The 130802-nt window shown below is 43.3% G+C and overlaps 3 protein-coding genes and 2 long non-coding RNA genes across 6 annotated transcripts in view; 1 reads left to right on the top strand and 4 right to left on the bottom strand.

The window, feature by feature from the left end:
• Nucleotides 1-9350: 9350 nt before the first annotated feature.
• TSNAX (translin associated factor X) lies at nucleotides 9351-34604 on the bottom strand. 2 transcript variants are annotated; one of them, XM_065631721.1, is made up of 6 exons: nucleotides 34495-34604; nucleotides 32210-32317; nucleotides 29048-29162; nucleotides 27231-27361; nucleotides 12849-12976; nucleotides 9351-11184 (listed from the first exon to the last, which is right to left on the bottom strand). In XM_065631721.1, the coding sequence occupies exons 1-6, from the start codon at nucleotides 34508-34510 to the stop codon at nucleotides 10810-10812; spliced, it is 873 nt and encodes a 290-aa protein (XP_065487793.1). In that variant the 5' UTR covers nucleotides 34511-34604; the 3' UTR covers nucleotides 9351-10809. The 2 variants fall into 2 exon arrangements, with proteins under 2 accessions (XP_065487793.1, XP_065487794.1); XM_065631722.1 differs by lacking the exon at nucleotides 34495-34604 and adding an exon at nucleotides 34047-34111.
• An 18890-nt stretch (nucleotides 34605-53494) lies between these two features.
• Nucleotides 53495-57975, bottom strand: LOC135987618 (uncharacterized). The gene is made up of 3 exons (XR_010606033.1): nucleotides 57364-57975; nucleotides 56177-56371; nucleotides 53495-55908 (listed from the first exon to the last, which is right to left on the bottom strand). It is a non-coding gene; the product is annotated as an uncharacterized LOC135987618 (long non-coding RNA).
• Nucleotides 57976-66797: 8822 nt separating this feature from the next.
• On the top strand, nucleotides 66798-104217 carry EGLN1 (egl-9 family hypoxia inducible factor 1). Its single transcript, XM_065631630.1, has 5 exons — nucleotides 66798-68195; nucleotides 95444-95563; nucleotides 97858-97994; nucleotides 99446-99513; nucleotides 101524-104217. Exons 1-5 carry the CDS (start codon nucleotides 67281-67283, stop codon nucleotides 101586-101588), a joined length of 1305 nt encoding a protein of 434 aa, XP_065487702.1. The 5' UTR covers nucleotides 66798-67280; the 3' UTR covers nucleotides 101589-104217.
• Nucleotides 104218-123978: 19761 nt separating this feature from the next.
• LOC135987594 (uncharacterized) lies at nucleotides 123979-126166 on the bottom strand. The gene is made up of 4 exons (XR_010606029.1): nucleotides 125737-126166; nucleotides 125081-125209; nucleotides 124816-124944; nucleotides 123979-124572 (listed from the first exon to the last, which is right to left on the bottom strand). It is a non-coding gene; the product is annotated as an uncharacterized LOC135987594 (long non-coding RNA).
• Nucleotides 126167-126761: 595 nt separating this feature from the next.
• Nucleotides 126762-130802, bottom strand: part of SPRTN (SprT-like N-terminal domain) — a 6235-nt gene continuing 2194 nt past the window's right edge. The window contains exons 3-5 of the mRNA XM_065632900.1: nucleotides 130210-130338; nucleotides 129170-129437; nucleotides 126762-128879 (exon numbers count right to left, since the gene is read on the bottom strand). Of these exons, the coding sequence (XP_065488972.1) occupies nucleotides 128143-128879; nucleotides 129170-129437; nucleotides 130210-130338 (1134 nt within the window). The 3' untranslated portion in view covers nucleotides 126762-128142. The remainder of the gene's footprint in view (nucleotides 128880-129169; nucleotides 129438-130209; nucleotides 130339-130802) is intronic.

The following is a 130802-nucleotide window of genomic DNA, read 5'->3' as shown; positions in this document are numbered from 1 at the left end:
CGGTTGCATCACACACAACCCACTTGCTTTTACGGTGCTTCCCTTGATCTCTTTGGCCTATGTCTTGGACAAAGAATTAGTTCGTTACTCCTTCTGGGCAACCCAGCTCCTCCAGAAATGATCTAACCCCTGATTTGCTGATTTGTGTCTTGTCCCTCTTCCACAGCTTCACCTCTATGGGTGCTCTGGGTTATTGGGATCCAATTTCCAGCATGCAGGAATGCAGAAAACAGTCCAGGATCCGACATGCACTAGTGGTACAGAAACCTCTTTGCCAAAAAATTTGTCTTAGGGCACACTGGGTTACCATGTACTCATTTCTCTAGGTAATTGAGATTCTTGGTCTCCAATCACTGTCATGTTGGCAGCCCTGAGCTTTTCTTTCCTCCTGTTCTCTCTGTCCTCTGAGGCATGAACCTGCCTAGGACAGAAAGGGATCACAGCCTACCTGCTGTACTGTTGTTTTCTGAGCTAAGGCTTATTCGGTATCTCAGTAGTCTTCCTTGCAAATCAAAGATAACCAAGGCTCAGTGACTCATTCGTCTGGAGTCATGTTCTTTTCAAATTGCAGTCCCAATCTGGAGACAAAAACATCAACAGAGAAAGCAGATTAATCAAAATGGGATTTGCAGTTTGATAGAGAAAAGATCTATGAAGGCAGATTCACTTGGCAGAAGCTCAGTTGTCTGGTCCAGAGGCAGGCAGGAAAGACTTTATGCAGATGCAGTGGTTTCTTCCCATTGAGATTATATGGGCATGGAAGATTTAATGATGAGGGGTTGATCTCACCCTCGCTCTGTTCTGAGTGAAGAAATTAAACAGTGGCTGCTTCTGGACCTGTCCTCCTCTCAGGTCTCACTTGTGGGGAAAGGTCCCTGCTGTTGGCAAGAGCTGGGTTCATTTGCATTTTTCTTCTAGCTGAATTTTTATAAAAAATGAAGACAACCTTTTTTTTCCATTTCCAAAAATGTGAGAAAATTAGCAGGCTGGGAAGGTCAATAAAAATTAGAAAATCTTGCCAAAAAGTTGAAATTTTCCATATTTTATACTCAGATTTAATCCAAAATCCATTTGGAGGAGAAGTACTTGCCAAATTATTATCAGAAAAGTGAGAGTTAGCAAGAGGTATGCCAGGATTCAGAAGGAGCCCAACTTAGCATCAAATGATTGCATTTGGGGACCATTTACTAGAATAGTAACATTTATCGTCATATTTAAAACAGCAGCTTGGTCTCAGCTATATAAAAAAACCTCATTGCATCATTGCCAAGTCATTAGCTTACAAAGCTCCAGGCCCTGTCTACACACAAACCTGCCATCAGTTTAACTAAAATTGCTATTTAATCCATTTAGAGCAATCAGCACAACCCTCTTTTTGGGTAACCAAATTAACTTAAATCAATACAAGCCTGTTAGGAGCAGAGACAAACAGTTTAAGGACATGGACATCAAAACCTGTGTTAGCTCAAGCAGGGTGAGATTTGTGGCGAGGCGAGAGCTCAGGCCAAGCCTGGGGGATGCTGAGATGGTCCAATTTGGGCTGTGGAGCCATGCCTGAAGCACATCCAGCAGCAGCTTTGTGTTGAGGTGCCCAAGAGGTCTCTCCTGGGTGTTGCTACATGCATAGTCTGGATCCCTACTGCTTCACGGGGCTGTGCCCTGCTGTGCTTAGGACCTGCAGCCACCCTCAACCTGTCCTCTTCCCAGCCCCAAACCCTGTGTGAGAAACCTGACTGGTTTGCTGGGCGAGCTTGAGATGAAAGGCGTAAGACATAGCTGGCTCTGGTAGGAAGCGTTTGCCTTCCATCACCCAGGAAACCTTGTTTAAACTCTATTCTCCTGTGCTGAAACATGCTTTCAAAAGCATAAGTACGGCCACAGCGACATGTCAGTGTCCTCCCTCCCCCCGCATCCCCTTCCTGTGAAGAAGGAGAAGAACACCAGCGGTAGCAGCTGGCCCCAGGCTCAGGCTGTTTCCCGGGGGGTGCAGGGCCCTGTTGGCTGTCGCTGTGCTCAGCCCCCATGGGGGCTGCCCTGCTGTGCAGCGTCACCTGCGTGGGGCAGGAGCAAAGCGCCCGGAGGGGTGACCCTCCAGCCGAAAGCAGGGCTCACCTGAAAGGAGCCTGTGCCTAAAAGTGCTCAGGGGCTTACTCAGCCCCGTTTGATTTGTCAAGTCAGTAACCTGCAGTGGCTCTCACGCTCTGAGTGCTCATCCAGGCCCCCTTGGGCCCACTTCAGCTTTTGGCACACAGAGCATCCACGGATGAGGGGTTCCCCAGATGTCCATCCACTGCGCGAGGCACCAGATCCTGGCTTTGGCCAGCTGCGGTTGATGGCATCTAATTCTTCTTTCGGCATAGACAGTGAGCAGTTGTTCCATACCCACCTTTTTTATGGCACACATTGTGTGCCATATGACCTCTATTACACCCTCCCTAAAGTCATTTTTTCCGGGCTGAAGGATTCCAGTACACTGGAGTTACATAGCTCCCTTTCACAGACAAACTATTCCCTACCCTTTGTCATCCTTTCTGCCCTTCTCTGGGCGTTTTTCAGTTCTGCTATACCCTTTTTGAGATAAGAGATCAAAGTCACACTCAACAGCAGGTGACCCAGCAATTCATATGGTGACATTTATACAGCACGTCCTCGTCTTTATTTCTAGCCCTTTCCTAATAATTCCTAACATTTGACTGGCTTTTTTGCTTGTTGACAAGCATTGAGTTGATCTTTTCATGGAAAAAACCCAAATATTTTGATCTTGAAGAGGGTACGCAGAGATTATTTTTCCCTATGTGTATCGCTCCACATCTACCCATGCTCAATCTGTTTCCCCATCCTGTCACTCTGCAGTCTCATAATGCTTTCCTGCATTGTTTTGGTCAACTGTTGTCTTTACTACAGTGAGTATCTCATCATAAGCAAACTTGCTCACCTCCTTTTCCATGTCTTTATGGGTATGCTCCATGTGTGTGCACAGGTCAGTGGGGAGGGAAGTGCATAGAAAAATAAGGCAAAAATATGAGTGCATAGTCATATACCAGTTATTCTATTTTCAGGTGCTGCATCAACAAATCCCTGTGGTAACACCCTGCAGCAAAATGTGATTCCCAAAAGCAAAGACCAGAATACGAAAATAAGCAGGGCCACAGGCGGGCCAGGGAAGGGCTGCCGAGATGCGGAGACAGCTTCGTAGCTGCCTATCTCCACGTTTTCCTGCTGCCCAGAGGATGCACCAAGTTCAGCTCAGAGGCCCTGATGACTTCAGGGAGAGCTTTGACCTGAGGCAGAGCTGCAGGATGTAGCTGCTGAGTTTCAGCAGGAGAGGGATACCACTAACTTCCCCACCAGCGCTAGAGATTTCTAAGTGTTTTTACTGAAGACACCAGCTGGAATCTCACCCAAGCTTATCCAAAAGACTGAGAGGACTCCAACTCTCTCCTACCTTTATACACAGTCCAAGTTGGGTCCTATATATTCAGAGGTTCATATGAAATCTTGTTTTTTGATAAGCCACAGCAAAAAAGGACAGAAGTCCCTCCAAACCCTGTGATCTTCCACAGGCAAAGGAACTGCTCTAAAACAAACTAGTGTCTCCTTCCTCCCGTGGCTGTAAGCCAGAGACCTGTTTAAGTTAATGGGGTATCTGGCCCCCAGCTATGTTACAAAAAGCCAAAGATGCTCAGATACGACTGTGACAATATAATGTAAAACAGGGCTCATTTTGTATTGCAGGGTGCCTGGGTAGCAATAGATGTCTGCAGCCATGTGTCCAGGCACACTAGTCTTGCTGGATCGTTTCCATTGTGTCAGCCCACCACCCTGGAGTCAGGGGTAGGACAAGCAGGAACTGTGGGTGTAGGAACAGGAGATCTGTACTGTTCAATGGCTTTCAGTCCCAGGATGGCTATCCTGGGGAAGGTATTCAATTAAGAATGGAGGAGAAGGACCCTTAAATTACCCTTGAATGGCCTTTAGAAGAATAAATAAATCTTCATGGTGACAGTGCCACCATTTCTAAGTCTCTTGATGCAATTTTATAATATAAGTGATTGTTATCAGTGCCTTTCCACTGGGGCAATCCTAGTAACAGCTCTGGTTGAGTTAATCCCTTTAAAAGCCCACTGCAGTGTTTCATCATCCCTCTGCTGTGGTGCGTGCCAGGTCTCTCCTGGCCCAGGGCACCCCTGAGCTGCAGCACAGAGCAAGGGAGAGCTGATGGACCGGGAACATGAGAGGGACTGACTCACCTTGAGCATCAACTGGGTGGGCAATGTCCCAGCGCTGAAACACAAACCCCAGCCCCACTCTGATCACAGAGCGCAGCACAGCCACTTCTTTTATGCTACGGACATAAAGTCTCGTGAGTTTGAAGCGTCTTGTGCTTTCAACCCGAGGGTTTTCTGTAGCAACCACAGTCATGGCAGGGAAGTACACAGGCACATTCATACATACAGAAGCGTTTGATTTTATACCAGGAATTCTACAACTGAAAAAGGTTTACATTTTCTTGTATGGGTAGCATGATTATAATATCAATTAAGGAATTGAGGGCTCCAGTCTACAAATCCTTATTAGCACGAGTACTAGTACTAGTTCAAATAAGAGTATTTGTGTAATTCACAAGTCTGCAAGAACATGTCTACTCAAAGTTTCTCCTGGCTTTTTATTTGTCTTCAAACCACCATACACACATATGATGAGATATAAAAGAAAAGTATGCTATTCCCTGGTGTTCCCAGAATTTCCAAATACTGTAAGGTGCTGAGTACAATTGATTACTATCAGAGGCCTACCTAAGTCTAAAAAGGAAGCATACACCACGTCACTAATTGTATTTATAAGAACTTAGAAAACAACAAATAACTTGTCACTCAAAAACCCCCAAAACTTTGAGTATTTCTCGAGCTGGACACTAGGTGGCAGAACAAATATACATTCTCTGGAATACTTTTGCTAGGAAGGCAGGCCAAGAGAAATTAAAGTATAACATATATCTAAAATAAATTGAAAGTTTATAGCTGCCCTACTTTTCCTGATCAGTTCGTGTAATGCACAGGCCCTGTTAAGGTTGGCTTTAAACCTTTTATGTTATTTACAACAAGTGTTATATTTACTCACAAACTCAGGTCTCTTGTCACAAATCCCTCTGGCTCCTTTCCTCATACAACACATTTTTAATGCAGGAGCCAGGCAAAGTCTACCCCAACATTTAATAGATGATTAAAGTTTTTACAGAGAAGTAAAAATCTCAAATGAGCCCAAGTGATTTAGGAACACTGGTATAACTGCAAATCGCCAGGACTCTGCACAGGTAGCTCAAATTAAGAAATAAGAATCTAAATTATTTGCTAATTATCGCTGTGCGCCTGTAAAGCAACATTAATAGCACATCGACTGTGAGCCACCGCGGGTACAGGCTGAGCTGAAAAGCCTGGAAAAAAGCTCTGGATAGGAGGCAAATGAAAGGTTTTGCACCACGAGGTGTCAGCACGCGCCCAGCCCAGCTGCCCACTGCCCACCCCACCAGGGCCCATCTCACGCATCTCAATAAAAGGGGAAAGGATTTGAAAAACTGGTTCCATGGAGAAAAAATTATTTTATTAAGGCCTCCAGAGAGCAGAAGGAGCTCAGGTTCACAGCAGTGGAAGCTGGGCTGGAGGTTGAAAGAGGTGAGTCTAGCTCCTGAGTGATTTGCTGTGTGACCTTGCACCTCTTCAGCCTACTCACTTTCCCTCACAGCCCTGGCATCTCCTGTCCATCACCTTTCCTTTAGATATGAGGTACACAGCACAAAACATACCTACCAACAGTCCTTGCTGGAAGGAGACAAACCACCACCCCCTCAAATGAGGCTGCCACCATTTCACAATATTCCTATGACATACAAACACCCAAGACTGTCTATTCAAGTGCATCTTTCACCCGTCTGGTTCCTGTCCCCAAGTATGCAAATGTTCATTTTAACAAAAATGTGAGCAATTTCCAGATCAGTTTTGTCAGCTCTTCTTGCTGGAGATGTGAGAGGAGAGGAACTTGAGGAAGAATTGTATGTAACAGAAGTGGTAGGACCCTTCTGGATTCAAATGGACTTGCAAGCCTGCAGGAAAGCACAGGGCTGTGGGAGAAGCGCTCAAAGACAGATGATGCCACTGCATCAGTAGCTGAGAAACAGCTCTTGATGAGCTCCAGAAGTCATCTGACCTGTTGTGGCAGCAGAGGAGCAGAGCCTCCACAACAGCCTCTTTCTTTGGGAGGAGCAAACATCTGCACGGCATGAAAATACCATTAGAAAAAAAGAGGATGAACCCACTTGTCACCGGTCTGCAAAATCCAATAGCGGAGGCTCAGAGTTCAGCCCCTGGGTGGCTGGAGAGCCACCAGAGCGGAGCTGCCCAGCCTGTGGGAGGAGCTGAGAAAGCAGCCATCGCATCACTTTTGGCCAGTGTTCAGGGAGGCACCGACTGGCTCCAGAAGTCATAGGCAAGTCTCTTCTGCTACATCTGCGAACAGGCCTTTCAAAGGGATAATGGGTCAGGTAAAAAGAGTTGGTGGGAAGTAATACTCCTCAGAGACAATCTTCCTCAGAACTGAAGAAGAAACTTCTTTCATGTTTGTAGGTAATTTACCTCGGCTCATGATGATTGCAAACCTCAGAACAACTAAGGTTTGCTCACCTGCAAAAGCAACACGAGATCTGCCCACCCATCCATCCTGACACACGGCACCACAGCTGCCGTAGGACATGCGCACCAGGCCTTCTGAGGGCAGAGTACCAGACCTCTCCCCTCACTGCCAGAGCACTCCTTCCAAATTTGGAGGTGCAAGTAGACAAACTTACCTAAGAAAACCACCGATTCCTCTTCCTGCATGGAGATGTCTTACCCTAGGATGCCAGCTAAACATGGAAAGGACCAAACCATGGGATGGACCTGGGCAATGGCTCAAAAGAATGGTACAGCCTAAGAAAGGATAAGAAAGGGAAGAAACAGAGAGGGGCCTGAAGGAGCAATGACAGCAAAACGGACACCTAAACAGCACAGAAGGGGAAAACAGTGGTTACCGTAAGCGTTTCTTTATGTTAAAAACTATATCTAACCATGTTTCTGATGGTTGCAAATGGTGGTAGTTCACACATCAAGGATTGCGGTCACCAGTTTGGGAGTGAAGGGAACGTGCATGGGAAGCTGGGTGGTGTGGAAACTCATAGCTTGTTGCTGATTTGTGACAGCACAGCTGGAAGTCTGCAAATCCTGCTCTGTCCAGGACTCCCAGGTTCTCAGCCGCCCAGAAAATCGGTTCAGCTTATTTACAACCCAAGGATAGATGCTTTGGGGACCTTGTGGTCATTTTAAATTTGGTTCCTACAGTCAGCTCCAAGTCTCTTTATAGCTGAGTCACCTGGTTTCGAAGTGTTGCTTCCAAGTTCTTGCAGGGCTCTTCCTGTCCCACGTCCTCCCCAGTCCCAGCCTACTCACATGTGCACCCTGCAGCTCAGCCCGCTCTTCCTCCATGCTGTCCCACTCCTCGCCACTCTTCCCCGCTTTGTCTCTGCCTCACTTCCTTCCATTTTGCCTCTCCACTGCCTTTGCCCTTCCCAACTAACCCTTTACTGTCATATTCCCAGACTTTCTGAAGTTTTGACGAGTTTCTTTTCTGAAATGGGGAGGGTTATACCAACCTACTGACACACACAGTCTTCTGGTAAAAATTCTGTCCTCCCCTTGTTGCTTCACCTCTTCCCCCCCATTTCTACTATCTTCCTTTTGTTTGTCTTGGCTACTCTTTTGCCTACTCTTAAATTGCAAGCTCTTGGAGGGCAGTGCCAGAATCCGGTCCACAGAATTCCATAAGGCACCTAACATGCTAAATATTATAATAAGGTTCTATTTTAATTTTTTTTGCTTTTGGTTTTCAAAAAACTCACTGAAATTCCAAGTAAGCAGAACTCTAAGTAGACAGACATACGTGTCCTGTCAACAGGAAGTTTCTCTTGCATAACGTCTCTGGCAGTTCTGGAAAGCTACATGCAGTTGGGTTTATTTTCCTCACTGCAAATTAATAGTCAGGACAAAAGTGAACCCATCAAGAAAAATAATTTCTGAGAAAGGATATTCTAGAAAGGCAGATGATTTTTAGCACGCAGAGCTGCCCTTGTGAAACATCTGCTATGACGTAGTCCTGTTCTGGCCATAGACCAAGCATATCAATAGCTCCACAGAGTAAAGGGATAAGAAATGGGAAAATTGCCATTGCTTGTTTAGCAGCTTGTTTTGCTGATAAACGTCTGTCACTTTTCAAATAGCTACAGTGTAATTGTTTTTTTGGGGAAAATATTTCCTTGAGCAGGAGGTTTGCAGGCCATTAGCTATTTCCCATCTGTGTTGGTGTTTTAATACACCACATATACACTTTGCTCCCTATTAGAAATTATTCACGGCATTTGATTACGGGCAAGCAGCCTCAAGTTTAGAAATCATGTCTGTCATTAAAGCCTCTAGCCTTACAGAAAATTTAAATCTAAAAATCATTAGAATGAATACGTATTTCTTGAAAGAATCACTAAAGACTGCTAGAAAAAAGTACACTTCTTAGCTGTAATTTTAAAATAATGAATGACCGTACCAAAGCAGCAGCAGTTTGACCGAAGCTGTGGCCGCTGTGTGCTCGCTCCATGGCTCAGAGGCAGAACGTCACTTGGCCAAGCACCGTCACGTGGTGGAGTTCATCTCATCCCTTTTCAAACTGTGCCATTTATTAAATTCCACCTGATAGCTGCTGGGACAAGAGGCAGACCTCTGCTTAATATCACACAATACCTCCAGTAATTATCTGCTTTCGCTTCACACACATACACTCAATGTGCAATTACTTGCAGTACATTTAGCTGTGCCAAATATACTCTTACCTGCATCAACTGAAATGCTAGATGCATACATCTCTGGGAGAAAACTGAAAACAAACCATTCTTTATTAACAAGAATCCTTCTCCTTTTTTTCCCCTCCTCCCATCAGAAAAAAAAAAAAAAAGGCAGAGAGAAAACAAGAAGATATGTAAAAATGTGAGTACGGTTGCAGATTTATTCCAGTGATAAATTTGTTTTGTCATCTGAATCCTTTGGATTTTTTTAATTCAAGATGATCACATGAAGTTTCTATTCTAACTAGTTTTTAGGCTTCACAGAATAAAATTAGGGAGAAAAAAAAATGAGATTCAGGATTATAAAGTGCCCCTCAAAGTACTAATATAGGAATAGAGTGAAATTTCCAAGTCAAGTCCTGCACAGTGGGAAACTCACACCATTATCTACTCCTGGAACTGACAGGCAAAAGGACCAATGTACAGGCAGTGACTGCTTTTCAGAATTTATTGTAAAAAATAGTATTAAACAATAGGAAAAAAGTTACTCCTTTTTCAACCCACCACATATTGCTTTATGTGGAAACAGAAAAATGTGACAGAACTGTATTTACCCATTCCTGCCCATACATCAGATAATCCCAGCTACTCAGGACATGCTCAGGGGAAAAACATTGGCAGTATCACAGCATATGGAAGTGGAAATAAAAAACATGCAGTATTTTCAATTGCAGTTGGGAGGCCTATTTCCTGGAGTCTAAAGATCATGTTGTTTTATCTGTTTTCCTTTAGCATAATGTACATTATCAGAGTTTCATAACTTCAGACACCAGCAGAAAGCCCTGATTTTTTGCCAATAGTGACATACCCACCTCAAAGATAAACATGGAAGTCAGAATGTCTGCCTTATTTCTGTTTGCAATTTCCTTTCCATAGGAACATGCACATGATATAGTTCCTGCAAACAGATATTCAAAGCTTGGCTAGCCCTTTTTCACTTATACCAGTTCAATCCCACTGGAGGTCCTCAGGGCAGCATAAACAATGGAGAACACTCTTCCAACACCACACTCCACTTGTTTCGGCCAAAAACTGCTTGTCCTAACACCAAATTATTCATGTTAAACATACTTGGTAGGTCCTCTGCTTTTGTCTACAAACAGAAAGATGTCAGATTCTGTCTTAAACTGTATTATCAAAAATGTAAACCAATACACTCCACAGTTCTTTTGTGTGTGTGTGTATTTTCTAGCTCAAGTCAAAACTGTGAAGTCCCAGTGTTAACTTGAACAGAGCTCAATTTAAATGGAGCCCCAAAACAATGAGTGTGCAGTACTATTTACCTGGTGCAATTAGCTTCATTATCAAGTAGTGAAAAGTTGACTTAGCTTCAGTTTCATGCACAAAAGCATTAATCAGACAAAACTTAAGTTGCATGGCACCTTCGAGATCACCTCAGTTTCAAGTCAAAGGATGAACTTACACATATATAGGTGCATTGTTTTAAGTATGACATGCGTATAGAACTCAAATACTCAGAAAACAGGGGGCAGCAGAAATCTGTGGATAATGTTAAATAACAGTTCCTAACCATTTTTTTCCCACTGCTGTGCTTGCTGAAAACTGATAACAGCAACCACAACAGTTTGAGGTGACTCACACAACTGACAGTCACTGGTGTAGAGTGCAGTGGAAATTTTGGTCATTCTGAAAGAAGATACAATGGAGCAATACAGGAAATTCCATACCAAGAGGACACAGCCAAACATTTGTTGCACATCATAAAAAGTATTTTTGGTTACAAATTACCGCTGCAAACAACCTTCTCATAGATAAAACTAAAAACGTCTCTACCTAAAAAGCTTTGAGAAGGGTCAAAACCCCACAAACCATAAGAAAAACCTTTCTCTATGTCCTCTTCCCTTCTGAGTTGCAACAGTCTTCTTAGTTTAAGAAAGACCCTCTTCTTGGTCAATCAATTCCGTTTTGGTAGAGAATACATCAGCCAGCATGTGCTTTGGGATTTCAGATCCCCGTACTTTTAACGTGTAGCAGGCATTCTCTACTTTTGCCAGACTCTGTTTCAAGGTATACAGCTTCTTAGATACTTCGTAAGGTCCAGTGTTGCCAATGAAAGTAAAACCATCATAAATCTGACGTAAGAACTGGCTCAGTTCAAAAGGCGTGTCTATGTCACCATTTCCAACGCTGCTGATGCACAGCCGCATCAGCTCTCCAGTTAGATCAGCCACTCCCAGCAGGTAATCTACGGGTGTCACCTTCAGGCTGCAAGTGTGTGGTTGTTTATCGTGGGAATTGGAGGTCTGAGGACAGAACAGAACAAAGTCCACCACAGAAAACTACAAAAAAGCAGTCTATAATGGTTCAAACATACATTAACTTATCTAACATAACTGGTAATTAAAAACACTCTGGAAAATTAAATTGCATGGCACTTCCACGCAGTCTGATATCAGAAGTACTAATCTGCTTCCAGCGTAATAGAAGGTATGAAAGCATCATTTCCACTTGAGATTTGATTTCCATTCTAGCAAGAATGATAAACATACCCTGCTTCTACTATCACTATTTGCAAACAGAATTATCATGTCTTTGTACCAACATTTAGTTGCAGTTGTGGGTGGGTTTTTTTTGGCTGACAGATCTCAGTCTAATAGATTTAAATTTTCCCTAAATGGTCTGTCCAAAGCAAACAAGAATCAAAAAGAGTCTGCATTATGAAAACAAATCACGTTTTGTAACAGCGTCTTGAATTTCAAAACATATTTTCTACACAAAGCTGATAAGTACAGTTCTCAGATCCATTTTATATCAACTGAACTCATTAAAATAGCCAAAGAAATACTTAATGAAGAAAACTCATCACGAAGTTACAGGTTTGCTCCTATATCCAAGTATCCAATACTTTTTCTTGCCAAAATACTGGTACCTTGGGAGACAACGTGGGTTTCTTTCTGTTCTGTTGTTCCCATAACATGCTAGCCACCCAAATTCACAAATCTGGTCAGAGGCATGTATGCAGGGGTTATCAACTTCACAATTTGTTAAAACAAGTGCGTCACAATGGCTTTGCCTCTGGGAAGAGCAAATGAACTTAAGCTAAAATCTTGGCTTCTTTGCAAATATCTTAGCAAGAGAATGAAGAAATAATAAAAAGTGCTTTACAGCAGAATCTCTTCAACAGAAGCAGACTTGGTAATTCATCTAAAGGAGTAGCACTGTGTATTACCATACATTGCAGATGCTCTGCATGTGCGTTTATGTACATTACTTCAAAATTGCCTTTTGTCCCCTGTAAACAGTCAAAATGTACCCAGTTTACTGTGGTCAGTGGCAGTAGTTTGTCCCTATGCAAAAAGTTCTATTTAAGGCAGGGTAGGAGTAAGAGCAAGTCAAGAAACAGCAGATAGGGTATTAGGGCTAAGGTGTGATGAGACACAAACTTGTCCTCTGAGGGAAGGCATCATGATTGACTCCAGGAAAGTAAAAATGATCAAGCTAAGACATATACAGTGCATTTTAACAGAAGCTGGATACGGTGCCTCCTGTTCAGCAAGAATTGATTCATGGAGTTCATCCTGCCTTGGATTCATTTGTCTCCCCCAACTTTTGCTACATCACTATACACCAATAGGACTTACAGGCAGTCCCAGCCATCAAAAATCCCTCCTCCACATTTGTTTGCTAGTATTTCACTGCCCTGGATCTTTCCCCCTACCAGAAGGAGTTCAGTTTGCTCTGAATAAAAAGGATGTGAAATTTATAAACTTGTATCCCACAGATTTAGTTTACTACTTGTCAGAATAAAAAGCATGTTTTGAACAAGTGAGTCAAAGCCCAGACATATATCTAATACCATTCCACTAACTGGCCTTATTTAATCAGATGCCAAAAATGTGACTAAGCCTACTCACTGCATTTCCATCCCAGAGAGATGTTTGTCACATGAGAAAAGAAAAACTTTTACCATGTTTGTTGTTTCTTCTCTGTCTTCTGCTGTAAATATTAGCTGTTTGTTGATCTCTTCAACACTAATCAAAGATCGTGTTTTGATAAAATACTGAAATGAGACTGCCTCAACGTATTCTTGAAGTCCTGCAAAAATAGCAGAAGAATTAAGCTAATGATTTGAACTTTCCAGCAATGATCCATGCTCGCAATTTTTTTTTTGAAATCTTTTAAGTGAGACTATTTTAAGGTTACTAGCAAAAAGTGAAAACTAAGATAACCCAGAAATAGCATTGAAACACCATTTAATATAGCATGCTTCTCAAGTACAGAAACTAGACCAAGAACACAGCAAATAAACATTTTCAAGTTTTTACTCCAACTGCATTTTTCATGCAGAACTTTTTGTAATATCAGTATAAAGCATCATGTTACTCTCAGAAACATACCAAACAGCAGATCCTCATAATGTCCCTCATGGGTCCACTTTGGGACCAGTAATATTTAATATCTTCATCAATGACACAGATATTGGGATCGAGTGCATCCTCTGCAAGTTTGTGGATGACACCAACCTGAGTGATGCAGTTGACACACCTGAGGGACAGGATGCCATCCAGGGGGACCTGGACAAGCTCGAGAAGTGGGCCTGTGCGAACCTCATGAGGTTCAACAAGGCCAAGTGCAAGGTCCTACACCTGCGTCAGGGCAACCCCCAGTATCAATACAGGCTGGGGGTTGAAGGGGTTGAGAGCAGCCCTGTGGAGAAGGACTTGGGCATACTGGTGGATGAAAAGCTGGACATGACCCAGCAATGTGCGCTTGCAGCCCAGAAGGCCTATCGTATCCTGGGCTGCATCAAAAGCGGTGTGGCCAGCAGGTGGAGAGAGGTGATTCTGCCCCTCTGCTCTGCTCTGGTGAGACTCCACCTGGAGTCCTGTGTCCGGCTCTGGAGCCCTCAGCACAGGAAAGACATGGACCTGTTGGAGCGGGTCCAGAGGAGGCCACCAAGATGATGAGAGGGATGGAACAGCTCTCCTTTGAGGACAGGCTGAGAGAGTTGGGGTTGTTCAGCCTGGAGAAGAGAAGGCTCCGGGGAGACCTCGTTGCAGCCTTTCAGTACCTAAAGGGGGCCTATAAGAAAGATGGGAACAGACTGTTTAACAGGGCCTGTAGCGATAAGACAAAGGGTCATGGTTTTAAACTAACGGAGGTAAGATTTAGACTAGACATAACAAAGAAATTTTTTACAATGAGGGTGGTGAGGCACTAGAACAGGTTGTCCAGGGAAGCTGTGGATGCCCCATCCTTGGAGACACCCAAGGCCAGGCCGGACAGGGCTCTGAGCAACCTGATCCAGTTGAAGATGTCCCTGCTCATCGCAGGAGATTGGACTAGATGATCTTTAAAGGACCCTTCCAACCCAAACTATTATGTGATTCTATGATAATGGAGCTCTTAAAATACAACATTTATATGATTGGAGTGGAGATTACTATTCTACATGTTCGCAAAGACACAAGACACAATGCAGAGAAACAGATTGCAAACAAATCAAAAGCAAGGGAGGAAGCTCACCTACCAAAAAACCACATACAAAGAAAAAGAAGTTTGCTTGTTTTATCTGACCAGCAACAGTAGATGCTCGTTTAAAACTGAATTTCCTGCTTCTCTGTTTTGTGAGAGTTAGTGAAAAGGCTCCTTCAAACATGCAGGTTAGGTGAAACTCATGTTCAGGATAAAGCATCTGTTATTACAAATTCAGACCAAAAAAAAAAAAAAATCAACCAGATAGGGCTGTGATGTCCAACTGAACAACAGCTCTGTCTGAAAGAACTTATACTCTAAAAACAAGGCATGTAAGGGAACAAAAGGAGGTGGCGTGCTCGCAAGGAAATAAAAGATGAGATAATAAATGTAGATTTGTATGCCATCTGCAGCCCCCTGCCACAATTACCTCTCACTACCTACTTAGCACATGGTGATCTTCTGTATGCATTATAGCAAAGGTGAGATCTAAAAAAGAGCTTGAATGTTCAGACAGCGATTTCACAGCTTCTGTCAGTTTTTCCTTATGTGCAGAGAGCAGATTGGGGAAAGTGTGTGGGAAAAGTTCATAAGCAGAAAGCTGAAGTTGACACTCTTGGTAGAAAAAAAGCAAAAACAAAGCTGGAACAAACATTCATGGCATGACCATACTGAAATTTTTGAAGACAAAACCCAATGCATGTGCATATCTGAGCTATTGACAGAAAAAGCACTAAAGGAGGATGTTAAAGGAACTGACTGTAACGTGGCAGGGATGGCTCCAACAGAGCCATTCTGAGCCATTTTAAAGGGATGGTTTCATTTCAAAAGAAGCAAAGAGGTGACAGTGCCATATCACGCTGCAAGAGGGACAGGATTGGACAATATTTTTTCCACTGAGCAAAGTGAGAAAATGTGGAGGTAGCCAAGGGTATCAGAAGTAGAATCCTGGTTCTGTTAAAATAATCTTAAAATCCTCAACTGACTTCTACAGGGCCAGAACCTCAGCCTACAGAGATACGGAGGAAGCAGCAAATTCAGACTTCATCTGGATTAAAGAAAGTCTAAATCAAAGAGAACATGAATTTAAATAACAGATGAGGGTAGAAATATCCCAGAAAAACTAGAGGTAACCTCAAGGGAAAATTCAATTGTAGGCAACCTTCCACATTGCAATCACAAAAATGTGATAAGTGACCTGCGTTTTTTTCCTTTTGAATATGTATTTACAAGGTGAGTGGAGACCATTCAGAAAGGCAATTCAGCCTGCACCCTCTATGCTTCTGTACAGCAGCACTGCGAAAAGCAGAATAAACATCCAGCAACCGAAGCCACACTCAGCACTGCTGTTCACAAACCAGAACACACACAGGGAACTGCAAGGCCAATTAAATACAATAGTTTAATCAACTACATTCAGGTAAAGCATGCCGGGCACAAGCAACAGAAGAATACTAGATACAAGCTACTCAGGATCTTCTAAGATAAATAACTTCAGAAGTTGCAGAGAGGCAGATTTCATCACCCATTCTTTTCCTTACTTACCCTCTGATGTAACAGCCAGTAATTCATTACAAACTTCGGCTTTTTCTGTGGATAAGCTGCGAGCTACCAGATACAGCAGCCCTCAACATGACAACATCTGTGAGACTCTCTCTCTGCTATCCGAGGAAAAGACTATCACATATGAAGAATCATCTTGTCATCTTCCCAAGTTCTCAAAGAGATCAAATCAGCCCTCAAACTTTTTGGTAAACAGCTTTCTCGATCAATCATAACTTCCAGTTTCAGCTCAGTCCACTTTACTACTTCTCCACACACACTTTGTCCTCTTCCAGGATAAGTGTTTGGCTCCACTGTTCATTTATTTTTATGTTTGTTTGTTTGTTTTCTATAGGCATACTTATATGTATGTATAGATACGCACATGCATTTTTGCTTCCTCCCATCATCCCACCCTAGCTGACATGTTCCACTCTTCTCCTCACTGCTTCTGTTTAACACCACCATGTGAATGTTGCACACACAGTCTGGTTTGTCATTTAGTGTCACCTTTTCACAGTTAGGGAATCTATCTATTTATCTATCACTACTTAGACGTAAGCCTTACAAAAGCTCCTTTAAAGTTGTTACCATTACAAATAGACTGGTAAAAAATCCTGGTAACAACTACTTTGCAAAAAATATTCCTATTTGACCTTTTTTTTTTTTTCTTTCTTTTTAAAGTCCTTCTTCCCAAAGTAGCCATAAGATGACACTTCAGTGACCCAAGACCTTGAAATAAGGTGTTTCCACGTGCAGGTAGAAGGATGTTTAAACATGTTATGTTTTAGCTTAATGGTAGGACATCCGCTATTTCCAGCAAATAATCCCCAAGGTGAAAAACTCCATCCCATTTCACTACAACATCCAACAATACCTTTCCCCTTATGCTCTTGTTTTGGATGTATTCCAAAATTGGCTTATTTATGGATTGAGCTGCCAGTAATGGAATAGTTTGCAAGACTGCCTTTTATGTATTTTTTTTTCTAGTACGCAGATCAAAATCCCAATTAAAAGCATTGTATTACTTCTACTAGCACTTCTTCAGATTATAGATGTAAGGTAACAAAATGTTTAAGTATTTTGATATTTTATTACATTTACTCTATATAAATAGCTTGTACTAGTGACAAGTTACAGTGACCCAGTACAACAGCTTCCTTCTGTATTTTGAAAATTTATTTTCCACATGACTACTAGAAAGTTACACTGAGGTAACTTCTGAGCATGTATTAGCTATAAAGGAGGAGATTTTATGCCTGAAAGTTTGTGCTTTTTTTTGCCAGCTGTCTCAGTTGATATTCAAGACATCTATCCTATCGACATACGCAAGTTCTGAGAAAGAACTGTTAAGCAGTTTCTCTAAGAAACTTAGCACAAAATCAGCCTTGTTTGAAAAAACAAGTAATTCAAGCACTCAATCCAAGAGTGAAATGAATGTGTAAGTGGTAGGAAAAGATAGTTCTACTTAAAAAATGAGTAAAGAATAGAGGTTCCTTAATTGCAGGAGTCAGGTTAGGGTAAACAAAATCTAATTCCACCTGAGACACACAGGCATGCATGCACGGAAGTTTTAACTCAGAATGAGAGATCAAATGAGAGATGAAAGTATCTTCCTAAAATGTTGTTTGTGCCATTTCCTCCTTCAAATATCTGCTCAACAGTTAAAAAATGGGTTAAAATGGATTTCATGCCTCTAGCTCTTAAGGTTAGCAACGCCAATGGTACCCACCATCTTCTCAAATAAACTGCTTCTCTCCTATTTCTTCTCAAACTCTCCTACTATCCCTTGGTCCTCGTTCTTTCCTCTTGCACTGTATCTTTTTGTCCACAGAGCAGCCTGTGCTGATGGGTAGGACACAAGCAGATGACAACCTGTGTTCTCTTCCCCAGCTCTTGCCCTTAACTGTGCAGCAGGAATCATAGGCCAAGAGTAGCCACTAGAAAGATGGCAGGAAAATATACACAGCGAGTTTCTTCCAGGACCACTACATGAAGGGTGGGCCACATCAAGTACAGGGCGAGTCATGTCAAAATATCCACTTGCAAATTCACTGCAAAATCAGAACAGCACAGCCACAGCTCTATCCTATCATCGTGTTTAGGCTGGCAAGTTACACTCTGATTAAAAACAAACAAACAAAACACACACACCACAAACCCAAGAAACCCCACAAACTCAGAAAAATAAAAAGCAGTCATATTCTTATGGAAATCCCAAACTGAGAAAACCCAAACTGAGAAACCCCAAATTTAAACTGGAGAGCTATTACTATTAAGCTCTGCAGAATATAGGAAGGATGGTAGACTTCAAGGACCCACTTCTACAGGCATATTGATCAATGAAGGGGAGAACTGGTCAAAGAAGCAAATAATTAATCAGGTGCATCAACTAAAACAAGTACAAGCAATAAAATGTAAAAGTATTAATACAGATATAAAATTATTTTGCTTTAGAGTCAGCATCCTCTTCAGATAAGACTGTGACAATTCATGCCTCAGTCTTTTCCATTTAAGTTCTCTGCAGACTTGGCAATGATTCCTTAGATTCACAGGGCTCTTTCCACACAGAAGCGATAAAACCTTGAATAATTAAACTAAAACTGAGGCTGTGAAGCAACCCAACTGCTTTACTGATTGTGATCGTGAAGTCAAAGGTTGATTTTATAATAGTACACCAGAAGAGCAGAAAGCCAGCCATCCTCGGAGACAGGCATGCTCTGGACATCCTATTGTGAAAATGGCTTAAAAGGATAATTCCACTCAGGGATGAATTTTATGCAATTGGACTAACAAACAAACACAAATAAAAGCACTATAACAAATGTCCATAGAGGCTTACAAATTTGGGGGAAAATAAAAATCTGTTTCTATTCATTGAGTAACACTTCAAAATCTGAGTCATTATGGCAGGGAGGGCTACAAGTTTGAATGTTTAAGAGAACTGGGGAGAGAAAGAACACAGCTAAGTCCACATTCACATAAACGAACTGCTCCATTTTATCAATCCAGTTCTGAAATTACTTTAGCAATCAGTACAAACCCAGATGTGAATATTTGTCAGAACAACTTATTTTAAATAACCTTGAACAGATTAATAATGAAATATAAATACTGTATATTACATCTAGCAGTGATTTGTCTAAATTGGTTTACTATTATATCAATAATTCAATTGATGCAAATTTCTTGTGTTAAGCCCTGAATGCTTTGTCAATTGCTACCTGACATATCTATGACCACTGAGAAGTTCTGTTCCCTTCTAGCTGCATGTGTTGAAGTGATTTATTTCAGGCACTAAAGTGTTAATATTGTTTGCGCTTTGTTGAAAGTTGAATACACACCAGCTTTAGGGAAAAGGTAATCCCAAATTAGCCTGTTTTCCCAATAACTACTGAAACAAATACAGCTTACCTATTTAATAGGCATGGATGCCTGTGAGAGTTAAATCATTTCCCCCAACGGGCACAAAAAGCCTGCAGAGAACTGCAAAGAATATTTTAATCTCTCATTGCAGAGAAGAGTTTAATTGAGCCTTTTTGTTATTGTTATTAGAAACACATGTACATATGACAAATGCTAGGGGTTTTTTTTTTGTAGATGACTTATTGTGGATGAGAAATTCATAAGCTTTCATTTTGCTCCTACTTGAAGAGGATGTACCATGGTTACTTTTGTAACCAAATTTTTTGTTCTGAGGGGTGCTGTGTTTGAGGGGGTTTTTCGTGGCAGCCAATGTTCTACATGAGTTCTTAAAAAAAAAAAAAGCACCTACTCCTGTGAAAAGTAGCCTTCCTGATCTCTCTGACTACCTCCAATTGTCTTGATAATTGATACAAAGTTTTAAAAGTCATTCAGCTAGATGGCAAATTTTACACTACTAACAACCTTGAGGGCGAGTGTTCAAGATACCAAAGAAATCTCTGACTCAGCCTGGATGCTCAATGATCAAAGAAGGAAGAGCACCTAACACAACACAGCTGCTTCAGTTCAAACCCCAAAGTTCTCCTCAAGATGATGTTGCTTCCATGCAAAAGCCCCAACCCACTAGCACATCTGAAATATCAGTAGTGGCCATTTATCCTCATAAATATAGATCTGATGAGACAGTAAAAAGGTACATCGCCACCCAGCAACCCCTATTTCTCACCATATGACTGCAAACCAAAAACCTAATCACAATGCACTATACTAGTAGTTTCCTGCAATGGAGTTCCTCTATGACACATTCTCCTGCGTGATTTTAAACAAACAAAACAAGTTCATAGATTTTTCTTGGTCTTCTCTCATGTTCCACCTGCACTTGGTTCCTGTAATGGCTGGAGAGATCTGGTCTGTGAATGACTGATCTTAACGGCTGCAGGGTCAAAAAAAAAATTCCTGAGCCAGAATACAAGGTCTCCTCCATTTGCTAGCAATGAAATTGAATTGAAAGACAAGCAACGTCAGCAGTTCCAGATTCTCGTATAACTGCAGTATTTACCATAATAGTACTGCGGGACTTTAGGACAGTTAGGTCTTAAGTTAGAACTAGGAAAGGACAATCCTTGTTTGGCCCCATCCACAGCACACATCTTTAAAAGACTGTATTGTATAGGGCTTCTCTTACAGACTTAGGCTGCCCTTAACAGCTCCTGCTGAATTTACAGCTTATGCTGAACTCAACAGCCCATTCAGGGATCAGCTGACAATCAATGCCCACACAGTGCGTGCCCTGTTTGGTCACGTCTGAATTCACATTTATTTTCCTAGGTTTAAGTTTTCGTGTATGGACATACAAACCCTGCAGCAGAAAGTAAAAAGTGAGAGGCTTTGCAGCTGCTGATTTTTGACTTTCCCTGGAAGATCCTAGTAAAAAGGCATGAACCAGAAATAGCCAAAAGGTAGTAAATTTCAACAAGCTGAAGGTATCGAATTTCAAATAAACAACTTGCAGAGTGAAGAAAATCAGTTTCACAAAGTTTGTTGGCATACTTGGTGATGGGAGAACACCAGAGAAACAGAGAAAGTAACAAAAACAGAGAAAGAAATTAACAAAATTAGATCTGATAAATATCAGCTTATTCACTCCAAATTCCGTCAATTTCCCCCGTACAATCAGGAAACTTTGTTTCCATTTCTGGCATTTTTACCTCTCACCCACAACAGCAAAGAGATGAACTTGAATTCTTCAGTTACATCCTGTTCCTGTGTTACTATGTTTTCCCACCATCTTGCAGAAACCTGATTGCTTCCTTCATGGACAGCTTTCCTTTCAAGTTCTAGGTGTATTCAAGGTTTTTCCTGGGTGAGACATTTACAGTTCACGATACCTTCCTCATGCAGTAAAAAGCTTTTCCTTTGTATCACCAACCTATGATTAAATATGTCACTAATTTTTATTATAGTTTTCAAACTTTCTTAAGAAGAAAAAAGTCCTATTTCTGCTGTTCCTGATGTGCAGTATAGTTCTTTACCTTGGTATTATTCCAGAAACACATAGGTATTTACAAATACAAAGGTAGCTAGCACAGCTTGAGTATGAGATATTCTTTCCATGTTATTAGTGAAAAAGAATGAAAAAACAGGTAAGACAGAAATCATTACCGGGATAGTTCCTTTAGTTTATGTTCTAATCTGAATCCTTCATACAATACCAAAAAAACCCCAATATTACTTAAATAATCAATAACCTAAATTTGGCCTGCTCGGATGGACCTCACTCATCTCCACAGCATCTCTTGGAGCACTATGTCTGTTGGTCCTACATACTGCCATTAAAAACCAGTATTCTAGCACAATTAAAGTATTTTCTTTTCACCCATGCAGACTTAACTGGCTTGGTCCAACCCAGCAATGCAGTTTGTTGCAGTATGATTACATACCTAATGTGATGCCAAATGGCGTAAGGCAGGACACAGAAATAAGCTCCATTATATCATTCTCTCAGAACACAAGTAGTGCCTGCACGAGATAAATTATGTGTTAGACTGCCTCAACGGTGAACTTTTACACAGAATTTCCCACGTCATCAGCAGCAGAAGCAGTCACAGAGCGATAGTTTCAACAAGGTGCTGACATTTTACAGCCTCATCATCTAATCCTATTGAGGGCAAGTGCAGACATGATAAAGAGCTAATGAGCTTCTTGGTGCCCATCACTCCACTCACCACTGCTGCTCCCACAGGCACACAGCAAACAGAAAGGTCAGCCAGCAATGCTGAAGCTGCATCTACTCTCAGCACTCTGTGCCACGCTACTGAAGAAGCCCCAGAAGAATTATGGGCTCCTCATTCCATATTTTGTCTTAAGTACAGCTATCAGCTGTGATGACAATACCACACCTATAGTTGCTCCTAGCAAAATCTAATGACCTCACCGTAAGGAGCTAGGATTTCATTTAACAAAATCATGTTAAAATAGGTAGTCTGTTCAATCCCAACCAATGCCAACCTATCAAGCAACTCTTAGTTTCCTTCTGCATTACACAATTTTTGCATTTATGCAGCGTAGATTTAGAACACGCTTAGAAAAATTCCATGAATCCTGACATGTTGCAGAGCAGTCTCCTTCTTGTTCTTAAGGCATGTACAGGTCTTTTCTGTATACTATTGATATTTTCCTTGGTACTTTAGAGTTATATACCCAAACACACATATATACATAGATAAAATCCTGAAAACATTCTTCCTCTCCTCCATAAATTCATACGATCTTTTTCAGTCCTTTTCTTGCTCAGCGTCTCACAACTATTTTAAAGCAACAGTACACATTTCCTCACAGGATATATAAGGTATACACAGCTAAGTGGAGCAAAGGAGCAGGAATTCTATATTACAAATAGTAAAGCTTTAAAAATATCAACAAAGCAGAACATTCTAACATAACAAATGAAGAGCTCTACATTAAAAAAAGACTTCATTATTTCAGTATCTCTTTGTTTGCTTGTTTAATCATCCCCTGGGACAATCTGTACTGTTAAGAAATGTGTAGAAAACAGTCATCAGTTTTTGTTGTTGTTCAATTAGTGCTATACTCAGTGTTTGAGCTCATGCAAGTGTCCTTTGGGGAAATGTCCTGCGTGCCATTAGCACTATTCTTAATGAGGGAAAGCATGAAACTCCTTTAGTGCTCTGCCAGAATTGTTTTATCTTCAAGTCAAAAGAACAACTGCTTGGAGTAACCCCAAAAAAAGCATTTAACAATTACAAGTGGCAAACAATATTCCCAAGCATTATACTCATAGCGCTCTTCTATTTATAGGCTAACAGCTATCATACTGAATAAAACGTATTAGGCAGCTTTATTATGCAGACAGTCATGATTCCCCAGTTAAGGCTGCTATGATGGTTTCCATTATCAGACCAGTTTCAATCCCTTTTACTCCTTCTGTGAGAGGTAGGGTGGGGAACAGGAGGATGTTTCATGTTTGGTTTCAAGACAAAGGAGAATATTTTTAGGAAGTTTGAGGTTAATTGGACATGCTGCTTTTGAGATATGGGACATAGGCGTTTCTTCATTCTTTTTTGAAGAAAAAAGCAGTTAATGGCAATGTCTTTGTTCAGAAAAACCTTTTTAACTAGTTTTCCACAATTTCTTTAAAATACAAAATCAGAATTGAAAACTAGGTAAAAGGAAGGTCAAGACTTACAGCTCTAGGAAATACATAAAGGCAAAAAATTTAGCACTGTTCCTAGCTAAATTTAGTTTCAAGAAGGCATGCAATATTTTTCCACTGGAAAAAAAAAAGCAAAGGAACAATTAAAGAACACTAGCCTTAAAAACAAAACTAAAAGCAACATTCTTAACCCTTATCACTGCTTCCATCCCAATTACAGTTCTTCATAAACAGTGGGGGGTAGGGAAAATAAAGCATTCCCTCTTACAGTTTCTCTTCATCTAACTGTCCCCTCATTCCTCCTGTCTCTAGGTTTTCTATCGCAGCTTCACAATCCTGACATCAAGCATCTTCACATCTCTGACACCTCCTTAACCTAGCTTCAGCATGATCAAGATCTACAAGTCTTTATGCATATTTCTTCTTTTTGCCATCCCAATGACTAACTGGAGAGTGGAGAATTTAATGAACAAGGTAAGAATAAACTTCTGGCTAAAAGTTTGCATTTGATACTTGTCATACACATGAGCTCATTTAAACAAAGCCTAAACGTATACCCTGTCTTCTCAGTGACACGTATGTTCTAACATGCACCCTCACAAAACATGCTCAATGAATACCAGCTGGCACAAACTCCCCTCACAAAGAAGCATCATATAGAAGAGCCAGAATTTAAGTAGATGCTGTGGGTGACCTACAGAAATGGAATGAAGGCAACATATTTCAGTCAGATTTTATATACAGTCTTTTTAATGAGGCAAGAACTACCTAATTACAGAAACAATGGGGAGATCTCAGGGCTGAGCAGTATTATGCAGCTGATGAGATTCCACTGACTTGGCTACTCACTGGTGTCACCTGAACCCAGGAAAAAGTTAGAAGTAGAGCCATTCCGAGTTCTAACTGCAGAAATGCAATGTGGGGCTGCGTATTTCTTATCTTTTAGGTCTGTCCACAAAACCACAAGGGTCAAGCATTTGTTTGAGAAACTGCATATCTGATTGCTGGAAAGATGGACAGCAGAGCCTACTTCTCCTCCCTCTTATTACTTATTGTAGTAATACCTCTTTGCCGTCCTTTCTTTTTATCTAGAGAGGTCAATAAGATTCATTCTATGCAGTCGTCTTAAGACTGTAGTAAGAAAATTCTTTAATTCTATGACATCTCACTGAAGTCTCATGCAAGTGTTAGGGATGTGCTGTTGTGTATGTAACTGTGTGTGGTTCTGGGCCCCACAGTTCAAGAAGGATGTGAAGGTCCCTGAATGCATCCAGAGGAGGGAAACAAAGCTGGTGAAAGGGCTGGGAGGAATGTCCTGTGAGGAATGGCTGAGGACTTCAGGCTTGTCTAGTTTGGTGAAAAGGAGGCTGAGGGGTGACCTCATTGCTCTCTACAGCTTCCTGAGGAGTGGCTGTGGAGAGGGAGGTGCTGAGCTCTTCTCCCTGGTACCCAGTGACAGGATGCGGGGGAATGGTTTGAAGGTGCACTGAGGGAGGTTTAGACTGGACATTCAGAGGCATTTCTTTACCGAGACAGAAAAGAACACTGGAACAGGCTTCCTAGAGAGGTGGTGGATGCCCCAAGCCTGTCAGTGTTGAAGAGGCATTTGGACAATGCCCTTAATGACACGCTTTACCTTGGTCAGTCCTGAAGTGGTCAGGCAGTTGGACTAGATGATCATTGTAGGTGCCTTCCAACTGAAATTCTACTCTATTCTATTTGCTGTGTAGCTGTGGAGGCATTGAGTCATCATACACATGCAGCAGGCCCATAACTTCCTCTGCTAGAGATCTATAGTAATTTGGCCTGCTCTACAATGGACAAATACATCTTAAGCCATTTTAAGAGGCTGAGATTTAAAACATTGGGGAAAAATTTTAGAAATGCTGAATTGTTTCTAATAGTATATTTTTAGTTGTTTCCTAAAGAGTTTATTCAGGTCCATTTTGATATTAACAGATATCTTTAGCAAGTTATGCAGGAGAATCAGTGTAACTGACTGTGTATGAGTATTTACCAAAGACAAAATGCAAACCCAAACAGAAATTTTTTCATTAATTTATTTGATTTCAGGTTTCTATGGCTAGCTTAAGTTTACATACCTTTGATGTTAAAAAAAAAAAAAAAAAAAAATCTAACTTTTCAGATTGGAAAATATGTATTTTTAATTCTTTTTTTTTTTACTCAGAGGAGAGAATCTGGATGTAGAAACTTAGCAGCAGGTTTGGTCACTTACTTTATAAGATACGGGTACACACAGAAATTATGGTGTGATAAGTTTCTTTCCACATATCTGCTATGCAGGCATACTCTATTATATCTGAGATAAATGCAAGTTAATTCCAGGCAAGCTGCCCCTTGGTAAAAATAGATGCAGGTATGCCTCTTTGAACTTGCCCACACAAAGCCACATACTAAGAAAACAGAGACAACTGAGGTGAAGCAGCTGATGCAGAGTAACCGGCCACCCCATAATAATTTTGCTTACACGGCAAGGCTGACAGCATGTATCATGAGGTCTCAAAGATTCATGAGGTAGCAGACCACAAGTGCTGTTTTTCTACAGATTGCATTATATGACTGACATGGGACTACAACCTCCAGGGGTTATTCAGACAGGGTTTACAAGTCTCAATGAAGCTTTCAAAAATTTTTGTTCATAAAACTGAATGCAAGGATTTTCAACTTTCAGCTTTATAAGCACTACTTAAAATGATAATCCAAACACAACTTTCAGCATTCCAAGATACTCATAATATACTTGGACTAGTATTGTTCACAGTTTGAGGTCATCTGTAGTGTCGGAGTTTTGAATTCTCTTTCCTTCCATTGCTTCGTTACAGTACACCAAGCTATAAATAGCAGCAAGATGCACACAAATTCTAAGTGGTTCTTCTAAGAATAACTACTTACATTTAATTTGAACAGCCCAATGCACCATAGGTAAGAAGACTACGGAACTTAAGTAGAAGACTAGCATGGTGAGCTCCTTCTGGTTCAGAAGTGCCAAACTGAGCTTTCACTTATGAGCTGGCTCACCCTTAACAAACTTAAGTTTGTGTAAGACATAAGTACAAGTTAATCCGTGCACTGTTTGTCTTGTACATTACATAGATGAACTTGCTGCCAGTTTAGCAAATCAATCCTATGGACATTTTAAAACAATCAAATCATTCCAAGCAAGTCTTCAGCTCTCCTCAGCTGAAGAAGTATTGCCTGAATAAGGAAAGATATACAGGATTCCAATACGTCTAAAACAAGACTGATAAACATGAGACACTTGTATACCATGACCAAGATGTCAAAGCAGCAGACACATATTTTACTTATATGTTGCCACAAACAAGGCATAACAATTTTAGGTAAGATTCAGACTGTCAGCAAAGATTCAGCAAAGAAATACGATTTGACAGCAGGAGTCATGAAAGCACTGGGACTCAGTGTCTGAAGGATGTTAGTAAAGACTGCAGCTTACAGAGATGAGCAGAAAAAGCTGTGATTGAAACAGATATCAGCTGATTTTATGCTTGTAACACAGACAGAACACCGTAGGGCAATAGCCGCTCCAGTACCAGAGCTAACTTTACTAATGGCAGAGATTAATCTAAATTCTCATTTACAACCATAGAAATGTGCCAAATTCAGACCTGTGGCATGAAGACAAGTCACTGCTACGTAAAGAGAAACTGAGCTTACTGCAAAATAGCATACTTTCCCTATTTTAAAACAATTTACCTGGAGATATTGCCCTGTGGAACTGATACATGTCTTCTCCAATCAGTTCTTGTGCAACTTGCTTAATCTTCCGTCGGACAGCATCTAATTTGACTTCAGATTCGTTTAGTATTTCTTCCCCATTGGGAGCACTGCAATCATAAAACAGAAACTCAAAGAACAGCTTTCAAAGCATGAGCAAATAGCTAAAAAAGATTACATATTTTCTTTTATTAACTAATACATTTTCCAGAACTTCAGGAAAAAGCAAAACCGATACCTGAATGAGAAGCAGTTTAACTTTCATTGATACCTATTGCAGATTCTGAAATTCTGTAGATTCTTACCATGAATATAGTCAATCAGCCCAACATAGTTCTGGTAGCATGATATTTATCCCAGACTAGAGTTTGAATTATTGCTTAAGTAAGAACAATGAGAAACAGATGCAAAAGCTTAAATACATATATGTCTTCTGGAAAACTAGCAGTATTTGCAGAAGTCCCTCAACCTCTTTAAAAAAAAAAACCCAAACACACAAAATATTTTGCAACACATTACAGTATTGCAAAATCCAATTCATGATTGTATTATTCTATGTATGATTTTTTTTCGGAACTAATTATGGCCTATGCTATTTTGGAACACCTGAAATATCTGATTCACAACCACGATATATACCTGGCATTTAAAGTTTAGTTAAGCTAATTTCCTTTAAACTTCCCCTCCCCCACTCCCAAATAATCTATATGGTATATTAGTTTACAGTCTATTTAAAGAACTACTGATAGACTGATCTTGAGAAAACATTTATAAGCACTTTTCTGAAAGTAAAGCCACAATAATATTATAGCTAAAAGCAAAGGAGAGGGAAACAAAAATACAGCATGGAAAGCTTCCACTCTCACAAACCCAGGAATGTCTTACAAAACAGGAATCTAAAATTTGGAGTAAAGAGGAGTTTTTTGTTATTCTTTCCTCTACCAGTTCCCAGCTATCTAGCCTCTGCAGTGGGAGTAGCTATTTACAGTCAAGGCTGTAGCATTTACTAGAATTATCACAATGCCTCTTCGCAGAATAAGACCAAGTTTAAAAAAGTGCAACTTCATAATCCCTATTTATAACTGTTACTTCATGGTAACTATAAATAGTTAACTATAAATACTACTACGGCAGAACTGCATCAATAGATAACAAAAAATAAATTTAGGAAAAGGAACACGGAGAGCTGTTAAAACTGTATCACAGAAGATCAATGTTCGATACATACAGCAAACATTTTATACAACAGGCTATGCAAAGTTTCACATTTTGCTGTTATTCTGCTATTTTTTCTGTGGCTTCCAAAGATTGTTTGAAGGCCTATGAGAAGACAACACATGTAGAAGCTCAGAACTTCACACAAAAGCCTCTTAGGTTGCAGTATGTATTGAAGTAAGCAGAACCTAGGTCACCTCCTCTTTGCATGGATGACCTTGAGTGGGGCTGCAAAAACTAAAATGGGGAAGTAACTGCAGATGCAACCAACCTGAAGGAAGGGTGCACGCTCTTCTCTCCACGCTTGCTGAAAGCTGGAAAGCTCTCATCTGCTGTTATACTCTACTACTCTGATCCTGTTTAATAAGCCAATAAAACGAACTGAGAAACCTGAACCAGCATCTTTCAATTCTCTAACTGGAATGTGCATTCGTTAACTCCCATCCACTCTAAAGAATGTTTATTGGAAGTTGATCAAATTCTTCCCACCAGATCGTTACAGCTATTAAACACAAATGCAGAGAACACTGCAAGGCAGTTTCTAGGTTTCTATGAACACTTTCATGCTCAATGTGACTCACCTGATAAACCTGTGAAGCAGAAATATTGTTCTTTTGCTTTCGATAGTTATATCACGACTGAGCTTCACAAGTCGTTCATATTTATCGTGCCTGGTGTCCAGCTCCAGCTGAAACGCTGCAGAGTCAATCATCACAGTAACAAGTATGGTTATCACATGTACACAGTGTGAGGCAAGAGCAGAGAGCCTGTGCTACAGCAGCTGCTTGTGAGCCTGCAATACTGCTGTTCAGGAAACTCGATTTAAATTTCACCCAAATTCAGCAAGGTAAATTAAAAAGTAAAACCCTACAATCATTAGTAAATAGAATTCACCAGTCTCCAAAAAAACCACAACCAAACACAAAAGGCACTTGACTGAGGCATACACACTGTCAAAAATGCACCAATTAGTAAAAAGAAAGGTTGCATTTCACATCGCAACTAGACTTGGCCAAAAGTCAAGTCTTTTAATATCCCTAAGAACTAGAAGCACTAATACAAAGCGAGATCAATACTTAAAGTAAGATTTCTGACTTACTGATGTAAATGCTTTCTGCCTAACTGCAATGAACGCAGAGACGAGAGGATGTCTGTCTGGTTATGAACATTATGAATGTTTCACAGATACTATTAACGTTTCATAGACCACTATTCCACTAAATAAATCATTAGCAGATACTTATGAGAAATCCAACACATTTCTTTCATAACTGTCTGAGGTGTTAAAGTGTCTGTGCGAGAAAACAGTGAAAATTAGCTAAGAGGTTACATTTTTAAAGGGTCTGAAAAGTGAATATCCTTTAGAAAAGCATGGCAGCTTGCTGGCAAGCAAAGTTTAGATGAAGCTACAAAAGGAACTGTATTTCTCATTGCCTTAATAAAAACTTGGTTCCTCTTATTTTGTTGTGTTCTCCCCAACCTTCTTCTGAAACTAAGTTAAGTCACAAATATTCCTACTGATGTTTTAATCATGTCTGATTGGTGTGTTTCTTCCAAATTCTGAGTCAAGTTCACGACTGAGCTATCATCAAGAAGAAATCTTCCCTCAGATCATCATGACAGGAATTTGAGGGTGGGTGACTGCTACTTCCCTTCATAGGATGCCATATATGACATTTCCAATGACCATTTACCAGTGTTATCTACCAGGAAATTCACTATTCTGAAGATCTACAATATTAGCAATGACACCAATCTCTTCTGGACAGTTGTGGCTTTGAGACTTTTATGTTAGATTTTAAACCTGTTAGTGACTACTAAGAAGTGGTTTGGACCTGAAGTAAACAAATACAGTAATCTCTAGCCTAAAAGGATGCAAGAAAACCTACTATACTGTTGCCTAAAATTGCAAAGGGTTAGAACTTGGGGGATTCTCCAGGCTAAAACACTGAGGCCACACGGCCCTTTCCTTGACACATTCCACTTGAATGTCTAATCTATCACTGGAAGCAAAGACTCAGACTCTATTGATTTTGGTGGTGCAGAATCAGAACATTAAAAATCACACTTAATAAATCTTAACCTTACAAACAAAGATGCTATCCACTCTCTGTATAAGTGAGCTGTCATATTTAAGATGTATTAAGCAAAAAAAAAAAAGGTGTAACTGAATACTCCTTGTTTTTTGATTAATCATTATTATAGAAGACATTTTCCCATTAATTTTGCAGAAATCTTTGGTGCTAACAGACAACTACATCAACTCAAGTACAACATTTTTCCAAAGAGATGAAAAAGAGCAAAATGTGTATAACTATTTCATTTTAAACATTATGTTGTTTAGATTCAGGCAACATACACAGAAATAGTGCACCACTCTGGTTCACCTTACACAGCTTGCTTAATCATAAGCCATTTGGAGCACACCTTTTCTTAACACTTGTGCCTGATGCAGAGACAAAGATCACCAATGTCTTCATCTGAGGCTTATAAGCACTAGTGCAATATAAAAAGTGGATCTTTGAAAAACTCAATAAACTGTGTCCCTTACATCCTTTCTGAAACTAACCAAGTGCTGCTGACTTGATCTCATAAGGAAGAAGGGAAACAAGTATCATTTTGAATTTGAATTAATGGCAACCTTATGATAAACTAATATGCAGGTAAAAAATTGAAGTTGAAAGTACAGTTACACTACTCCATTCAAGTGCAAGTGCAGGTACGTTACTGAATATAAAAGTTCAGGAGTCAAAGTTAATCATCTGCCAAGCTGATTTACACAGAAAAAAAAATAAATATCTGTTTCAAAGAAAGCAAGGAAGCTATGTGATGTTGAAGTGACCATTCATAGCAGCCATTCAGCTCTGACTTCCTCACCCTCCTTAGCTTTATAAAAAATAAGAGAAACAGGGAAAATTTTACACCAACAATTAATCTGTTCCCTTTATCACATCTCCTTCCTTCTTCTGTCAAGGCTTTTCGTTTCTAAAGGTCAACTTTGCCTTGCTAGGGTTTGTCTAATGAGAAAGTTCAACTAAATTTACTCGAGTTTAAATCTGGGTTTGTGCAAAATTCTATGAAAACAATTTGGTTGGAGGGAAGTTTATGCTTGCTTCAAAGAAACTGAAATATAGACTAATTTTAAAAAGGCGTTCAAACTGAAATGTCTACATACAGGTCTATATTAGTTAGCTAAACACTTATTTTTAAAAAGTCCATGTATAAACATCTATCAACTCACAAATCAATGCACCCAGATTTACATTTAAGTAACTTAGTTATCTATGCACCAGAGCTGAAGTCAACAGTTTAGTGCCTTCTCAATAGCCCCAAAAGTAGCCATCACCTCTTCTTGTCCCCATGGCTCAGATGTTGCATTACGCCTCTACAGATCTTACAGTTTTCCGCCACCAAAGGGCCCACTCACCTTTTGTCTGGCTGAACACTTACGCAGTTTGCTTTGCATCAGATTCAGCACAAGCAGGGTGAGGAGGGGGAGCAGGAGGTAGGATAAAAAACAGAGCATGTCATGAGTCAGGCAGAACTATGTGACATGCCACTCTCAGGACTTTATTGCACAAAAAGCCAAACACCAAGCTCTAAATGTATGAAGCATGAGTCCGACTAGTTTCCACTTTCTCCCTCAGAGAAAATTGGTTTATTTCATCACTACATATTAGTAATTTCCTAGAAGTTTCTACACCACTTGTTTGTATAATCTGGCATTCCAAATGCTTACTTACATTTAAAAGACATCATCAAAGCTGAAGATGGATTAGCATTCTCTTTTTCCTCTCTTCTTTGACCATGTGGAAAATTGTCATGCTTTCGTTTTCTGAACCCACCTGATCCTATTAATAGAAGATACAGAGAAAAGAAAATATATTTAAAAATAAAGTAGCTTTGCCAGCACATAAGCAGCATCAGAATGCTGTCTTCAGAGCATTCCTGACTGTAGCCACATTTTACAGAATAGAATAAGGCAACTGGATGAACCTTATTACCAACTGACATCATCTTCACATTAGCATGCTACTTTTTCCACTACATTCCTAGTGAAAATTAGGAAGAAAAACTATCAATTTCAATGGATGATTATGGTAGGATCCCAAGTCTCTTTTTTTTTCTTTTTAGTAAGGTCTTCACACCCTTTTATGTTTCCTTTCTGTAAGGCGGGGATGTGAAGCTCATTTTCACTGGCGGCCACATTGGCCTGACGGTTGCCTTCAAAGGGATGAATGTAATTTCAGGAAAGTATAAATGTAACTACTCCGACTCCTACTATAAGGGAACAGCTGCAGAGCAATTCTTGTGTCAGTAAGGGTCAACAGAATTACATCTTTTTTTGTTGTTTTGTTGTTGTTGTTTTTTGGTTTTTTCTCCTCATTTTTTTTGAAATTATTTTAAATATTCAGCTTGACAGGAGTCATTCAAACTACAAGTTTTTCGTTACTGTAGTTATTTATGACATGGGTCTTCAGTAATCAGAAAAAGCAGCAAGGTATAGTTTAAGTAGACTACCATTATCCACATACACAAGTTTATCTCCTGCAGTGTAGCATCTTTGGTCCTTGCACTCTGCCTATTAACCAGTTTTTTTTCACCTCAATATAGCTGTTCTGTTCAACTGGCCTTATATGCCTCATCCTTAGCCTTTCTTTTCCAGCCCTCACCCAGAAGCTCATCTCTTTTGGATTGTGTTTTACTACTGACTTGCACTTTCTAATGTTTCTTTCTTTTGTCCTTCCTTCACGTAGGACTGACTCTTTGTGTCATTCTCATTTCTATAATTTCTCCCTCTCACTACCTCCTTTTTGTGGTAGCTGTATGTTTTGTGTCCCTAACAGAAGCCAAAATTTGGCAAACTCTTACATACAAGCATACCTTTTGGAATATGTGGAGTTCTCTCAATTTCCTTAAAACAACAAAAGGAAGCTACTTAAAAGTTACAGAAGAGCACTGGATTTTAAAATGTTTCAATTCGACTGTTTATTATCCCAAACCAAAACCAGAAGTGGGCGTCGTTACTTTCTAAAACAGGAAATTGCAAATAATTTTTTCCTTCTTTTCTGTTAGGACATGAGTTCAGGGTTTTGTTTTTCCTGTAGCAGCTGAAAACATTACAAACACAAGCCCTGAAATAGTGCAGAGAATTAAGCTCTCTGCAGTATTCCAAAAGTTGGGAACTTCATAATGAACTACAGGAAAAAACAGGCTCTCCTGAAGTGGGGAGGGGGAAGAGAGAAATAGAGAGAGAAGAAGTTCCACTGAATAACCAGCAACTTGAATATCAGAAAATCACAGACTGCGATAACAGTAATAGCCTTTAGTAGCAGCTTTAATTTAAAAAAATAAAAATAATAAAAAAATGCAAGCTTCCTTGTTGCAGAGCTTACTTTCTGGCTGAAAGGAGATCTGTGTGACCACCCAGGCCAAATCAACACACAGGCCGCAAAGCAAGTGCTGCCTTATTATGTCAGTCACCACTACAAGCACTTTAGAGGCCTAATGCACGCCCAGCTTTTGGCCTGTAGCAATCGCTTTTTTACCAAGGATGAAGATTTCTAAAGCTACACTCACAGACATCTCTGCAAAGCCCAAATGGGAAGGCGATAACGCCTCTGAAGCCGTGGTCTATCCTGGTGTAAGGGCAGCTCAGTGACACAGCTGAAGGGGACCCCTGGCTGAGGGCAGGGCCTCACACCCCCGTCCTCTCCCAGCTGCGGGGCCTCCCCCCGCTCTGACTCCTCAGCCTGCTCGCCTGCCGGCTCAGGGACCTGAACCGGCCCCCGCGGGCCCCCACGGCCGCCGGCTGCGGCTGGACCGCCCCTCGGCGGCGGCAGGCGGCATGTGGGCCGCACGCCCCGGAGGCGCCCGCCCATACCCCTGCGCGCCGGGTGGCGGCGGCCCCGACCCTCAGGGGGCCGCAGAGCTCGCCTCGCTCCGGCGGGGGGCGCAGCCGCCGGCTCCAACCGCCGCCGGTAGCGGGGGAGGGAAGGGGGAGAGGCACGCGCGCCGCCGCCGTCACCTTCCTTCCCGCTCATCCCGGTGCCGCTGCCGAGCCAGGCCGCGTGCCCCCGGCAACCCGCTTCCGCCCCGCGCGCGGCCAGGGCCCGCCGCGCCGCCTGGCGCCCTCGCCCTACCGGCACCACAGCAGGGCGCCCGCGCGGGTGCCTGACAGCAAGACGCCACGCAGGCGGAGTGCGCTGGCCCGTCGCCCGCGACGAGGGAGGAGTGGTGCGAAGCTATGGCGGCGCGGAGGGTGATATCGAGCCTTGTTCCTGGCGAAATCGGGGTAAAGCTGAGGGCCGAGCTGTTTTCCGAGCAGGCGATCCACGGGCAGCTAGGCTATGGCCTCGCCGTGAGGCTTCCCACGCCCGCGGCACGACGGGACATGTAGTGCTGGGTCGGGGATGGCGGCGCTGCGGCCGGCGCGGGAGCCCCGGTGTTACCTGCGCGTCGCCACCGCCCTGCCCGGCCAACTGAGCGGGGGGGAGGGGCGGTGGCGTTGGTCCCATCACACAGAATCACAGAATGATAGGGATTGGAAGGGACCTCGAAAGATCATCTAGTCCAATCCCCCCGCCAGAGCAGGAACACCCAGATGAGGTTACACAGGAAGGCGTCCAGGCGGGTTTTGAATGTCTCCAGAGAAGGAGACTCCACAACCTCCGTGGGCAGCCTGTTCCAGGGTTCTGTCACCCTCACTGAGAAAAAGTTTCTTCTCATATTTAAGTGGAACCTCCTGTGTTCCAGTTTGTACCCATTGCCCCTTGTCTTATCATTGGTTGTCACCAAGAAGAGCCTGGCTCCATCCTCCTGACACTCACCCTTTACATATTTATAAACATGAATGAGGTCACCCCTCAGTCTCCTCCAAGCTAAAGAGACCCAGCTCCCTCAGCCTTTCCTCATAAGGGAGATGCTCCACTCCCTTCATCATCTTTGTGGCCCTGCGCTGGACTCTCTCCAGCAGTTCCCTGTCCTTCTTGAACTGAGGGGCCCAGAACTGGACACAATATTCCAGATGAGGTCTCACCAGGGCGGAGTAGAGGGGAGGAGAACCTCTCTTGACCTACTAACCACCCCCCTTCTAATACACCCCAGGATGCCATTGGCCTTCTTGGCCGCAAGGGCACAGTGCTGGCTCATCGCCTCTTCTCAGCCTGTACCCGCAGAGTGTCTGTCACGTCGCCCTCGCCTCACTCTCCTCCCTCCCCCTCTGCCCCCTTCCTGCCCTCTCTCCCCGGCCACATGAGGACAGGGGCGTTTGCCTTCCACGCGAGGTGAATGAGGCACTCGGCAGCCCGGAGCCGCCAGCACCAAGCGCTGTGTTGCTGCCCGCAGTGTCCAGCCCCACACGGCCCCGCAGCCCCAGCCGCGAGGTGCAGCGGCCCAGGGAGGCGAGACAGGGTGGGAACTGACAGTGAGACAGGACCTGGAAACTGGAGACACTTCACTGCACAGCGGAAAGATCTGATAGTGAAGCCACCTGACACCCGGAAAAGAAATGCGAGAAGCAGCAGACGCAGCTGCTGGCAGAGGGGAGGCAGTGGCCGTGCCAGGAGACTAGAGGTCCCTGGCCTCTGGGCTGGGAGAGAGGGGTGTCAGGGGACTGTGGATTGTTAGTCTGACCTGCTCTGGGACCACTAACTCCTGAACCCACGTTATTTGCATCCTATGTTTTGTTAGGCCTGGTAAAAACAGTGTTTCCTCTGCTAGAGATTTAGTGTGAGTGTTCATCACAGGATTGAGCACAAGGGAGACAGATGTACACGGTACCTCTGTGCACACTTGGCACTTCAGTTCTTACAGTGATGGGCTACAAAAAGTACATTTGCCCCGCTACTTTGTCCATGCTTTTCTTTACTACACACACATCCTGATGCGTTCCTCTAATGTGTTAGAAAAATGGATGGGTGTTGCCAAAATGAAAAGGCTCGCAAATCATCAATCTCATTGCTCTGCTACTGGATTTCATTTCTTGTCACAGCTGCTGCCTGTTCTAGTAGCTGGATTCCCAAGGAAACAAAGCCCATATGAGCACAAAGGCGGAGTGCTCACAGGCTTTGTGTGTGGGTGTGCGTGTGTGTCTGTCCTTCCTCCCCACCCTTAATAATTTTTTAATCTGTCGGTCAATTGGTCAATCTGATTTGACAGAGGGAAAGAGCCTCTAGGAGTGATTATAAACATCCTGACTAGGGAAAAAATTTTGGGTGGAACTTGCACCTTATGAGAAACCAGATAAGCCCAGCTGTGAGATGTGAATGCTTCGGAGTCCAGCGTTAGCAGAGTTCAGCCTTTGGGAGTTCTCACAGAGCAGGGACACCAGCCCTGGCTCAGGCCTCTGTGTTTCACAAATAAACAAATACAGCTAATAGCAAACTTGAATATCAGGTGAGTCTGTCAACAGATTCAGGAGGACAACAAATCACCTAAGTCAGAGAGTAGAGGAGAAAAGCTTTGACAAGGAGCATTTAACAGTCTGTGGGCAGCCAAGCAAGACTTGCTAAAACCTGGTATTTCCAAATATCTAGAACATGTGACTCTTTTGTGGAGTGTTCAAAATTACTCAGAAGCATAACATAAAGTCTCTCTCCAATTTCCTAATCAAAGAAAACAGATGTTAATCACATTTGAAAAACAGAGTACAAAGAGGATCCTGGCAGAACTTCCTCAGGCCTGATCTACATATTGACTTGTGCAACAGCTTGCTTGCTGCTCTGCCAGCTGCACAGGAGCTTTCAGCTTTCTATGTAGCAAAATCAGAACATGAAATGATTTGTGCCAGTGTTATCACTGCACACATTTAAGCACAGGCTTTTGTTTTAGAAGATGTACAAAACTGCTTTTGGAAACACATACTTTTTTTTTTTAACTGCTATTTCCTTGTTTTTGGCAGCTATTTGAACAAAAAGCAGAGTGATTTTGGTTATGTTGATGTTGCAGGGTAGTGGAAAGAGTGCTAGCATTCAAATGTTTCCCAGCAGTAGAGAACTTTCAGCTGATTGTGGGAAGTGAAGGTTTGCTCTTTCCCCGATTCCTCTTGGATTTAGGGACACTCTGCACCTGCCCAGAGACTCTCAACAGCTTGCTTGACATCCTGGAAATGTTGTAATGAATAAGAACTGTGGCGTTTGTTTGTGGGTTTGGGTTTTTTGTGTGTGTGCGTGTTTTTGTTGTGTTTGTTTGTGGTTGGTTTGTTTCATTTTTTTTTTCTGAGATAATCCATTTAAATGTGGCAGTGTTAAACTTCTTTTGCAGTATCTTTTCCTTTCTTATAGCCGGTAATTATACTTTTCCCCCTCCCCTTCCAATTATGTTTTCCTTATGCCTGAAGAGAATGGCACCAGCACCTGTATAAGTGTGGAGGAGGAATAGCAACATTTTGAGGGACTAAATGGTAACAGAAAGGAGGTGCAAGGATTTAGGATAGGGCAAAAAATCCAAACTAATGACAAACCAGTGAGGTTTTCTCAGAGACTCAAGGTCACACTGCGATGTTGCATATGGGTTGCATATGATTGTGCCCCAGATCCTAAGACAAGGTTGGTAACTCAGCTTTCATATGGAAAAAAAGTGTTTTTTAAGACTCACGGTTGTGAGCACAGAGCATGAGTAGGTGCACCAGATATGATCTATGCCTTTCTGAGTGGGCAAACCAACTGAAAACAACCACTGTAGGAGGCAGGAACTTCCTCGTTCATTTTATCCCTGAGGTCTGCTGCTTTGGGCAATGACCTGCTTTAATAACACTCCTACACAATATTCCTTCGTGAGGCTTTTGCTCTGCTGCAGTGTTGTCAGCAGAAACCACCTTGAAATGATGCTCAAGGGGGTGGGGAATGAATCTTTCCTTCTCTGGAAAAGCTGGACCCTGATACCGACTGAGCACTGTGAAGGGCAGACACAGGAGTGGTGGCAGGTCCAACTCAAGGACCACACTAGTGAAGCTGCTTCAACACCTACAGCTTCAAGTAATGGAGCTGCACAGAGCTAGGGCCCAAGTGATTTGGCAGGCACATGAAATCACCATATCTTCATGCCCTCAATCATTTCAATGTAGCTCTTTGGAAGCTGTTTAAGATCCTTGGGTACACTGGCAGACCTCACGATGTGCTCTTCATGGACCTGTACGGCTTGTACAGCTTTAGCGATAAATGCTATCTTCGTGATGCCCTCCTGTGTTTAAATACCCAGCCTGGGAATATCTCCTGAAGCCTCTGCTAAAGCTGTAGCACTATGGGTAGTTAGAGCTGGAATTACCTCCACATATCCTTTTGGTTTTTGTTTTATCTCATGACATGACGTACTCTTCAAGCAAGGTTGTGAGGTTGCTGTGGAGACAGAGGGCTTAACCATGGGGCTATCTGTCATACTGAAACACTCACATTAGCCAATATAACTGTGAATGCTTTCAACAAACAATTGAGTGAAGTGAAGTGACAAAAAGCTTACGAAACGGTCACAGGGGAATTGTATAAACTGGGGTCAGATGTTCAATTCGAGCCTGTTACATGACCAAGGAGTTTTGCAGCTGGTTGACGAAAGGAAGCAGGAGGTCAGCTGGTCTCAAGTTGTTATAACAACAACCTGTTATGTTTCTCAGGCAACAGAGATGCCCATAGTCTTTTGGCAGGATGGATTGGGAGGATGATTTCCTCTTTTCCTGGAATAATGTTTGAAAGCTGCAAATGTTTTTCAGCCAATTGAATCTGGGATTTCTCTTGGAAGTAGCAGGATCCTCCCAAGTACTAATCCACCATGGTTCAGCCTTTGAGTGGATCAGCGGGAAGATTTTGGGAATGCACCATCGATTTAGCCGACTTGTAAATAAGTGAGTGGCAAAGAGAAGGATTGGGAGAACCTAAAGGTTTGCTGCAACATCCAGCTGGAAAAAAAAAATGAGAGAGATTTATTCCTAATGTTTAGTTTATATCTTCCAAGGGAAAACTGGCAAGTGACCGGCTATGAATAATGTACCCATGGGGAAAGTTTGTTTCTAAACATGAACAGTTAGTGCCTGGCTTATGCCTGGGTGGGTGTGGTGGCTATTTCATAACAATTTAATTCTACTGAGGCAACCACATGAAAGAATTGCTTTGGAGGAATTCAAGGTGAGAATATCTTTATTCTGCATCTATTAATACATCAACACCAACACCCTTAATGCAGTAGAAGCAAAGTGCAGACACTAACGTTTCTCCTCCTCTTTGTGCCTGAGCCCCTTGCAAATTATAACTGAAATGATACACTGTTATATATATATATATATATATATATTTTTTTTTTTTTTTTTTAGTAGATGCTTTGGTTTGGCCCACTTGATGAAATGCTGAGCTTTTCCACCATAGTGGCAGGACATAAAAAATGTGTGGGCTAAAGTTATGGTTTGTTGTAGTTTAGGGAAAGATGCTGATGGAGTAAGAGCTGCGAAAAAAGCAAGTCCAAAACATTTCCTTCAGCTATGTGAGTCACAAAAGTGAGAGAGCCTGAAGGTGCAGTTCTCATCAGAAATGGTATATCCAACCACATAACAGCAGAATCTGCATATTTTTTTTACACCTACATAGGTCTCTGACCCCTACCAACCTTGAAGAGTCTCAGGTGCTCTTCAGTACCTACGGCCCTCAGTACCCCCTGGATAATCAGTGCCAAATACAGATTCTCCTTCACCCTGTTGGTCCTCTTCAATGCTGCGGTTTTGAGGTAATGGCTCTTAGCAAAAGAGTTTATCAGATTCATCTGCAGTTAACCCTCTATAAGGAGTCTGAGAATGGTGTTTGTGTCTACATCTGAGAGAGGCAAAATACTACATTATATATGGAAAACCCTCATTCGTGCCCATGTAAATCAGGAATAATTCTGTTTAAATTGGGTACTATTGAGTTGACTATCAGGCTTTGAGAATTCCCAATGTACAGAATATTTTATGCTGTGGTATAGGTAGGGCCAGAAACACAGCAAGGATCAGGTAGTTAGAGAAATGCTTTCCTAACAATTCCCACCAAAAAGTTCTGTTAAAAAGCAGTTAAGGTTGCTCCAGGGCAAAACACACCCACACAAGAAATGACAGGTTAGGGGAACCTTCTTCCCATAAGCTATCATGCGTGCCTCATATTAACCACTCCCAGTGACAGACTCCAAACCCAAACGAGAACCTTCCCTTGTTCTGCGGGATAAAGAAACAAACTAAATACCCATCCCTCCTACACACTTCAGTGCAAAAGCCTCTGGCTTCTGCAACATTAACATTAGCGGCTGGTGCATGTGGAAAGGCTATGGTGACTTGGGTTAAAAAATGGAGATTAACAAGTGCTTCCTTGAGCACACACTCTGCTGGTCCTGCTGGTCTCAGGGACCGTCTTTGATTTTGTTGGGCTCTGTCTTCTCTGTGGTTGACCAGTCCATTTAGTAGACCCCTTCCCCAATGCAGAGCTGAAGAGCCATTTATCCCTTTTTATTAGACTGGAGGATGAGCTATTTGATATATTTATACTGGAGTAAATCTGGTTCCCTTGCTCAAAAAAAGCTACATCTGCACCAGCTATTTGTATGAGATGACTTTGAGATGATTTATTCCCAGCTGAGCCAGGAGAGATTTTATGTGAAGGGATTTTGCCACCCACCACTATGGGGGTCCTGGGCAGAATGATGATAGCGCTAAGTTGTAGTTACAATGAAAGCTTTATTTTTTTTACCAGAATTTTATGATCAGAATAGCATACAATTTTATGATCAGAGTAGCACATGATTTTTGTAATCATAACCAGTGTACCATAATTTTATAAGTAGCACAGCACAGAATTTATAGTATGGCTTAACTTAGCTAGACCCTCTGCAGATTGGGTCAAATCTTAATACTTGGCTTGCACTATCCATAAAATAATCATAACCTAGACTTGAAATGCATAAAAGAATATGAGTCATCCGATCCTTGGAGGAAGCAGATGACAGTGGAGGCATCCCTGGCCACCAGGATATGATGGATTTTGCCATCCAGCAGCAGTTCTGATCCAAGTCCCACTTGTAACTGATTGATTTTCCAGATTTTCTGTGTGCTGCCAGGTTTCCCTGTTCTGTGACAGGGTCATCATAACCTGGCTGGTTGGGTGCCTGGGACCTTCAAGGTTGGTAAGGAAAGGAGCAGTCGGCCCAGCACCCAGGAACCTTGCGGCTGATAGGGAGTGGGGCAAGAAATCTGCCTGGTGCCCAGGACCTTCAAGGCCTTATGACAAGGGGAAAGGAGACTGATACATGGCCAGCTTGGTGACAGTGAATGGCCATTTGCCTTATCAAATGGCTTTAGTTATGCTGACCATATTACTAGGGGTCAGGAGCAGGGGGTACCAGTTACAGATTTGTGTTGAAGAAGCCTTTGCTTCAAAGTGTGTTGGTGGTCTTCCACCTATCTTCCCATATGGCTTCATACCTTCCCACACCTACCTGCTACTTTCATTCAAGTTTCTTCTGCTCCACAGAGTCATGGTGACCAGTACTGACCGGATTTCACCTCGTTGTTTAAATGCTGATATAGAGTTAGTTCTGCCTTTTCGTACCTAGGTGCTGTAGGAACAATGTCTCCGTATTGCAACGAAAGACTTTATTCTCTACCTCTGTGCCATGGGGGGCCCATGAGCCTTCTCATACTCTGGAGAAAGGCAAAGATGTGTTAGCCCAGGCACAGAAACCAGGTTTATGTTGGACCACAGGGGAGGGTGAATTCTCTTCCTATACTGAGTTGCATCAAAACAAAGAATTAAAGACAAGTAGATGAAGTACAGTACTGCTACAGACCTTAGTCCATTGAAAATGAGCTGGAGACTTTGTCAAGAGGTATTAGTCTAAGGTTGTAATTTTGTGTCATGGATGATGACCTTGAAGATGCTGAGGGCAGTGAGATTGAAAACCTCTGTGCTACATGCCAATGCTGTGACCTGGTCATAGTCTGTTACTTGATTATGTATTTCCAAAATTCTGGCCCTCCTCTCCCTGACTGCTCTGCTGTGTGATCAGCTCTGACCGGGAAAAATGAAATCATAATAAAACTGTGCTCATTACAGACTGATTGTTTTATAGTTCTGTCACAGTGCAAAGGCCCTTGAGAGCAAACTAATAAAGGTTTGATATACATTTATAACTTCACATTTTAAAAGTCAGCATGAAGTTTTTATTTTTTCTGTCCTCCAGGAAAATCTATTTATATCAACAGATCCCAGATAATCAATACTTGTTTAGAAAACTGTAATAACTGAAACATTAATCCTAATGCCTTTTCAATGCTAAATGCCTTTATTAATCACTCCTAAATTTACCATGGGCTATGTAAGAGGAACACATAACATAGAGTAAGCTTGAAGCAGAGGGCTTTGTAGGATACCTATACATGATGTGCACGTCTCTACTCACCAGTCTACGTATATGGTATCAAAATGAGTAGAATCTTTTCTCTGTTTCCATGAAAAGTATACATCCCATATGGAAGTCATCAGCATCAATGCTAAGCTTCCCTATAAGCTCTTTTGAGCCACTGTTATGAAAAATACATTACACATACACCTGTACAAGTTGAAATCTTGGAAGAACATGTCTATTCCCCAGAAATCAAAGTGCTTTCAGTGCGGATGCCTGTGGGGGACAGTGATCAGAAAGCAGCCAGAGAGCAAAAGGAATGCTGAGATTTCAGAACCTGTGTGATTACCCACAGCTGTACAAACAGTACAGTGGAGAAAACAGATTGACCTTGGCCATATTTTGAGAGTGCCAGATAACCAGGTCCTTCAATAAGCCTTGTTTCAACATGAAGAGGAAAGAAACGAAGGTGAACGTGAGGAAACACAATAATGACTAAAGCAGCAACATCGCAAGTCAGCAACTTGAACACCTTCAAGAGACTGGTCTGGGATAGAACTGGTTCATGATGACAGACATCTGCATTATGTACCTGACAGCGTGAGAAGTGGATTATACTGGATATCTGACAGCAATATCTCAAGTACCAGTAGACAGCACCCTTCAAAGCAGGAATTATCGTGCTTTAACTGTCCCATAAATACCCATGGCAGTGAAATTTTAGCCTGTTTGCAGGGAATTTGGAATAGAATTTAAGAGGCATAAAGTGTTTTGGTGTACTTCTAAATCCGCAGGACAATGGCTGTCTTTTCCCACGTTATTAGTGCCTGTATCCTCCTGTACAGAGAGAACATTGGAAGGCCCCATTCTTGCAAATAATTGCAATGCTCATCTCACTGACCTCCCCTTCAGCCTTTCAAATAGATATTTTCCTTGCTATTTCCTCACATGACTGGGGAACACACCCTCCAACACCAGGACCACTTGCAAAAGTGCAAACACTATCACTAGGCCAGCCATCAGCTTCCCCTCTGACTCTTATCTTGGGCTGTGCTCCACTAGGATTGTTAAATTGGATGCTTAACCTCAGGGAATCTCTCCCCCGCTGTGGTGGATGAACTACAGTGGATCAGCTAACTGGTAGAGAGCCCACTAGATGTTAGATCCATGAACTACAGAGCCTTGATGCAGTGTGAAAGCTAGAAGTGAACTTCCTCCAGAATCTCCCAGAACTTGGAGCAGGCTATGGAGGTGATCCTCAGAATGGCTGTGGGAAACAGCTTGAGGATTGAAGGAAACTTTAGCTTTGCTGTGCTGGTAAACTGAGCGTTACACAACACTTGTTTTTCTCACCTTGTGAATTCTGCCCTTGCAACGTGCAAATCCTCAGGGATACATGTGTTCACTGCCATCCAGCATCTTGGTAATTAAAGAGATGTTTGGAGAGCTTGTGAAGAACACTGTGAAGAACATTACTGTAGTTTCAAAATGACAAGAGTTCCCTAAACAAGGGGAGGAGGGGCGGGAGGGGGTGGTGTGGGAGGGAAACAAACACAAAAAAACCCCAGAACAAAACAAACCAACCAAACAACAACAACACAAAACATGGCAGAAAGGAGATGGGAAAGGATCAGAAGGTGAAGGTCCCTATTCTGTCACTCAGTCACTGAGGGAGGACCCTCCTCCTAGCACAGGGACTATGAAAGTGCTTCCCTGTTAAGGCTTCACCTCTAGCTGCTGCCAGCTTGGCAGGGAAAGCATCTCTCTGATGAAAACAAATTCCTGTGTTCCCCTGACACTGAGTTGCTCCTGCAACACTGCAGCTCTCAAAGAACCTGAATGACTCCAAGGAGAAACACTACATTTACCCTGGCTGGTTTGCTCTCCCCTTTCAAACACTAATTTTATATTCTACAGTCAGCCAAGCAACTCCCTGCAAATTTTACAAGGCGTTCTCCCCAGGGCCTGAAGGCATAAAGCATTCACACAGTGCACAACCTGAAAACTAAAGTAGAAAGTATGTGAAAACACATAAAGCCTTTACTTAACAAGGTCAGTGAATCTGCATACACCTTCAGGAGCAAGCACTCATTTGACTGATAAGAGTTAAAAATAGTCCATGTCAAAAGCTGATGAAAGCACAAGTAGGCATAGCATGTTATTTAGATCTGTCAGGCAAAAATCCCGTATCTGATTTATGAGAAAGTGTATGGAACATGTCCTCACCAGATACCTGCCAACTGCGTGTTAAGACCTTTAGAACAAATTTAGAGGAATGAATAATTACAAATTGCATGTAATGAGTAGCTGGGAAACAGGATAAGATGCAAGATGAGTCTTTCAAAACCAGATCATGCCAAACTAAGCAATCTCTTTGGCAGAGGAAGCACAGTAGGTTTCACATACTGGACTTCAGTAAAGCATTTGATTCAGTGCCACTACTTGGGTGATTAAAAGGCAAACTGCAGACGATGGAGATTAGGAGGCAAATTGTAAAGAGGTTGTAAACTGCCTGAAGGGAAGAAGTAATGTTTGAAAGGTGCTGTGCTGGAACAAGGGAGTTCCACAGAGACCAGTCTTAGGCTTTCAATATTTTTACTGACAGTTTAGATATTAAAAACACAGGAGTGTTGTGAAACATGACTGATGTGTGATGAAACCTGTCAACAGCAGAAAGCTGGAGGGTGTTGCCCGTACTCAAGAAGTTGTGGATATCACATGCAGAGATCCCTGAGAGATGGAGTTATAGAAATAGAATCAAATGCTGTAGTAAAAGTCTGATGGAAAAGAGGTGGAAATAATGCCAATAGCATTGTAAAAAGGCACTGGAGAAACTTCACTTGGAATATTGTACACAATTCCAGTTAGGTCTTTTTTCAGATAGCCCTCAAACTGGAACAGGTGTTGTGAAAAGATGTCCAGGAAAATTATGGGGAATGGACAGCCTGTCCTGTGAGATATGAGAAGAATTTCAGCAAAGCAAAGGATGAGAGAGCTTACAGTTTCTCTCCATAAACACCGTGGGGGGACAGTAGGGAAAATCGCAAACTATTCAACTTGAATGACAATCTGACCCAGGTCAAACTGGCCATCGACAGACCGAGCCCTGAAATTAGAGGAAAGTTCCTAGTCACCAGAGGACTGACCAAGCAGGCTTCCCACAAAGGAAGACGGCAGCAAATGTTGCCAATTTTCATCATGAAGCGTATTTTTTAGTTTCCAAAGAGCCTGCTGCCTGCAGCAAAGCAGAGCAGGCACAGTGCTCCAAGGGATCAATTCCCATCTCTGTCCCCACTCCGGTCCCCAGAGCAGCTGCCCGTGGTGTCCCAGGAAGGCGTTCCTGGAATCTGGTCTTACACAAGCGGGTGTTTCACGGGTTGCACAGACTGGGAGGCAAATCTTTGAACCTCTGTCTCCCAGCCCTTGAGGAAGGTCACTCCCTTTTCTCACAGTGCTGCACAAAACACAAAATCCTCTTCTGTTTCTCCAGCTGCCCCTGGGCATTGCTTAATACTTGCCAGTTTTCCAACAGCACTCTTCATTTTGATGTTAGGTAGTAGTTAAATGGCTCATTTCTCCAGCCCAGGTGCTTGCATCTCCAAGGCAACAAGGAACAAGCAGGCTCTGTGGCAGGCAGGTTGCTGAGTCCATGTGTGGCATCTCTGCTCCTGCCACCTCACCGCTCTCTGCCCTTGCCTCAGGGCTCCAGAGTGCTGTGCTCTTGGCTGTGGTGGCACAAGTGTCTGTGGGGACCCACCAGAGCAAGCACCAGGCCTGGCCAAAGCACACGTGCCAGTGCAGTTGCAGGAAGGTGCATGCAGGCTCATGGGGAGAGGAGGAGGAAGAGAAGACACGCAGCCATTGGTGATTATCCATGTTATGGCTATACATCCATAGTGGGCCAGCCGCCTTTCTCACTAGAGGAAAGAAACGTGTATTTTGAAAAGTTTAGCATGATCTTTTCTGGACCAAACTGCTTTAGAAACAATATGTTGACCATAGTGGATGGCCAGGTGCTAAAGCACGTAACAGAAGCACTCTTTCAGATTTACAAACTGCAAAGCCTGGTGGCTGGAAGAAGGGGCAGAGGACAGTGTGGATCGGGCAATAGGACTGTGAGCTCTGTCAATCACACCAACACATTTAGAGCACCTCTGACCTTCAAAGCCACTGATCATCTCCTGGGGACTGGCTTTCTACATATATTCATAGCGATGAACACTTTCACCTCCACTGCTTTGACATGCAGCTGCCCCCCCACACCTTACAAGCTCGAGGCTGACTGCCAGGAAAATGCCCTTTGTCACCTTGGCACTGCTGGCCATGCTGGGTTTAATGAGCCACCCGCCTTTTTTTCTTCAGCATGGTACTGGTCTTGCAATGACTGGAGCTTTTCCAAATCCTCCTTGAAGCCACCCCCTCTCTGCTCTCCCTCCTCCTTGCTGGCAGCCGCTTTCTGTGGTCAGAGGAAGGAGTGGGTAACTGCAGGGTGTCCCTCTGCCTCCAGGGAAAGCACCATCAGCTAGGAAAGTAAAAGCTGACTTTTCCTTTGCACACATTGGCATCAAGGAGGTGCACTGAACTTGTCCATCTGTGCAGCTCACGTGGATGTCAGCTCTGCTGGCACTGAGGAGCCCGTCAGCTTTGAGATGGGGATCTGGCCAGTTTTCATAGAAAGTGTTAACAGGGAACACGCTGTGAGCAAGCTCATGGAAGTCAGGGGATAAGGGACAAGGCTATATTTTATATTCTCTGTTAGGACAGTACAATCCTGGCCTCAGCCCAAGGCTTCTCAAAATCATCCAATAAGTATTCTAATGGTGACAGCATTCAGAAGTAAACCTGTTCCTAGGCAGAGTGGACACACAATTATCCCAATAAATAGTTCAGGAGTCTATCTTTAGAGCAAAGCTCCAGCACATGGGGAGAAAAGTTGCTATTTCACCTGTTTCTTTATATGTTGGCCCTGATGTCCCAGTCTGGCTGACCTTTCACTAGTGTAAAACCTCCGAGGGCTATTTTCATCCTAGTGTAAATCAATGTAGCTTCAGGGTTGGCATCACAGGAGGTTCTTATCTCATGGGGACTGTCCCAGCACAACCTTCCTCCTGAGCCCATCTCTGGGCTGGAGAGAACAGGATCTGCCGTGCATGCTGACTGCTGCTGGTTGTGGCTGTCCCCCCACCAGAGGAATCCTGAGCTGATCATTTAGGATTGCCCCGTTCCCTTCCTTAAGAGTGGCCCCAAACAACCGGCAGTATTTTCCCTTCAGGCAGTGTTTCTGCCACCCTGCTCCATCACTGCAGCTGGACTCATCCCAGGTGAGGGCTGTAGCTCATCTCTTCTGTGGTCAAGAGAGAGGGAGGTGCCAGCAGAAAGCAATGTATTGCTCCTAAGATCTGAACTGTGTCTCTCTCTGAGGGAGCAACCAGGACAACTGTGTTCCTGGCACCAATGCTTCATTTAGACCCCTAAAATGAGGCAGGGGTAAATCCATACCTTTCTGCTCCTCCGGCACTATGTTTCACAAGCAGAAGCATTGTAATTCTCCTGCTGTTTGTTAGTCTCAGCAGCTACATGTTAGGTAGGATGTTAGATAACGTACATCCTCCCACGTCTGGCAGAGCTCTTTCCCCCAAGTGGCATAAATGATGGCTTTCATCCTGCTACACTAGATATTCAGCATTGCTTAGGGTAAAGGATGCATATTTTCATATCTGGCCCTGATCAATAAACAGTTCCTATCTACGACAACTGCCTGCAACATTGAGGGTTTGGATTTTATTATGTAATGGTTGTTGAAATGGCTATCTTCTGTAATCAAGAGCCTGAGAGTCTTTCTCAGGAAGATTTTGCATTGCATGATCAACAGCAACAGTAGTCCAAGCCAACTTGATGAAAGGGACAGTTAATCCCAAAGAGCCAAGTATCTGGAATGTGCCCCGCTCTGAGGGGGCATCACTCAGCCACGTGCATACAGCTGCCTATGGCTGGTGTAGCTGAAGCTGGTAGTTAGACAGAGGTTGCGGTGCTGGTTGGTTGTTCATTGGTTTGGTTTTGTTTTGTTTAAGTAAGAAAAACATCTACAGTTGTTCCACAGGAAAAGAACAAGTAATCTACCCACGTGGAATATCTGCAGTTGTCCTTGTTTCCTCGTTGTTTACTTTCACCTTCTGCTAATGTAAATTGGGTGACAAGATTTTTCCAAATGCCAAATCAGGATAAACAGCAGTTAGGTGCAACAGACAAAGGGGAATAACCAGCAGGCTTCTAACAAATGAGTAATGTATGCATAGACCAGATTCTGAAATGCATAGAACTTGCAGTATTTTACAAAAGCAGGCAAAGCAGGTTAACCCATCTACACAGGCAGAGTTCTATAGCTCTATGGTCTCTGTGCTTCACTTCTTCTCAGTCAGGGTGACAGAACACCGCAACAGGCTACCCAGGGAGGTTGTGGAGTCTTCTTCTCTGGAGACATTCAAAACCCGCCTGGACGCCTTCCTGTGTAACCTCACCCAGGTGTTCCTGCTCTGGCAGGGGGATTGAACTAGATGATCTTTTGAGGTCCCTTCCAATCCCTAACTTTCTGTGATTCTGTGATTCTGTGATTCCCACAGAGGCAGCTGCTGCTGGGGCAGCTGAGCTGCATGTGAAGCAACTCCTAACCCACTGAAGTTTTCAACCTGACATGTTAAAACAAAGTCCCTCTCACCCAAGCAGGGGAGTGAAAAGAAGCTCAAGGCATGATTCTCCATGGAGGTAAAACACCCCAGGTGACACAGCCCTGATACCTGAGCAGGGTCATTTCCACATATGAACAGCAGTGGTTTGCACCTGCTTTGCACAGATGCATGTGCCTACACAGTGCCCAGTGCAGTGAGGGACACTGAGTCACGTTCAATGCAAAGTCAGGTCCAAGCTCACCATGAGTGAAACATCTGCCAGAAGCCAGCCTATGAAGTGGGCTCTCCTCGCCATTGATCTTGCGGAGCTGCACACACCCTGGCAACTACTTTAAAAAGTGTCCCAAAGCTGAGAGGAAACAGAAATGACAGTCAAAGCCAGAGCCACGGGAACTTGCATAGGCTGGCAATATTGCCTATGCTGTCTGAGCACCACTTGCCTGCATGCAAAACATCTGATTAACAAGTGCAAAGACCTGAATTAAATGAGTTTTAATAGGTTACTGTCCTCTTAGGTGAGGTCCAGTCACTGACTATATGCACTTCCCTAGGCTGCTGCAATATGAAGTTGAAAGGGCTGGCATTAATTGTAAGTCAAGGTACCACAACATGCCGAGCCCATGCCTGGTGCTTGCCAGAGCAGACCCAGGAACACTGTGCTTTAGGGTTGGGTCTGTCTGGCCAAAGCCATTTCTCTGGGCTTCCCAGCTGAGCTGGCGAAGCTGGCTTTTGACACTCCGTGGATAAAAGGCCAGCAATGGGACTGGCTTACACTGCTCATGGAAAGATGGAAACAGCCAAGCTGGAACAGGGAGCTGGCAGAAGACCTTGGAGAATTGGGTGTGCTGTCCTAGTGCCATCAGAGGAGTGGGAAATAGCAGAGGTGGGAGCAGGAACAGTGTTTTGTACCTTCCCATTCCAGCTTCTCAATCTCTGGTGTAGCTAAAATATGCAGCAAAGCCACCACTATCTTCCAGCTGCTTACTTTGCCAATGGTGAGAGACAAACTTGACTCATGTTAGCACTCCCTGGGTCTTGCTACCTCAGTGCTCAGAAGCTGCTCTGTTTCTCCTGATGAAACAAAGGTGGTGCTCTTATTTCTCTGTCAGGCCTAAAAAAGCCACAACACAGCAGAGCAGATAGAAGGAAAGAGCTCACATAAGCCCACAAGGAGGGAAGAGCCCAGGCTGAGGGTGGGGCCAGAAGCCCAGGATGTCCCCAAGCTGTCCATTTGCAGGTAACCTAATGTGCCCTTCAGAAGGCCACCTGAGCACTGGTGGAAACCAAAGTGTGGGGCTGGGAAGTGGTGCAGCTGAGAGGGATTAACACAACTGTACCCTGCATGTTATGGTTTTCCACTGCGTTACCTGCTGGGAGGGAGCCAGTTCCTCCTGCCCAGCATGGGACCACCACAGCCCCGGGCTGCATGCTGCCCAGCCCACACCTTGGCCCCGCTTGGATCCACGCATGCAGCAGAATGCCTTCACGCAGATAAATTTATCAAGCTAAAAAAAGTTCTGGTTAACTGTTGTGTTGACCGTGAGGCCTAGCTGTGCTATCTGTAGGGAAAAAGAGGCCACCTGGAGCTGCAAAATCTCACCAGCCTACAAAATAAGGAGGACGGCACACTGGTGGGAGGTTGGATAGTTAGTGGAAAGGCAGAATTCCTGCAGCAATACAGAAATTACTTTTCACCCCACAGTACCTTCTCCAGCTGTAAGGGAAAAATTTTAAAAAACACCACCTCACCCCCCCAAAACAAAACCAAACAAAAATAAAACCAAACAGTTTACATATTTCCTAGAATATGTGATTTTACAAGAAGTGCACTTTACACTTTTGTTATGCAAGGGAATCCACTCCAGTGGGACAAAGTCATTCTTACAATAACTTTCAATGAAATCAAGAACTACAACTGGACTGACTTTGGTATAAGAAGTCCTCAGGATATTGGTGGCTGCTACAGTCATGTTTTTGTAGGCAGTCTGGATCTACTGGTTTTCCTAGTATAATAATTGCAGTAAGAACTCTGATGTTTTGTAACCAAACTAGTTTATACTGGCAAAAGCTCTAGTTTGAATGACAGAGAAGTGACTTACACTGTTAAATTTCCTTCAGTTCTTATTTAGGCATTACTATTCTATTACAAAATGTCTTTATGCTGTCTGCACAATAGGTGGGGATGATTACTTCTGCATTGTTACCACAGTACCGTTTTCTAGCGTAGATGAGCTAAAATGTTTAAACTCTTGTTATGTTTTGTAAAATACTAACATTAAAGCACGGTTTGGAGAAGAAAGACACTATTATCTTTAAAAAGATAAAATGGATTGATGCCCTAGATTAGCCAGCAAGGCAAATACGGTATGGCAATGAGAGAATAGAAGTCACAAAAAGAACCTACAATATTTTCTTTCTTTATTTTATCAGGCTCAGGATCTTTGTTTCCTAAGCTATATGCATAACTACCTGCATGAACCCAGAGCCTATATATTTCAATTTTAATTTCTAAGATCCAAGTTAATGTTGTTTGCAGCATGCAGAGAAATTAGAGCAGTATTCCGTATGTGATATCACTTAGTGTCACACCCATTTAGAAATACATTAGCAGTGTGGTATCACTGCCCAGCCAGGTCACGGGACAGAGGGGCACCAGCAGCCTTACCATTGCCAGTTTGGCTGCGGACAGGTCTAAGGAGCTTTTTGGAAGTGGATGTTCACTGGGAGCATCTCCTGAAAGTGAAGGGCAGGGTAACTGAGCACAATGTTGCAGGGATAAAATCTTCAGTATGGAGCAGTATAGGGCATCTCCTCAAAGGTGGGGTTTGACCTTGTATTTTGTCAGGGAAAGACAAGCGGCCGTGTTTGATGGTTTACAAATAGGGGAAATTCAATCTGTGCTTGTTGAGAACAGCTTTACAGTATTTCCATATGTGTAGCACGCACCTTAGAAAAACTACAGATCAGTGCCGTACTGTTCCTTAAAATAAGCCCCCAGACAACTTGCACAACATCTCAGCAGAGACAGGAGAGACGGTGAAGGAGAAAGAGTCTGAGTAGGAACCTAGCAGGCAATCTACCAGGGAAGAAGGGGCTCTCGGGCTACCTGAATGTGCAGACTAAGTGGCCCACCGTGGATTATAGTAATGAAAATCAGGTCCTTTGGCTGAGAGCCTGCCCTTGATGACCTGCTTCCTGAGGCAACTTGGAGCTCACAGCTATTGCGCTGCACTCACAGCTATTGTGCTGCAGGCGGGAGGAATTTTCTCTGGGGGTGGCAGGGCTATTCTGACACCCTGCAGATGTCTTTCCCCAGGGCTCCTCGCTCTCTCCCGTCATGGGAGTGGTGCATATCCTTGATGCGACAGCCATAGGGCCTTGGGACACCAGGAAAGGTGGTGCTGGAAACAAACAGCCCCTGCCAGTGAGTCAATGGCCTGCGACTTCTTTGCAGCGAGCCCTGAGGGATGCGCAATGCTCGAGGGCATTGCAGCAGCAGCAGGACCCTCTGGCCATGCTCCTTCCTGCAGCAACCTGGGGTGCAGCAAAATCGCTCCAGCCGCTCTGTGTGTGCAAATAGGTCCATCTGCATGCATACAGTAATACCATCAGCCACAATAGAAATGGGCTTGTATACAATGGGTTGAGTACTTCTACTGAGATAAGGATGTCAGTGGAAAGGGGTGACGAAACAGCAAGCAAAGAGAACAACTTTTGCAGCAGCTCTGTGAATTAATATCCGCAGGGCAAATGTGTATGCATCTCACAACCAGAGAAAGGATGTTGCAGCCATCAAGGTGGAAGAGAAGGAAAGTCTGGCACAGGTTTGGCTGAGGCTAGCTATAAAAGACCATATCTTGTAGATATTATTAAAAATATTCTGCAAGACTAAAACCAGCATGGATATATCAAGGTTTAAAAAGATATCAGAACTGAAGCCTGCGAAGATTGAGAAAGTCATATGAGTACAGAAAATGAGCACAAACTTCACAGCTTATAAAAGACAGAGAAATGAAAATTAAATTACACTTAACTCATGTTACCTAGTCTCAATATCCAGTCATCTGAGCCAAAACGAGCAGACAGTTTTAGGTACTGGTTTTTCATTTTTCCTGGGATATACAAACTGTAGCCACTATATGCCAGACCTCCTGTGTTTCTTGTGTACAGACCATGTTTCTTGCTTGCACAGGCCCCTCTCTTCTGCCAGCACCTCAAGTATGTGCTTTTGTAGCTACCTCAAAAACTGCCTGGAGGACTGAAAAGGGGGGAAGCAAGGAACTGTGTGTGTTTGGAGGAGCAAGCTGTGTGTGAATCCCACTGCTTTCTGCAAGCCAGACACCTGCCTCAGATTTGTGGGGTTCTGCAAAGTATTTCATGTGCCACTTTCTCCTGTCGGTGGTTTAGGATGCCCACCAAATGAGGCTGGTGTCCTGATCTTGAACAGGCAGCCGTTAAGACCAGCAGCTCACATGGGCAGCTGCCTAGCAAGCCTTGGCACCACCAGGGCTGTAGCCAGATGCCTGGAAGCATTTGGGACTTTAGTTTTAGACTAAGGACCCTTAGTTAAGCATATATCCTGCTCAGGTATTCTAATCTTTTATCTTATTTAACTCTCCATTCCTGCTCAGAGGTATTAAGGGTTTAATTCGGCATTTGCAACGAGACCCAGATAAATGAAGAGCTTAAGGTGAAAGGACAAGGTAAGCAGAGGAGCTGCAGCAGAGGCTGATCCTTGTCCCGTCAGGACAACCACGGGAGGAGCAGGTATGCTGCTGGGGCAGCTGCAGCACCTCCTGGGCTGGCATGGGGAGAGCAAGGAGGGGAACAGCCCTTCTCAAAGCCTTGCTTGGGCAGACATACCCTGTACGCAGCCGTGTGGCCCCAACCAGGCTGGAAACCTGTCTTCTTCCAGCTGCAGCTGAAGGGTCAATCCACCCCACCTTGCCTCGACACCATTTTCCTGCTAACCACAACTACCCTTGCAGGTTTGTCAGCAAAACTGCTTGTACGTGCTTTCCTCGTCCCTTTGGAGTCAAAGCAAGCCGCACTAGTGAGCAGTTGAAACACAAGGTCTGCCTGCATCTAGTTCATTACTAGTAAACAGATCAAGGAAAGCTGGCAGGGGCTGTGTGTGCCCGAGTGCTGGGTGAGCAGTAATCTCTTCAGCCGACAGACCTGGGGTAAAAGATTGATTTATACACCTCTGTGGTGATTTGCCCCATGCACTCAGAAGCTAAGGCAGCCAACATTTGCTTTCCATGGCTCGCTGCGTTCAGTGTGAGCTACACTGACAAGACCAGTCTGCTCAGAGGAACTCCAGATATGCCAGAGCTTTTCTCATCCCTACATGCTCCTTGGCTGCCTCTTCCCCACCTTGGCAGTTATCTACAACAAGCGCTGAGGTCCACCCATGGGCACACAAAGCCACACCACCCTGCGCACACTGCCAGGGGCACAGTCCTTCCCGGCTGGAGGGAGGTGTGCCAGCAGCAGGGGCAGGTGGTGCTGCCGACGCACAGCCTGCGCTCCTCTGCCTCGGCGGGGCAGAGGAGCAGAGCTCCTGAGCTGCCTTCTCACACCAGCGATTTTCACGCACCTAGTTGCTCGCAGCTAGGAAGAAATTGGTTTGGTGCTGCTTTAAACACTGGGATCTTGGCTGCTGGGCCCTGGCAATGTAAAGGAGAGGGACGTGCTCTCCTCATACGTGTCTACATGTCCTGTGGTGTAGATGGGTTTGGGGTTGAGCTTATGAGAGCACAGAATTTGCAAGTTCTCACCTTTTCCTTCCTTCTCAAGCACTCGCAAACCAATATGCCGCACACTCAAAACAAACCACTTCCTTGCAAGCGTCTGTATTATGAAGTTTTATGTAATTCAGAACTGCAAAATCACTTTCTCCGGGTACCTCAGTGAGCATCAGCATGAGATACTCTGACAACGGGTCCAAGAACACCTGGTGTTCACTTCTCTGGACAAGCGAGAACCTTATTCTGTCTAAATAAGATGATTATCAAGGAGGTGTTTGTGCCCATTCTTGGTTTTGGGGACTCTCCTTTCCCTTTGCTGCCATGACTCATAAAACTTGTTAAACCAGAGTATGCCTACTAGGAGAACATTTAATTACATAGCAGTTGCATGGTAGTAATGGAATTTATATTGGACAGGCTCACGGCAAGATGGCTTTATCTACAAGCTGTTTTGATGTCAGCATAGCCAATTCCATTTGTAAGGCTGGGCAAGCTGTACCAGGTACCAAAACAGCGAGGGGGAAGGAGCAGGAGCAGGCTCGGTACACCAGTGGTTTGCATAAACAGGCTGAAAACGTGCTTGTCATCACTGCGTCTGGGTCAACGTGTGGAAACATTATCTGCTAAGCCAACAGCCTCGCACTGCACAGTGACCTAGATAGGAAATACGATGCAGAGAGAGAGAAGGTGAGACTGTGCACTGTTGTAACGCAAGGATCAGGTTATTTGCTGCTGCTTTTATCTGGCTATAAGAGTTTAATAGTCAATAAACCACTTGGAAACAAGTTCTGGCCTCTCCCTTCCTTCTCAGGCACTCACACCAACACAGATTGCAGCCAGACCAACATATGCACAATGTGTTTCAGTACTTAGCAAAATATTAACAAAATATTCTGAAAACCACTGTACACATCACAGCTACCTGTGCACCACTTCCAGAGTACAGCCTGGAGGTTTCTGTGCAGCTGCTCAGAGGGATTGCACCAACATTGGAGCGAGTGCTCTTCCTTTTGTGTGTGTAAACAGATTGGTTTACATGAAGAAAACTCTTTCCACTCTGGCCTTTGAGATTGCAGTAGATGATTCAGTTGAAACAGGCTAGGATGACTTTTGCTCACTGGAATCAAAAAGCAAAGCAAAGTGTTTGGGAGCTAATGCATGCTGCTGTTTGAAATCCCTTCCCATTTGTACACATTTTGTCACGGTGTACTTAAAAGCCATACACATGACCAAGTAATTTGTCATCAGTTTTTTGTTTTGGTTTTTGTTGTTTGTTTTGTTTGGGGTTTTTTCATTTTTTTATTGTAATTTACCTTATAATTAGCCCACTGTATCATACATTCTAGCCCATCTAAGATCAGATTGTTCTGATCTTAAAACTCTACCATAAAACTTTAGCATCCTGAAAGAAGTACTGTTCTGGCCCAGAAAGCACATTTCCCTCACCTTTAAAGAAACTGTATCTGGGTGACACTTTCAGGAAGCCAGAGGGATAATAATATTGTAGGGCAATGGCTCAGTGTTCCTATATTATCATTTTTGTATCACTTTTATATCAAGAAAATAAAGATCCCTCTTAATTCTGAAACTCTGCTGGCAGGAAGAAAAACATTTAAAGATTGCATACCAAAAGTCTTCGAGATCAAATAATAACTTATGTATAGCTCAGTGTGTTCAACATGCAGTCTGTAAGCAGGAAAATGGTTTGCTTTCATTTTTCATTTTTCTGTAGAAAGAACATTGTCTTCCAAATTATCTTTGTTGACTCCAAATTACTGTGCTTAGTCAAAATTAAGCCTCTTTTTTTTTTTTTTTTTACATTTTCAGGTTTTTCCTCCCAAATAATCAGGTAATGGAGTATTCCTCTTTCAAATACACAGTAACCAAGATTTTGGTATTACCATGAGGCTGAGCTATCAGAAGTCAGAGTGTAATATTCCTTTTTCAATTTCATTTTTTAAGTTTTTTTTTTTTTTAAATCATACATGAAGCTTGACCTCAACAAAATTTTTGCCCTGCATTTAAACTGTAGATAAACCTTAGAAAACATACTGCAGCTAAATTTTGGAAGACAACACTTTTTAATTTGCTGTCAATCAAGGGACTTACATTAATGAAAATGGAGAAGTGTTAGGACAGATTCTTCTAGCTTCTGTAGCAGTCAGCTAGTTTTCTTCTATATTTACGTATTCTTTAGAAACAAAGTTCCAAGTGTTTTGCTCCTGGGACTTACTCCAGAGTTGCATAGTATCTCTCTCATGACAGTCCATCAGAGCAATTTAAAAATTACTATGTGATAAAATACGGTAATTGTTACAGCATTTGTTGCTGTTTTCATTTACCCTGGTGAAATCACTTCTCCATTTGTTCAGGAGAGTGAAATATCTTCTCTTCGGGAGTGTTTATTGACTGATTGAGGGAATATCAGGTATCCTCCTTTGTCATTGGCAGCTGACGGTCGCTGCGGCTGCATTTTCCACTCTGCCAGCAGTAGTTTCTGCGTAGGATCTAGAGGAATTTCTCCCCACACCGACATTTTTGCGATGAGCCTTCCATCTTAATTATTCTCCTCTCGACCTGTCTGCAGACCCCATCTTACATGCAAGGAGATCCCGCTCCCCTTCCCGCTCCCATCGCGCTGCTCCGTAACGCTCCTTCTGCCGCCTCCACGGGAGCTCGGCGCTCCCCTGCAGAACCGCCCTGCAAAACCTCCTCGGGGATGGAGACCTCCTCTATTTATAGAGCGCTGGGGTTAGATAGAAGTTTCCAGAGAGCGTTCTGGAAGGGCTCCCATCGAGCTGCTCTGAAGGCTTACGAGGGGAAACGAACTCACTACCTTGCTTCACAGCTTCACCCTGCATGTTGCATTTACTAAACCTTTGTAGTATAATGTATAGTGCACCAGGCAGGCATTTCATGTTACGCACTGGCATTTCTGAACCTTGAAAAAGTTTTCTTTCTTATGTGCCCTGTGCATAGCTGGATTGCAAACAAAAAATCATTGGTTTGGGGCAGATCCTCTAATATGAACACACATTCTCAACTGATTTTTATTCTATGTTTGCGATTCAGTGCTATCTCAAGATAATAGAGAGGGAGAACTGCTTTCCACTTTATGCTGTAGTCTTTTTCTTTAAAAATTCAGTCTCTTGAGACTGATATTTTTAAATCGAAAATAAGGTTCCATTAATGAATGCACTGCTGAGTGTTGCTCCACAAAGATATGATTCAGCATTTCTTTTACTCATGTCACAAATGAAATGCAGAATATTCCTTAAAATAGGGGAGAAATGGTCACCCTAGCTAAAATAAGGTAGGAGCCAGGCTGAGTATGCAGAGTAGGCATATCCACAAACACATGAGCCTTTGTGTGTATATAAGCCAGCCATGTTTGGCCTCTCACATTGATAAGTTGCTGTTTATTGGCGGGGAGGGGGGAACAAAAAAAGCAGCAGACCCTTAACTACTTTTGCCCACAGCACTGGGCTTTTATTGGAGGATATGTTTGCACAACGAAGGAGTGTCGTGTTGCACCTAAATTTCAACGACATGTACCATTTGGTAAATAGGTGAGCACAGAGTCTCTATCTATTCTCTGCCTATCCCCTCCAGTTCAAACTCCATCTATATCACACTGTGAGGAAACTGTCATCTGAGGAACCCCTTTAGGAATCTGGTTTTTAATGAAAACTCCTGAACATGGTCCTAGCATTAGACACAGTCTGAGGCTAACCCCTCCCCAAAAGAAACAACAACCAAAAAACACCAACCAAACACAACAATAAAAATATAATCATGCCAGGGAGAAAATGTAAGCCTAATAAAACAGTAAGGAAAAAAAGTTAAATGCAACCCCTGACAAGATACGCATTATCATCTTCCATTGCACTGTGGGTGGACGAAGAATGTGTAAATTGCTTGCTGGCCTGTTTTTTGCTTCTGCATAAAAACGAAAGGCCGTTTCTTCTAGCACCAATAACTGCCACCTTATCTCTAGGTCACTAACTAGCTACCTGGGTGAGCAAGCAACAGGTTCAGGGGTAGCAATTCTAACAGCAACAAACTGAAGCAGCACGATAGCAAGACACAGATGCAATCCAGCCCTAATTACAGCTCTGTAGCACGTACTATCACTCCAAGAACAAACCAAAGATGTAAATAATTCATATTCAGCTGCGTGCTTGCATGAACTCCTGGTAAGTTTAATTTTCCGAGACCTAATATTTAGGTACTGCCTTCTAAAAGCTCTCCAGCGTACAATTCCAGCATTATGTTTTACTGGATTCATTAACAGTGTTGTGCCATCTGAATGTCCATTGAAAGAGAGAAAATGAGTAGTGTCAGTTTAGACCATGCAGGGGGAAAACAGCGATTCATACTAATATAGGAATTTAAATTACTATATATCCACTACTCGCATTCCTGGTTTAGTATCTGGCCTTGGTATATGTTGCTTGGGAAGTGCTTTAAAACATGCTGAAATGTCTTACTCTGGTACTAGACTATTCGCACAGAGGGTTGTGCTTGTTAGCAGAGGAAACAAGAAGACACACGCCATCACCATAATGACTGTGCATCAATATCACAATTTTTAATACCACATTTGTTCAGTTCTAAAATCTCAAGAACTATTTTAATAAACAGGCAGAACCTCTCAACTGCTAAAAATGGAAAACCAAACCAAACAAACAAAAACTTACAAAACTCACAAAATGTGAGTCCCTGTCATGCTGTTCAGAGAGTGAATAGCCTGAAACATCTCTCCTCACATCCTTAGACAGAATCAGCTGATGCCAGCCATCATCCTGTCTTGGTATACTTTGGATCTGCCGATTCTCCAAACTGTTTCAAAGGGAAAGGCTTCTCTCTCCATTGAGGAGAAAGTGGAAATGGGTCAAGTTATGTAATATGAAGTAAATAAGGTTGAAGTTACATGACATGACTAAGTCAGCTTACCATTCTGACTTGGGTGGTCCTGCTTTTCCCTGCTTGACTCCTGGCCCTGCTGGTCCACACCCTCTCTTGCACCACATCAAACCGCTGGGTGAGCCGATCCAACTTGTTAAGCCTATAGAGAACTCTTCTCTTGAACTGACTCACCAAAGGGCTTGACAAACGTGGTGCTGAGGAGCGTGCTGCTGGAGGGAGCAGAACCACCCCTTTTGGTGGGCAGCAACTCAACACCGCGGCTTAAACGTAGCACAAGTGGAGAAAGTGTTGCAGAAAGGCACAAGAGGAGCACTGAAGGGAAACGGAAGGACATGGGAGTAAAAGCCTCTGTCTTCGGGAAGGATGGAAATGAAAGAAAAGGCATCATGAAGCCCTTGGGAGCAACAGGACACTGCATCCTGATGTACATCAGAGGGGTGCATGGGGAGGCACAGACAATGTCCTGGCAGAAGGGGAGTCGGTGCAGGGGAAGATGGAGCTCAGCTGTACTGAGTCCATCGAGGTAGCAATGGCTCTGCAGATTTTAGGCTCACGATGCTCATGTACGTGCCTGTAGCCAGCCCTGGCAAAGGTGAGCTCTTCAGGACAGATGTGTTATCTTGATATAATAATTTAACAGAACGTGAGCTATAATATTTTGTCCCCATTGTTCAAGAAAAGGGGGAGGACACCATTGTTCACTTGGAAAACAAACAAAAACGAAGCATGCCTCCATGCTTCTTGAGAAATCACCTCATCAAAAAAAATCAAAAACCCCCTAAGTCTTATTGAGGAATAACACCTAGTCAGTCTTATCAGGTCAAAAACACTCTGCTTCCTCTCTTAAATTACTGAGACAGGTTTCTCCTTTCACAGCAGCAAATGTTTTAAGCTTGCTATTTTCTTAGAATCTCTCTTACTGGTGCAACTGCCTCAATAAGAAAAACAATTTAGAGATAACAGAAATTGTGCTAGCCAGCTGCAGAAAGGGAAAAGAAACTGTATCTTCACCCAAAACGTCCAGTCTTTTAACAAATACAACTTTATGGCTTCATGAACAGTTCTTGAATTCCTCTCTTGAGCTTTGGGTAATAGTTTCTAGGGCATCGCGAAAAAAAACATGAGACTGTGGCCTGTTAAACAGCAGGATATATTGTAATGCTTGAGCTGAGGTGCTCTCAAGCTTCCCAAACCAAGGGGCACAGAGCAAACTGTCCTTGCCCACACCCCAGGGCATCCCTGTTCTCTTTTCCAAATGCAAGGCCAGGCACTGGCAGAAGACAGAACTACGTGCCTGGCAGCTGAAAGACGAGGAAAAAGAAAATATGATGTGTAATAAATCAGGTACGTGCAAAATAATCGTGGCAGGCCACACCATCCTAACACTGCTCGGCATTGTTTCCACCTTGATGATCTTTCAGCATGTCACGATGCTGAATCATGATGACACAGGGGCAGGAAGCACGTATCAGATGCAAAGTGAAAAGGTCATGTTATGATTGCAGCCCTACGGAGCGCTGGAGAGACTTTCTTTACATTGAAGTCCCTTGTTCTTCTGCTGGAAGACTTGTCTGCATCAAAATTGAGAAAAACTTCCAGAGCACTTCAGATAAATTTGACCTACATACAGATAAAACAGGATTCTTTTTTTTTTTTTTCCCCCCAAAACTGCTTGTCGCTGTATCAGTGTATGGATTTCGAAGAGTGCTTCAAACATGTTCTTTAAAAGTAACTTTCTGTCCTTAACTAGACTTTAAGCACCCTGAGGGCCTGCTGGCTTGCTTAAGTTAGAGGCCAAAAATGTACATAATTGTCAATCTTCAGCAAGACAGGGAGTTCTTTTCTAACCAAAGCCAGAAATACTCCCTCTGGAAAAACCTCACAATGTGGAAAAAGCTTTTGAACTTTCCATGGTACAAAGTTTAAAATGGGGACAAAACTGGAATGAGTCAGACTTGAGCATTTTCAAAGCTCTGCTGCATTTCCATAGTTTTACAGATACTGACATCTGGTAGCAGTATTTTCAGTTTAAAAAAAAAAAAAGACATTGTCTTGTACTTCCTCAGCATAATTCATTTTTCTTTAAATACAAATAAAATTATTAAAGCAGTCCAATATTTTTGTCTGCATAAATCTCTCTGGATCAACCCCAACCATATTTTTTATGTAATAAAAAGAGGCTATGTTCCCAGAGAAGCAAATGCATATCATTTCAGACAGATTCAGGGACAGCAAAACCAATTTTAGCTGAAGAGCCCAGAGGAATCCTGCAATATTTAACGCAATATTAAACACAAGTTTACACAAAGTAATTGAGGATACTTCTCCTTATAATTTAGCCCAACCCTTATAAGCTCAGGTTATAATGGAAGGTTTTTCCTTTAAACATTACACCATTATGATATCCAGTGATAAACAACTAAATTATTCTGTTAATTTCAGCAAAAACTTTTAGGGAAGCTCTACAATGGCAACAACAAGCACTAAGCAGGATGAGAGATGGCTCAGGGTGCTGTGGATTATTTTCAAGGCTCTGAGCAAAATTCTCCATTGTCTCAAAGCTCTGTGCCACTTCATATCGTGACGGAATAGCCAGCTCTTGGCGTATCAGAGAGCTGAAGCCTCGATCTTGAAAGTTGCTGAGACTCCTTTGGCTGTGCTGGCCACAGTGACTTGACAGGTCCCCACGGCTGCAGAATGAAACCAAGTGTGCTCCTCCCTGAGCAGCAGCACAGCCAGTCAACAACCCCACACCTTCCTGATCACCTCTGATGGGTGACCCCTCCTGCTCTGCCGGAACAGGGGGTAGGGGAGGTATTTGGGAGATGAGTAAAGGATGCTAACCCTTTGAGCGCCTCAGGAAAAGAGCATGCATTCAACAAAGGAGCACTTGCATAGCCTTGTGGATGTACTTTGTACAGTTTGTCCTGATTAGAAAGGAAGTGAGTTTAACAGAGAATCCAACTCAGACAAACAGTTCTCTAGTTTTATTTGGAAAAGCTGCAAACCTGTTACAGTTCACTTGCTAGTATGAAAAGCAAGCTTGAAAAATGCCACTGTTGAGATCAGTGAATACTGGTTTAAGTGGAATAAGGGCAGTCAGGCTGAAGAACATGGTGGACTGGTCTGGGGGGAAGAGAGCAAATGCTACAAGGCCCCAAGTTCTGAATTTTAATCGTGACACTCTCATGGACACACTTCTGTCTGGCTCACACCTTATACTACCACCAACCTTGGGAGCATGTGTAGCTTCCCAGCAGCCTTCTGGCAGCAGTGAAAACCAACCTGGAGTCCCAGGGACTTTCTTCCTGTTCACAGCAAAACTATCTGAAGAATATATTACTTTTTATTTAAACTTTATTTCTAAGCCAATTTTGTTCTGAGAATTAAAATTCTCTAATCTTGTTATTCTACATTCCCCTGTCTTGTGGTGCTTCAAAGGTTCTTTTTTGGTTGCTTATACAACCTTACCACTGCAGTACTCAAAATACATACAGCATAGTATAAATACAGCTATTATTACTACTTAATGAAAACAGAAAAGTTATTAACTGACCAACCTTTGTTTTTTATTTCTAATAAACATATCAGATCCATGTCTAAATGGTGACAAAAAACTGTGACCTTGCATTAATTTTAACCCACAACATCCTCATCATGACTGGTATTACTTTAAGGACTTTTCATCTGCACTCTCTGCAAAGCAATGTCTCATCACTAGCACCAGTCAAGTTCTTTTCCAACACTCACTGATACAGACAAGACATTAGCTACCTCAGAAATGCGATGCTTAGGGAGCAAGTGAAAAGTAACCTGCAGAAAAGAAAAAGTCCCTTCCCCCTCAGTTTTGGCAACCATCATGTTGGTCATTTTGCTTTGTATACCATATGTTGCTTTTTGTTGGTCTTTGTCCTTATGCTGTCTTTTAAGGAACAAGCTCTTTGGTAATGAATAGAGTCTTTATATGCTTGGAAAACATTTCTAGCATGTTGTAGACACTATTGTAATATAAATACTCATTGTCTTCCAGAGTTTCCTTACCACTACCACCACTCTTTTCTGCAGCTTTTTCACTGGACAACAACCTTCATTAAATTGTTTTGTGCTGCTGGTAAAGTGCTGTAATAATAAAATATGGCAAATGCTTCATATACCCGAAGATGGATTTTGCTGAACTTGTTATTTCTGTTGATCACACTGGGGAACAGTATGTCAAGACAACCTGAAGTAGCTCAGCACATTAGCAAATGTTAAAACTAAACCCAAGACATTTAATTGCATCCCAAAAGACGTGTGGGAGAGGGAAAGAACAAAAGACTTCTGAAGCCAAATTAGCCCATGAATTAATAACTATCATTAGGTTTTAGTCACACACCATATTCGTACCTTGGTCCTTTTATTATTTGTTTCATGGTTGGACTATTGAGTTTTGAGTCTGTGACTTTCGTTTCCCTTATGTTTGCTGAAGGAGTACGCAAAAAACGCAAAAGGTCTTTAACTCTTCAGTTTCTTTCTGGCAGAACATGATCGTTTGCATTTCTGAAGTTTTTAAAAATAACAGTCTTGACTCCCTTCTCATTTAGCCCAGTTTAACAACACTGCAAGTCCATGGAATTCAGTTGCATTCATCTCAGTTTAAAGCAAGCGAGAGGAACGTCTAGCCTAGTATTTCTGACATACTGCATACTCCTTTAGTTAAAGAACAACTTTCATTAAACCTAGATTAAAAATCTGTGCCCTTTATGCTCTGGATTTAAAACTCATTTTTAGCCCACTTCCTTCTGCCTCTACTGCTATATTTTCCTCCCTTTAAGAGCAATGAACAAATACATTACTAATCTGCAACTCTGTTTTTAGTTCCCAGCTTTTCCAGTTCATTTGGCCCTTTTCTTTTTAAAAAAAAAAAAAAAAAATCAGCCTTGGATCTTGCTGATCATGTTCACCTTGAAATCTCATCCTTTGGGCTTTCATGACCTTGTCCTCTCAGTATTCCTTTTGCCTTACTAATAATTCACACAGTTTTGCTTTCTCACTTTCTGTGTATGTACCACAGGCATTTGTAGCCTTGGCACATTTTGTTTCTCCTTTTACATCCCTCACATAGTACATGCAGTGCATAACATTCCTTCAAGTCCTACTGCTATGTCAGTTAATTTTAAATCCAGTTCTACAGAGAGAAGAACCAAGCCATTTTAATTGTGTACATAAAGCTATCTCACTATAATGCAACTATATTGCAGTCTTAAGGCTCACAACAGCCTGTGAGGAACAAAAGCATTACTAATCCTTTTCTAGTGGCAAAGAAAAACTGATTTATCCAAAATCACAGAAAAGCCTGTGGCAGCCTATGGTTTACCATCCAGGGGGATTCATTTCACGTTTCTACCTCCAGATCTGTATAATGGCTAATGTATTTGACACTTCTTGGACTTCAGAAGGGATTTTCTTAACTTACAGGTACTGCACACCAACTACAGGCACTGCCCCTCACCAGCCCAGCCCCTGAAGTGAATGCTTGCTCATCAAATGGTCCACCGAGGGGGTGGGCAGGAGAACTCCCAGCACAAGAGGAGCCCTTGCTCTGGCTTACCATGAGGCTCTGAGGCACCGACCACCATGTTGGGCTGTGTAACAGGAAATTATAGAATACACTCCACTTTCCTAGCATCTACTACAAGCAAGCAAGCAAGACCACGGTTAAGCCAGATCAACTGGAGCTTTCACATCACCTCAGAGGAGCCCAGATCCTCATGTGGCTTCTGATGGCTGCTGTGACTGCCTCAGGACCTTCGCCCCTCCACCAACACTGCTTTGCCAAAACAGTTTCCCTTCTCCTGTCAGGGGCTTTGCCGTGTTGATCACAGTGCTTGGCCTAACTCCTCCTTTCAGCGGCCACATCATCTGCTCTTTTTTCTTGCATTCTGCTTTGTTTTTTCCTTAATGGGGCTGACTCCAGCCTTCCTTACCACCTGGTTAGGTGTGACACAAGCCACACGTTATTTATGAGGGAGCCAGCGCACGTCCCAATCTCCCAGCTATCCGGCGAGGATATTTTAGGGCCAACGGGAGTGACAAAACCTGGCCCTCCACTGCGGCCGGGTGCCGCAGCTGCCACGCTCCCTGTCACTCAAGGCCACAGTGCCAGGTGTCCATGTCGGCCCAGCTCCCCTGCTGCTCCTCGGGGATCCCGCCTCACCTGCCGCGGGCCTAAACCCTGTCCTCTCAACCCGAGGGGTGAAAGATGCAGCCCGCTGCTGCAGACAGGGACAGGGGCACCCACAGATTAGCCACCCACTGCCCGCCCAGGGCGCCTCAGGCAGCCCAGACCAGAGACACCCCCCCAGCTGAGTCTCCCCCACTCCCTGGCGGCCGCACTCCTCGGGAGGCCGCTTCCGCCCGGCCGCCCCACCGCCGCCACGGGGCCACGCCGGCCGAGCCCGCCCGGCCCGAGGCCCACCCGTGCGCTCGGCGCCGGTGCCAGGCCCAGGCCCCGCGGCTGCGGCGGTGCGCTGAGGCCGACCAGCCCTTCCGCGCGCCGCGGCCTGCTCCGGCCCGGCCCGGCCCCGCCCGCCTGGCGGCGCGGCCCCGCCCGCCTGACGCGCCGGCGGCGCTGGCGGGCTGGAAGTGGCGTACGTGCAAAGCGGGCCGGGAGAGTGGCGCCTCCTCCTCGCCCCGACACAGCGGCGGAGGCGCGGCGGGGAGAGGCGGCGGCCGCGCCGGCCCGCGTACTGGGCAGAGAGGCCGGCGGGGAGCGGAAGGCAGCCCCCCCACCGCGCCAGCCGGCTGCCCCCCGCCGCCGCTCTCCTCCTCGGCCGCGCCGCCGGCGGGGCGGCGATGAGGCAGCGCTAGCGGCGTTAGCGGCGCAGGGAGGGCGGCGCGGGCCCCCGCGGCAGCTCCGCGCCCGGCCGCCCCGAAGGAGGCCGCAGGCCGGCGGAGGCGGAGGGCGGCGGGGGCCGCGGCGGAGCCGGGCGGCCATGATGCAGTGAGCGCTCCCTCCCCGCGCGGCCGGGCGGGGGCCCGTGTTAGCGCCGCTCCCGCCCGCCTCCTTACATAACCCCTCGGCGGCGGAGCGGGGCTGCGGCGGCACCACCAGCGCCATGGCGAATGACAGCGGCGGCGGAGCTGGACAGGGCGGCGGCGAGAGCAGCAGCAGCAGCAGCGGCGGCGGCGGCGGCAGTAGCAGCAGTAGCACCAGCAGCAGCAGCGAGCGGGACCGGCAGTATTGCGAGCTGTGCGGGAAGATGGAGAACCTGCTGCGGTGCGGGCGCTGCCGTAGCTCCTTCTACTGCAGCAAGGAGCACCAGCGCCAGGACTGGAAGAAGCACAAGCTCATCTGCCGCGGCGGAGGCACGGCGGCAGCGGCCGCAGCAGGGGGCGCTGCGGAGCCCCGCGGCGGGCACCCCCCGCAGACCCGCGCCCACAGCGCCGGGGCCGCGGCGGGAGGCGGCAGCCGGGCGGCGGGGCGGGCCGGGGCCGCCGCGGCGAAGGGCGCAGCGCTGACCAACAACCACATCGCCGCCGCAGCCGCCGGCGCTGAGGCGGAGGCCCTAGCCGCGGCCCAGTCCCCGTCCCCCTCCGGGGAGGCGGTGCTGCTGTACCGGGACAAGTCGAACCTGTACCCGGGCGGCGTGCAGGCGGGGCCCGGCGGGGCCGCGCTGCGCCCCAACGGGCAGACGAAGTCGCTGGTGCCGCAGCGGCTGGCGCTGGAGTACATCGTGCCCTGCATGAACAAGCACGGCATCTGCGTGGTGGACGACTTCCTCGGCAAGGAGCTGGGCGGGCTGGTGGCCCAGGAGGTGCGAGCCCTCCACCACACCGGCCGCTTCACCGACGGGCAGCTCGTCAGCCAGAAGAGCGACTCCTCCAAGGACATCCGCGGCGACAAGATCACCTGGGTGGAGGGCAAGGAGCCGGGCTGCCAGACCATCCGGCTCCTCATGAACAGCATGGACGATCTCATCCGACACTGCAACGGCAAGCTGGGCAACTACATGATCAACGGCAGGACGAAAGTGAGTGTGGGAGCCGGGACCCCCGGCAACCCCCTCCCTGCAGCCGGGGGGGCTTTGGGGCGGGAGTGGGGCCGCGGAGCCGGCGTTTCCCCGGGCAGAGGCGGGTGTGCGTGCGTGTGCGCACGTCCGTGTCAGTGCGTGTGCCCGTGCGTGTGTCTGTGCGTGCGCTCGCTGCCGCCCCGCTCCCCGGAGCGGCCTCCGGCCCGGCCGTGGCGGGACCCTCAGCCGCGGGCCCGGGCCGGTCTGGCCGCAGCCTCGGCGGCGGGTGGGTGTTGTCCGCAGTCAGCACCCGGGCATTGCTCTCGACCGAGGTGTGAAAGGGTTTGTTTGCCTCTTTGCTTTTCCAGAGCCATTAAAAAAAAAAAAGAAATATATATATATATTTTATATATATATAACACCCGGCGATGTCATTTGTAGCTCTGCGTTTTGTTAAAACCTTGACCTGGAAGCTTACCGCTGGGCGATGAATATAGGAATGAGAGTTCTCTCGTGGTCTCCTGAAAAATGCTGAATGCAATATACTCACGGGCTCCCGAAAACGGGGCGTAGCTTGTGCGGGGCACCGGCTGTGGTGCCTTCCCGAGAGGAACAACAGCGCACACCTTACCTGGAGCAGCGCTTGGCTGAGTAGTATGAAAAATTCTGTGCATAACGTTTGCAGGCTTGCATGAATGGGCTGGGTTTTGGTAAGTCCTGGCTCAGAATGTGGCCTGCCAAGTGTTGGGCTTAAAAATTGGGATAGGAGACTCACATCGGTTGGTGAGCGCCCTGGTGGCACTGTACATCTGTGAGTTACAGTGCGACCCCCCACGCTCTGCCAGTTGATGCTACAGTGGGCAGGAGAGTCACAGCCGCGAGGAGCAGGGTGGCTTTGGGGAGCATTTTTTTTTTTTTTAATTATCATTAAGTCTCCCTTCTCAAAAAATCTTACTTTATTTTGAGACCAGAGAACTGAGTCAGACTCTCCCATTGTATTAGCCTAATTTGCAATTCTCTTCTAGTCCTTTAAATAAAATTCACGCTCTTGGTGAAGGACTAGCAATGAATATTCATCAGTATCTTTTCAATTAAAAAAAAAAAAAAAAAGAGGGGGGGAAGCCCCTTCACAATTTGCTACCTCTATTAAAACAGAAGGAAGCTAGTGAATTGGTAGGAACCATCCCGCCGTGGTGGTTGCACTCTCACAGACAGACTCTTGTTGCTGCAGCTGCAGAATCTCAGCTGGTAGGAAGCGGGAGGAGGGGAGAACTGGAAGGCAAAAAACAGCCTTGGATTTGTTTGGGGCACGGGAAATTCAAACTCCTGTGATAAAGAAAAGTGGGTGGGAATTTTTTTTTTTTTTATGTGGTCTTTGCTTACCTTTAGTTGAACCAGTACTGTGCTAAAACGTTTTAGAGGGAGTATGGTCTGGATTCCTACTAGATCCCTGCTAGCTTGGACTTTTCTTAGCCAACTTGTCTTTCAGACAGTCCTAAATCTCTTTAAGGTCCCAGTACTTCAAATTTGCACTCTGAAACCCAGCAAAGCCACAGATATTTTTAGTTTCATGCAGTGAAGAGGAATACTGCTTCTGTTTTTATGTGCAGTGGTGCGCTTCTGTAAATAATATGTGCCAGGGCTTTAGAAAAAGACTTTTAGAACTGTAATCCTGAATCACATGTGTGGTTCCTGGACTACTGTACATTATGTTTCTAAGTAGTAATTGATGCTTTTGCTAATTGTGAAAGACAGAAAAAAAAAAAACTCTTAATGCTGCACATTTTTGTGGAGGAGCAGTAAAGCAATGCAGATGGTTTAGCCCTACTGGTTTTCAGTCACTGCTGCAATTCCTCTGTGTTTGGGGGATCAGAACAGGTAGAGGGATCAACAGAAAAGCATTAGTTTGTCTTCTTGCATTCCCTTGCTTATCTCCCCACAAAAGCCAGTGCTTGTAGTGCTGCAGGAAAGCTTCGTTCCCTAAAGTTTCAGCAAGAGCAGAATGAAAACTGTCAGTCACTCTCACAGATTCACCCCTGAGTTGAATGAACAGAAGCAGTTGGTGAGAAGAGATGGACAAGCCTGTGGAAGACTTTGATCTGTTGAAACATGGGGTTTATCGGTGTTTGGGAGTGGTGATTTGTAAAGTCAGTAGGGTGTCGCAGTTGAGACGGACAAATGACATAGACCAAGTTCTTCCAGGATGAAAGTAGTAGATGCCATTTATTGCCACAAGTGCATTTTTATACAGTTTTACCAATTCATGTGTCTCTTCACTATTGGTTACAAGTTATAGCAGTAACATCTCATTGGCTAATTTTGCTGTCATCAATGTTACTCTTCCACTCCCTTCTCTCTCACGGGTACACCTTAATATCTCCGGATACTCCTTTACTCCCATCTTTCTCATGGATAGGCCTTAATATCTTCAAGGCTGATATCTGTTCCCGTGCCCTCTGTCAGGGAACACACGGACCCACCGTAGTCCCCCACAGTAGGGACAGGAGCGAACACTCCTCCTCTCTTCTTTTGTGTCTGTGGAGAACTGCAGCTTTCCTCTGTCATTAATGTAAGTTGAATTGAAGGGCCATGGTGGGGGGCACAGTCTGGCAGTGGAAACTTCTATATGTTCCTTCAGGGCTTCTGGCTGTTTAGAGAGGAGTGGGAGAAAGATGTAAAATAAACATGGAGACATCTCTTGGTTATCTGAAGTCTTTTTTTCTTCACTTGCCCGTGGTTTTTCCGAGTCGAGGTTTGATTGTGTTGCTGCAGGAGTCCTGGTACACTTTTTGTTCTTGGCAGCATAGATGGGTTTGCAGTAGAGATACTGTCTGTAATAGCTGCAACAAGTTAGCTCTGGAGCTTTTCTGTTTAGTGCACTTTGTGTGGTGACAGCTGCTTAGTTCATTAGTCAAATGCAGTCCACTTTCAAATCTTGATGAGTATATTGGATTTGCATTTACAGCAAAGACTTAAGAGGAATGATCCATGTCTAATATTTATTCTTACTGGTTTCATTTCAAGTAATAGGACCAAAATGCATGGAAATGTAGCACATGTTGACCAACTGAGCTCTTACAGAATAATTTTACTACTCCCTTGTGCGTATGTTGCAATACTGTGTTTTGCGTAGTTGGTGTGTGGAGAACTTAGTGTACCGTTTTACCAAAGGTGCTAAATAAACCAATTCGCAGTGTCACTGGTGAGATTTGTAATTCCCCAGCATCAGAACCAGCAAAATAATTCCAGCCCATGGGGGATCTCTCTGCCTGCTCTCTCACAATGTGATGGGTTGGCACAGTATTAAATGGTTGTGGTTTGGTATGGCACCTCATACAATAGGGGACCTGCTGGGGTTGGACTGTGCTCATAAATGTCAGGGATGTAGCTGTGCTGAGGAGATCTGGGGTGGCAAAGTCTAGGAGTTTGTGTTTCCTCAAAAAGTCATTGACTGAGAAATCAAATGTACAGTGTTGTAGCTTTGAGGAGAAGGTGATTTTATATTAGCAGTTCTAAAAGTGTGTTGGTTTGAGTTTTTTAAGCCTAATTTTTTTTAATTAGACCTTTACAATACAAACAAGGAAAAAACCCACCCCAAACCGCTTGCAGCCAGTTATTTAAAATATTGTTGTTGGATTCACTGCAGTGTCTTCTTAGAAAACCGGCTTTGTTTTTGAATGTTGAGCAATGGTTGGCATTATGTCACAGGAGTCACAGGAGCTTTTATTGAATCTTTAACCTTTACTAGATCTAGTTCAAGCTCTGTAAACAAGCATATCCTATTAGAGGGAATGAATCATAAATAAACCTGCTACACAGTGTGCTGAAATTCCTACACTCTTTCAACGTTTTGTTGATTAAATACACCTTTAAAATCTCAAGAGTGTTATTCTCTGTGCTCTAACTAGCACCTGGGTATTTTTATGGAAGTGAATGGATTATTGATCAAAGGTTTTAATGATGCTCTTGATCAAGGCTAATTGTCTTTGGTGTTGAGGGTAAATAGCTGTAGATAAAATGGAAGAGCTGATACCTAGATTATCGCTTCAAATTTAGTTAAGGCAGAACAACAACCTGTTGGTGTTGTCAACATGGAATCTGCCATTGCTTCTACGAAGTGTCTAGAAGCAGTACATGAAAAGGGGAAAGGAAGTGGGTCTTGAGATGTATACTCTGCATCTCTTAGCCAGTAAAACTACCTATCAGAGAAAAAGCTAAATTGTTTTAATGGAATCTGTTTTAAACTGATTGACATTCACCAGGGCTAGTCTCTTGAGGTAAAGGACATGAAATAAGTTGAAGTGTTAAGCGAGAAACCTGAGATTTTACATTTGAACATCTCTGTTAGGGGTTTTCTCTGGACTAACTGGGCTACCTAAAATTGATCTACTTAAACTGACGTGGTTCTGGTTAGACCTGATCAGCAGTAGATTACCCTCCAGCCTGAAAGGTATCTATATAGCAGTAGATATAAACTAGCCAGCTAAGTTTGAGGTGGGTTGACAGTACAGCAGCAGATATAAGAGAATGGCTATTTACTCAGCTCAAAAGTCTTGACTTACCACATTCCTTGCTTTTGTTCTTTTAGTCTTTTTACAGACTTTGCTTCCGTCTTTAGCAGTTGATGGCACATGCTTGCGTACAAGAGCTGTAGTGTCTTTCTCCTACTTTTTGTTATTTTCTAGGTTTTTCTTCTTCCATCTCCTCCCAAAATATTAACTCTCTTTTTTCTTTCATCTTATCAGTTACCACACTTGTACATGCATGTATCTCTGTTTCCTGTCTGTCCTGTCTTAGATAGCTAGTGGAGTTACAAACCTGCTCATCAAAGTCAGGGAATGAAACACTCCTGAATCTCACCCTGGTGAGAAAGTTTCTCCTCCATCCCCACACAGAAGCTGAGAAGGGGGTAAGGGAGGAGGCAGCTTTATGGTTTTTCTGTGGGTTTCTTTTTCCCCTCTTGTGGACTCTACTGATCATTTACAATTTCATATAAATCCAAAGTTTGCATCTTTTACTGGTATTGGAAAAAATTTGGGAGATCCCGGTCACGGACTGGGTTCCTAATAGCTGTATAAATGGACATCTGATCTATCAGCCATTCCTGCTTTGCTCCTATCACACCCAGTGCCACTCATCTCCGAACCCTACCCTGTGCCTCTTTTTGGTAGGAGATTGAACAGACAGTTTGACAGTCCCTGTTACGTCCCTTTAGTTTTTGCTTCATTCCCACTCCTTTGTAACAGAAGAGCTACAGTTCAAATTGCTCCATTTTAATGCTGTTCCATCTCTACCAGTAGGCCAGTGGCACCTGCTGCTTCTCAGCCACCTGTGGCTTAAAAACTAGCTCTATTGGCAGCACATTGTGCAAGCCTGCTTTTGTACTTTTTCTTAGAATTGCCAAATTACATAATTGCTCGTTTCTTACTCTCTCCCTGCCTCTAATCTCAAAATAAATTGTTTAGCTGCTGCTTATAATTGCCTGGATGCTCATCAGTTATCAATATGATGCTGTGTGCTAGAGTATCCTGGGAGTTTTCTGAAGACCTAGAGTGCTCTGGATTCAGACTAGTCCAACTATGCCCAATTCAATTAGCTTATTTCAAAGTTAGTAATGCTCCTTTAGAAAATAATCCTCTAAGAGGGAGTGGCTTTCTCATGCTCTGCTGTTAGCTTTTCTAGAAACTGGAAAGAAGAGACTCTCTGCTCTGGCCATTTATTTATGTAGCAGTTTTCCTACAAATGTGTTGGATTAATGTTACCAACGAAAGAGAAATATGACTAAGGAGCAGTAATTGGCTGATAGAGCTAAAGCTGTCAGCAGCCGTGTAGCACTGAGAGGGGGCAGAGGGAGCATGGGGGGAGAGTAGGTCAGTCTGAGTTTTGCAGCTGCTGTTTAAAATAATATACAGGACACCCAAACAAGATTTCTGGATGTTCTTTCTGTTATATCTTAATCTGCAAAATATAACCATGAGTGTGCGTGCAGCAATAAGAAGACAGATTAAAATAAGAGGCAGAGAATAAGGACTTGGCAACCAAGTGGGTACTGGAAAGTGGTGATGGTGGCAAAACGCTGGTGGAGGGGAAGTGAACATGGAGGTGGACGCGAGGGTCTGCTGCAGCTTAGGTGAGTCCTGCTCTCCTTGGAGGGGCCAAGAGGTGAGATGAGGGATCCAGGATGAGGAATGTTGGTGATGCAGGGGGCTTCCCCTCAATTTTTGCTTGTGGCATGCCCAGTTACAGAGATCCTTCTCTATCACCCAGTGTTTGGTTTTTTTTTCACTATCAGACCTTGAATTATTTCTTGGTTGAAAACCTACTGATCTAATTGGTTCCTAATGGGTGACTGTATGCGTTTGAATTTGTCACTGAGTTGTGAGAAGGCATGGCTAGGTCTTCTCGCTTGAGTTGTTTGGCCTTGATATAGAATATGACTGATATCCTTACCGATTCTTTTCCTGACAGCAGCATTTCTGTTGGCAGTGACATTTTCTTCTAGATGAGTGTGCTGGTTAGTGAAGGACTGTGTGGTGATTCATGAATACTCAGTGGCCCACAGTTCTTATATCCCTGTTGGGATACAGCCCTGACACATGATGAGTACAGTTTCATTTGTTGTTCCTCACGTACAAGCATTTTGGGTCCCAAACAGAACAGATGATCAAAAGGCTGTCTGTTTTCTCCAGTGCAAATGATCTTTTGATCAGGAAGCACAGAATCCAGAAAAGACACTTGTTTATGGCTAGTGAAAATGAAAATATGAACATTGCTGAGATTCTGGCAGGTTCTCCTACCAGAGAAAATTATAAAGATATACTAGTTTCTGAGGGGCAGCTGTGTGGTGATCGTAACTTTGAAGCGTGGTATGAATACAGCATTTCTGAGGGTGGGGAGCACTGCACGTGGCTGCCGAGAACTCCTCCATACCTCTGTGTCTTAGGCTGTAGTTAGTGAACACTTGGCTGGTGCTGTCAGAGAAGTAGTCGCTCTTCTTTGCCAGCCCAAGTATTTACATGGCCATTCTGTGAACTGGTTTGGGGAACCGATCCATCTGAAAAATAAACTGGCAAAAGAAGTGCTCCTGGTTCAATGTTCGGATGTTTGTGCTGGCACAGAGGACTGGCAGATGGTGAGACTTACTTTCAGCAGCAATGCAAATTTATGCCAGCTTAAAGCGTTTGCCAGTCTACAGCCTTAGTCTAACACTTAGGGACTGATTATTCCAAAATTTGCTTGTGAAAATTTGAGTACAGTTTACGAAATCTTTGCTAGCTATGTATTTTTTTTCTTCCTTAACAAATCTTTTCTTTGTTCTTCCATGTTCAGTGTGAGACTAAGTTCTTGCCATCAGAAATGCATTCTTCTGTCCTCCAAGGATCTTCCTTGTGACAGTTTTACACAGAAGCTTTGTTGGTCTACCCACCATGTGATCCCATGTAACATGCCCAAGAAAAACAGTGTTTTCTCCAAATGAAGACTGATCTTCTTTTCCTTCATCTCTGCACCTGCCCAACCCTCCCCAAGCTTCAAAACCAACCTAATAGCTAGATTTCTTGTGCGTGTTTGCTGTCCCTGTCCATTATTCTAGAGTTTTATTAGCACCAAAGATGTTATTGGTTAAGGAAGGTCCCGGCCTAGCCGCATCCCCTTGCGCTGGGTTCCAAGAGTTGCTCTGCTTCAGGGACTCTATCTGAAATGGGCGATTTAAGTACTATTTCATTTTTCTTCTCCTGTCTCTGTTCCCTGGTGCATTAGGATAGCTCTCTGAAATTCTGGGTTGGTTTGTGTGTGTGGTTTTGTTTTTTTTTTTTCAGTTGACTGTGCAACTGCAGTTAGTTTTTGAGTTGTTGCTGTTCTGGAGATTAGGAACCCATAGCCTTGTGGTTTGTGCACATCAGTGATTTCAGTACACTGTGGATAATTAATTTCATTTTTCCTGTCAGTGGTATCAATGATTTTCTGTCTGTGTTGCTGCTTTGATGTGCTATGCTGTCTCGCCTGTGCAGGATGGGCTTGATTCAATACCGCCCAAAAATCAGACAAGATGATCCTCATCGTAACTGTACAGCTCGAGAGGAAGAGCTGTCTTCCCCTTGCCAGTGGCCTCTTGGACTGAAATTCCTTGGAAGTGATTTCCTGCCAAGTCATAGGACTGTCTGAACAGCATTCTCAAATCTCTGGGTTATTTGTATCAGTAACCTTGACTGGGTGTTTGAGAGATGTTTTCCCTTTTACTTGGTGATGCTTAATTTCCGAATACATTGCTAGCTATTTTCTGCAAGTAAATTGACAGAGTATTGTTATCTTTTGTGATATTTACCTGCTTTCATGATGATTGTAATTCAGTTGTGGTGTTTAGACTGTCCTTGTTAGTATCTGACAGCTTTTGGCTTGAACAGGCTAGGTTGCTATTGAAATTTTGCAAAATGCTGTGTTTCAGTTGCTACCATGTCCTGCACTGAGTGCTAGTATGTATCTGTGGGTATGTACATAGTATACTTGTAGCTAGTAAGCTACATTTAACCTGGTAGTTTAAATGAAGGCTTTGTGCCACAGCCCAAGAGGAAACTTCTTTTATAGAAGGGAAACAGATACTCTCTATAGAGCAAAGTTTTCTTCCTGCCCATCCAGAAACTAAATTGATTTTTCTTTAGGCTCCTTGGAGAGCTCTTGTACAAAGATAGCACTTTTTTCAGTTCAAAATTAAGTTTGGGACTGTCGTGAGTGGGCTGCTCAGTTAATTCTTCAGTGGGACACTTGTGGGGCTCCGTGCCTCTTGTGCTGCTGTATTTTTTCACTCGACACTATTGGAGTGACTGCAGGCAATACAAGGACTGCACAAGTGTTTTTGGAAATAAACTTACTCAGAATATATCAATACAAGATCTTTAATCATTGGTATGTTTTTTACACTACACTAAGGAAATAATATTTTGAAAACAGTATTTTCATTGAGCAGGGCAGTAAAGTTATTTGAATTTGCAGCTACTACTGAAGGGAATAATCGTTACTTATGACACCTTTTTTGTCTTCCACGTTCGTGACTTACTACTTAGACCCCATCAAAAGTAGGACTAATGCTGGACTTTGTTGCCTTTTGAAAAAGTCATTTGGTGCTCCTTAAATCCTTGTAAACTTCTTTCAGTTTCTGAAGATTGTTGATGAACGATAGCTGATCAAGAATGTTTTCAGTGCAGGCTTTTGCCAGAATTAGCTGGTAAGCAGTGGTCATAAGCTTCAGGTTGAAAGCAAATTCATTCACTGTTCCAGGGCAGTGTCTCTCAAAACCATAGCAATGCTTTTATGCACGTAACAGCTGCATACACTTGAAGACTTGTTCTTTGGTATTTAACTTAAAACTACTCAAGAGTATTTTTGTTAACATGCAGTGTTATAAATAGGAACTGGGTAGTAATGTGCGCGCCTGCATGTCTGTGTGGACATTGAGTGTGAAGGCGGAGTGGTTATGTGTATGTTGCGTGCATAGTGCTCTAATGAAGAGATGATAGGTAATTAATGGGGCCTAACGTAAAAGAGTATTTTATATCTAAGGCTTAATATTATACATTCATTAGGGTCAGACCAGCTCAGAGCACATAGTTTTACCATAAAGGCATTCTGGACTGTACAAATGATGGACAGCTTTGAGGAGATGCTGCTCAGCAGCAGAGCAGCGAGCAGAGCCTGGGACTGCCTTGCCTTGTTTCAACAAAAACAAGAATTTTGTTGCAAGTGATACAAAGGTGAATGCAGTGAGGGAGTTCAGGAAGCTGATCTCCTTTTGATCCTGACAGGATGGAGGAATTGTTGTGTTGGTTGTCAGACGACTAAGAAGTTTTAAAATGCAGTAAACTGGCTGAAGGCTTGAGGAGTTTACAGGTATTTGCTTGGTTTTTCCAGTGTGTTGGGGTTGTTTTGGTTTGGTTTTTTGTCTTAGTTTTTTTGTTGTTTGTTTGTTTGTTTGTGTTTTTCTTATATGTAAAGATATTTTAAACCTATTTACAGGAGGAGGTTGTATTGTCAATTCACACAGCACTGTTGATAGCTGAAGATTCCTGGTGAAGTGGTGGAGGCTGTAGGCTTCTCTGCTGGGCACGCTCTTGCTGTGGCTTTCTGACCTTCTGGTGTGCCAGGGTCTGTTATCATCCTGCTTGCGTAGTTTGGAAGGCTGCAGCTATGTATTTAGAACAGTCCTGACGTTACTAGTCAAATGAAACAGAGAAGTTACGAAGGTATACTAGCCTGACTGTTGCGATAATGTGGAATTTAAATGGCTATATCTCAAAAATTTGGTCTATACTAATTTTGAGACAGAAATCCTCATATGTTTAAGTTCTCTCTGCACTGTCTAAAAGACCAGGCATGCACCTGTGAAAGGTTTCCAAAGCAGTTTACAGTTGGTTAATAACAAGTCTCTCTTATTGCTGCTCTCTCTCCTGTTCCAGCAGCTAACCCTCACCATGGATGCCAAGCTCTGCGAACAGCTTCTGCTGTATTGAGCAGTATGTGGTCTCTGCTCAGCTGCCGGCATCGGGCCTGTCCAGTTCCAGAGGTTGCTGTGTTGTTGTTTGGGCAGCTGGCACGCAGCCTTGCTGCTGTGAGAAAGGAAACTGTGGCCAGCTGATAAGGGCATCTTGAACTGACTGTGTTTCAGCTGACATATTAATATGATGCCCAGTGAAATAGATGCTGCTAATCATACCTCTTTGGGGCTTATTTGTGTCTCCTTTAGCCTCTATATGATAGAGCATCAGTTGGTAGCACGCTTCTTCATAACAGCAGATTCACTTTTTCAGGTCATACAGGGAGAGGCTGAGAGAGCTGGGGCTGTTTATACTGGAGAGAAGCGGCTTTGGGCAGACTGTGCCAGTCTGTGCAGATATCTGATGGGGGAATGAAGAAGGAGGAGCCAGGCTCTTCTCAGTGGTGCCCAGTAATGAGGCAGTGGGCACACACCAAAATCTAAGAAATTCCATTTAAATGTGAGAAATGCTTTTTTCCACTGTGAGGGTGATCAGAGAGAGGTTGCCAGAGAGGTTGTGGAGTCTCCATCCTTGGAGATATTCAAGTCCAACTGCTGGTCACCCAACCTGCTGTAGGTGACCCAGTTATGAACAAGTGGCTGGACCAGGTGATCTTCCTCTCTCCATCTGCCTGCCAACCTCAGCCTTCCTGTGGAAAACAAGTACTGCGTTTTTGGAGTGTACGAGATGCAAAACAAGCCAATTTTTGAAGTCTCTCAAAATAGATTTTTTTCCCAGCAGTGGTGCAGTCAGTAGTAAGTCCTGCTTATTGCACCTCTGAGTGAAGTGACCAGAAGTCTGTGTTCCTACTAGCAGTCATTTGCTTCTTAAAGGAACATTGTGGTGAGACACATAAGTAATGTAAAAGTCTGAAATACTTCTGGCTTGGATCCCTTTGGTGGATTCAAGTGGCCACTTGTACACTTGGTCATCCAGGTGGTCACTTGTACTAAAATTTGTGCTGCTGCCTCTTCACTGTTTTCTCCCATGTTGCCTGTTTTACAGTTCATTTATGTGCATATGCCTATTATGCAGTTCTGTCCTAGCATAGCTTGCTGATTTTAAGCATGTGTACACTTCGCAAGGCTGATTTAACTGAAAGCTTAAGGAAGTTAAAGTCAGTTCTTTATTGATAAGGGAGTTTCTACTTTATCTCCAAAATTATTTTGCAGTTTATATATGATTTTGGGACCTCTCCTATAGTGAGAAGGCATAGGGCACCAGGGATAGCCCTCTTTTCTTTGCTAGAGAGACAGCTGAAATATGCTGTTTCAAAGCCACAGACTACTGAAAAGTGCTTTACTTTAATATTTCCCGTATTTTTACTTTATGCATCAAATTTGTAACAACCATCTGGACAAAAATATTTTTTGTGTGTTTTAGTTTTATTTTACTTAAGAAAAATGCCACCTACGTGACATTCAAAACAGTTTTGGAGAAGTGTGAGAAAGGAACCTTTGAACAGGTGAGAGACAGGCTCATATATTTTGTCAGGCTGTTATATAAATCAAAAACTTGCAGCTCTCAAGTTATAGTCTTCTCCCCCCCGTTTAACTCCCAGCCATTCTTCTTCCATCTGTATTTCCCACATGTGCTTGCTTCTCCTGCCCACTTTCCTCCTGCCTGTGCTCCCCTGGAGACCTCAGTCTGGAGAGATGGGTTCCTTTGCTGTTGAGGGAGAGGAGAAGGAAGAAGGAGCAGGCACCGAGCGAATCGGGCTGCCCCTGGCAGGGGTGCAGGGGACTGGGTTTGCCTGGGTTGCTGCTCTCTGCCAGGTATTCAGCAGTTGCAGGCACCCTGTCGATGGGCAATCAGTCCTCTGCAAGGACTGTGTTTGAAAGATAAGAGCTGCATGCCTCTTGGGAGATGCCAGTTTGACCATCCATGCCCTGTATCTAGTCACAAATGGAAGCCAGATGGAGTTGTGCTCATCTGAAGTGACCTTCTGCATGAACTAGATGCTAGACCATCCCTGAATTGTAGGTTAAAGGTGTGTGGTTTTGAAAACTATCCAGTCTTACTGTAAAAAGAAATTTAAGAATGCAGTAGAACAAAGTATAAACCAGCCGTTGTTACTGTTCAAATGCTGATGACCCACTCTGCTTAAGACTTAGGAAGTTTTTGTACTGCGGCTAATTAGATTTAGATTCCAGCAAGTTGCCTTCTCATGTTTGCTAGATGGGAGTTCTTCCTTATCGGATGTCTCCATTCCACAAAAGTATTTGTCATCTGTGTTCATACCATTATGTATTTGTTGTAAATAATCAATAATTGATGTGTATATGAAGCTTCAAAATGCATATAAACTGATGCTGTTATATACCATCCACCTGCTGGCAGTTCAGGAACTCTGAACCAGAGGTTGCATCTGGACCACTGCTCATAATACACACAGGTGGATGGACATATTTGCCATTAATTTATGTAATCTTGTTTTAAAAGCCATTTGTAATTTTGGCTTCTGCAGCATCCTGTAACAAGTCCCGTAGTTTGATTAGATGCAAAAGGAACTTCCTTTTGTTTAAAACCTTCCGCATGGTGATTTCAGTGTCTTCTAGATTCTCTATTGTGAAAACTCGTTTCCCAGTAGTTTTACTTCTAGTGGCTTTAAAAGACTAGCATTTGCTTCCATGTATTTTTTTTAGCTGACACTCTTTCTTAAACTGAAGAATTGTAGTCTTTTTAGTATTTCTTCGGATGAGTGCTGTGCCAGGTTTCTGGTCACTCCTGGTGCCCTTCTGTGCAGCTTTTCTGATTCTGCTAATCCCTCTTTCAGGTAAGGCAACCAGAATTAAAATATTTAATGAACAAGTACATAATGAATTTGTATGCTGGCATAGTGATCTGTTCTGTGTCACCTTTCCCTGTCTGGTGCTTTATGACACTTTGCCTCTGCTGCTGTGCTGAGATGATATTCTTAGGAGAACAGCCTGTATTTAATACAGTTTTTTTCTAAAGTAATGCTATCCAGTTAGAAGACATCACTGTGTATAAGGAGGCTTTTTTTCCCCCAGAGAGTATTCCTTTGCACTTACTCTTTCCTGAATTTCACCTGCCATTTTGTTGTCCGAGCACTTGATATAGTTTTACCCTTGTGTGCACCTTTCTGCAGTCAGGGCTAGGATGGCTTGTGCAACATATTTCAGTATTGCATGGGAACACACTCGCTCTGCTGCTCACCCCCTTTTCCCAGGTCACGTATGAAAAGTACAGGGAGGTCCTCCTGATAACTCCTTGTTTTTCATTGAAAGGAGCTTAGTTTGCTGTAGTGAAATTCCTATTGCAATTTCCTATTGTATTGCTCTTGGCCTGTTCCAGTACTTTGGAATACCTTGGAAGTAAGATCCATGCTTAAAATGCTTTATACGTAAAAATTCCTATTTTTTGCATAAAAATTAATACTTATAGTAAATTTTTATTAAATCTCCATTATAGCTTGGAGAAAATGACATGTAGTGGCTCCCCAAGGCCTTCTAACACCTGGCACAGACTCAAGAACAACATAGGAGTTCCTGGGCCAGAGTCCTGACTTTGTCATTTTCCTTAGTGAAAACAGAAAATGGGAGTGGTCTCTCTTATGAGCCAAAGGCTCTGCCAAAATTATATTGTAATCTGTATAGGTAATAAGATAAACATATTATTTTTACCTATTTAGTCCTATAACTTTATGAAGAGCCTTGTAAACATGGAAAATAATGTTCCTCTGCAGGACAAGAAATGTAGATGAAGATACTGTCAACTAGCTTTATTCTCAGTTTAGTCTTCTCACATAGCAACATGAATGTTGCAGAGGTGGTGTTTCTGACTTGTACTGTGCATTTTTTATACTTGCATCCTACTACTTTGAAGGTACACAGACATTGAAGGACAAAGCTTGTGTAACAAATGATCCTTCCTCACCATTGAGGCTTCAGCTTCTAGAGTTTAACTAGTAATAGCTCCATAGCAAACCTCAGAGAAAAATTGCCTTTGAATGAGTGAAAATTCCAAACAATTTTTTTTTTTCTTTCTCACCCCCCTGCCCCAATTTGGGTACAGCTTTCTGGAGGGAGCAATGGTATTCTTCAGGGACTTGGTGGGGAACAGAATTTGCCAGGGATGGGAAAATGGAGTCCCTTTGAGATTTCTCTCTTTGAAAAATCTCTTATGCTTTTGTTTATCATCTGTCCTTCATTTGCAAGGAAGGGTTATCTTGGCTTGGGAACCCTTAATTAAGGTTGCCTTTACAGAGGAAGTAAATTCTTGTTTTCTGGAGTAATTTTCAGTCATCTTGCTGGTAGCTGCATAGCATTGTTTGTATTGATCCTGGGAATAAAATATATTGCAGTCTTTTTTCTGGCACTTCAGAGTTTGTGTGTGCCAAGCTGGGGGACCAGCCGATGTGCTTGAAGACAGAGCTGCCATTCAGAGAGATACAGACAGGCGGAGGGAGGTAGCTTTTTGCAAGGCTGCTCCATGTGAACATTTTTTCTGGGAGACAGATTATGTGAAGAGCCCTCTGCACACAGTGGGTGGATGTGAGCGTGATAGTACTGTGCTGTGCATGGAGCGGTGGCTTTTTCTTATTTTCAGTTGCAATTTTGTGTGCTAAGAGTAAGTTCTGACGTCTGAGATGTTTTATAGTGCGGTTGATTAAGGGACTGGAGGACACAGAAGAGCAATTATAGCTGATGCCTGATGGGATATTTCAGTCATTAGTGCTTTTAGCTTGATTTCATGGGGTCAGTAGCAGGGCAGTCGCAATTAAAACTTGTGCTGTGGAACTTGCTCCCTTCATTATCACAACACATAATTGGCAAGTGCCTGCTCCGTCCATGGGTCCTTACAGACTCCTCCTCTTCCTCCTCCTTCCCTTCAGCCTTTCTCTGACTTCAAAATTGGTTTTCCTCTTCTTTGGTTGCACATCACAGATCAGGTGAAGACTTAGAGGGGATACAAAGTGAGTTCTGGGATCTGTAGTATCTTTAGTGTAAAGATACAGGGCCACCTACTAAACACAATACAAGTTAGGAAATCAGTTGGCTGCCCACAGTTGATTTCCTGAAATGCTGTCTCCTATTCAGAAACTACTAGCCACTGTTCATGTACAATAATAGGTACATATTTTAGAAGATCTGTTGTTTATCTTCAGTAGTGATGTAGAAATATAATTTTAAAATATCGCTGAAAAATATACTTCTGCCAACACTGAAATCTGAAGTGATTGCCTGCAGACTTGAAGTTGATTTCTTGTATAGAAATCTGGAATCCAGTATTTTGCAAAATTCGTCGTTGTTCCACTTGTTCCGTAGTTCTCATGGTACTCAGTATTATTTTCCCCTTCCAGTAATGCAGACTGCTGCCAGTGCTAGTGTTCCTTTTGGTGTCTCCTTCTCTTTCTTCATCTTTCTTTCATTTCACTGTATATCGTCTATCCATTAGTAATTTCCACTGCTGTTGTTTAAGATGATGATTTTATGTCCTTGGGTTGTTTCAGGGTGTTTGCAGACTGAGGCAGACGGTTTTTCATCAATTATGTTCTTGCGTGTATTTTTTTTGTTTTATCTTTGTGGGGTTTTTGGCCATAACTTGAAGCTGGGAACAGGCTTTGAAAAATAAAACTTAAGCTCTGCAGATCTTGCATGTAGGTTGCACCTAAGTATGTCCTATGGAACAGTCCTCATGGTCTGACATGACACCTCTGATCTAGGCTACTATTGCTAATCCCTACAGTCTCTACCCAGTGAGTATGGTAGATTATAAACCTCTAACTGTTCTTTTGTTTACCATAAAAGTTCCTGCTGATTTGATTTTTAGGGACATGTAGAAAAACCTTTCTACAGAAACATGACAGAGTAAAGTGTGCATGTCCTGTCTTGAAATCCGTCATGTCTGGGTGGGATGTGGAACAGTATGCTTTCTTTTTTACTAAATGTGGTGCTTTTAAGAAGGTTTAAGAATATGTAAGTACTGGCTGCATGCTAACCCAGCCGGTGTTAGGATTTCTTACTTCCTGTTTGAGCATTTGGGAGGAGAGGTCTTGGTTCTGTGCTCTTCTGAATGCCTTGAGAGAGGAAAAAAGTCTCAGTGACAAGTTGTTTCAGAGAGGCTTTCTTCTTGCTCCTGTCAGGTTTTGTACACTATGGCTTTTCTGCGTATGTCATCACTTTGTGTGGAGTTTGGGTTCCGCCACCTTCTGATTTCTAGAGTGGGAAAGTTGGATTTTGAGGTTAGCATCCTATTTCTAACCACAGCACTTGTCAAGTTACAGGCAGTCATAGCAATGTTGATTGACAGGACCTTTGACAGATAACATCAACAGGTTTTTTTTCAGTTGTTGTTCACAGAAAAGGGCCGATCTGTGGAGAAGCCTACATGCCTTTTAGGAAGGGTGAATAATTTGATGAATATATGAAATATAATTTTGGTATTGAAGTAGTGGCAAGGAGGAAAGTAGGTAACTTTTTTGCCTGGATTAGTTGCTTTCATAGCAGTTTCCTAATGCCAAGTATAAATGGACTTGGAACAAACCAGATGGGTTCCTTTTAATCAATTGATAGGTAATGCAGCATGTTTTACTTTTCCCAAGACATGAGGGTGATATGTTTTTTCCATCATACTGGTCTCTTGGAGCATGAGTGGTTGGGACCAATGGGGACAGTGGGAGAAGACCTGTTGGAGCAGCACTAGGGAGTTCTGCTCTATGCAGGAGGTCCTAACCTAAAGATGAGCTTGTTGCTGCCATGAGCATAAATTTGTTGCCGTCAGTTGAATTGGTGTTTAAGAAGATTGTGGGGCTTTTGCATGGGCTGGGTGAGGACAGGCAGTTTCCTGAGGTGTTTCGTGCTGCCTGAAATCAGTATTGGGTACATTCAGATCTTACTTGTGCTCACACGGCCACGTACTTCTAGAGCAAATACATCGCATTCCTGAGCCGCCCTCCTCCAGGAGTTTCACTGAGCCAGCGCAGCAGAATGTGTCCTTAACCTGAAATGCGTGGCTAGCTCTGCTGGGACATACATGGACAGAAGTTTGGGGTTTGGAGTCACATTTTATGAGTCTCATGCCAACGTCAGCAGTCTTGCTCCTCGTGTTTATGGCCGGCCTTTAGCTCTGCATGGCCACAGCTCTTCCTCAAGGCTTTCCCCAAGCGCTGGTGGGAGCCAGTGGATTTGTGCAATGCCTGCTTACATTGGAACTGGATGCATTGGGTGATCTGGTTGAAACCAAAAAAACCCCAAATGTTGTTTATACCAGCTGAGAGAGAGGCCCTATTACAGTGCGATGGTGAGATTATAAAGAAGGGCTTGGACGGAGACAGTTTATATGTGAAAGCCCACAAAAAGCAGTATGGGCACAGTCAGCATTTCTTGGATTTAAATTGTAGGTGACTTGAAAGTGTATTACAGGCTGTTTGTTGCTATTTGGCTTTAAACCTTAGTCAGACTTTTGTGCAGTGTTAATATACATTAAAGCAGCTCTTTGTCTATTAGCATTTCGGTGCCTAGTTATTCAGTTTTTTAATTTATAAATAATTTCAAAGAATTGTCTGGACTCTTAATAGTAGGAGTGAATGCTATAGTGTATGGTGTTAAGTTTGGAATGCTGTGGGCATGCTGAATCATGTATGCCCCCTTGCAATACCATTAAAAACTATTTTAAAAATCTTTTTCCTCAGTGTGGTGTTTATGGTAGTAAATCGTTCTGTGGTTAAAATCTAGAGGTGGTAGCTGAGACCTTGACTTGAACACTTGAGTGAATGTTCATCTAGATGCAGTAAGCTTAAGATACTTACAAAACACAAGTACTTTAAAGTATCTGGCTAACCATAGTACTAAACATGCAATCCTATTACCATGCAGTTTCACAACATTCTTATATAAAAAATACCTTTCCTGCAAACTAGATTTCAGTTATGTGGTTGTTTTTCGCCTTAAAGCTGAAACAAAATTGTAGTTTTTAAGTAAGAAATGAAATAACTAAAATCATCTGCCTGTCTATCTATCTGTCTATCTATCTATCTCCTAGTATTTAGCAAAACTGTGATGCACTGTTTGTTATCTTCTGTAGGGAAGAAGGTCCAGGCTTCTCAGTATGTGTAGTTTTTGGGGGGAGAATGGTAGTGATGATGGGTGGTATTCTTTAAATGGCAAATCTCTCAGCCATCACTTTCACAGATATTACAGTAAGGTTTTGTTTAAAAATAAATAAAAGGAACAACCCCCCTTTGCCTACCCTTCATCCTTAGCGTTTCTTCCTCCCATCCTCTCCTGGTATAAAGAAGTATGAGAGGTCTCCAGTTTTGAAGTTTGGGCTAATGTGCATGCTTTATTTTGAAGGTAATGCAAGTTCAGTTTATCCAGTAGGTCTCCGACAACTAAACAAATTCCCTGATCATATGTAATGATCTTAAAATAGATAACTATGCTTTTTCATGCGTCATCCATCAGTGTGCCTGCTGATGTCATGTGTCTGGCTCTGGAAATCTGGTGTGCACAAACTACTGTCAGAATATATTTTAAGTTATGTAGTTGAATGAGATTTAACTTATTACTATTTTAGTGCACTGTTGTAATTTTAGTGTTTTGTTATTTTTAGTTCTTAAAGATGTTGTTTCTTTGTGCTCTTTCTGAATGGTTAGTGATGAAACTAGTAAGTTGACTAGTCTCATGTGAGAGCAGAACCTGCTGACCCATCCTGGGGAAAAAAGTTTCAAAGTACTTGTTTTCTAAAAGGTATTATTCATTTCAAAGCATTTACGATGTTAAATTAAAAACAGACTCTTAAATTTGTGTTGATTGACTTATTTCTCTGTCAAATTTTTTTACAGCGCCAAAACACTGAGTCACCAGGCTGCTTCTCTTGGAGGGAATAGGGAGTTATCCATGGAGGGCAGCCAATTCTACACACACATTTTACATTTTTCAACAGTTGTTTGAATCTGAAGTGCATTGGTCAACTTATTTAATCATAATGTAGACAAATTGAGGCTGACACAAATCAAAGTATGTTTTAAACCCTTCTCAGCTTGCAAAGTTAAGTGTTGTGTTTGCTTTGAGGCGCTTGAGAGAACTTTCTGCCCCTGGTGACAGTGGTTTTTATCTACCTTCTTTGGGAAGCCTTGATTAGGTATATCGGGGGTATTTATTTGTTTGTTCTAGGTCATTGCCTTTTTTTTTTTTTTAAGTTTGTAGTAGACTTTGATATCAAAACTATTAGAATGTGTCATGTTGAGGCTTAGGGGAGCTGTTAGTGCTTTGAAGCAGTAACATAGCATGGATGTACTCAAACCTTTTTTTGGGGGGAGGGGGATGCAGGTGGTTTAGGCTTGAATACATAGTTTATTTTCAGAGATGCATCAGATGAACTTTACTTTTTTTTTAATATCCTGTTTTAGCCAGTGCACAACTCTCTGTATACTTCTTTAGATTTTAACCCAGTTTTATTTTCCTAATAAACAGTTAGATTAAGTTAATGGAAGCTAGGCCTTTGTAAGATTGAAGGACTGCAGTTTTACTGGTTCAGTTTTAAAACACCACCTTTTAGTTAAACTGGCAGAATTTTTACAATAGGCATGTCCTACCTAACTTGGCTTGCAGCCTGAAAAATGCCAGCATGTTAACTATTAAGGAAGATACAAGCTTCAGGGGTAAAAATAAAGATTGTAAGCTGACTCAGTGATCTCTTTGCCTTTGGAGATTTGAGACTTGCAATTTTACAAGCTCAGGTACAGGAGAGCAGAGAGAGCCTCATTAATGTTTAAATGTTATTATCTCAGTTTAGTAGCAGTGGGGGCTGCAGGACTTCAGCTGGGAGTTAGGAAGTATATTTTAGGTCTTCCTGTTATGTCTGTCTATAACACTGGTTTCAGTCACTCATCAGTTCACCTTTTGAGATGTGTTTTTCCAGGTTGCCCAGCTTTCCTCAAGGCTTTGTTAAAGCCTCAGTGTGGAGGACGTGCCTTCTGTCTCCATCCCCACAGTGAGAATCTCTACCATCTCCCCTAGGTTAATGGCTCTTGCGTGATAGTTTCATGGGAGCTTCTCTGTCCTATGTGAGGTTTTTATTTATTAGATGCATTCATCAAAGTGTGAGAACATCCCACATTCACAGTGATTTCCTGAATATCAGCCATAAGCAATTGCAATTCTGGGTTTTTTCCTGTGCCATGTAGAACTGATGAATTATCCAAACTTGTATGTACATCTCTTCAGCAATTCAAGAGCTCGTGGACATTTCTTTGAGCCTGTGTGCATGCATGAATGAAAGGAATGATAACTTAGAAATCAATTTCATGTGATCTTGCTGTTGAGCGTAATTAGAATTGAACAGTAAAGAGGGAGTACCAAACTTTATATAGCTACAGTGAACAATACCTGAGCTTGTTTGCCGAGTGGCACCCTGGTTACATTCAAGGCATTTGGATCCGAACTCCATGTGGATCTTCTGGCCCTGGAGTGCTGGGCTGAACGTGGCCACTGAACCAGCATGAAAGGTTCTGCCTTCTGATTTGTGTCAGTTTATCAGAATGTGTGAAGCGCATGTTGTCAGCAGATAAACATCACGTAAAACTGAAGACCAGAGTAAAGCAGTGAGTTAATTTGAAGAGCCTGCTGCTGAACTGCTAGGTTGGCAAAGCTTTCTCTGAACTTCAGTTTGAGAAATCAACATCTGATTGGCAAGTTAGAAATAAGCAACGTAGTAAAAGTATTAATCTGTTTTGCCAAACTTTTGATGGCATGTTATGTTGCTTGATTTTTGTATGCATATGAAATGCAATTCTTTCAAAGCAAGTAGAAATCTTTTATTGGCCATTTCATTGAAAGGCCTGGGAAGGAGGGAGGTGGGTCAGCTTACCATTAGTTTCCAAACTCCCTAGAAGCTCATGGAAGAGATAATCCACGTACATAGCTGCATGCTGATTCTATTTATAGTGTAAGCAGCTATGTCAACTCTCAGTTTTTCCTCTGTCCCTTCCTATCTGAGTTCATTTTTCAGCTCAGTTTTCAGCTCAGTTTGCCTTCCCTTTGCCAGCTCAAGAGCTGGCAGCTTTGCCAACCCTACTTGCCTGTTAAAACTTGTGCTGCTACCTTCAGCAGCCACAGGAGAGGGGTGGCCCATGCTTGTTGTCCTTGCCTTCAGTTGGGTTTTCCTAGAAGAGCAGCTTACTTCATGCTTACCAGAAGATGACCCAGATAGTTGCTATCTAAAGTAGTGGTTGGGTTTTGTTGTTTTGTTTTGTTTGGGGTTTTTTTGGTCATTGTTTTTGTGGTTGTTTTTTGTTTGGTTGGTTTTGTTTATCTGAAGCTAGGTGTTTTACCATATCTGCAGAAGAAAATGCAACAGGAAATAATAGCTTAAACTCCTTTGCTAATAAACAAATGTAATTGCTGTAGTGGTAACTTAGGAGAGAGAGCTTAAAGATAAATGATTCAAAGCTGCTGCAATGTTCTTTATGTTAGCTTCTAACTCAAATCTACAGATTCTCCTTCTCTCTTGGGGACATGTGAGCTGCTGCATTGTTTAATTTTTAAGCCCACAAGTAGAGGTTTGCTTTCCTCTTGCAGGTTCTCCAGTTGATGATGACTGCAAGTAATGGATTTTTAATGACGGAATCTTTGCAGGGGCTGATATTTCCCTCCAGCTTGTCTAGTTTCACAGTGTTGACTTGTGTGAAAAGTTGGTGCTCTGGCCTTGCTTACTAGATCCTAGAGAATATCAGCATAACGTTTTACTCAGATGAAAGTTAGCATGGAAATACTTGGATTAGCTGTGTCCCAAAGAGTTTATCTTACCTCTTTTGGCTTCCTGTGTTTGGAGTAAGGATGACAGGAGTTTCTCCCTGTTGATATTTTCTTTCTGCTGCAAGTTTCTGTCTCTGCTTATGAAGAATTTGTAGAAGAGTTATAAATCCAAGCCAGGTTTTACCATGTTAACATGTTTAAGTCAGTAATCTTGACACTGCTCACACAAGGTAGTACCAACAGTCTTTTTTTCCTTCAATTTGATTGTTATTTTGTACACCTTGTGAGAAATCTTACTGATATGCTTAAACTGGAATGTATTTTGTCAGGAATGTTGTTTGTCACGGACGAACAAATTCTTGAACTGGAACATCAGAGACGGACCAAATAGGGACAGGTCAGGATTTTTTTTTTTTTTCCCCTTTGGTTCTTCAGTGCAGTGTTGCGTGTGGTTTTTTTTCTTTCTTTGAATAATCTGTCAGATGAGCCATGCCAAGGATTTCCAGTGAAGTTGTTGTGAAAGCATCTGATAAATTTTCATAGGAAGTCATCGGTCTTGCATTTAGACATCTTGTTTTCCTCACTGAGATTTGCAGTTCCTTCAGCAAACAGCAAAAGTGACATCTCATTGACTCATGCAGCTCTTTTTAATCTGGACTAAACAAAGTTATTTTACATTAATAAATACAACAGAACAAATGTCCTCTCTCCATTTTATGTTTGTGGTTTGGGTTTGGGATTTTTTTTTCCCTATCCTGAGGAATTTTACATTGTCATGTAACTGGTGTTTTCCCCTGTTTCCTCAGAGTTTGCTATTATTGCTTTATTATTTTTTTTTCTAAGGAACAATATCTAAACTTGCAGGTATCCAGCTGTGTGAGGAATGGAGAGGGTAGAGGAAAAACCTTTAGTCTTAACCTGCAAGTCTTCCTTCTTTGTATATGGGTGAGGTTGTCTTCTCTGTGAAAGGAGGTCGAGGCTGCTCCCACATGAAATCATGTTTTCAGCTGTACTGGTGTGCTGTGCCTCCCAGGGTTGAGTTCCTTAGGTGGTTCCTCTTTACATAGTGAAGAAAACAGTATGGTTATGGACTATGGATTATTCCCTCAGAATATGTTACCTTTGTGCATTTAATTGTTAATTAGAGTAGTGGCTGGCACACTAAGGATGTCCATGCTTAGCAAAGTATCTGTGGTTTCACTTAGTTCTTCTGTTGCTTGTTTGGGCTGATGGCCTAGAGTTAATTTTCCAGCGTTAAACATCTGCAAGTACAGCATCTGTATGTGAATGAGCGATCGACAGCTTCTTAAGTGTGTGAGTACTTGGTTTTGATAGACACAAGTTGGGTGGATTGCTGGGGCACTCTCGTGCTTTCTCGATTACTCATGAATTCCAGAGGGTATCTTAGGACAGGGCTCATGTGCTAGGCATGAGTGCTCAGGCTGAAAGAGAATGCTGTTGGGTTAAAGAAGGTTAACATTAAAAGCGTTTGCAAAGGAATCCAGTGGGTGAACAAATCCAGTGTGCTTAAAAATTGTAATGCCAAAGAAGCACAAGAGACCTCCTTGTCTATTAAGCAGATTCAAGTAATGCCTCGAGTTGAATGAATTGATTACTTTTATGGGAGCACTGATGAGACAGGTAGCTCTCTGTTTCAGAGAGCTAACAACTTCATTGTTCGTAGTCCAAAATGTTAAGGTATCTCAGACATTCTGGTCTCAAATGCCTGGCTCTCGACTGCCATTAACAGTGGTGGGGGGTTTTTTGTTTGGTTGGGGGTTTTTGTGTGGTTTTTTTTTTTTTTTTTTTAGAAGGTAAGCCCCAAACCTAAAATGTTCTCTCTGCTTGGCATATGTGTCTTTGCTTGCTTATTTATACTGTAAAAGGTTAAAATAACATCAAAAGTATGTGACTTCATTATTTACCTGGATCACTTTCTTGTTCTTTCCATGTGGATAATCTTGCAGTACATGAGAGTTTGACACGAACTCACTTTGTGTTGTTTAACAAAGCAATATATTTCCCATGTCCTGTTAAGTTTCGTGACTTTCCTTATCGTAGTTCAGTTGGGGAGAGGGAATTGTCACACTTAACTGGCAAAAGCAATGTATATTATGCTACACTGTCTGATTCGCAAATTTGTTTGCTTTCCAATTTGCCGCTAAAGGCTGAGTCATTCTTACTGTTGTAACAAACACATATTAGATAAGTTATCGTAGCAAAACTGTTTCTCGTCTCTTGCAGTTGATGATAGCAGAATTTTCAGACTCTAAACTCAAAACCAAGGGCTTTTTTAAAATGCTGACTGTATTTTAGACCCAAATGATTGTATGACATGGTTCTGATGTTGCATGTGGCTGCTCTTTATATGAAGTTTATGACAACTGGTGTTTCCCCACACTTTCTAAAAAGTGCTGCTGGTCCCCTTCTTCTTCAGCAACGTTGATGTTAAAGATTCCTTTCTTGATTTCCCTTCAGCAAAGAGAACAAGTACCCATTTCAGTACCTTATAAAGGGAACTATAGCAATAGGATGCAAATTTATGCTTCTCTAACTGTAAAATTATCTTTTTGAGGAACAGACAGCAACTGAATGTGCCCTTGGAAAAAAACCCGTATTGGCCAGGGAGACCTGGGAACTGTCCTAAACTTTTAACACTAGGTTTTTTGGCTCAGTGGTGGATATTTAGGTCATTTATGTGCCTGAAGACCTTTTCATATCTGAGTCTTAACTCCTCATGATTTCAGTGAGAGTTGACATTGCTCTAGCTACTTGGTATCAGTGTTTTCTTCCTTCTGAATGAGTTTTAGTAGCTGTTTCATGCAGATGTTGATCAACAGTTAATGTCAGGGTTTAATTCACATGATGCTTCTCAGCAAAACCCATTAAATTAAAACTTTATTAGCAACGCTGTTACAGGATTGGACCTGGATCTGGTTTCAGCACTGTTCAGGCTCCATGAGAGCTCGATAGGGTTTATGTGGTATGTGGGACTTTTTTTCAAGAGGATTGGCTTTCAGCGGAAACCAAATATCTTCCTCTTCCAGCCTAGCTTTGCTTTTTTTTTTGTTCCTTTTTTCTCTGTAAGAAAGGAAATTACAGAACCCTTATTACATTATTTGGTATCCTTAACTCACTGTTTTGATTTTTGTGGGTTTATCTTCCTGCAGCAAAACTGATAAGTAACAACTTTGCCAAATATTAGGTCACATTACTTGATATATGTAATATGTTTACATAACGTGATACTTGTAACGATGACTATGCTATGATTACAGTAAAGGGATTGAGAAGCTGAAGTGCCTGATCTGAAAATTACGAGGGTATTTGAATTTTGTAGTTTTGAGTATTTTTCATGCAGTGTAGTCACTTCCATCTCATGTGAATGAAGTTTGGCTTAATTTTTAGGTTTTTTGTATTATGACAGTGCGGTTATTTGTCAAATACTGTGTTTTGATTTCTGCCTAGAAGGAGCTACCAAAAAATTGCTTATTCCCTTAGTAGAGTATATATGGAAATAAAAATTTTAAAATGTTTGCTGCTATAGTGAAATCCATTCTGCTTATGTGTGATATACAATACTTTACTGATTGAACTGCAAGTACTTTAAACTATTTCCCAGCCTGCTCAAAGCACAGTTTCTTGCAAGTAATTCAAATTGTGTAAAGCCTTGTTTGTTAACTTATTTCCCCCCTTTAAAAATGTTAAAATTATCAGTATAAAGCCAAAAAATTGCACCGAAGCAGTTGATCTGAAGTACTGTTAATCTGATGGATTACATTTTCACAGTTAACACTTTATTGGGAAAACTATTTTTGATGATTTACATAAGAGAGGTTTAAGAGTTTGCAATCCAGAGGTCTGATTTTAAATTATGACTTGGACTAAATGTAGACAGGAATGATGGCACTTTAAAGTTTTTAGGTTGTTTTTTTTTAAACAGCAGATATTCATTGAGGTTAGGAGTGTATTGGATTGTTGGTAGAAGCTCTCTCTTTTTATTTTATTTTAACGTTATGACTTCTTGCAGATAGGATATTGTCACTGCAGACATCTGAGTACTCTGCATGACTTGGCACAGGAAACTTTGTTCTGATCTCTTTCAAAAACCTGAAATGATTACTGTTTCCAGCAAATGCATAAAGTTATGGGGATGTGTTGTGCAATAAACAGGGCACAGGAACTGATAGCTAATCAGGCCATCCCTTAGCGAGGTGGCCAGTTTGTTTCACATGCACATCCGCATGTCTGAAGACTCAGAAACCAAACCGCCTTCCAGGGGGCTTTCAAGTCAGCTGAGCTAAGTGCAGCATGGGAAGTTAAATATACTACTGTACTGGGAATCGTTTGATGTCAGAAGGTTATTGCAGATTACTGCTCGGTGTCTGTTTTCGGTTTCTCACTTCTTGACTAAAAAGGATGTTTTTGTTGTACGCGTAGGCTTGTTTCAACAGAGGTTCAAAGACCTCCTATGTACAGGACAAAACACAAGCCCAAGAATGCACTTGGGGTGATTGAGTCAGATGGGCTAATGGTCTTGTCTAAAACGTCTCCTAAAAATAAAGTTTAACACTACATTTTGAGGAGGAATTGGAAACACAAGGAAAAAAAAAAGAAAATATAACTGTCTGTGAACTTGAGTCTGGAAAACAAGGAGTCTTACCACAAGGCGAAGCACATGTTACTTAATTATACACAAGACATTTTCCTCTCTCCTATTTCATTCAAGGGAGGGAAGTCTGAAGGATTAGTCACAACATGGGAGCAGCCCCACCTTCCATACCTTAATTGACAGTGTTCTTCTCAGTGTGTTTCATGCCTTTGTAGACATCTGTTTGTATTCAAAACCAGTTTTTAACTAGAAAGAAAGCACAGATTAAAAATTATTTTCCCATTATTTCTAATTTACTTTTTTTGTTGCTATTGTATGAATTACTTAGGAATGAATACAGATAAAATGTAGGCATTTTCCCCTACACACAATTTAAATTAATTACTATGTTTGATTCTTTGACTCTAGGCTATGGTGGCTTGTTATCCAGGCAATGGAACAGGATACGTGCGCCATGTTGATAACCCAAATGGAGACGGAAGATGTGTTACGTGTATATATTATCTTAATAAAGACTGGGATGCTAAGGTATGCAATAATTTCTTTCTATAACTTTTTTTACATATGCTTTCTAATTCACGTTTGCTACAGATCTTTGTTCATGTACTTCTATGCCCTAGTTGTGTTCTTACGATATGTTAACTGTGGATATTTTTTGCACTCCTGATTCTGCTGTTAGCAGAGCAGATAGAGATGAGGCTTTTTTTTTTCAAGGTTTTGAATTATGCCAGCAGGATCTCCTTGACAGTGAGACTGAAGGAAAGTTACATGTTTTTCATGTATGTTTCTTAATTATACATGTAAGTATCTGCTAGTATCCAGGTTTCATAAACAACCTAATAATGCAATTTGTTGTACATTATTTGTATGGTAAACACCCACACATACATAAAGAGTAAATAATATTTGAAAGATAATTGATTTTAGTTTACTTCTCCTTATATTCCTGTTGAATCTTGAGTTTACTGTTTGTGTAACTAGTTTACTTACTTGAGTACGCTTATAAAAAGAAAGATGCTGTAGCTTGGGAGCAGTTTCAAATAAGCAAGTGTTGTGGTTCAAAGCAGCACAAGTCTTTGTACCATTGTAAATACAGGGTGTAGAATAGATGAGGATTTGTAACAGAGTTTAAGTGGTCTAAAGTATTACTACCAGTGACTTGAAACTCTCCATAGGTGTGGTGACTATGATGTGGTGACTATGATGAAGTAACTTTTTAATAAGGATTTTCCTAGTGATTCAGTGGGATTCGGTATGTTTGAAGAATGGAAGCAGCTAACTGGCTGTATTGAAAGCATGAGAGAGTAATGCAAAGATAGCTTTGTTTATTCCTTGATTGTTGTGCAGTTAGCTATGGAGAAGTTTATTGCCATTAAATATGGGGGAAGGGGGTGGAAAAAAGGAAGGTAAAACTACTGATATATCTGTTGTACATAGAAAGTAGCATATGGAAGAGCACGTAAGCAGTAAGTTTCTGTGAACTGGGTGCACCAGATGTGGATAACGCAGGTTGCAGCTGGGAGTGAGTTTGTTTGTGTTTTGGTTTTTTTTTATTTCCCCTCTCCCCTTTTTTTGAGTGCTGTCCATTTCTTATAAGAACTGGGTGAGACAATGACACTGATAACACACTCACATAAAACTTTTAGATCAGGAAGCTGAGTCAGAAATGGATGCACTTGAAGCTTTCTGTTTCTGCCTTGCTCTTTGAAATGTCAAATTTGATCCTTCAATTAGAAAATAAATTACTAGCCTTTTTTGCCATTATAGCATCTTCACATACAAGTGCACTGGTTGGAGTGAACATCTTAAAATGAAGCTTTGGGGCATTTTCGGTTGATTTACAGTTTTTCTCCTGGAAAAAAATGAATACATATCAGAGTGTAGAAGTCAAGCAATTTGCATTTTTACAATAACTGTGAAAAATTTACTAGCTGGATATTTAATTTAGGAACAAGTGTGTTTCATTACCTGCAAAATCTATTTCATATTACAATTAATATATTACCAAGTATATTGTTTAGTAAAGAAAGAAGCTCAAACCTTCTTTAGGAGAGCAAATTGATCTAAATTGTGACTTCTTGTCCGCTGATTAAGATCACAATTAAAACACAGTCATTTATGTCCATTTACTTTGTTAGTACTTCCACCGTTATGACTTTCCCATGAAGGCGTAAGTTGGCTATCTATAGTTAGATTTTAACAACATCAATGCCATCAGCAGGAAGAAGTTAATGTGACTTAAAAATAATGAACCCCACCTGCCTGTGCTGTTTTGTAGGCATGCATAGGTAGGTCCAGGTGTTTTTCAAAGCCCGGAAGAGGTCTAAATTGACCAGGAGCAACACAAATTCAAAGTCAAGCTTCAGTTTAAAGTTTCCTGATCTTTTCTCATCATAATTACAGAAATGTGACATAAACTTGTGCTGTTGTTAAATGAAACAATCTCCTAATTGAGAATGTTTCTCTCATCTGTATTGGCATATTTTAAGCCACCTGTGTAATATCAGCCAGTCTTGTCTATTTTTTGCGATAGGTAATGCAGCTAAAAACCAACCAATTTAAACCACAGCTTTTTACTTCAGCATGAAGGGAGGTTTAATATTTGCAAACATTCTGAAATTACTCAGTGAAAAATGTGTAAAAGGTTTTGTTAAATGAAAGCAAAATGAAAAAGCCGTAGATCCATAATATCTATAGTATCTGATAAAAGCTTTTATTTCAGTTCCAAATCTCTGAAGTATTTTCAAATGTGATATATTCAGTACTTTGAAACACAATGAGATGTTGTTTTCAAGCACTGGCTTCAAATATTTAATTTGTAGGTAAGCGGAGGCATCCTCCGGATATTTCCAGAAGGTAAAGCCCAATTCGCTGATATTGAACCCAAATTCGATAGACTGCTATTCTTCTGGTCTGATCGCCGCAACCCTCATGAAGTACAGCCAGCATTTGCTACAAGGTAGGACTGATGCGTGATATTTATATTGCATGATGCCTCTCTTGTCAATAAATGAGCAAATCCTAATTAGAAATGAGTGATGCTGTGAGTTATGACATGATCCCAGATCTTTCCATGTACAGTACCACTTGCACTATCATGAGAAGAGGTTCTTTCTAGATTGATTAGGCTTCTGCTGTGCTGCTGAGTTTTGTACTGATGTCTAATCTCATATTTTGGAGGCAACATCCTCCCGGGTGGGTAGGAAGGACTGGAAACACCAGAAGTTTCTGGGCGTGTACTTGGCAGAGCTGGGTAGGAGCACTCAGAGCCATAGCAGCCCCCACCTTAGCCCAGGGGTGTTGTCTCCGTTATTTCTCTGTAATGGCTTCATGGTCTCCTCCCTTCCCTTTGTCCTCAGCACCTTACAGTGTTGCTGAAAGATTGACTAGGTACTTCAGCTTTATGTCCCCTCTTGTTGGGAGGGAGCTGTTAGAAAATAGTCATCTTCAAACCAAGCCCCACCACGTTCTAGTTTGGGAATTGGGAGAGGGCTGTGGGGCAGAAACGACCATTGATACAAAAATATTTTCTTTCTCTGGGGTATTCGAGGACTCCCAGTCTGAGTCACAGGGGGAATTTTATATCTCCTTTGTCCCTCAGTGTAGGGCAGTGGGTGATGCTGAAGGTACCTGCATTCGCTGTCCCCAGTCTTGAGTAGCATTTCCAAAGAGCGTTAATAGGTAAATCACTGGAGTTCTTGATTCAAACTTCCTGTTGCCCCTGTCACAACACGTTTGGATGGCCAGAGCACTGGAGGTTGACTGGAACTGTGAGTTAACACAAGTACGTTTGCAAGAAGTAACTTGAAGCTACCATCGGCTGCATCCTCTTGCAGCCTTTCAGGAGGCTGTACTGCTCTCCTCTCCCGCTTTGTGCTCCCAGCAGAGTCAGAGAGTGAAATGCCATTTACTAAAGTCTTTTCTCAATAGCTGGCATTTCATATTTAAATCTGCCACAGGCAGTGGAAAACCAGAGGAGCTGCATAAGAAGGGGTAGTAAAATTTCCCTTATGGCAAGCATCCAAAAAAAGAGGTTCTTGCAGTGTGACTCAGTGATGGACTTGACCAAGTACAGTAAAAGATGAGGTCACAGGGCAAGGTGATAGGGACAGAGACTGTATTATTACAGGTTCTGGACAAGAACCGTAATAGAAACTCATCAGGACAAATAAGCATAAACTTAGAACCTCAGTGTCACCCTTTCAGTGACTGTTCAAACAATACCTTCTAATATTAAAAAAACGCAACCAACCAACTAACCAAAACCACCAAATCTGTTTGCTTTGTGTTTTATTAAGTCTTCTGTCAGACCGCAGAGGTATCATCTCGTTTAGGTTGTGTTTTATGTCAAGTGCTTCGCTTTGTTTTTTCTTCGTAGTTCAGGAGTTCTTTTTCCATCTATTTCCCTAGGTACGCAATAACAGTGTGGTATTTTGATGCAGATGAAAGAGCACGAGCTAAAGTAAAATATCTAACAGGTAATCTCTTGTTAATATCTGCTGTATTTTTTTTTTTTTCTGGAAGAGTAGCTACATAGTCCAGCCTCATGTCCTTGGCCCACCCTGCGCACAAAAAGGGGGAGAAAAACAGTGTAACTCAGAGTCAGGTTTTACAGGGAAGGTGACCCAGTGGTTGAGCTGCTGGGCAGTGACTTGGGAAATCCAGGTCAGCGCCTTGTCCTGCTCACGCTTCCTCTGAGACCTGAGGTGGCTCAGTATTTCTGTATGGGGGATGCAGCTTCTCCCTAGTCTTTGTCTCCCTAATAGGGGAGGAGAACAAATACACCAGAGACTGTGAGGCACTGCAGAACGGAGAGCCCTGGAAATAGTTTTGGTTGAATATAGTGATTCGACAAGTGAATACAACTTAACTTGACTACAATCTCTATACTGGAAAAACAAAAGCCTAAAATTAAAATCTGAAATCAAAGAATGGAGTTACTTCCTCAATTTCCAATTCCACATATCTAGCATCTGTTTTCCTTTTCTGGCTTCTCGCTCAAGAGGAAGTTGATCTAATTTTCCTGTTCAAATTAGCATTATAAGGAGAAATGGCCTAGGACTTCTGTCATGCTTGTAACTGCCATCATGATTTTGTGTTTTTTACAGTAGTTTAAACCAAAATCGGGTGTACCAGAAGAGCATGCATGCACAGGGCCAGTTTCTCCACAGTTTCATAACGAACTCTGAAACTGATGATGCTGAAGACACGTGCCAATCATTTCAAATGAGATTTCCACTCACTGCTATTAGGCATCTGAAGCTCATAAGTAGCCCCAGAGCTATTTAGCAGCTGCAAAAGCTGCAGTTTGGCTCAGTCCACCTTGGTGCAGCCGATAACTTTGTGCAGTTTGGGAGCGGTAAGAGTGATGCAGCTCCTGCCTGGCTTGCAGGGAAGCACAGGGAGCCCTTGAGCTCTGGCCGGACAGGCTGTCCTGCTGCTCGGTGACTTCCCAGGTGGTCAGGAATGCCGGATAACGCCCAACTGGCCTCTGCAGGAAGCCCGTCTGTGTGTCTGTCTGTAAGCCAGGCAGCTCCTGGAGCCAGCCTTGCCAGATCAGAGCTGTTGGTTGTCTCCACGCAGCTTTGGCAGGGAAGTGGTTGGGCTGGGCTTGTGTTCCCCCGACTCCCCTCCTTTTCCAGGGTCATCCTAGACTGCAGGCACTTGAGGAACAAAGGCTGGGTTGGAGGGATTTTGGTATCGGTTTGCCCTATAATTGATTTATGTTATTGTATTGTTGTGATTCCAGTTTTGTTTGCAATTAGAACTGCCACCTTTGCTCTGTATCTACAGCAAGAGTTGTGCAAGATGCTCTTTATTTTCCATTGATACCAAAATATGAAATTATAGAATAAAATGTCATAAATAGAACACTCTTCATTTTGGCTTAATGTCAGTCTAACCATGCAGAATATATGTGAATATTTCCTGAATATGGGTTACTGTGTCTGAAATTTTGATAGTCAAACTTTTGTGGAGGTATCTGAAGGTAAATTTTTGGAGAGAAGGGCAGAAGAGGTGTGAGCTTGGTTTATTTTTTAGCAGCAAGTCAAATTGAACATTCCATTTTTAAAATCTCTCGGAGGTTTTTTTACAAAGGTAAATACCCAGAACCTGTGGATATTCTGAACCAGAATAATGGACGATATGCTCAGATTCTCAATTGGCCATTTTTAAAGCTTTACCTTTGCATGTAAAGGCTGAAATGATGAATTTCAAAACTCTACATACGTGAGGTACCCAGTTTTCTACTTGGGCAGCCAAAGAAACGCCTGTTTTTAGAGATCATGAGTAACCACGGCTCATTAACTTTACAGAGCACAGGATACAGAGCATGTGTACAAAAATATATATCTTGCTAGGTCATATGGGCTAGACAATCTCCAAAGTACTCTCTTAAAAGTAATCTGGAAAGTGATGTAGCAATTCTATAGACTATACTTTGATAAATGCTGAAAAGTAATACTTTCCTTTTCATATTTCTGCAGGTGAAAAAGGTGTGAGGGTTGAACTTAATAAACCTTCTGACTCAGTTGGGAAAGACGTTTTATAAGCCTTTGATTTAGCAACTCCCCTTGGCTATTCTCCCTGATAAATCTTGATGCTATCTATTAACTTTTGAATGTGAATAACAAGATAAAGGAAAATCAACAACAAACCAACATTTTAATAAAGAAGCAGTGTTTCAATGTTGCATCAAATAGAAGATTCTTTGACTGCTGAAGCATTGTACTATGTGATTGTGACTCCAGGCCTGTGACTGCTTATGTGAAGATAAGCAATCAGTAAGAAACAGCATATGCATCTGGACATAAGTGCCCTACATAGAATTTGTCCATCCTTATATTTTGCCAGACCTGCCATCCAGCTGAATCCAATTCATCTCTCCCTTTTTTTATATGGTAAAAGTTTGAATTTTGGGTAATTTTTGTATGACCAGGTACAGTTTATCAAAATTGAGTCTTAAAAAAAAAAAAAAGAAAAACTGAAAAAAAAAAAGAAAAAAATTTACAGTATTCTCCAAAATAACATGGATCTATTTTTGTAAAACCGTTCATACTGTTCTCCTCTGCCATGAAAGACCTAATTTAATGTAAGGGTTGCCAGTAACTGATAATCACTTTAATTTTCTTTACACCTTAAGTCATAAAAGGAGCACTTTAATTACCAGCTAAAAACCTGATTGTTTTATATCATATCTCACACTAATCTTAACTTTTAAAGATTGCTGCTGTACTGTTTTTTTACTATGTCCTCTTGAACCTTATTAACAGAAGCAAATCAGTATCTTGCTATTGGTAACATTCAGTTTGTGGGTTTTGTATGTCGAATCCACAGAGGGGAAGTTTCTGTCTCTTCTTTTTTTGTTTTGGTTTTTTGTTTTTGGTGTGGTTTTGTTTTGTTTTGTTTTTAAGTGACTGGCACTAAGTGAATTTGACACTATCGGTTGCTGTCATTGGCTTTGGGGACCTGGTGAATACCATCAAGTTACAAGAATATACAAGGGCTTTCCTAGGCTATTAGAGGTACCCAGAACCTCCTTACGTACTTGACAGAAAATTTTGAGCTTTCTCCCTTTTCTAAAGAATACTTGCCACCCCCTTTTCCTTTGTATATAAGTTAATAGAATATGTAAAATTTACTTTTTTTATTTCCTTTTCAAACGTTGGTGTCCCATGCAGCCTGTAAGTTGACACCTTGATCTATTATATAGTATCAAGGAGATGGTCGGCACACTGAAGCTGAAGTGCATCACTGTAGGCTCGTTGTGCAATACATCTTTAGGTTTTCACTGTGCTGAAGGATTTCCCCAAAAAGGGCATTGCCCTTTGATCAATACTGAGGTATATATTGAGTAAGAAAACCTTTATTTTCTTTTACATTGTTTTTCTATTATCAAGGAGAGGGGACATCACAGAATAAAAGTGATATGTGCAGAAACTTTGATATTCTTATTTTTAAGAAATGGATGTTTAGGACACTGATTATTTTCTTCTTTTTTTTTTTTTTTTTTTAATTTTTATTTTCCTGAGCTTTAAAAGCTTGAGAAAACAAACCTATAAAGGACAGCGTTCATATTTACAGGAGTTTAGGGGTTGATCAACTTACCCACTGCAGTTTTCTATCTGTCCCTTATTTCCTTACTTAGCCAAAACAATGTGAGTGTACAGAAATATTTCTGTATATATTACAACCTGTGACAATTTTAGCATCTGTATAGTTTGTATTCAATTAGAGACCTTTTCTATGGAAAGCTCAGTAATTTTTTATTAAAAAGATTACTATTGTTCATGTAAAACATGAAAATGCTAATTGTTTAGTAACAAACTGACAGAAAGGGGAAAAAATTCAGTATTGGTGTATCATTTAGGAGAACCAACAGAAATCCCAGTTTTGTTTTGATTTTGCTTTTCCTTTTTTTAGTAAGTTCTTGCCCTTTGCAGTTCTCTTCCTCTTTCCTACTTTCTTCCCAGACAAACAGACAGGATACCTTTACTGTAAGTGCCTCTGCCAACCTGGCCAAGGAGTGCAAATCGTCATTACTGTCTGGTCTGCAGTGCATTTAGGCTACCGATGAAATAAGCAAAAAAGCCACCTCTTCTACTTCACCTTCTTTAGTACTACCTTAACAGAGGTTTGGTTGGTTTTGTTTTAGAAATATAAGCATAAGCCTTTAAACTCATTTCAGTCCCTCTGTAATTCAGACTTCTACAGTTACACGGGGCGTATCAAATTCTAATCACACTGTAGGTTTGTGCTTGCCAGACAAGTTTAAAAAGTGCTTAATTTTTCACTCCATGTAAGTCATTACAATAGTCAACAAATCAGGTCAGCCATTTCTTCAATGTCCTTTAGACTAAACTGTTCATTTCATGTCGGTTGAATATTCAGTCTTGAGCATCACCAAGCAGGTCCTTGTTTTAAAACTATTTTTTAAACTGTCTTATGATCTGTATGTGTCTAGTCCTGGTTAAAGATAAAGCTTCATAATGCTATTTTTATTCATGATGTTAGCCAGCTGTAAAATATGAGACCTTTATCTATAGCAGGCAAAGAAATTCAGGATTCATTTACAGGTTGCCTATAAAGTTGTGTAATTTGAAAAGCAGTGTTTCATTATGAAAGAGCTCTCAAGTTGCTTGTAAAGCTAATCTAATTAAAAAAAGATGATGTATAAAGGTTCTTGAAAACTATGTGGTTATTTGTGATCTTTGTGACTTGTAAAACTACTCCATAGCAAGTAATTTCTAAATGCCTCCTGATAAAGGAGGCGTGTGGATTTGGGGGACAAAGGGCAGCGGGGGGAGAGGAGTTATTTTGTTCTGTTGTGTGGTTTATTTTATTTTTCTTGTATTTTTAAAATCAGAGCTATTTCTGCTCTGGAGAAGAATCTAGGGCTTTTTTGTTTGGTTTTTGTTTGTTTTTTGTTTTTTTTTAAGACTGCCTACAGTTACCTGGGTGTGGTGATCATTTTCATGATGATTTTCTCCCTCAGAAACAGGACCAAGTTTAGGCTGACCAGAGAGTGATGACAGACACAGAGGCAGCTCTAGGTTTTTCACCACTTTCTGACACGTATGCGAGTTGCAAATCCAAAGTCCTTTTCAAATAGGATTGTAAAGGTTTAATGGAAGCTCTTCAGGTTTACATGGCTCCAAATAAATTATGAGCCCTTTGAAGATGGCAGAAGAATGTTAGAGTCTACAGACGCCAACCCATATGAGATGCCACACAATTTCCCTAAGCTTTTTGATGAGTTTCGTAATGACTGGTAATCAAAGAAACATCTGTCTGGCTGTGCTTCTGCCATGGCTCTAACTCCTATGAAGCCCACCTGTGTGCGCTTGTCTGCCTGGTGCTGGTTCAGGAGGAGTTACCTGGGGCTCTGGATGAGTCTGCCAGCCTTAGGGCACCTTTCATGGCACTTGAGTAACCGTTGTGCTCAGGTGTGCTGTAAGGTGATGGTTCTTGTCCCTGTGTCAGGCTGAAACAGAAGTGCAGCACTACCGAGCTCATCCCAAAGTGCTTTGAGGCGTTTTTCATGCTTTGGTGCTGTGTAACTTCTTACATGTTCTCTTGAAATACAGTTTTACATTGAGCAAGGAAGAAGCCTGTCTGGCACTTGCAACTATTCTACGTAAACCTGTTTGGGGTTTTCTTAATCACGTTATTGAGCACAGTATGCAGGGGCGTGGTTTTGCTTAGTAAAGTCAAACACTGCACCAGGGAAAGATGAAGTTTCTCTTGGGTGTTTCTCAAAAAGACCACTCTTGCAAGTCTGAGAGGAAGCTAGCTGACAACCTGTGTCTTACATAAAACATCTGGCTATGCTGGCCACTTGAAAGTCAGCAGTGGAAAGATCTCATCTCTAAGCCATGCTGATCAGTGCAATCAGACTGGAAAGTACTGTTCTGCTCCACTCTCATCAGACCCCACCTGGAGTACTGCATCCAGCTCTGGGGCCTCCAACATAAGGACATGGACCTGTTGGAGTGAGTCCAGAGGAGAGGCACGAAGATGATCAGGGGGCTGGAACACCTTTCCTGTGCAGACAGATTGAGAGAATTGGGGTTCAGCCTGGAGAAGAGAAGGCCCCAAGGAGACCTTATAGCAGCCTTCCAGTACCTAAAGGGGACCTACAAGAAAGCTGAGAGGGACTTTTTGCAAGGGCGCGTAGTGATAGGACAAGGGGCAACTTTTAAACTGAAAGAGGACAGATTTAGATTAGATAAAAGGAAGAAATTCTTCACCCCAAGGGTGGTGAGTTACTGGAACAGGCTGCCCAGAGAAGCTGTGGATGCCTCATCCGTGGAGGTGTTCAAGGCCAGGCTGGATGGGGCTTTGAGCAACCTGGTCTAGTGGAAGGTGCCCCTGCCCATGGCAGGGGAGTTGGAACTACATGATCTTTAAGGTCCCTTCCAACCTAAACCATCCTGTGTTTTTTGTGCCTGCTGAATTCTTAGATGAAGAGGGGGGGAGGCTGCTAAACTACAATAGCAAACTTTGAGTCTCAAAAGCCCTGGAAGTCTATTGGGAAGTCTAGCCTGTGCACCTTGCCTGCAGGCATGCAGATATACAGACAGCTGCATGCACTTGCAAATACATAGTGGGAATTTATAAGTACTGAGCAGCAAAGACTTTGAAGAAATTCATGGGACTTAATTGGGTTTGGATTTCATCTGCTTTTTTGGGGGGGATGCGTGGGTATGGATCTGCAGGAACTCAAGTCTCCCAGAGTCACCTTTCATATAAAATATTCACTTAGCTTTTTTTCAGATGTAAAGCAAAGCTTGAATATAAGTACTGCAAATGCATTGAAGCCTGTTTGTGCTCTTACACCACTGCAGGAGCTCTGTTCACTCTGGAGCAGCATCTGCTGAATCTGAGTTGCCTGACCCTGTCTGGCGGGAGTGGATAGCAGCTGACAGAAGCAAGTTCAAGGTCCTCCGTCCTACCAGACAAAACCAGCTCCAGAGAATTTGCTTTTTTGACTTTTGCTAACACTTACTCAGTTCTATCAAGCTTTTCCCCATAGCTTTGAAGTTGAGTGAATATATAGTACATTTATCCCTTTCCTGAAAGAAGAAAAAAAACCCCGTAGCTCCCAAATAGATGAGCCAGGTACTAAGAGTTTGCTCTAAAAGTGGAAGGAGCAACGAGATGCAAATCACCAGCCCACTGAGAATAGAGTCAAGGCGTCAGCACGACAAGGAGGAAGGAATGAGTTGAATAGAAACGGTCAGGTAGAACAGGAAGAGACTGATGGATGAGACCTAAGATTGAACACGTGTGTGGGGTGAGTATAAGGAATATGGGACATGCCAAGCAAAAATACACTATAGGTGTTGACTTTAGAGAGGAGCATGAAGCGTGAGGAGAAAGAATACACACTGGGTTGGCCTCACACAAGACGATTATTGATGTGTCCCATCCACTTTTCTCTTCATGAATGAATTTTGTAAAATAGCATATTTTTTATGTCTGAAGATTAAAGGTTTGGAACTTTTTGCTTGAACAAGAAGTTGATTTCTTTGTGTCCTCCAGTTGTTAAGCTGTTGGACTTGGGGGATTTTCCTCCTCTTATTAAATGTGCAGCTCAGGATTAAATTTCCTATTATTAAATTTGTTGGTAATAGTTTATGGGTTCTTCTGGATAATTTACTACTTTGCATATAACGTGACAATAAATGTCCAGCTCAGCCTATAAGCACAGTACCAGCATCTTCACGTGGCTAAAAGTTTGCAGGGCATGCCTCGCATCTGAGTGGGGAGGGATGTAAAATGCACAGATGGACTAACAACATACCAGTATCACACACAGCTGACTTGCTGCTTCAGGGCAATGCCTAAACTGGAAACCCTTTCTTTTTCAAATGCAGTTGGGGATGGCAAGTAAAATTCATCTCTGAATATTCACCGTGTGGATCCAGAGCTCCTTGTGGGCCTGTGTGTCAGTGTGGTTTGCCAGGGTGGAACCAGTTCCTCTCCTGGGTTTGTTTCAAGAGCTGCTGTGGTTCCATTTTATTTTTGCTTTTAAATAAAAGATGAATCCAGAATAACCAAAATGCAGAGATGTGACTCCTACTCACAAACAGAAAGCCTAATGCCTGAATATGCTATTGGCTTGTGACCTAGTATTTCACTACCTAAAGAAAGCAAGGGTTGAACAAAAAGCCAAGCAGTGAAAGTATCAGCACTAAGAAATATAAGGAAACTAGAATTTTGGAGCCTGTTTAATTGCTCTTGCAATCCTGAGAACTTTTTCCATACAATGAAGATGGAAGTGAATGTGTCAAAAAAAAAACCACCCACACACAAAAAACCAAACAAAAAACCAAAACAAACAAAAAACCCCAAACAAAGCCACATGCCCTAATCAGCAATAAACTAAACACCACCACCCCTGAACCTGATAAGTGCAATCTTAGCTGTTGATGAGTGCAGTACCTTGGGTTAATGGAACAGAAAAATATTTCAGAAGAACTGCTTTTATTTGAGCACTTGGCATCATCTTTGAACATGAAAGAGAAAATATTTCTCTAAGGAAAATGTGATTGCAGACACCACTGACGTTTGGCAAAGGGAATTGGGGACATGAGTAATAAGCGAATCTGGTTTTTTGAGATTAGACTCCAGTCGATGGTGTTCCTGATAGCAAAGAGCAAGATTTGAGCTGTCAGATTGGGCATATTTATTTTCCCTTCATTTCCCCTTCCCCAGCCACAATACAACAGTGAGTAATGGGGTGCTGGGCACGTGTTCTGCAGAGTCGTATTTTAATGAATAAGCAAAACCTGTAGTAAATTAGGTCTCTTTGGTCCTACATTTTTGTTACATGTAGAACTCTCATGAGATGTAGGTAGCAATTTCTAAACTACTTTGATTACTTTTATTTTTCCCCACCCACAGTATAAGAACATTGTAGTTTTGGTTGGTTTGTTGTTGTTGGGTTTTTTTTTAAAAAACCTTTTTTATTTAAAATAACGCAAGTAGGAAGCAACCATACATAGTTAAGACTTGCAGCAATTTCATAACCATGCAATGTTATGCAACGACATAAGCAGGGAGGGCATGTATTTTACGGTAAAAAGGCGGCTGGTACGAGCCCAGGAAGACGGGCCGGGTGCGGGGGTTGCGCCATCCCGGGGAGCGGGGCCGCAGGGGCGCTTCGGGAACCCGCTCCCGGGGACAGCTGCGAGCCAGGGCGGGGGACTGGGTCCCCCTGCTGTCCTCACCGGGACACAGCCTCCCCGTACGAGCAGAAAGACGTGTTCTCAGTGTCCTAGGGACGACAAATGACACAAAGCGCTCTATTTTAGGTGGAGGATGTGCTGCACAAAGAAAAGTTATTTTAACCTGCACCAAAGGGACGTGTGCTTTGGTTGGAAGGTGGGGGTTTTTGTTGATTACGGTGGTGCAAGCTCTTGTTTAGATACTCATGAGGCAGCTTTATCTATGACTAAACATCCACGGAGCAGGGATGAAGGAGCAGGGCAAGTGGGAGATGGTTGGTTACACCCCCAGTGCTTACAGCAGGTTTGCAAATTTGCTCTGTTTTCCTCAGGCGAGAGTGCACAGAGCCCAACAGCTCTGCTTCCTACGTCCTCCGCACCCTCCCTTTCCACTTCTGCTCCCACACATGCACGGGGGCCTCTCCTGCCCCCTCGCCAGCCCAGCGCTGTCACATCCTTCCAGGCCGCGTTGGCTCCCCAAGCGCTGGCCCGTGTGTCAGCCGAGCCGCGGGCTTTCGTGCCACACCCCTCGTGTGGGTGGTGGATTAAATTATAAAATGCTTGGCTGAGGAAAACGTTTGGGGTTTTTCCTCTGAGATGAAAGCTGGCAGCAGCCTGGTGCCTGCCCTTCCGAGTGGTCAGGTGCTACCCGAGCACCTTGGCTGAGAGTTGCAAAACACTCCGAGAGAGGAGGAGTGGCGACCAAGTCGTGGCCAGCGCTGCAGCCTCTGGCTGCTGCTTCTGCCTGCCCTGAGTGGGTGCTGCTTGACAAAAGCTCGGTGTGGCAAGCTGCTGGCTGTGTCAGGGACACAAAATAATCTTGAATTGCTGAGGAGGCTCCTCATCTTTTGGCAGAGGTGGCGGGATGATACGTGAAACAGCTGAACCGTGGCAGTTCATGGGACATATCCTTTGGCTGGCACTGAATTCAGTGTATCTGATCATGCTGGCATCACCCAGGAGCAGTTTCAGCCAGCAGGCCGAGGGAGGTTACCCCCCCACACCTCTACTCTGCCCTGGTGAGGCCACGTCTGGAGTACTGTGTCCAGTTCTGGGCCCCTCAGTTTAAGAAGGACAAGGAATTACTGGAGGGAGTCCAGTGGCGGACTACGAAGATGATTAGGGGCCTAGAGCCCCTTTGTTATGAGGAGAGACTGAGAGAGCTGGGTCTGTTCAGGGACGATGTCAAGAGGATGGGACCAGACTCCTTTCAGTGGTGCCCAATGACAGGGTGAGGGGCAACGGGCACAGACTGAGACACAGGAGGTTCCATCTGAATATGAGGAGAAACTTCTTTACTTTGAGGGTGCCAGAGCACTGGAACAGGCTGCCCAGAGAGGTTGTGGAGTCTCCTTCTCTGGAAACATTCAAGACTCACCTGGACACATTCCTGTGTGATCTGCTCTGGTGAACCTGCTTTAGCAGGTGGGTTGGATTAGATGATCTCCAGAGGTCCCTTCCAACCTCAGCCATTCTGTGATTCACGCCAAGCTTGGGTAGTCTTTCTGCTGAAGAAAGGAAATAGAGAGATACAAGTAGACTGAAAACTGGTGCGGGATTCACAGACAGGACATCTACTTGTCAGTCTCCTGAAAACGGTGTTGCTTCAATGCAAAGCCACAGCCACATGTGAAAATACACTTGGGGCTGGGATCAACCCATCATGTAACGTCCCAAAGCAGAGTGAGGATGCTTGCCCAACAGCAGACCTTCCTGGAGAAGTTAAGGCAGTGTATCCCTCAGTACCGGCTGCAGAGTGGGCAGACTGACCTATGCGTGGTTCAGTGCCTGCACCACTAAGGGTGCAAAGCATTAGTTTAGTGTGTGAGCACTCCACTGCAGAAGATCCAGAGGGAAGGTAACATTTCTGGAGCCTGTAAGGGGATTACGAAGAATGCTGCATTAAGGCAACTTCAGGCATTTCCCTCCAACCTCAGGTCTCCTTGTTCCTTCAGGGAATGTTCACGTCTGTAACACCTTGCAAAAAGCTCCAACGTCCTGGCATTGCTTGCCACTTGGGATGTGTGTCTGCTTCGACTAAACTGCATTTCAAGACCCAAGCGTCAGCCCAAATGTTAGCGGTAAAACATCCTGGGTGGTGTCCTCTTAACTCCGCCAAATTGCCTGGGAAATGTTGCCAGCTAGCTTGAATAGTCTTCAGGGGTTTTGCAGTGCCTGAAATACCTCCTGTTTCCTGTCATCAGATGCTTTTCCTGCTTTTTAAATCTCCTATAGGTACATTCAGAGTTAATTACATCTCAGCTTTAATTCACGTCATCTGCAGGGCTGATAATCCTGACCTCCCCTGCTGTGTGACTTGGCCAAGAAGCAGCAATTAAAACCTGCCTTTCTGGGGCAGGCCGTGAGAAGCGGTGATGAGCTACCTGCTTATCTGCCTGGCTTAGCAGGGCAGAGCTTCCTCGTACCTGTCTTTGTGTCATGGCACATGCCCAGCTCCTGCCTGATGTCCCCTAGTCTTTGATGCATGGGATGGGGGACTTGTCCCTCCCAGACACGGCCTGGGTGGTGGCAGTGAGGAGAGCTGCCCGTGCTGAACTCTGCAAGGAGAGGAAGAAATGTGCAGCTGGAAATAAACTGATGGTTGGAGGTGGTGTGAACACTCCTGGGCTGTGTCAGCACAAGGGCAAGCAGATGGATCTTAACTGCCTTCAGCTGCAATTTCACTCTGTCCTCAATGCTCATGATGTTGTTACGCAGAAACCCAGGCCTGCAGAGGTAGAAGGGGCTCCGGGAGATGGTCTGGTCCAGCCCTTTTGCCCTGAGCAGAGTCACCCAGAGACAGCTGCCCAGGACCACGTCCAGTTGGGGTTTGAGTATCTTCAAGGATGGAAACTCCACAACCTCTCCAGGCAAACCGCTCCTGTGCTCAACTGCCCTCACTGTAATAAAGTTGTTTCTTATGTTTAAATTAAATTTACTATATAGATACTGCTAAATGCAAAGCTAAAAACTGACCCAAATAACTCTTAGTGATACATTCTGCAGAAGACAGCAGATTGGAGACTGAAGTCTCCTACTCACAGCTTTCCATACCCTGCCTGGTAGAGGTGCCGCCCTCTCTGAAGCCCCTGGGGTGTTTTATCCTCAGGACAACTTTTCTCTTTGGATGTGTTCCCATTTGCCATCTGCCAGAACAGCCCAGACTTTCTACCATATCCTTCCACGGCTGTGTTATCTGGAGCGGCCCATGCCAAGTTGTGTGGTCCTGTCACACAGTAGGGAGTTTGTCTTGCTGTTGTTGAAAAACAGCTAGTGCGAGATGTGCTGTGCACTATAAATAGCACGACCCTACAAGCCCTGGGAGTAATGCCTGTAAAATAGCAAGTGTGCGCTGGGTTACGCATTAAACAGGCCAAAACTCTTGGACTTGGTACATTGCGCTCCAAAGGAAGTGACATAAAAAATAACCTGCTCTGGTCAAATTATTTCTTGCTTCTGAGAAGGGCTGCCCTTGAGCTGAACAAAACAGCCAGGGCTTCCTCAAGCCAGGCGTGGGTGCTGCGTTCCACCCTGCACCGGCTGCAGGCAAGTGTTGCAGAGGCTGTGCCGGCGTCTGCAGGTGGGCACCCTCCAAGCAAACGATTTGCACAGGTTTTTTGCTTTGTGCCTCTCTCAAAACACAACCCACACCCTCCTGGGGAATCAAAATCTGCTTACAAATGGGTGGCAACAAACCCACCGAATGGATCCTTCTGGGAAGAAAGCAGATAATTACTGGGATGATGCTTCTGAGAAGAGAGCAGGGTGGTCAGTGGGAAGGCCAAGGCAGGAGAGCGAAGCAGTGGGGAGGAACTGGAGCAAAAGCAGAGAGGCCCCTTGGCTGTTCCCCCCACCAGTAAGTCACTGAATGAAGCTACTAGAGGAATTAAAAACCCCAACTGAACTATATTCCTATATGTAAGATACTGTACTGGGTCTTCACTGAGCCCTAGTCCGCATTTTACCCCAGCCTTTGTGCAATTAGTAACACCTCTAAAGAGAAGTTACTTGCAGTGAGCACACAAATTATAGTCCAGAGATTGGTGTCATTTAAAGAAAAATAAAGTATTTGCTGCTTCTAAATCAAGCAAAGGGGTAGCCAACTATTTGGCTTGTTGGTTTTTGCTCCTTCAAACATTCTTGGTTATGCAGTTTATGAAATGCCAGGTCTAAGACTTATCAGGACAAAAAAGCGATGAAATGATGCAAAAGACAGGGGATGGTTGGGACAGCGACAGGGTGAGCTATTCAGGCCAAGCTGCTGCACCTTCTTAGAAGCTTAATCTAGTCTTAAAGCAGCCTGGCCTGGCAGAAGCTAAAAGGGAACAGAGAGATTAAGGCCATGGCTGTCTCCCGTTTTTATCTTTCACACCTACAGCACACTACCCTCGCCTCAGCCTGTCACTCTCCTCCAGCTCCCCTACTTAGCCAAGGAGCCGGAGATAAGTTTTGTGTTTTATAAACCCTTCTGACTTCCTACCACTCCATCCTGACTTTCCTGCAGAGCTGGGTTGATGCCAAGTGGTAAAAGAAAATTAGATTTTTCACTGCAATGGATGCAAATGGTGCAGTACACATACACCACAAAAGGATGCCTTTAGGGTGATTCACTGAGCCCTGAACTAGAAAAAGGAGCTACTGGCTCATCTTCCAAGTCCCTCTTGCAGCAAAGTTAAAAGAAACACTCACAGAAAACCAAGATATACATAATTTCTACTTCTCAGCTCTCAGCTAGTTGCAGATCTCACCCTACACCTCCCCATTCCTCCTCTTTAACCTGTTTTATGGTCCAGTCGGGGGTTCCTACTGATCCATCTTCAGCCTGGAGCGCAGGTGTAGGTGAAACACGAGGCTCTTAAGTCCGCATTTTGTGTTCTTTTCACTGTACAGGTAGGAGAGGAGGAAAAAAGTGTTCCTGAAGGGCAAGGAGTGCCACCTAATGGCCTGTTGAAGAATCCCAAAGGTCCACACAGCCTGCTGTCGGTTTTTCTGTGCACACAAGTACCTGAAAACACGCACGGTATATTTTCAAACACACTGAAATACAAGTCTTTTTCATAGCCTATCTACTCGCAAACTACGGTTTAAGGGTAATTTAATGTAGAGTCTTTACAGTCACATACAATATCTTATACATATACATTTATTTAAGCTTAAGACTTCAAAACAGCTGTCATTATCCAAGTGCAAGTAAGAACTTGGGTATTTTAGTTTGAGGTGTAAAATTCATGAACACTGACTGGCAGGTAAGCAGCAGCTGATGGAGAGCAAATGTTTCACTTCTGTCATTACTGTGTCAGGCAGCAACAATCATATGCTCATAGGGGAATTTAGGTCAGGTGTAACCTCAGGAGGTCACCCAGTCAAACATTTTAGTGGCCTTTCAATTTAAGGTGGCAAAATACGACAGCTGATGCATGGATACCATATTCAAGGATGACTGGTGGCAGCCAGAGCAGTCTGTGTCACTCTCTCATCACTATGAATTGCTCCAAACCATGTAGAAGAGATGGCAATCTCACTTTTCCTCAGAAACTCAACTGTCTTTCTTGCTGTAACGCTTCAGTACAATGTAACTTGCTTTACTTTAAGGATGTGTAGGGATGCTTTGTAAATAGAAAACACAACAGAACCGAGGGGCTCCAAAAGAACACCCAAGGAAGAAGAAAAATTCTTACGAGCCATTTGCTCTACAGCATATCTTGCTGCTGCACCAAGAGAAACTTGAAGCGATACTTTGCATTTCAGGAATTATTCACTAGTTGTCCAGTTAGGACTAAACCCTCTCTTGCCTTGGATTTTGTACCACATTACCTGGTGTACTTTATTACCAACACCAGTACAGTGGCAAGTAGCACAACATAACATAAGCCCTTCTGTAGGTTGCTCCAAATGAACAACATTTAGTTGTTCTCTTGAAAAATGTTCCTAGAAAGGAGGCTCAGTCAACTAATTCCTACAGTTTGAGCAGCAGCACCTTACCTGCCCGAGACATGTACTTCCACCTAGACATAAATAGCCGCCTCATCAGCTTACACATAGGAATTAGGATTGAATTTGCTGTAAGAATACACTTCCCATGTGACCTAGATGCCCCAAGTGCATACAATGAGTGGTTGCACTACTGGAGGTGGTAAAGCGTAGAGGAATGGCAAACTATCACTTCTAAAACAAGGTATAAAGCAGACTATTACATATCTTTTTGCAAGATACTAATTTATTTTTATTAGTCCGGAGAAAAATGCTACTTCCAATTTCTTCATCAGAACTCATCAAGTATTATGGAAACTTCCTAGATAACATTTCACTACGAAGTAAAAAACACTTGAAAATATTTGACCTTCAAGCTTTCTTGCCCTGTAATAAGTTTCAAGGCAACTTAAGAGCAACCTCTTTCATAATAATGAAATAGCTAGTAACCTCCATTTAGGTAGTTTAACCTCTAGAAACATTATCTCAGTCATTCTGAACAATTCCAGTAGATCACCACAGAAGATTGCTTTTGCCTTTGGTTTGCAGAGCCATTTGTTGACCTCTCTCATACCTCATTTGTCTCGAAAGACAAGTATATTAACTTTTTTCTCAGGTTTCCAGCCAGACAACTTATTTTGCAGTTCAGTGAAGCAGGTTTGTTCAAGATCCATTAGTGGTTTGTGTTATAGACAGTACCTAAACTCACTCGGGACAAAGTCAACTGATATAGAAGACGGCATTTCTCACCTTTGACCCAAATTCACCAGCATATTTGAAAAACATACTGGTAGTCATTGTTATAATTGTGGGAAGAAAGCTGTATTCAAGAACAAAATGTTACAGAAACAGCACTCACAGTAACATAGCCAAAAGCCACAGCCTTGACCTGTTTATTGCCTGCAATAGGTGACAACTGCAAAGCCTATGCACCCAGTTCTTTGTCACCTTTCACAGAATCACAGAATCACAGAATGTTAGGGATTGGAAGGAACCTTGAAAGATCATCTAGTCCAATCCCCCCGCCGGAGCAGGAACACCCAGATGAGGTTACACAGGAAGGCGTTCAGGCAGGTTTTGAATGTCTCCAGAGAAGGAGAATCCACAACCTCCCTGGGCAATCTGTTCCAGTGCTCTGTCACCCTCACCATGAAGAAGTTTCTTCTCAAATTTAAGTGGAACCTCTCGTGTTCCATTTTGAACCCATTACCCCTTGTCTTACCATTGGTTGTCACCAAGAAGAGCCTGACTCCATCTTCATGACACTCATCCTTTACATATTTATAAGCACTAACGAGGTCACCCCTCAGTCTCCTCTTCTCCAAGCTAAAGACACCCAGCTCCCTCAGCCTTTCCTCATAAGGGAGATGCTCCACTCCCTTCATCATCTTTGTGGCTCTGCGCTGGACTCTCTCCAGCAGTTCCCTGTCCTTCTTGAACTGAGGGGCCCAGAACTGGACACAATATTCCAGATGAGGTCTCACCAGGGCAGAGTAGAGGGGAAGGAGAACCTCTCTCGACCTACTAACCACCCCCCTTCTAATACACCCCAGGATGCCATTGGCCTTCTTGGCCACAAGGGCACAGTGCTGGCTCATGGTCATCCTGCTGTCCACCAGGACCCCCAGGTCCCTTTCCCCTACACTGCTCTCTAATAGGTCATTCCCCAACCTATACTGGAACCTGGGCTTGTTCCTACCCAGATGCAGGACTCTGCACTTTTCCTTGTTATATTTAATTAAATTTTTCCCTGCCCAACTCTCCAGCCTGTCCAGGTCTCGCTGGATGGCAGCACAGCCCTCTGGCTTGTCAGCCACTCCTCCCAGATTGGTGTCATCAGCAAACTTGCTGACAGTGCACTCAATTCCCTCATCCAAGTCATTGATGAATATATTGAACAGTATTGGTCCCAGAACTGACCCTTGAGGCACTCCACTAGATACAGGCCTCCAACCAGACTCTGCCCCATTGACCACGATTCTCTGGCTTCTTTCCTTCAGCCAGTTCACAGTCCACCTCACTACCCGATCATCCAGTCCACACTTCCTCAATTTAGCTGTGAGGATGTGACGCGAGGGTTCTATGGACTTCACGACACGACCAGTACAATCATCATGAGCCATTTATTGTTAGTCACACAGAAGTATTTATACTTCTACATACTATTTTTAGGTTACAACTTACAAGGTTACATGATACATCTATTTTTCTATTTGAACAAGAAAACAGAAAACAGCATTAATCAGTTATTATCAGTCACGAGAAAGCAGAATCTTATCTATTTGGCAAAAGCAAGCAGTAGAGGTCTTCCATTTGGCAGAAGCAAATGGTTCAGGATGTGACTTGCAGTTACATGATTGCAATTATAGAGAACTGGGTTCTTTCCTCCCTGCACCTGCATGAGCGAGTTTCTCTCCTCCTGCTGTTTCCTACACGCCTGGCTTACAGTACACAATGATTATTTTTGAAACACTGGGTTGTTCACACTCGGATGACCCAAGTCCTGTAAAAACTCAGCAACAAGGATGCTGCAGGAGACTGTGTCAAATGCTTTACTGAAGTCAAGGCAGACCACATCCACCGCTCTGCCATCATCTATCCACCTCATTATGTCCTCATAAAAGGCTATAAGGTTGGTCAAGCACGACTTCCCCTTGGTGAAGCCATGTTGACTGTCCCTGATGACCCTCTTATCCTTGATATGCCTTGAGATGGCACCAAGCATAAGTTGTTCCATCACTTTTCCAGGGATGGAGGTGAGGCTGACTGGTCTATAGTTACCCGGGTCCTCCTTCTTGCCCTTTTTGAAGACTGGAGTGACATTTGCTTTCCTCCAGTCCTCAGGCACCTCTCCGATTTCCCAAGACTTGGCAAAGATGATGGAGAGTGGTCCAGCAATGACCTCAGCCAGCTCCCTCAGCACCTGCGGGTGCATCCTATCTGGACCCATGGATTTATGGATGTCCAGATTGCTTAATTGCTCCCTAACTCAATTCCCATCAACTAAGGCAAACTCCTCCATTGCCCTGCCTTCCTCTGGGGCCTCAGGGGTACGGGGCTCCTCAGGACAGCCTCGAAAGAGTAGACAGAGAAAAAGAAGGCATTCAGTAACTCTGCCTTCTCTGTATCTTCTCTCACCAGGGCACCCACCCCATTCATCAGTGGGCCTACATTGCCTCTGGTGTTAGTTTTATCCGCCATGTATTTGAAGAAGCTCTTTCTGTTGTCCTTGACCCCTCTCACCAGGTTTAACTCTAAGGAGGCCTTAGCTTTCCTAGTTGCCTCCCTACATCCTCTGACAACAGCCTTATATTCTTCCCAAGTGGCCAGCCCCTCCTTCCATGATCTGTAAACTCTCCTCTTCCACTTGAGCTTACCCAGCAGTTCCCCGTTTAACCACGCAGGTCTCCTGGCTCCCCTCCTTGACTTCCTGCGCGTCGGGATGCTCTGATCTTGAGCTTGGTAGAAGCAGTCCCTGAATGTTAACCAACTATCTTGGGCCCTTTGCCTTCAAGCAGCCTTGCCCGCGGGATTTCCCCTAGCAGTTGTTTGAAAAGGCCACAGTTTGCCCTGCTGAAGTCCAGGGTTGCAATTCTGCTTGCTATTCTGTTGCTGCCACATGAGATCCTGAACCCCACCATTTCATGGTCACCAACCAAGGCAGCCCTCCACCTTTACTGCTTCAACTAGACCCTCCTTGTTAGAGAGGATGAGATCCACCAGTGCTCCTCTCCTAGTCGGCTCCTCCACCATTTGCATCAGAAAGTTATCGTCAATGCACTGGAGGAACCTCCTAGACTGAGGCTGGCTGGCTGAGTAGTCCTTCCAGCAAACATCAGGGAAGTTAAAATCCCCCATGACAACCAGAGCCTGTGACTGTGAGGCCACGCTCAGCTGCCCGTAGAAGGCCTCATCAACATCCTCACTCTGATCTGGTGGCCTGTAATAGACACCCACAACAGTGTCACCCCTGCCAGCCTGCCCTTTAATTCTCACCCACAGACTCTCAACTCGCTCCTCATCCGGCCCTGAACAGTACTCAGTACATTGTAGTTGCTCTCTCACGTAAAGAGCAACTCCACCACCACGCCTGGCTGGCCTGTCTTTCCTGAAAAGGACACAGCCATCCATGACCACATTCCAGTCATGTGAGCTGTCCCACCATGTCTCTGTGATCGCCATCAGACCTTTATCTCTGTATAAAAGAGATCTTGACAACATAATACTTCATTGTAAAAACACACATGGGCAGAGGTGATGTTTTTCCACAGCTGTTCTGAAATTGCTCCAATTGTTTTGAAAACCGACCTATTTTAGGACACCTGTATTTTTGAGACTGGACTTGCCTATAGCTTAAGTTCCTCCCCTCAGCCCCCGAGCAGGCTATACTATCCACTGAATCCCAACAGGCCAATTCCCACATTTGTTTTCTATTTGTTGTTCAAATGAGCACTGTTTATGTAAAAGAAGACATTAAAAAAATCCATTTGAATATGAAAATGTATTTAACAATACTCACAATACTCCCTTCCTGGAGCAATCCTTTACCCTCATCAGTTGCAGTGGGAAAGACAAACCAGGAAACCGATGGGAACAATAGTAAGGGAAATATCACTCAAAAATGCTTTCTAATGTGAGAGACCATTCACAATGTGAATCTAGTCCTCATCTTAAAAAACATATGACAGTACAAATACTTCTGAGTAGTACTGTCCCTGTAAACGTAAAGTTTCACTGGGGACACTGACAAATACTGCAGTTTTAAGAAGGAAGCATGGAAAATTAACGTGTCAAATCAAGTTATAAAATGGACATTCGTAAAATTTTTCACAGAAATGCAACAAAAGTGAAATTGTACTAAAAATATGTTGGAGAATGCAGAGATTGATGCAGTCTATATTCACCAACATCTGTTTTTACAGGGAAATGTAAGAAGGAAAAGTGTTAATACAGACGTGATCTACTAAACTAGACTGTTACTAGATAACTAAGTGAGCTCACTGGTGAATAATGCAAGATGGTTACCACTGCCATATGAAACCAAGGCTTAATGAAAATGTAGAACTCAGTACCAATTCATTCAGAAGAAGCAAGAACAATCCAACTCGCATTAAACAGTTGTATTACCATTTTGGAAAAATACACCAATGTTTAAAAAGAGCAAAGGTATCATTTGCCAAATGCCGTTGCACATAAGTTTTATTTCCCAATTTCAAAAGGAATGCAATGCAATGCAATGCAATGCAATGCAATGCAATGCAATGCAATGCAATGCAATGCAATGCAATGCAATGCAATGCAATGCAATGCAATGCAATGCTTGGAGATCCAGAACAGCACAGAGGGCAGAGCCTCGGGCCGGTGGGGCGTGGTCACGGGCCGGGGGCGGGGCCTCGCCTCGGCAGGGGTCGTGGGGGCGGGGCCTCGCCTCGGCAGGGGGCGTGGTCGCATGGCCCGGCAGGGGGCGTGGTCGCATGGCCCGGCAGGGGGCGTGGTCGCAGGGCCTCGGGGCGCTGGGGGCGTGGTCGAAGGGCCGGGGCCCGGCCGGGCACGGAGCCACAGGGCAGGAGTGGCTGCACTGGCCGTGGCCACAGGACGGGGCTTGACAGCAGGGCCACGGGGCAGGGCTTGGCCGCAGGGTTGGGGCCGCGGGGCCTGCAGGGCTATGGGGAAAGGGCTAGAACGGAAGGCCAGGGCTACAGGGCAGGGGGCAGGACCACGGCACAGGCCGGCCCGGGCTTTTCGGTAAGACACCAAAGGGCTTGCTTTTTCTTAGCCTCTTGTGAAAAGGCGAAGACCACACTCCAACACGGGACACTCTGCACCCTGTCACCCGCTTCCTCCCCTTAGCCCCAGCTACCATCGTGTTCCCATCAAGACCGAGCACACGGGAAGGTCAAGAAAGCCCCCCCAAAAGAACTTCTAACGTTCTGGACCACATGGCAGCCATCACACGGGAAGGAGGAGCAATGACAGTTGGGCGCAGGCTTTAGTCAGGGGATTTCACGAGCAATGTCATCCCAGGCGGGAACGCTCGTGCAGTTCGAGGCCTCGGGCCAGATCACGTTCTTCCCTCTCTTCTTCTGTTCCATCCACAGATGCCCCCTTGCCATCTCTTCTTTCCAAAGTCTCCTCCCCTTCTCGAGCTGATCGCCGCTCCGGCACTTCCCTGCACTTGGGAAACTGTCTGGCGGGCCCTCCTTTTCCAAGGCCTGAGCCTCAGGGGAGCGATGCCAGTGCCTCGGCAGACAGACCTCAGCGCGGGAGACGGTCCTGCCGGGCTTCCGGCTGCCAGGCAGTTGGTACTAACGTAAGTGCGGTGTTGGGCCGTGCGTTTTCAACCATTACAACTAGGCTCCAGCACATCTTTATTCATCACAATAGGAACCGTTACAACCAACACCGTTTGGCCAACGAGGAGCAACTTTGCGTATTCCCGCAGAGTAAAAATCCCTGCTTCGGCATTGAACCGGCTCCTGCAAGGTGTGTTCTGCATCCTGCTGCTTGTGGAAGGGTTTTTCCCGCAAAAAGTTGCCGAGGTGCTTGAAGAAGTGGCAGGCGGCTGGCGAGAGCTCAGGCGAATACGGCACATGTGGCAACATTGGTAGCCCGAGGCGGTCACCCTGCGAAGCCCTGGACGTGCGATGTGCGGTCGCGCATTGTCACGGAGAAGAACGGGGCCCTTTCTGTTGGCGGATGCCGGCTGAAGGTGTTGCAGATTTCGGTGCGTCTCATCCGTTTGCCGAGCACCCTTGTGGGATGTCACGGCTTTGCCAGGATTCAGAAAGCCACAGTGGCTCGGACTGGCAGCAGACCACCAAACAGTGACCGTGACCTTTTTTTGGTGCAAGTTTGGCTTTGGGAAGTGCTTTGGAGGTTCTTCTCGGTCCAGCCGCTGAGACATTCATTGCCAGATGTCGCATACAGCCCGCTTTTCGTCACGTGTCGCAATCCGATAAGAAACAGATTGTTGTGCAGAAGAAGAGAAGGTGACACCTCAAAACGATGATGTTTTGGATTTTCGGTCAGCTCACGAGGCACCCACTTATCGAGCCTTTTCCCCTTTCCAGTTTGCTTCAAGTGCCGGAAGACCGTAGAACGGTAGACGTTGAGTTCTTTGGCAACTTCTTGTGTGGTTGGCAGAGGATCGGCTTCGACGGTTGCTCTCTATGGGTCGACGCCAACTTCCCCTGGCCGGGCGCTACGCTCCTCATCTTCGAGCCTCTTGTCTCCTTTGCGAAACTCGTCGAACCCTCCCTGGCACTGCACGCTTGTTAGCGGTTCCTGGGCCAAATGGGTTGCTGACGTTGTGAGTGGTCTCCGCTGCTTTAAGACCCATTTGAAACTCGAATAAGAAAATGGCTCGAATTTCCTTTTTCTCTAACGTCATTTCCATAGTCTTAAAATAAATACAAACGGCAAGTAATAAAGGAGTAGCAAAAAGCCCAGAAAGCGAGAAAAGCGTGTTCAGACGTATAACATCGCCACATTTTTTAAAGAATGTTTCCGATATCAAATGGCGAATTTCGACAATGCAAAAACCGCCGTTTCTTTTGCACCAGCCTAATACATCCAAGCTGTCTTTAGCTGCCTGGCCCACATTCAACAGCTCAAAAAGAAAACTTAGGCAGCATTTTAATGTGTTCTGTTGCGTGGTGATTGTTGGGCAGAGTTTCTGTGTGTTACACGCCCCACTGTGTGTTTAGAGCCCCGCCAGCAAGATGCAAAAGCACGTTCTAGGACGCTGCAGTCCGATTCCTGATTTTATTGTGAAACGTGGGTAGATTTAGGACCGATTAAGAACTTTGGTGTTGCCGTAATGAAAAAAGCACTGGTTCTGAGGGAGAACGCATAGAATTGCAATATTTAGCGAAATGGTCATTGTACACTTTGCTCTATTTGATACCTAGAGAACCTCGTAGGTGACGCCCTTCAGGAGACCTTTCCCTTCCAATCAAATGGGATTGTCTTACGGTAGTTATATCCTACCGTGCTGCATACTCGGCAGCGCTCATTACGTACGTCGAGTTTTGCTGAAAAATAAAATTGAATTGCAACAAATCCCTGATGCGAGGCACTTTGAGCACCTGCATGAAAACATCCACGTAAACAGCAATACACGATACGGCACACTTTACGTAACAGACAAGACAAATCCTATTCCTTTTGGACAATATACTGAGCAGCTTTAGGCTGACGCCCATAAACACCGTGGGAATCGTAACGCACGCTTTCTTGATTTAAGACACTCGGAATTAAGCCACGTGATTTGGGAAGAAAACTGTAAACACCACGCCTGCCTCGCACCGGGTCGACAGCGTGTGATCTCAGTGAGAGCTGTGACAGCAGGATTAGAATCTACGCTAACTGGCTACACTCAATGCTTGACAACTGTCGCTGCCTGTGAGGAAAGGATGAAACACACCGGTACAGGAATCTCTGGCCAGCGCGCGTTGCCAAGATACCGTTTGTATCTATCTGTTTTTCAAGTATGTGAAGCACCTACTGTCATAAGATCACCAAAACATTCACGTTTTGATCAGCTTATTGCTTTTACTTCATCTCTTCCCTCCTGATAGAAGATGGAGAGAAGATGGTCAGACACAAGCACGGAATCTCGGTTCTTTCTCAGTCACTAATATTGGCCAAAAATGTGTCTCGTTTAAGCAAGCTCCTCAGAAAAGAGCTGTACTTTCTACAGCTGACTTCTTAGTCTTGGAACTGCTGCCCTTATGTTTAACTTAGTGATTTTTCCTTCTAAGAGGAAAGAGAACACCCTCCAAGGTCTTAGAGATTGAAGAGAACCGAATGTTAACAGCTGCTAAACCACAAACCTCCTTCGCCCTGTTCTAACTGTACCCGATGCAAACAACATAGCTGTACGCGGTTTTTAGAGAGAAGGTGGTCTTTCCGTTCCCTGCAATGTCACGTGTTCAAAGGGCTTGTCTCCTGGTCAAAGGCCAGGCAAAGAGGCTAATCACACAGAAATGACCGAGAGTTTAAATGCCACGGAATTCAAGAACCACCGTTCGGTTATAAGGAATTCCAGTTCCTTACCTTGGAATTTAAGGGGGAAAGAGATGGAGCGGCAGGGACGCCTGTCAAGGTTTAAGGCAAGGCCGCAATAAACCGCAGCAGACGCTCCCTGTTACCCTCTTCGCCCTCCCTCCGCCCCCTCCTTTACATCGGAAAAGATGATAAGGAAGATAAAAGGGAAGGAAGAGAAACTTAGACTTCAAGTTGGAAGGGTTCAAAGGGTTTTACTAATGCTACTAATAATACAAAAGATACAAAAGCAATCTCGAACGCTGGATGTGGAGTTGGCGTCACTCCGGCAGCGGCAGAGCTGGGTGTGCGGAGCTGGCGTGGCTCCAGCAGCTGCAGGTCAGGCCCCCGCAAGTCGCGGGCGGGACTTCACAGCAAACCGGGAACGGGATGCAGGGCCTGAGGCCTTCCAGATCTCAGGCAGACAGACGGGGTCCTCTCTAGATGCTGGCCATGGTCGAAGAGAGCTTGGATCTCGTGATCACCCTCTTATATAGGGGGTACGACGATGACGGGATGGAATACTCAGTACCAAGCAGTTCCGGTAACCACTTCCATCCACCCCTCCCCAAACACGCCCTTCTTGGTTATGGGATGTGTGGAATTCTTGGCTGTCACAGCAATAAATCTAAACGTGAGGCTTCTTCGGCTCTTAGGCGCCACTTCCCTCTTCTTCCCGTGTCAAACCAGCACCGAACTCTGGAATGTGGTCTGCAAAGGACCGGGTCATCCATTGTCCATTAGGAACTTCACCGAAGGATGACCCTTCACAGTACTGTGGATCGATTGCTGCCAAAACAAACAAACAAACAAAAAACCAAACAAACAAAACCAAAATACAGTGAAAAAAAATGCAACCGATACCGCTAAAACTAAAAATACAGATGACGCCACTAGCAAAAAGCCCCCTAACCTTCCCAAACAACCCCTAAACAATTACAAAAAAAAGAGATTGGCTGTTTCCAGCTTTCCTCTGTTTTTCAACCAGGAGTAACGGTTTACAGGCTGAACGCCCCAAGCACCGAACTTTACCAGTTCCATTTGAAGAGAAATGGCACTGTTCGCTTTCATATGGTGCACGGTCACAGTAAGCTCCTCCATACGCTGCTTCGTAACCCGGATCGTATTTTTCTTCTTTGACAGCCATCTTTTTAGCATCCTCTGCCGAAAGAGAAGACCTCGGGTATTAACATTCAGAACAAAACCGATCAAAGAGGGCTTTTATCAGAGAACACTTGAAAAAACAGCCACGCGTTTTAAAGATCATTTTGCTCCCCTTAGATAATTAAGACTACACCTCTGTGTTTGGTGCGATGCCTTTCAGCTGATCCCTTAAGTCTTTCAGCTTTACGTAATAATGAACTTTATCTTGCGCACGAGGGAACTGAGCACGTCTTGCACTGGACGGCAGCATAACGTAGCAGACCTTGAGACAAAGAGCAAGAAAAACTGCGTTACTGGTCCCTGAAGCGTGAGCCAATATTTAGCGCATCAAGAATAACTTACACAGTTCAGATCACTGTTTTAACGCTTTGTACAAACTTCACCTAATGCCACGAGCGGCTGCGGGAGAGGAGAAAAGCAGCCTTTTGTTTTTCTCGATCAGCTACATGTCTTGCCCCAAAGAGAGGGGCTGATCATCAGCTGCTGAAACCAGGACAATTTTCACCAGTTGTTTAAGTGCCGCAGGAGCAGCAGGCCCAGCGCGTGTTACGAGAAGTACAATTTACCAGCGTATGTCAGAAAGTCAAGCACACTCCGCATCTCCCTGAGCAGGAGGGACTCACGGCCTGCCAATACTTTTACTATGACAATTCTGCTTTTAGGAAAAAAAAAAAGAAAAAAAAAAAAAGGCTCCCTGCAGACTGACAGATTCCAGTGGCATTACTCTATCCAGTCTGACAAACATCTGCTTTCTTGTTTTCTCGTCAATAGATACTAAAGGCTCGATACCCAGAGCAAAGCCAGCACGACCAGGGATTTCTCCTCCCGCTCCGCACCTCGTCCCAGGGCAGCTGCTCCCTGCCGGGCCCCACGGACGGTACGGGCGTCACGGCGTGTTATTCACAGCGGTTGGGAGCCGGGCAAGAGACCCTCTCAGCTCTCTGAACACGCGGGCTTTGCCACGATCTCAGGAATCCGCTTGGGGATATCACCAGTTTCTCTGAGAATTCCTCTCTCAGAAGGAAAACAGAGCTGGGTTGTGTTTCCCGCAGCCTCTCGCAGCTTCTCCCTCCTCCTCCAGCTCCGAGCGGGAGAATTCCCAGCTTCTCCCAGGTGTGTATTCCTGAGGACGGGATCCCGCCGGTGCTCCGGAACCCCACAGAGCCCGGGGACCCCCGGGGACCCCCGGCCCCCCTGCCTGGGCTCCCGGCACTTCGGAGCCGCCGGGGCGGCCGCCGGCCCCGCCCAGCGCAGCCGCAGCCGCGGGCACGCGGGGACCCGGGCCCGCCCTGCTCCGCAAGGCCCCGGCGGCGGATTGGCTGCTGCGTGCGCCACGAGCCTGCCTGCCGCGCCCTCATTGGTCGGCGGCTCAGTCCGTTCCCTGCGGGCTGGCCAGTGGGCTGAGGGAGAGGGCGGGGAGAGGGCGGGCGGCGTTGCCGCGGTAGCGGCGGGGCCGGGGCTGGCGGCGGGCGAGGGAACGGGTGTGGGGGTGGGCTGGGTTGAGGCCCGTGGTGGTGGGCGAAGGGTGTCAGGGTGCGGGGAGTGTGCGTGGAGGGAGGGAGGGAGGGAGGGAGGGAGGCTTGTTGCAGGTGGCTGTGAGGCAAGAAGGGTCTGTTGGTGGAGGGGCTTTGTGGCGAGGGCGGAAAAGGCTCTTCACCCAGAGAGTGGTGGAGCACTGGAACAGGCTCCCGAGGGAAGTGTCAGGGCGCCAAGCATATCAGTGTTCCAGAAGAGGCAAACATGTGCATGTGAGGCTCATATAGCCATTTAAAATTGTAGCAACAATATGTGTAACAGCATTTTTTATTTTTATAAACAAAATATTTATAATCAGTTTTGCAAGTAAAGAATCAAGCTGATAACTTTTTAACCAATTAAATACTTTCCGTGCAGCAAGAGATCTGTTAACATTTTAGAAAGTTTATTTAAAAAACACATCTGCTCAGCATTCAAAACTTCTCACAGCACAATGGTTTTAGTGCTCAACTGACTGGCTTGTTGAACACTAACCACCAAGCTGGCTGGCTTCCAGAAGAAGAAAAACAGATACTGTCAGCTAATGTCAATTTAATGCCGTTTTGGTCTGTAAAGCACTGGTAGTTTAACTGAAAAATTGTGAAGGCTTTTATAATACAGCCTGCAACAGTCCTTACCAGTATTGCTACCAATATTCCTCACGAATTTTACTTACTCGTACCAGCATATGGAGGTCCATTACTCATTCACGTAATACCCACATACTAAAAACTAGTGAACTTCCAACACAGAATTTGTGCAAACCATCAGAAGTGGGTGTAGAGTCCGGCTGGGATCCCTGACCAAAAGACATGTAAGAGAGATGTTCACTAGTTTCCATTTGACCACTCCAACTGCTAACAGTATAGCTAACTTCTAAATCCTTTTTGAAAACAAGTTCCTCAAAACGATTGTTTTTAATCGAGCCCTTCAATGTAGGGCCTTCTCCTCATCTACCAAGTGTCTTGTGCTTGACTTCCTAGCAGCTTCATCACCCTTCTAGATTTTCTCTTGTCTTGCTACAACCCACCCATTAAAGCTGAATGGATGCCATGGTATGTTTTTGATGCCTACGCCTCTCTCATCTTTGACAAAAGCCCATATTTGAGATTCTTACTCTCATCTATCTTTTCCGAAAGGTCACAGGCAAGAAGGACCACCTGAGACTGTTGTTGTGGCTTACGCAAAATATTTACTATTCTAAAAATACCTGGCACTTAATTGCACTAAACAGAAGAATTCTTTTGTATTATAGGTGTTCAAGAACGGCCAAAAACACTTCAAAAAACCCCCAAAAAACAACACAAAGGAGTCTTAAGAACAAAGATAAATTAGTAGGATTTAAAATGACTGAATTTTTAAAAATGCCTTGAAAACATGCGGTTTGGCAAATATCCACCTTCTCTTACATTACCCAGGTTCTCCAGCAGGAACACTGGCACAAACATCCACCTACTAAAACATCAGTTTTGATTCTTTGGAACCCAAGTAGCAGCTAGCTTCCTAGTCAGCGCTGACACGCAACCCCACAAAGCTGTTGTTCAGCATGCTAACAGTAGTTTAAATTCCAGTTCAGAACAGGCACGCATGGAAGTAACCACAGCTAAGCAAACCCTGAGTAGTTTTTAAGCAATGTTTTCAGCCCTGGTTTATCTTTTTGAGACAGCTTTCTGAAAGGTTTTATGCAAGACATGAATCAAGGTGTTCGTTTACTTTAGACTCCAATACCTCAGTCTGGCAAACAGGACAACTGACTTTTTTATCCTGTCTTACAGCAGTGCTGGAACTTGCAGAGGACACTGTAGTTTCAGCTTTGGTCTTCATAAGTGTATTTATACTTAAAGTGACATCAGTACTCCCTTTTTTAATGAAATAATTTTCAAAGGCAGTTCTGTCCTCCGTTTTCGGCCACTGCTGCACTGTATTAGTACACTCAGAGCTTTTTTTCTCAGATGCAACTTGAGCTGCTGTTGTCTGCTCTAAACAAATTTGTTTTGGTGGCCTGTTATAAAGTGGTATAATCCTCTTGCCATTTGCAGAACCTTGGTTTGGCTTTTCTTCCATAACACGAGCAATTTTAACAGGTGATCCATTAACATTCTTGTAAGCTTTTGTATTAGCAACAGAGAGTTTAGGAAACTCACACTTCGAAGCTAAGTTGATTTTCTCACCGGCATCATCAGTATAAAGTGGAAAGAAGATGCCACTACGGGGTGATTTTTCAAATTTTATCTCATTTTTAGGGATTGGTATTGTCTTCACTGCTGAATGATGCTGTGAACCAGGTGTTTCACTGTTTCTAACACTGCTACTGAAATTTGTGCTATTTTCTGAGAGTCCCCTGTCTCCTCTTCCAAGCCGATATCCTTTTCCACTAAAAGGCATCAGATCTTGCATATCACTTGTTTGTGTCTTGCCTGAAAAATAAGAAGATAATAAAATGAGAAAAGTTAGTAATTTTTTCATGTATAAATCATGGGCTTAGTATTTTATATGCTTCTCCCAAAAAAACTGCTGCTTGAAAACAGTGTAGCAAACTAAACCTTTAGAAAACAGTTGAGAAGGAGCCTAGAAATGCACAAATAAAATGGGTGTTCTTTGCTATGTAACAGTAATACCTAAACAAATCTCAGATAGTGGTTGATCTGTCAAGGAACTGTTTGAACAAAACCCATTTGAAAGTAAGAAAAATAATTATTTTAAATACCTTTGTTAGCCGAGTCAGAATTTGGAAGTTTTGCTGGTTGAGTTTTCTCCTTGGATTTCTTGGAGAAGTTCTCTGGCTCCTTCACTTTTGTGAATGTACCTCCACATGTCTCCTGATGCTCAACCCACCAAAAGTCTCGTGCAGAGGGTGCTCTATTCATTGAACGTTTCACATATCCAAAGTAAGGTTTTCTGTTTCGACAGGGGCCATTGCATCGCCACCAGTGCTGGCGGTACAAATCCACCTCATCATGAAAACTGTGATAGATCTAGGTTTAAAAAAAAAAAAAAAAAAAAAGGCAGTCATTCAGAAAGCTTCTTAGATCACAAGCTCTATTTTTTAAAATTTATTACCATTTCATTACTGCTGTCATTTTTACATTACCAGCTAAAAGAGCTGAACCTGGATAAAATTCGATCAACAATTAGATACCATTAAAACAAAGCTTTTTTTTTAAAAAAAAAAAAAAAAAGACAGGATGTGTAGGAATATGCCCTGGCTATTTTGTTTGAACTGCAATAAAATAACTTTGAAAATCTATCTAAAATTTCACCCTAAATGATGTACTGTTTAGAATGCATTGTAAACAATACCAGTATGGTATCCTCCCTCCAGCTATTATCTTAATTGAACTTACCAGACACATGATTTTCAAACATCATCAACCCACTAACCTTTACTGATAGTAAATCTTAACTTAAACAGACTGCTCTTCCCCAAATATTATTCTTAACATGAACCTATGCTGTCCCTGGTATCATTAAGCTGTTTCAAGTTTAAAACAATTTTAAGGAAAAATATTTACAGAGGGTATACTCAAAAACTATATGACTAAGAACTCACCACATCTTCCTCAACCTGTCCCCACCATTCTCCCAAGCATAATAACTATGGAACTGGCACACACTTCGATGCAAATTTGCATTGGTGCTAACTGTGGTGTATCAAAGAAGAACAAGTGTATAACTCATACCACACTAGGCATGCTGAAAAACTACATCAGGAAAAATCCTCTATTATGTTAAGTGGATTACACTTACTGTGACATTAGCTCCAGTCAAGCGATTAATGCGACGCATGTGTTTGCAGAACTCTGGTCCATGAGACTCACGATCTTTGTCATTATTAGTAACAAAAAGCAGGGCATGGATCATTTCATGCAACAGCGTCTGAAATGATGCAAATTGTTAGCTATCTACTGAAAAGCATGACACATATTTTAAAATAAAGCTGGAAGTACTGCGCTCCTTTACATTTACCTTAGTACTGATCTTATTTTCATGCGTCCACATGTTCAGTATGGGTCATAAAAACATAATACTTGTTCTACCTGTCAAATCGTATTACCTCTATTGCCATCCCACCAAAACACGCTGGAGAATATTACTACAGTAAGTGACATTCCAAACAGGGGAAATAACGCTCAGACTTAAGTCAGATCTTTAAAGAGATCATCCTCTCTGAAACCAAAGAAAGATACACTCGTGAGTAGGTTGTAACTCCACTGCATTTCCGTTCATTAAGCAAATCTGAATGTCGAGCCAATTCAAACAAGCACAAACAGCAACCCAAAGTTCTGTTTACAGTCATATACTATATCCTTAATTTCTGGTTTTGGCCTTTTGAGCTAGAA

This window comes from Caloenas nicobarica, chromosome 3 (assembly GCF_036013445.1).
Source record: "Caloenas nicobarica isolate bCalNic1 chromosome 3, bCalNic1.hap1, whole genome shotgun sequence".
NCBI lineage: Eukaryota > Metazoa > Chordata > Aves > Columbiformes > Columbidae > Caloenas > Caloenas nicobarica.
This window is presented reverse-complemented; position numbering and strand designations above follow the sequence as displayed.

Excerpts from the sequence above, each read along its gene's own strand:
- EGLN1 (XM_065631630.1), top strand. The coding sequence starts at position 67,281 with ATGGCGAATGACAGCGGCGGCGGAGCTGGACAGGGCGGCGGCGAGAGC. Across the intron at positions 95,564-97,857 it reads ATAAAGACTGGGATGCTAAG|GTAAGCGGAGGCATCCTCCG; the intron begins GTATGCAATAAT and ends TTTAATTTGTAG. Across the intron at positions 97,995-99,445 it reads CAGCCAGCATTTGCTACAAG|GTACGCAATAACAGTGTGGT; the intron begins GTAGGACTGATG and ends CTATTTCCCTAG.
- TSNAX (XM_065631721.1), bottom strand. Across the intron at positions 29,163-32,209 it reads TTTGATGATGTCTTTTAAAT|CGTTTCAGCTGGAGCTGGAC; the intron begins GTAAGTAAGCAT and ends TTGACTCTGCAG. Across the intron at positions 12,977-27,230 it reads CCACAGGGCAATATCTCCAG|GACTTCAAGAATACGTTGAG; the intron begins GTAAATTGTTTT and ends CTATTTTTGCAG.